At 49.9% G+C, this 121896-nt stretch overlaps 1 protein-coding gene across 1 annotated transcript; it reads left to right on the top strand.

Annotated features, from left to right (window-relative positions):
• Positions 1 to 2201: 2201 nt before the first annotated feature.
• SLC24A3 (solute carrier family 24 member 3) lies at positions 2202 to 109755 on the top strand (the record flags this gene model as incomplete). The annotated part of the gene is made up of 17 exons (XM_082276707.1): positions 2202 to 2337; positions 21969 to 22106; positions 59585 to 59661; positions 67218 to 67292; positions 70437 to 70521; positions 72333 to 72436; positions 84309 to 84383; positions 88699 to 88724; positions 90764 to 90817; positions 92165 to 92310; positions 94832 to 94992; positions 95548 to 95821; positions 97376 to 97542; positions 98044 to 98158; positions 99002 to 99114; positions 108577 to 108642; positions 109606 to 109755. 17 exons carry the CDS (start codon positions 2202 to 2204, stop codon positions 109753 to 109755), a joined length of 1962 nt encoding a protein of 653 aa, XP_082132833.1.
• Positions 109756 to 121896: the final 12141 nt, after the last annotated feature.

The raw sequence follows: 121896 nt of genomic DNA, 5'->3' as shown, positions 1-121896 counted from the left end.
CCTCCTCCTCTGGAGCCTCCACGGCCCTCTGCGGAGAACGCTCTACGTGGCAGCAAGCGTGGAAGACAGTGGCAGAGGTGACACAAAGCAAACCCTGTGAAGCTCAGCAGCATGTTAGTCACGTCAGGTCTTTAGCAGTTGGGCTTTTTTTTTCCTCGCAGAAGGCTCCTGTGGAAGATAAATACAGTGTTTCTTTCAGAAGAGTAACATCCACTGAGATTCCCTTCCTTCTGTTTCTTCCTGCAGACGGAGACGTTCAAAGCCTGTTCCACCCACACACCGGTTTATCGGTGGGAGAGAAGAGGGAATCCTCCTGTCTTATGCTCCCCAGAAACTGAGACGTTTCAGGAGCTGGTACTCACTATGCTAGTAAGGCATTTGCTAACTTACCTTGTGATTCAGAGTGGGAAACTTGTTCCTGAGCTTCGTAGGCTTCCCATATAGCCCCAGTCTCGATTCCAAAGACAGTGAGCTCCCACCTGGTATTTACAAGCAGCCCTGCAATGGGACCAGAGGAGGCTTACGATGGAGACATGAGTAATGATTTTGCAGTGACTCTCAGGGTCACATTTTCAAGAAGCTACAGACTTCAAAGGGGCATTTAAATTTAAAGGGAGTACTTTGGGAGCACTGTCATAGCGCTCTGTCGTGTCAGCAAAAGGGACTTTCACCCCCAAGCCCCTCTCACCCTGCAGTGGGTTGACTGCTCTCCCATGGCACCAGTCAGAGCCGGCAGTGGGACAGTCAGGATCTCTCTCCTCTGTTGCAGTGACTTGCTGTAGTGTTTGACAGCGCTACAGGTTTCAGAGTTGTTTACCATGGGATAAAACCTGCCCTGCCAGGGGGAAGGGAGTGTGTCCTACCCGGAAAAAACACAAACCAAAACAAAACACTTCTTCCCTAGCTACATCCTAGGCCAATTGTCAGCTCCATTTACTGCCTGGGTGGGAGCTGGCTCTGCCTACCCTGGGCCAACAGGGACACCAGTGTTGCTAAAGTTGTGTGTAGGAGCACACACAGTAGATGTGCAAGAGCAGAGTTGGAAACCAACATCCCGGTCAAGTTCAGAACTGGCAGAAACCCTTTTGGGAGAGGGTGGGTGCACATAATTCACTGCTGCCCCCAGAATGAGACTGTCTTTAACGGGAAAGGTGGGTACCGAACCAAAAATACTGACAGTGATGTTTACTTCCATTTCAGTCTGTGTCCAGCGAGCTGTGGCAGCCCATGGGGAACATGGAGGAACAGAGGTATTCCTTCTGCTCGCCCGTTCATCTCAGCTGAAGGTGGCTCTCCAGCCAAAACGGCAGATCCGTCATGTAACTCCAGGGCCCTTCCTGGGTGATGATGTCTGTGCACATGCACGGGCCCTGCAGAGGCAGCTGTTCCCTTGCGTGTGCACGACGCTCCGGGTTCAGCACAGCCTGTAGGTATTTGTGTCAATGTTCCAGTAGCAATTATGGCATTACGTGGAAGGAAGGAAGAACCGGCCCAGGCTCTCAAGCCGGGGAGCCCCAGCAGAGGAGGGCTGGAGTGGCTGTGCCAGAGCAGCTGGCACAGCTCCCCAGAGGTGTGTGAGCCAGGGCGCCAGGGCGCCCAGCAGAGCGATGGGAAGCAAGAGGGCTCGCACAGGACCAGGCTGAAGGGCAGGCAGGGCAGGCGGCTGCTCATCCGGCAAAAAGTTCAGGGCAGAGAATGAGAAAGGGGGGAAAAATCCCCAACCACCCCCAGCGAGAAACCCCCCGGGTGTCTGAAAAGCGCAGGGATGGCAGCGAGGGCTGCCTGCTGCCGTCACTGGGAGCACCGGTGAGGGGTCACCGGTGCGCTGGGGTTCTGGTGTCAAGACACCGCACGGGCGGTACAGGCTGTAGCCCAGGAGACGATGCCGAGAGGACCCGAGCGCCCCTGCGGTGGCGGGCGGTGCGATGTGTGCGATGCCCAGCGCCGGCGAGGCCGGGCCACGCTGCCTCGCCGCCCCTGCCCGCCCAGGAACCTGCGGGCAGCGGGCCCCGTGCCGGGGCCGTGCTCGCTCTGCGCGCCGGCCGAGGGGCCGCGGCTCCGCCGGGCCCGCCAGCCCCTCCGCGCTGCCGTGCGGCCCCCGCCCCGTCCCGCCCTCTGTGGGCGGGCGGAGGCGGCGCTGCGGAGCCCGGCGGGGCTCGGCGCGGCGCGGGGAGCGGTCGGAGCGCAGCGGAGCGGCCGCGATGGGCGCCCCGGGCACGGCGGCGGAGCGGCGGCGGCTGCAGCGGCGGCGGCGGCGAGGGGAGCTGCTGCGGGGGCAGCTGTGCGCGCTGGCCGCCCTGGCCCTGCTGCTGGCCGGCTGCGCGGCCGGGCGCGGCGGTGAGTGCGGGGCCGCGGCGGGGGGCGGCGGCGGCGGGGCCACCGGGGCCCGGCTGCGGAGGGCGGCGCTGCGGGGGCCGGGGCGGCCGGGGGTCCGCGCCGGGGCCCGCCCGAGCCGGGGCGTTGCGCGCCGGGGGCGGCCCCGGGAGCGGCCCCGGGAGCGGCGCGAAACTTGGCGGAGCTCGGCGTGCGGGGAGGAGCGGGGCCCGCCCGCCACGGGGGTCCCGGCGGGCACGGGGCGCGGGGGGCTCGGCGCGGCCGGAGCGGGGTGCCCGGAGCCCCCCCTGCGGGGCCGGGGCGCTGCGATGGTGCCCGGGGGTCCCCTGCCCACCGCTGCGCAGGGGGCGATCGGAAGCGGCTCGCGTTTTGCCTTGCAGATCCGTGAATGTAAGCAGAATTTACGCCAGGTTTGTTTGCCTTTAAGAAAAGAAGAGCATACCCCTCCGTGACTCGAATTTGCTTTTTAAATAAACAGACGTGTCTGAAGGGTTTCACGGTGTCCAGCATGGTGTGAGGAATGCTCTCATGTTCGGGGAAGAGCACAAACACCAGCTACGGCTTGAGCGCAGCGTTTCTTGTGGAGTATAACGATATTGGGATGGGTTCTTGAGATTTGGGACTCTTATGCCCTCAATTTAATCGAATCGTCTTTTTTTTTTTTTTTTGGTACATGTCTTCTAAAACTTACGCTTTTTCTCACAAACGCGGTGATTGCATCTGAGAAGTAAGGCCAGGAAAAACACGAACATCGTTGTGAGTAAACAGGAGTTTATGCATGTACTGAGGTATATTCAAGTCTGCCAGCATGGAAGATGTGGATGTGTAACGCCAGTATCCATCCTTCCTTTACCTAAACTTCAAAGGCTGCCAGTGTGAAGGTCTGTGGTGCTCTCTTCCCCCTTCCCGTCAGCGGGAAGGTGATCCGTGTCCAGCTGAGCCGACTGGCTGCATGCTGCTGCCTTTGCCACACGAGATATTAGTAGGTGATGTGGCAAGGGTGATTTTCACACCTATTTTGAGAGCGGCCCAGCGTGCGTGCCTCTCTCTGAAGAGCAGTGCTCGTTCCCATCCCCTGTTTTGGGGTCCCTGCCTATGCAGAAGGAGCTCTGTCTGCCGCGAAGGCTGGTGCCGCAGGTGCATTCTTCTGCGCTCTGCCTGAGCTGCTGAAATGTTCCCCAGCTGGTGCAGCAGGCTCGTGTCAGGGCTCTGGCCACTTTGCTTCAGTTTGGGAGCCTGTCTCGCGTTGTGAGCAGAGTTTACCTAAAGTTAATCCGGGAGATGAGGAATGGCGTTCGGCGCAGTAGACCCGGCTGCCGTGCAGAGCCGGGAGTGACAGGGAGAAGAGTCATTTTACAGGTGGAAATTTTCCACAGCGCCCACTGCGTCCGCTGGCGCTGCACGGGCCCAAAGCGAGCGGGCTCTCTGGGGAGCCTCAGATACAGCCTGGTGCTCTCTGGCCTTTGTGTTGTGCTTAGGAGGTGGAAAGGTGTATTTCTGTTCAGCTGTCTTGGTATTTTTCCCACGTGAAAACGCGGGGTTTAAGATTCAGCACAAACTTTTGACTGGGCTGTGGTGTGTTCGTGTTGAGTGGCATCTCTCTCCCTGCTGCCCTGGCAGGAGGCTCCGGGGTTGTTTTCACCGTGTGCCTTTAGGAGCGCACATGGCGTGGGCAACTCCCAACATCCTCGGTGCCAGAGGGAGCGGTGGTAGCGTGAGGCTGGGCACAGGCTTCCCTGGGGTGCAGTGGAGATGCTGCAGTGGCTGCTGCTCCTGGAGAGCCTTGGTGTCAAGGCGCGATCCGGCTCAGAAACCCTAGGCTTGAATCCTCTCTTCACACGATACGTGCTCGTTTTGAGTGCCGCTGTTTTTCTTAGTCAGTCCCCTTCCCCTCAGGCACCGTTTCAGCCGTGGCCTGGATCTGGAGGAGCAGGGCTTTTCGGGTCACTGGTGACCTGTGTGTGCAGAGGGTGTTGAGTGCCAGAGCCTCCTTGTGAGGTGTGTGTACCTGCGCGTCCCCTCAGGAAACAGGCTAGAGCCCTTCTGGAGAGGCGGGTAACCACAGCGGTCTAATCGATAAACCATCTGGGGGAGGCAACGCCAGGGGACACGGCACAAGCTCTGGGTTTTTGCTCCAGTGACTCCCAGTGCTTCTCTGAGGGACTCAGTCTAATCTCTCCATGTCTTGTTTGGCTGGGTCTCGAAAATAAGACTGCTTTGTGAGGTGAGTGTGAGATCTCCTGATGCTAAACAATGCGTAGTAACAAAGTGTTAAAACATTATACCGTTCTATGAGGCTCATTCCAATGATCTCCGTATTGCACAAGGGTCAAGCTTTCGGAAATAGACACAGTGCCGAGAAGAAATCCAAGTTCACACAGTTTGTCTGGGCAGTGATCGTGCAGCTGGGGAGCCTCTTTCTTGCTTCCTGGCAGTGTAACTCTGTGGTTATGCTCTGACATTAAGGAAGTCAACACTGGTAGCTGAGAGGTGTAACTGAGGCCAAACGCAGCCCTGCAGACCCCAAATCCAGCTGCCAACCGCTGGCTGCCCGACTCTTCCGCCCGCGCAGAGAGGGTTGAACAGAGAGTGAAGTTGGGTTTATTTTTTTTTTCCCCCTTCTCTATCCCCTCCATCACTCTGACGCAAATTCCCTCTTCCAGAGGGAGGGAGGAGCAGAGACTTCATTATATTAGACCGTCTTCCAGATCGTAATGATTCAGGTTTTTCAAGGGAGGCTTCTGAGTCAGGCCTTTTACCAGTTTGCTGTCATGGACAGCAGAAATAGCAGGGGCATCAGTCAGTGGGATTTTTCTCTTCTTCTTTGTGTCTGTGTCTTTGGCAGGATGGTGAGGAAAAGCTGGGTCTGATTCTGCAGCCCTTACTCATGGGGATGGGCACATCCAAGCACATGGAGCTGCCCGTGTGATTCAAGCGTGGAAGATTGGGGTTTCTTTTAAGTCTTGTTTTAACTTGAGGGGAGTGAAGTGCTCAGAATGGCAGAGCAGGGCCTGCCAGATGCGTTTTGACAGGCTCTGAGACTTACCCCAAACACGAAGCTCGGGCTGTTTTCACAGGACTGGTATTTGCCTGGTCCTTGTGGGCTGTGGTGTGTTGAGAGCATCCCTGTCACAAAAACACACTCAGAAAGCCTCCGAGCAATCCTGGGTGGTGTGCTGAGAGGTGGGGAGCAAGGATCCTGGGCATGTCTGCCTTGCGCCCCGGTGCTGGTTGGAGGAGCTCACAAGGCTGGAATGAGCCACGTAGGCCGCCCGATCCCAACCGCTTTGTCACGGGCCCTGCCTCAAAGGGCTTTTCCTTACAGATCTCCTTACTGCCAAAATAACACTGAAGAGCCTTGGTGTGAAAGATCCCGGTCCTCTAGCTGAGAGTTAAGCGAAAACTCCCTGATTTCATTTGAATGTTTTGGTTCGTGCAAACCAAGAAACCCAAACCGAACTTTGGAGGTCATGCAGTGAAAGCACAAAAGCAGTTGTTTTCCTCACCTCTTCAGCGGAGCGTAATCCTAGCTCCAGCGTGAGTAATCCTAGCCCAGATGTATTGCTGTAATTGTTGGACCCCTGGATATGGGAATTTACCCTCATAAACTCGGGAGAGGCATCAGGCCAGAGCGTGGTATGTGACCTCTTTGGCAGGGAGCGTGTTTGGCCTTGCAGGAAATGACTTGTTCATTTATTTAGTGCTTGTTCAAGGTCCTGCACCGACAGCTGACTGAGACTGAGCCCTTGTGTTGAGCAGCTCGGGGAGAGCAGGGACGGGATGCGCAGCGCTGCTCGGAGGGGTGAGGGAGCCTGCTCAGAGCCATGCTCGCTCGGCTGTCAGCATCTGCTCCGGGCGCCAGCAGAGCAGGGCTTGCCCACCTGGCTGTGGCTGGAGAACTGCCTTCAGAACTCCCACCTCTCCAGGCCCGTTTGGAGTCCACTTCCTCGAAGCATTGTGGAAGCGCTGGGCTGCGTGCCAGGCTGGCCGCCTTGCCAAGGCTGGGCGCCTGAGGGTGGACTCTGGCACCCCACCGGGAGCCACGGGGTCGTGGTGCCCGGGACGAGGATGCGGGTTGCTCGGGAGCGCAGGCTCCAGCGGGGCGTCGGGGCCGAGGGCTGCTGGCCGCCCCAGCTGCTCACCAGCAGAGAGAACGCCAGGCTGGGAGAGGGCGAGTTGCAGAAAGACTCGGCAGCTGCTGTTCCTGTGGTGCCTGTCGAGGTAAGGTAGGCTTGTGCTGCACACCTGTCTGCGCTGATGGAGCGGTACGGGCTCAGTCCTGCCCTGTCTGTGGCTTGTGGCTGCTCCTGCCCCCATTGGTGCCTCGTGCCTGGGCTCTGGCATGGTGGTGGCCCTAAGCTGAGCCTTCCCAGCAGGTGAACCCAGCAGAAAACTAGCCCAGGATAAATAAAGGAGGTTTTCTTCCAGGCTAGCATGCTGGAACGACTCGGTGAGGGGCATTAACAAGCCGAGATTGAACAGAGAGCCCTTGGGTGGTGGCTGTGGTCAGAACAGCAGAGCTCATGAGGAGGTGGGCATGGCTGGTCGGTTCTGTCCCAGCCCTTTCTTAGTACTTCCCTCCTGCTGCTAATCTTGAATAGTCCGTAATTAGTCCATAATAGAATAATTACGAGTCCATAATTAGAAAAGGCAGGCTGGTCACACTGTCCATTTTTGGTCAGGGATCCTCAGAAGGCTTGGCTGGACCTGTCATGTATTCATGTGTCAGGTATTTGTGTCTGTACACTCCTGGATATGGGACAGGGTCTTGTAGGAGATCAGCATCCAGCCCTGCAGTTGGAAAACTCCCCTCACCCCTGGACCTGACCTGCTTCTAGGTGTTATCCTGCCCCAGGGTGCTTTCCTCTGTTTTGTCTCTGTTCCTTAAATTGATGGCAACTCCGTGGTAGATAGGAAGATCACTGGGGTTTTCTTCTGGTTTCTGTTCCTTCTGGAGTGGTTTAAGTTACCTCTTCTGGCTTTCCTGTTGACGAGCATAGAAAACTTAGTTTTCATGAAGCTTTCTCTAAGATAAAACTTGAAGAAGAGAGCCAGGTTTCACGAAACCTGTCCCCGGAAGCTTCGGAGTTTTGTGTTTGGGAATGAAAACCACGTGGGGTTCGCAGGAGTGCGGAGTCTGAGGGATGCACCTTAGGATCCAGTGCAGCAGCTTCCAGCAGTTCCCGTGAAGCCGCAGGATTCTCCAGGAGCTGGGCCGTGTGGTGGTGGGAGCTGCACCATGCTGTGCTCTCTCTCCTGCTGCTTTTCACAGCCCACAGCCAGGCAGCTCAGCCACAGCAGTGCATTTTGTAAAAAAAGGGGGTTTTACTCTTCTTCTGGCCTTGTCTTCCTTGCCCTTCTCTAGGGCAGTCTTCAGGCTTGGGGTTTTGGAGAGCACTGGGGCTGTTCAAAAGCTTTGTTCTGCTCTGGGTTTTATCAGCAGGAGCCGAGTCAGACCCATGCCAAGAGCCACTGGTAACCTCATCCTAACTTTTTTCCGCTGCTGTGGCTTTATGGGAAGGAGCGGTCGGGCATGCCCAGGTGTGAGCAGTGTGGTTGTAGTCCTTCCATGGTAACCATCCTTCCTGTAGACACGCTCTCAGGAGAGTAGGGTTACACAGTGAGTAAATCCTTGTGGCTGCTCTGCATTGCTCACGGCATCAAAGGGAAATCCTTTGAAAACAAAGTGGTAAATGTGTGTAATTTGCAGCTCCTGAATGGGCTCTCAGCTGACCCTAGAGGGATGCAGGTGTTCTGTCTCTCCTCCCCGGGGGATCCTTGCCCGACTATGAGACTCCTCCAGCCCTGAGCCTCCTGTCCTTGTTACTGACTGCCGAGGGCATCCGGATGGGGAGCTTGCAGTTAGCTGGGAATCCCTCAGGGTCAGGTCCCTCTGTCTTGTCTCACGGAAAACTTTACGTTACCTTTTCTTGCTTCGCCTTCCGCAGAAGGTCAGGTCTCCACAGCAGCCAGCAAAGGAATGTTCAGGTGAGACTGAGACCCGATTTTGTCAGCTTGGAATCAATAGCAGCAGAGCTGCCTGGGCAGGGAGATGGGCGTGGGATGAGCCTGCTGTGCTCGGGAATTTGGGAGGGTGTTGAGGCCTCCGTCACTTTGGCCAGGAGACAGCTGCATCAAAGGAGCAGCTGTACCCCTGTGAGACAGGAAATAGGTGCAGTCCCTGTGTCCGTACTGTGGCATGGCTGGATTTCAGCTTAATGCTCAGATTTAAAAATAGAATGGGTACAACCTCTAGATGCTCAGCTTTTCTTCAGAAGCAGGCTGAGAGGACTCTGGAAATAGGATTTCTCAGTGTGTTTGATTGTTGGAGGGAAAAGAGGGGAAGGGAGTGGGACAGGGTGTTGCATCCAGCAGAAAGGGCTGTGCTCCAGACTGGATTAAAAACTGAAGCTTGATGGGAACTGGAGGTGTTGATCTGGGATTTTCTTGTTGGTTGGTTTGTTTTGTTTGGTTGGTTTGTTTTGTTTGGTTGGGGTTTTTTTTTTGGGGTGGGGTCGGGGGGTTTTTTTTCGTATTGTTGAGACTAGGAGCATTGTACCAAGGACTCCAGGGAAAGGTCCTGGGTCTTGCTCCTCTGGAAAAAGGGAGGCATTGAAGAGGAGTCCAGATGTGGTGTCCAGGGAGAAAGCTGTGTGAGACAGTACTTGCTGGGACTTTATTTGCCTTTTATGGATGCTTTTGGCTAATGTGGAATGTCATCTGCCTATAAGCCTTGCCTGTGGGAAGCAGATGGTCCCCAAGTGCTGGCTGGGACCTGGGAATGGCCTGGAGGAGAGGGGAGCAGGGGGTGTCTCCGCTGTACCTCCTGTCCCACAGCGTCCTCTTGCTCAGCTCTGTTCTGCCCGTGGCAGCCCAGGGCGCGGGTCCTGTGTCGGTGGATGTGAGTGTGCGTTGGGAAGGGGAAATACCATTCACAGGGGAGAACACTCCTGGGCACAAAGGAGTGTTGGGAAGGGTTTGGAGGCGTGGATTTGGTGGTTTTGGGACATTCCTGTGCCTAGCTGCGAGCCGAGCAGCCGCGTGGAGTGGCAGGGATGCACAGCCTGGCCTGACCTTGCTGTTCCTCGATGGTGTGCGCGGTGCTTCAGCTCTGAGCTGGGTTTGTGTCCTCAGGCAGCCAGGCCAGGGACCAGGGCTTGACTTGCAGTGTGGGAAGTGCTGAGTTGACATCAGGTGGTTTCGTGTGTGTGTGAGGTTACCCAGGCCCTTCCTCGCTCCAGCCATTCCTCAGCCCCCGATCGTGCCGGAGGCAACGAGGGGAGCAAGCGTGTCCTCAGGCTGCGAGGGAGGGAAACTGAGGCACAAGAGAACTCCTGGGATTGGCACGGGAGTGACAGGCATGCACGCGGAGCTCTGGTCCACAGTGTTCTGCCCTGTCCCTGTGGATTAACCCCGGGAAGTCTCCCGTGTCCCTGCGGTGGCTCCCTGGCAGCGTCCATCAGTCGCAGTGCCGGGAGAGGAGAAAGATGTGGCAGTGCCGAGTGTGTGCCCTTAAAGGGAACCTTGGTACTCCAGGGCTCATCCTCAGCGTTCGCTCCAGCAGCAGGCAGCACCTATCCAACCAGAACTGCAAACAGATTTAATAACTCGATTGGGAAAGAGCCTGCTGAAGTCCTGGCAAAGAGTCTTTTTGATATGCACGCCAAAAACATGCTAACTGAGCTGCAAACAACTGAAGGGTCTGCTATTAGAGTAATCCTCATTCAGAGATAGACACAACTGTTTTTTTTCCCTAAGATGGCCAGAACATCCTGTAACATAAAGCAGGAGGAGAAACGAGCCTTACATGGACATCCCTTTTTCCTCTGACAAGATCTGCCCTCCGGTTCTCAGAGCACCCCATGACATGACAGTTGATTTGTATTTTTTGAGAGCATGGGGCAGAAGGAAGCTCTTGTACATGAACATTGCCTGTGCTGAGACGGTGCAGCAGTTTGTTTCAGGGAAAGCTGGAGCCGTGGCAGCTGAGCTTACGCACTGTGATGCGTCCAAAAAGGCTCCTAGCACTGGAGTTGTTAAAAAACAGTAGGTACGTGTGATGTTCACCCCCCAGGCTGCTGGCAGGTAGAAAAGAGTTGTTAAATGCCTTGCTGTGGTGGCCAGTGAGTGCCACACGGTTCAGGAGCAGGTGGGAGTTCTGGCTGTGATCACACTTGACGTGTAGGCTCTGTTCCCTGCTCTGCAGAAGGGTGCCTGGTGCTGCAGTGGGGCCTGGGGCAAGGGACGCTGCAGAGCCCTGGGACACAGCTCTGCTGAGTGGCACAGCAAGGAGGGGTCTCACTGATGGGGTGGCACCATGTCCTCTCAAGGATATGGGCTGCCAAGGCACCGTGGGTCAGATCTTTCATCAGGGCACAGGTTTGGTGTTTGGGGTCGTGGTGAGCAGCCCATCCTGCCCAGGACTGAGCGACCACGCTCCTTGCAGGCCTTGTGAAGGCGGAGCCGAGACAGCCCTTGTCCCAGAGAGCTCCTGTCCAAGCCGGTGGCCTGTCGCACACGCAGAGCTGGCTTGTTCCCCAGGTTCCATCAGCCATGCTCACAGCAAGGTGCTGCTGGCTCTGGGCTGCTCCTGGGACAGCAGTGGCATGGGAGGGGAGGAACAGGGAGAAGAGGCAGCGCTTAAAAACACCCTCTAGTTAACTTTGCTGCTGACTGTTGGCAGAGTAAAACAAACTGAGTTTCATGTTCTGTGGATTTATTCTTGTGCTAAATCAGAGGAGGCAGCAAATTGAGCTTGTTCAGAAGTGGAGGAGTTGTCCAAAAAAGTAACCGAGTAATGCAAAAGCTTCTTGAGTGAAGAAATGATCCAGAGGGAAGCTGCAGGGGTGCCTGTCTCTGCAGCAGAGGTGCTCCAGCCCTCTGAGCATCTTCATGGCCTCTCTGGACTTGCTCCAACAGGTCTGTCCATCCTTCTGATGTTGGTGGCCCCACAGCTGGATTCCAGGTGGGGTCTCACCAGAGCACAGTAGTGTTTTTAAAGCCTTGATCGTAGGGCTATTTAAAACAATCCCCAAAACCAAAATAGGCTTTTTGTTTCATTTTATGAAAACCACGTACTGTCCAAGGGAAGCGTGAGTTCCCTTCGCCCCACTCCGTGTCCCTCGGGTCACTTGGGGCATGGCGGGGCTGCGTGTGGGTGGCAGAGCTGTTCGGGACAGGGAGGCTGAGGACCCGAGGGCTCTGGGGCTGGCGTCTCAAATTGTTTAAATTGACTGTGGTGGCACGGTGCCAGCTGACACCAGCTGAGAATCCGGACAGAACAACTTGTCCAAGGTCACCTCGCGGGCTAATAGCAGAGCAGTGAATTAAACCCACGTCTGCAGTGTCTCACTTCAGGGTAAATAAAGAATTGCTTACCACTTCTTGGAGGGTCTGCCCGTCTTAAAGCCTTATAAAGAAAGGATAGCATCCGACACTTGATTCTGGTATGATGTGGAGCACTGTCCTTTTGTTCCAGGATCTCTGGTCAAAAATAGAAAGTTGTTGGTTTTTTTTTCCCCCCTCTGTAGTATTATTTCTTTCCTTGAAACACTTTGAAACATTCCAGGCCAGGCTCATTTCTCAGAGGAGGGCAGGGGTGCTGCTCTGCTGCTTGGGACTGGTACCTGTTGCCTTTGTGCCTGCCTTTTCTGGCAGCTGGTAGGGAACATCCCCCAGGTGGAAAAGTAAGGGTGTAGTTACTGGTTTGGACAGGGGTTGCATCCATGTCATCTACCTTTAGGGACAGGCTGCCTTTGTAGGGATGTGCTAAGGAGCCTCTACAAGCTTCAGTCAAGCCTCAGTACAGATCTGCCTTGAGAGGCTTCAGCAGCCTTGTTACTCCGGTGCCACCCTGGTAAGGGCCAGTCCAAAACCTGCTGAAGCCAAGGATAGTTTTTGATAGTTTTCTGCATTGATCTGTGCTGATTTATGAGGAGCTTCCTGGATGTGTCTAGAGAGGCTTTTATTTTCTTTTTTCTTTTTATTTTTCCCTTTTTCCTTCTTTTAAAGTTTTTTTCAGTCACCATTGTGCTGCTTGGGTATGGGAGAGAGAACAGGAGCTGTGTTACAATTCAGGGTCTGCAGCAGAGCAGGGCACAAGGCTGAGCAGCTGCCTCTTGCAGGAGGGATCCCAGGGCTGGTTCCCTCCCGTGGGACTGGGAAAAGGGATCCGAGTGGCACAAAGGAGAGTGGGATGAGCAGGACATCCCTGCCCCTGAGGCTCTGCCAGCACTGGGGCTGGCACCCACGTGCTCAGCGAGCTTTGGGGTTCGCAGCCACGGCCGCCGCATGCAGGGATGGGAGCTGGGGCTGGGTCAGGGGAGCACCAGGGACAGCCTGGGGCAGCTCAGCAGGGACACCTGTTGACTGTGGGAGAGTGGCTGGCTGAGCCTGGCGGGCCCTGGCAGGCAGGACGGCCCCGGATGTTCTGGGGCGTTTGGGTTTGGATCATCGGTGTGGAAGGGATGTCGTGGGAGGGGATCTGTGGCAGGACAAGGCTTACTTTTTCCAGATAACCCAGGCTGGCAGTTTTGATTGAAATGAGCCTGGCTCACGTTGGTTCTGTGGTTTCCAGGCTGCTCGGCCATGTCCCTCTCTTCCCTGATTACCAGATTTATTTCCAGATATGTTTGCTTACTTCAAATAAATATAAGAAAGAGATGTCCTGAGGCTTCTATATATATTTGTCCGTAGTTAAGGTGGGATTAATTGCTTAAAATTCTGTTTAAGGGCCTGTTATGAGATCAGCAGATAGGAGCATGGGATAAAATGCATAATGAATACATTATGTTATAAATAATGGACACAGCCAGTGCACTGGCATTCCTGAAAGGTAATAGCTCTTTCAATATTTAATTAAGTGGGTACCGTAGGGAAAACACTCTTTGTCACTGAGGTAATTTTCAGCTTGGCTTGGAGGCACATAGATCAGTCTGAAGGAGGGCAGGAACCCACGTGCAGTGGGGGCACCTTGGCGGGCACTGTTCGTGGTGACAGAGTGCTGTGGAACCAGGCTTTCCATGAGGTGGAACCAGGCTTTCCGGCCTTGGTGGGTGCTCCCTCCTGCTCTCCTGCCTGTGGCTGACTTGGGGCAGCTCCAGGCCAGCTCCATTTGCTGGCCAGTGGCAGGGAACAGGACCACGAGCACCCTGCAACCTGTGGAGCATCTTGCTCTCCTGCGTCAATTCCGGCTGCAGGGCTGGGAACCAAGGAGATGCATTGGTGTCAGGAATTCAGTTTTCTGGGGAGGAAGGCACAGCATCAGTCACAGGCCAGCAGCTGCCCTTCAGCATGTTCTCAGCACTGGTAAAAATCATCTCACAGCTTTTCTGGACAGATGCAGAGAAAGGGGGGTTGGCACCGCTCTGCAAGGCCTGGATTCACGCCTCTGTCCCTGACTTCTTGTTTCACAGTTCCCAGCTCCTCCACACTCCTGTCTCAGTATACTTTAAACCCTGTGCTTTTACTCCCCCCACTGCAGCTCTGCACTGGCTGCTGGAGGCTGGCTGTCAGTGAATTGTCCTGAGTGTCACCTCATGTTGGGAGTGGATTTGGGGAGCAAATCCAGACTTGGTGCTGAACAGCGGCGTTGGATATCAGAGCCAGTGTCTTGTCTGGGCCTAGACTCGTCTCCATTCTCCAAGTGCCTTTCCAGCTCTGTGGAAGCAGTAAATAACAACGATTAAACAAGCACCAGTTACAGATTTGTGTGGTGGTGTTGCAGGGAAACACAAGGGGAAAAGAGTTGTAAGGCAAAGGGACAGGAGAAGAACGTGTTTGTGTTGAAACTGGACACAAAAGCTCCCTTTTCCCGCGTGCTTGTTTATTTTTTTGCAAGATCCCTTTTTTTCGTTATCTTTTGTGGAGAAAAGCATGAAAAGAATCTCTCTCTTGTGATGTTTCCCCTATCATCAGAGATACCAGAGTGGGAGCCAGGGCTTCTGATGGCTTTATTTCCCTGTCCTTTCTTTCCTGGAAGGGGTGGCTTGTTTTTAGTGCTCGCAGGAGCCACCAGGCCTGTCCCAGCTGCTGTCCCTGGGAGCTCCTGGATGCTTGCTGTGTGCTTTTCCTGCAGCCTGGCTGCTGTGGAGCAGGGCTGGAGGAGGGACACGGAGCCCACCGGGCACGGGACAGGACCTCTGGTGGCACCCAGCAGCGTGGTGCGGGAGGGGGATGGAGGAGCCCATCCTCCTCATCTGAGGAATTCACCTTGCTGTGCCATGGGTGGGTTTCATGGGATCATAGAATCCCAGAGCGGTCTGTGTGGGAAGGGGCCTTAAAGCTCATCCTGTTCCAACCCCTGCCATGGGTTGCCCCTTCCACTAGACCAGGCTGCTCCAAGCCCCATCCAGCCTGGCCTTGGACACTGACAGAAAATTTTCAGGCAAAGGTCATGGTTTCCCTTCCCTTACCTTTTGTTATTGTTGGTTTTTTGGGGGTTTTTTTGGTGGTGGTGGTTTTTTTGTTGTTGTTTTGGTTTTTGTTTTTTTTTTTTTTGTTTTTTTTTTTTTTGGTGGAAGAGCTGCTATGTTTCTTTTCCCAGCACATTTTTATGGTATTTTCAGACTAAATTTAATTCTGCGGAATTATATTTAGCTGGAAGCATAAAAGAGAGCAAACCAAAATAAAATATTTTATTCCACTAAAACATTTCATCTGACCCAAAACCATCTTTCCTCACACTGTGTCAGCTCAAAATTAGGAGAGAAGTACATAAATGTGGGCTAAGGAGCAGTGACTGTTCGCCTCCTAAGCACAAAACCCCCAATCAAACCCCAGGTATTGGCCCCTGCCACAGGGGTTTGAAATACAACTTGTTTTTTCACTGCTTTTTAGAAGATAAACGCCTTCTCCAGAGAGTTAGCTCTTTCTGTAACACGTTACCCAATCCTTCCGAGAAACAAGGGTCTGTCTGGTAACAGCGAGGCTCTCAAGTGCTGCTTTTTCCAGCCTTGTAAGGTCATGATTTTTCCAGGTTCAAGCAGCCACGGGATCTTGGAACTGTGTAAAAAGTGGCAGTGTTACTGATGGCAGGTCAGCTTTAGATTAATTCACTGCTGCTCTTTTTTTCCTCGCTGTCTACTGCGAAGTAGGAAAATCACAATGTATGGTTTTGAGAGGGACGACCCAGATGTGCAGCCACCTGTAGCATGCTCCTGCTGCTGTGATTCCTGCCTTCCATGAGCGGGCTTTTCTAGTGAAATGTGGGAAAGGGAAAGAGCAGGGGGTCTGGGTATGCTTTAGGATTCCCTGGCATCCCTCACAGGGAGCAGGGATGAGGGGGAGATGCATTGGAAGGAGCTTGGTCAGGGAGAGGAGCTGCCCCAAGGAAGTGCTGGGGAGGAGAATTTGCTTTCCGTCTTCCTTTTCTGCCTCTGAAAATTTCCTTTCTATTTATTCTGGGGCAGGGGGGAAAGTGCTGGCGTCTGCAGCAGGGTAATGTGAAGGATGCTGCTTGAAATTTTCCTCTGTGAAACTCCTGAACTTTTCCTCTGTGACAGCCACAAGAGCAGGAGGAGGCAGAAGCAGAGTTCTCTGGCCAGTATTAGGAGACTGTCCCACGCTTGGGACAGAAGGCAGACGGAACGGGCAGCAGCAGCTCTGTCAGGGGAGACGTGCTGTGCCAGCGGAGCTGCGGAAATCACGCCGGGCAGTCCACGGCTGCCAAGCACAGAGATCATGTCAACAGTGCCCAGACTTTCCACTCGTGCCAGGTGAAATGTTAATGAGATGGGAGTGCCAGCAGGGAGTGAGATATCCCTGAGAAACCAGAGTAGGGAATCGGGCTCAAGTGCTGTCGGACAGGCCAGTGGGAAACTGCTGCCTTGAGACTTAACCTGCGTCTTGGGCAGGGCCACGGAGGTATGTCCAGGGTAAAACTGGGGAATTTAACAGAGGCATGAAAAGACTATCAGGAAAGGAAAAGCCCTGTTTACCTTAGAGAGGAGCCGAGTCACACAAGGCTGTGATAGGGAGAAGTAAAACGTGGTATTTTTTGCCAGGTGCAGAACTGTTCCTTTTGCGCTTGGATGTAGATCAGGAAGAAGGGAATGGTCAATTTAGTGGTCAAGCTGATGAATACTAAAGAAAACACAAATTTCTGCACAAACTGGTAATGAACAGTCATGGAAGCTCGGAGTAATCACAAATCCAGTAGCAGTTTTTGGACAACGCAGTGAACACAAGACAGAATTTTATCTTCGCTTGACTAAGCTTAACCCAACCCTCTTTGGGACCTAGAAACCCGGGAGCTCTTGGGGAGCCTGTTCATCTCTTGCAGGGATACTTCTCCATCCCCTGGGCTTTGCTGTGTGAAGTGGTGCAGGGACTTCACCCGAAGCTTGATGAGCCATGAGTGCGTTTCTACGGAGTGCTGCCTGTCCTTGAAGTTTTCTTTGCCCTCATGGTGGGAGCAGAGGCAGACCCCAGCAGAATGCATGTGGAAATTTCACTTTCAGAGGGTGGGCAGCTTTTCAGAGTTAAAATAAACCAAAAGTCACATTTCGCTGTTGCTGTGAGAGCTGTGGAGCTGCTGTTGGAGCTTTGGAGCGTGCTCTGCCCTCCCAACTCCAGCTGGGCTTTGCTGAGAGCAGTGCTCAGCTTGTGCTTGCTGGGCCGGGAGGGGCAGAAGCTTCATGGGGCGCTCAGCGGGCTCTGTGCTCCTTAGGAGGGAGCTGGGGAGCCTGTCTGGAGGCATGTGGGAGCCGTGGGCTCGGTGAGCAGGGCCGGCAGCCCAGGCGGTAGGCGCACGGAGTGCGGAGCCCGTGTCGTGCTCTGATGGGTACCTGGCTTCTGCCTCGCTCCTCCCACGGCGCTCGTGAGGGATGAGGGCTACAGAGGCAGCATTTGTGGTTTGCGTGGTGTGTTTGAGGCTAGGACAGGGTTCTGGGCTCTGGCAGGGGTCCTTTCTGATGCCTCTGAAGGGTCTTCAAGCTGGCAGAGAGGAGGGTCAGTTTGGACAGAGACTGAGTGTGTGGTCACTGCTGGTAGGGGAACAGGAGGACTTGTTCACCCTTCCAGGTCCGTGAGCCTAGGACCAGGCTGGATGTTTAACTGAGGCTGCAGTTACTTCTGTGATGCAGCAAGAAGCATGTCGGATGTAATTGTGCCTGAGGTTTTATGGGGGCTGTGTTTTGGGTTTTTTTATTTTTTCTACTGGTGGTCTCATAGAAAATATGTGGGAGGGTGTGCAGTGAGGGGCTGTTGGTGCAGGGACCCTGCCCTGCTTGGTCACTGCCTGCAGCTTGGCTCTGGCCTCTGTGCCTCACTCGTGTGGTACAGGTGTTATCAGCAGTGGGCTTTCCCTGCCCTCCTGCACCTTTCCATGTAGGTCAGGATGCATGGAAATACAGCTTTGAAATCAGGTATAAGGAGCAGGCTGCTTGTCAAAGCCAGGTGTAGGATTTCTGGGGGTTTTTGTTGTTTGTTTGGGATTTTTTTTCCCGAGGATGCTCTATTTATGGTCTTTGCTGCTGATGAAGAAAAGCATCTCCCAAATCAGCCTAGGAAAAGAGCTAATCCATTTATGACATGTTTATGCAATCCCTAGCTGAGATTATGTGGTGGCTGTCTGCAGCAGGTGGGAGGAGAAACCTGCATGCAGGGGCTGGCTGGACGTGTCCCTGTGGGTCTGGGGCCAGTGGCCACAGGGACACGGCCGTGGGAGGGCAGCTGTGGAGCAGCGCTGCACCTCACTCAGCTGAGTGCTGCTCTTCCACCAGGATTCACCTGGTCTGTCTTGAGCTCACCACACCACTGCTCTCCACCTCTGTGCTGGCTTCTGTGGAAGCTCGTGCTCGTTCCAGCTCTTTTCTTCCTCCGAAACATTTCTCTGCAGTTTTAACTGCAGGAAAGTTTCAGGGAGACGGAGATAATTCAGCTGGTTGTGAAACCAACCCTCCAAAACCCAAAGCTACCACCGTGAAAACAATAGATAAAAGGGACAGACAGGAGAGGAGGAAGGGCAAGCATATTTCGGAAAAGCTGTGCTGTTTTTGGCTCCGGCCAGTAGTTTGCATAGAAAGTAGTTTATTGTCAGTGAGAGCTGCGGATACCTGCCAGCTCTCAGAGCCCTGCCTGTGCAGCAGTGCTTTGTGCTGGGGAAAGGCAGTGGTGACAGAGCTGTTCCTTCGGCTGGGCCAGCCCCTCCATGGCCCATCAGCTCTTCCCTGCTCCAGCCCCTGGCCCATCAGCTCTTCCCTGCTCCAGCTGGCTGCTCACAAGCACCTTCCATCTTCGATGCCTTTCTTCACCTCACTCTTGCCGGGCCAAACCCTCCACTGCTGCAGATGAGTTTCTCCTGCTCTTTCAGCACTGGGTTGGGGTGCTCTTGTCTCACTTAGCTGCTTGGGCCAGCTGTGCAAAGGCCTCCCTATCCCTCCCATCTCCACACCAGCCTGCCTTGCACCCTATGGAAACTGGGTGTCTGCTCCGAGGTCTTGTTGCTGTTCCATCCTGTTGGGGCTCCTGTGCCGTGCTGCTGAGAATAAATGCAGTGTGAGATCAGAGTGCAGTTGGGGAAGGTGGGGATGTCGTTCAGCATTGTAAAGTGGTGTTCTTCGTGCTGGGAAGTGCAGCCAGGATGTGCTTGGCTGTGTTTCTGCAGCACTGGAAGTTGGTTGTAAACTCCAGCCAGAGCCATCTGGAATAGCGTAAGGAGCGCCCGAGTTCCCGCGTGGAGATCTGGGTCACACACAGAGGCTTTTCAGGAGTTCTGAGCAGCCCGGGCAGTTCTTCTTTCCACTCTACTTCATTTTTGTGATCATGAGTGGAACAGGTCAGCAGTGTTGCTGGAGAGGCCATTCCCACCAGGCTGCCACCCCAGCTTGGCGGGGACAGGAGCTCCCAGCAAGCACACACTCGTGTGCTCCCTGTCTTATGTAAGGAGACACGGCCACTGGAAATGCACCGTCTGCATTGTCTTCGTTCTGTTACGAAGCGCAGAGCAGGCACAACGACAGGGAAAAATGACTCATGTACTTATTGTCCACGGGAATATCTCCAGGAGGAAGCGCAAGTAGAGCTCTCCAGAACCTGGGTTCCGAGTGTGTAACGTAAAGCTGGTGCTGGGCAATTGGAATGGTGGAAAATACCTTGTGGCGACGTTCAGCGCTGAAAAATGTAATTCGCCCACTTTGAAATACGCTATGGTGCAGAACTCTGGAAAAATTCTTCATTGTACCAAAGCTTTAGAGGATGTCACAGGATTATTTTAGTATAAAGCCAGCAGCTAGAACATTAATAAGAAAAGCATTCAATCTGGCTTGCCCAAAATGGCGCTGTAGCTAAGGTGGGATGTTTAGCAGTCTTTACATCTGCTGAGAAAACGAAAAAACCTCTTTGTTGTGTTTCCCATTAAAAATCATCCAAACCCGAATAACTGCATTTGAGAAAGAAAACTGTTAGCTTTCTTTTTTGTAAGTTTTCCTGCTTTTCCTTGGGAAGAAGAGTTTGGCCATGGTGGTGGCAACCTGGCAGCCCCGTTGTGGGGTGCTGTGGCCGAGGTGATGTCCTTGGTGCTTGTGCCTCGTGCCGGCACCCAAAGCAGGGCAGGCTTTGAGCAGCCTTCACCACACCACAGGGAGACTGATGCCAGCACATGGGGAAACCACAGGGATCCTGTTATGTGTCACCAAGTGTCCTTGTTAGCAAGGTTAAAATCTTGATGTGTCCCTGTTTTCACAGGGAGATCCTTGGAAGGCCAAAACTTTGAAGACGATTCATCTCTAACTTCTATTTTCTATTGCTCTGTAGAGTGAAGTGTGTTTTAGAATGGAGATGCCCTAGGCAGGATTTTGGGGGCGGTGGGCTGCAAGTTCTGTGGCAGGACAGCTGGCCCTGCTCAGACCTGGAGGTGCCAGAGGAGAGCTTTTCCTGGTGTCAGTCACAGCCGTCCCATCGAGCTCGGCCGTGGACCCGGGTCCGCTGCTATTTACGCTGATTTCTGTCAGGGCTGGATGTAGCCTTTATAAACACTTCTACTGCCAAATTAAGCTTTTCTCCTTCCAAAGTCACCTTAGATGACTTTCTTCTTCTTTACCCCTTGCTTGGAAGAGTTTGCCATCCGAGAGAGGCAGAGTGGAGGGAGCAGGAGGGGCTCCGCCGGAGCTCCGGGGCCATGGCTGTCACTGTGCTCTCCCTCGTGCCATTGCTCCGTGCAGTGGCACAGAGAAGCCTCGCCTGCTTGGAGAAGAGTTCCTCTGCTTTGCAAGCAGCTTGTATGTGGAACTGAAACTGCTTTGCTCAGGCTACCAGTGTGCTTGTTGTACAGGAGATGCCTGATGCTGCATTACAGCTTGCGCTCCTTCTTGGAAACGCAGTCCACTTCCATCAGCCTCATCTTACTGGTGCTCACGGACTAAACTGACAGCAGATTCTGTTCCCTAACATTGGTAAAGCATTGAAAGGACAAAGTGCTTGAAGCTTCAAATGATGGCATTTGCTTTACCAAGGTGAATGAGGTTTTTTTGCTTAGGAAACAGGGGTGCTTCAGGCTGCCTGTGCAGCTGTGGCTCTTCCCCTAGACGTGCACCCAGACGGCTCCTGCGTATCCTGGGAGTGTTGGTCCCAGTTACTGCTGATGGCCTGGGATGCAGATTCCCAGGCAGCCCTTTCCCAAACATTGCCTCCTTGCTGCTAGCATGACACGGAGCAGCCTGAGCAGAGCACGATCTGAGCGAGGCAGACACGCCTCAGGTTGGGCAGCTCTCCCAACTGGAGGTGCCAGGTAACCTAACAAAAGGGTTGGGACCTGCAGAGAACCTTTTCCTTTGTCCTTAATCACCCTCTGAGACATTGGCCCAAGACTTGAATCTCTGTCTCACTGCTTTTTTTACTTTTGGTCTGTTTCCGAAGCAGTGGACAAAACTGGGAATAATTCAGAAGTCCTTGTGAGAGAGCCCGTGTTCTGCTTGGTGGGAAGGAGATGGATGGATGGGTGGGAGGAAATCCCTCTGAAATGCTGTTTGTTACTGGAGGGCCACAGGGTCCCCATTGCAAGAGGGCTGATTTGGTGTGTGGATACCTTCTGGCTTTAAAAAAAAAAAAAAGTAGAGTTTTTTTCTTCTTCCCCTGAGTCTGAACCGGTGTAGGAGGCATGGAACTGACACAGGAGCGTGTGTGTGCCCAGCTGGCTAGGCAGACATGGCACGTCCAGGGCTGACCAGCCTCGTGCCAGGAATATTGTGGGAATCAGCCAGCTGTCTTTGTTGACATTGCTAAAATAGAGCTTCACTTAGCCAGCACCAAGGCAAAGCTGAAGGGAAGGGCAGAGCAAGGGGTGAGTCAAAGGTAGTGAGACAAAGTGATGCCCCTTGTGTTCATGGATATTTCCTGTTACTGGAAGCATGGAGGTGTGGAAGTGAGTCGGAGGTGTGAGATGGTGCTGGGTGGGAAAACAGAGATGCTCTTCTAGGATGAACTTCGGAAGCTGTGGAGGAGTGCACCTGACTCCCGTGGGATGGGGAGCTGCTGGCAGTGTCCCTCTCCAGTGGGCTTAGAAACACTGCTCCTTTAAACCCAAGGGGACCATGGGGTTTTTGAAATGCAAATGTTTGGGCTGCTTCAGGTGTTCAGGAGCAGAATCAGGAGTTGCCTTTCCTCACGTCTCCTCATCTGCTGCTTTTTTCCTTCAGGTTATGACGCCCTGAGCTATTCTGTGGAAAACAGCGACAAGTGGAGTGGGCGGCAGCTACTGCAAGCACGAGAGCAGAATGTGACTGACGTCCCAGAGGATGGGGGGCAGCTCTATGTCAGGAATTGCACCGAGCCAGGTAGGAACAAAAGTGGCCTCCAGCTCCTCGGTCCTGCAGTTGGCTTTCTCACATCCGTACTGCCAAGGCTTACCTATTTTTAAATCCATAAACGCTGCTTTTCACAGCAGAGGTTGGATATAATTTCCTCAAGTTTTGGGGAGAGGAGGGGAAGGGTTTTGCTCTGTTCTTCAGGACTAATGTAGGTTACGTGCCCCAGGAGAAATTCTAACAAATACAGTTCTTGCTGCACTTCTCTGTCTATAATTTTTCCTCTGCCATAATCCTTAATAACATTTCTGGACAGATGGATGATTATGGTCTTTTTTAGACAGCAAAAAAACTGGTACAGAAATTCTTCTTACTTCAATTTTCGCTTGTTTGCATAACTCTGGCACAGCGCAGACCCAGTTTTGCAGCCTCACATCAGCACTGGCAGTAATATTTTCCCCCACTGCGCTCGGTGCCTCAGCACCTGCTGTCTCACCATTGCAGCTGCTCCTGCTGCCCTCACCAGAGAGAGTGGCCTGTAGGAAGCATGGGGGATTTCATTTGTGGTCAGTGGGTTTTCCCTTCCCCCCCGCCTTCTTTCAGAAATTAAAACAATAACTACTGAGTACATTGTGTTTTCTCAGGAGAGAGAAAGCAGAAATATCTGTATGCATGAAATTACTGTTTCTTTTTGAAATAGTCATGGTGTGACATTCTGTAGTAGAAACTGATGCAGAAAGGAACTGAAAGTAACAGAGTTAAGGTCCTGTGTGTCATTTTGTCAATTTTGTTTGGGTTTATTGCAGTGTAAATGTAAATAACATTAAGCAGTGAGAAGTACTGTTAAGCGTCCTGATGTCGGGCCAGGTGGCAGTCAGAAGCATTTGGGAGTGGGGACACAATTGCAGTGTCTGCAAAGGTTACCAGCTGAGCTCAGTGGGCTGTAGGCGACCTGCAGAATGCGCCAGTTCTGCTGTTCCGCAAACAGGTGAGTGAAGGAGCTGGCAGAAGGGCATGGGCACATCAGCTTGTCGTGGATGACATTGGTGCTCTGTGTGATCGTACAGCACGAGAGAGCAAAGTGCTGTTAGCTGTGCTTTCGCATTTAAAAGTGTGGATAGGGGTAGGGTGGTGCAAATCCTTGTACAGCCCTGACCCCAGCAACTGTGGTTGTCAGGGAAAGCTGACGGAAGGCTTGATCCCACGGCCCCCAGGGCAGCACCGTCCTTCCCCCGGCTGTGCTGCTGCTGGATCAGGCCCCAAATGGTGTCACAGCATTTGGGAAGTACGGGATTTCACCAAGCATGTCTGCCTTTGCCTTCTCTAAGGGGCAATTCGTGATGCTGCTGAGCATAATGCACGAGTGGTGCATCTCCAAACCCTGGGGGCCTGTTGTGACCTGGGAATCAGCAGAGCTCAGACCTCCCCAGCATCCCCACAGGCCCACGTGTGTTGGCCTTCAGGTGCTCCTCCTGCCCTTGGGCAGCTGTTGGGAGGGAAATGCTGCCTGAAAAGGGTTTTTTCCCCGCTTGCTTCCCAAAGGAACCTGTATGAACACCTTGCAGCTAGGCAAAAGTGGGTCATTTAAGAAAGCAGTTTTACCTCACCTGCTGCGGGAGGCAAGCAGAATGCCTCCTGTTGAAATGTGATGTGGCTCTTTTGCAGTGCTTGGCTTCTGTGGTGTGTTGGCAAGTAAACAAACACACCTTGACGAGCTGAAGGGAAAGTCTCTGTTCTTCAGCTGCTCAGGCAACTGCAGGCTCATTTGAGTGCCTGGCATGACATCTGCCAGCTGTGACTTTCATTTCCTAATGATTTATCCAGTGGCCTATCTAGTATCATTTCGTCATCAGAACTGCTCCAGACGGGGGGGGGTTTTGCTCACTTTGCCTTTGCAACAAAAACGGTAGAAATATTAAACGGGTGAAATAGACTGAATCCAGCCTAGAGATCATTTTAGGGGGTTATTTGGTTGTTGTTTTTTTGACCTTTTTCTGAGAAGTACTCGTCGTGGCTCTGGCCTGGCCCTGTGGCTGGTTGTGGTTGCGTGGGGTGCCTGTGGAAGCAGAACCACAGAGCAGCCTGCTGCCCTTTCTAAGGAGCCTCTCATCTCTTGTTGCCTGTCCCCTGAGTGTCCAGCCCTGCAGTCATAGCTGCTTGTCCCCTCCCTCTTGGATCCCGGTGGCTTCTCATGGCAGTGTCTGCTGTCAGACAGCAGATGCTCTTCTGGCCTCTCCTACCATCCCCTTGCCCTTGTGGTATGCACATGAAGGTGTGTGGAGCTAGAGATGGACAAAAAAGTCGGACAGAGTTTATTCGCAGAAGTAGTGATGCTGTTAAAATGAAACGCTTGTGACGCTGGGCCCTGTTTGACAGTTTTAGCTTATGCAAAAGATGGCGAGGAAAGAGTGAGAATTACTTGTGTCAATTCAGGCAAAGTATCATTTACTCACCCAGTCCTGTTCAGAAATGTGATTCACCCCCTGGAAGCCAAGGAAAAGGATTAAGCTGGTTTAATGTTGAGCTTTGGGTCAGGTCCCTGTGCTACTGGATTCAGAACTGAGATTGCACTGGAGGAGCTCCAAAGCTTGCCCTTAGTTCAGACGGGGTTTACTGGCTGTCAGGAGGTGACAGGCTCCGGGGCTGTGTCGGGATGGGATGTCGTGTGTCTGGAAGCTCGGGCTGGAGGCGGCGTGGCTGAGGTCCCGGTGCCAGCCCTCCTTAGCTCCTCACCAGACTGACATATGCTTCCTCTGACGAGCTGTCATCACCTTCCTCCCCCGCATTACCGCTTCCACTCCCGCCTTAGAAAGGCTGAAAATAAAGTAACAGCCCTGCTTAAATGTGCTGTTTTAAAGTCACTGTTGGTAATAGCAGGAAATACTTGATTGCTGCAGGAACAAAAAGATCTCCGTGTGTTCACTGAGACTCTCGGCCATAAAAGTGTTTAAATTAAACAGCCAAAGAAGCTTTTTGTGCAATTATTTTTTACATTTCCTCATCTTATTTCAAAAGCAACTTTCTCTTTTATCAATATTTTTCCAGTGAGTCATAGCTCATGATAATGTAATTTGTGGTGCTTGGCTGTGGAGCAGGTAACCCTTCCAAGCTGCTTGCTTGTGGCCGTGTCTTCGGAGCCCTTTTGGCACTGAGCCACAAACCTGAGCCCACAAACCCAAACCCCCTCGGGTGAAGCTGAGCTTTCTGATCTCTCTCCTCTGTGCCGTGGCTTATGCACGTGCTGGGCTTTCTGTGGTCTGAGTTCTCCTGGGTTGTCATGGCCAGATGAAGTCAGGAGAACACGCACCAGGCTCTGCACTGCAGACTTTAGGAAGGCCTTCCCAAGCAGACACAGCATGCTATGTGAAGAGTGATTTTTTTTTTGGTTTGTTTTCCTTTTCTTTCTCTTTTTTTCTTTTCCTCTTTGAACCTCAATCCAATTAAAAAACAAAAAGTTGCCTTCCCTCAAGCAAAATTAATTTTATCCTAGCAAAATGAAAAGTAAAAATTTGTTTCTGCCTTGCAAGTTGCCAAACCTTGCTTTCGCTTGGGGGAATGTTAGAAGAATAAATTGCTGCAAGTTTAGTAACCAAACGTCCTCGAGGAGTAGCAAAAAAGATGTTCTTCTCTCACTGAGCTGTAAGTTTGGTGAATTGTCAGAAATCTGCTTGAACTTCTGCTCCCACACTCTGCTTCTGTTTGTCAACTTCAGACCTAAAGCATCAGAAACCCACAATGTTTGGGTTAAAACCTCAGAAGTGAAAACAAAAACATGCTTATTTCTTCTGGGTTCGTGTGCTGGCGGGGAGCTGGGTTATCTCTTGCTGCAGCCAGGAAGGGCAGATGTTCTTCTGGTGGGCACCAGGCGCTGAGGTTTGGTGCTGACACGTGGCCCCGGGGGCTGGGGCTTGGGGAGCCCAGCGCTGGCCGAGCCCCCAGGGCTGGTGCCTGAGTTGTATCCAGACACTGGATTTGGCCGGGCCATGTCCCAACAGCTGCACCTCTGGCTGAGGGGAATGTGCAAGGCAGCCGAGGGGCTTGGAGCTCTCCTTGCAGAAGAGCCCATGGGCTTCCTTCGTTAGAAACAGCTGCGGACGTTTTCCTTACCCGTATCCTTATCCTTAGGCTTACGCTGCGCTCAGGACTTGCTCGGGGCTCGGGGTTTGCTCTCTGGGCTGGGTTTTCTTGTGGGACTGCTGGATTGTAGGATCTCTTAGCAGTAAGAGGTGGTCACAGGTATTTTCTTTAGGATTTTTCAGCCGTCCAAGGGGGCAGCAGCCCAAAATTCTGAACTGATGGCCAAAACCAGGCAGTTCCCTGCAAAGCAGGACCCTCTGGGCACGCACAGGAAGCCGGCGGCATTCTTTTTGCTGCAATTTTGCCAGTGTTCCCATGTGATTAAGTGTGCAACTGCAAGAGCCAGAGCTTCAGGGAGAAAAATAGTACAAGCTTGTGTGATTAAAATCAAGAGGTGGCAGTGCTCTTACCCCGGTGCTGTTACAGTTCATCCGCGGTGTTCTGTTGCATCGATGAAACAAAAGCAGGAGAAAGGAAACCCCCAGATTCCAAAGCCAGCGTTGTCCCCACAGCGTGCAGGCAGGGGAAAGGTGGCGAGTTCCAGGGCATCCTCCTCGGAAAGCTGCTGCTGGCTTTTGCAGGATGCGTAACCGCACCTGTATCGGACAGCTGCAATTGAACTACTTCTTGTTGTGGCCAAAAAGACGCTCGGCTCGGCCCTCAGTGCCGCAGCAGAGCCGAGATGGACACCCGTGGTAGGGGGAGATCCCATGGACTGGGACTCGCTTGCGGGATTGGCGGTGCTCGCAATGAGCCCGTTCCTGCTTTTGTGGTTGTTTCTGGTGGAAAATGCTGCGTTGCCACAGGCTGGCTGTGCAGCGAGGGCTCGCAGAGCGCTGGGGGAAGACTCGTGTGTCGCGCCGTGTGGGGAGGGAGGAACGCCAAAGGTTAATTGACTGCTGCTACCCAAGAATCGTGTTGATAGTCTTGAGAAATGATGGCAAGGGGCCAGGAAGAAGGGAATAATCCTTGTAGGGAGCAAGGAACGGAACCTGTACACCTGCTGCTGTCAAAGGCACAGGAGGAGGTTGTTTGAGAGTCTGTCAGAAGTGCAGCCCCATCTGCGTGGTAGCTCTCCAGTGGTGGAGTGGGGAAACCCTGTGTCCTTTTTCATGATTACTTTTTCCCCTCTGGAATTAACTTTAAAATGCCCAGAAATTTTCTCAGCTTTCGGGTTTATTTTGGCTTTTCTCCTCCGTTACTTTTTTGTTTGTTCTTTGTGTCTAGAGGAATCAGACTTGCTTCCTTGACCTTTTGGTGAGCTTGGGTTACTCCTTTGCTTATTGTGTGCTGTGGAAAAGGCAGCAGAGAGGTTTAAAATACTGAAAAGGGACCCTTGCTTCCAAATCTTTAAATGCCTTTGCATTTAAAAGGTGTTAAGAAACAGAGCATGACTTTAGACGTGAATAAATATCACATTGTACCTCCCTGAACTGGGTCTTACTTCTCTGACACTTGAGGATGCCAGGCTGCTGCTGTGCATCACGCCGGTAATCTGAGAAGTCTTCCATGAAGCCTGTGACCTGAATTTCTAAGGAGGCAGTGAAAAAAAATTGTCAAGTCAGCCCTGCTCCTTTCCCTCGGAAGAAAACGCACTCGGATTTTCGCATGCTGAGCATGAAAAGCAGCGCCAGTGGAGGGCTTTGGGTTGGCAGCTGGGGAGAGTCAGTGTGGTGCCCTTGTTTGGTGACTCTGGCTGCCTCGGGGCACCGCTGAGGTGCGGACGGCTGCTCACAGCCGCAAGAACGTCGCAGCGTGCCCCAGATGGAGATGTTCCAGACTGGCCAGGCACCGGAGTGGTTCATTTTTTTCGCACACCTGAGTTACTCGTCTGCCGTGGCCAAAGCGAATTGTCCACTTAGCATTTAAAAACGTGTTGCTGCATTTCTGTAAAACGTCCAAATTCTGCCCGGGGAAAATCTGTGCTGCTGTACATTTGTGGCTGTTAAAAACTTTAGACTTGCAGTACCAAGAAATTCGGGAATTAAGTCATTTGCCTCAGTGCCTGTTGACCCCAGGCCACGTGAAATGTGTGACTTGTTTTTGTTGGGACAGAGCATGAGGTTCCTGATCAGATCGTGTGAATGACAGTACCTTTCCTAAGCTGTTTCAGAGTTTCTCCGTGATTCCAGAAGGTCAGAGGGAGTAAGCTTGATAATGAAGGAAATCGGAGCAAGTGGTTATCAGCACATGCTTTAAATTCTGGTGTCTGTAGTATTTCACAGAATGAACATGAATGTGTAAACAGGGGCCTCAAGTGCTAATTCAAGTTTCAGGGCTGAAAGCTGATGTAACTCCCAAGATCCAGGACAAACCTTTCTTAGAGCTCTGTTTTAAATTTGGTATTCTTGAGCTATTACTGCAAAGGAAGAAAAATAACATCTGGCCCCGTGTTACAAACTGGATTTTTGTTGCTTGTTTTTCAATTCTTGCCAGTAGTTAGTAGTTAAAAATCAAAGGTCCAGATTTTCCATGAGTGTAAATTATTACTGGCTTCATTGCGTTTACGCTAGATTTAAACAACCAAGAATCAAATAGAGCATCCCAAGTCAGGATTTAATGCAGTCGGGATGGAGTCTTTATCATCTGCCATCTGCATTTTAAGCAGTGCTTAATTGTATAGTTTTTATATACAGACACGTGCGTAAATTCACTTATGCATGCACGAAATAATGGTTTTACGTATTAATGCTGAAGCATTTTGATTTAGCGTGCAGCAGTGGGTAAAATGAAAGTATTTAATTAAAATGCCCTTTTTTCATGGACTGCATTAAAAAAAAAATTCCCAGATTAGATAGATATTGGTTGCCCATATGTGCCAGTCCTTTGTCGTTTCCCTGCTGTTCCCATTAGGAAATGGAGAGGGGAGCGATTTTTCTTTCCCAAAGATCCCAAGATGCCCGGTACTGGAAGTGAGGTGGAAAAGCTCCTACTTTGGCCCAGGCGCTTCAGGGGCACTCCTGTCGGGATCAAAGTCCTCTGTGCTGGGTACGGTGGAAGCGCACAGAAAGAGGGATCACCCCTCTGTGTGGGCCTGCAGCCCGAGTGGGCGAGGTGGAAGCTGGGAGGCTGCAGGGGAGCGGTGTGTGCCAGGCCCCTGTTGGGCACCTTGGGCTGTGTGCTGAGCCAACATCACAACACAGAGCTGACTGTGACAGCAGGGCATGCTCTGGGCAGACGTGGGGGATAACAGAACAGGGTGCCAGCTGCTTGGGGCATTCAAACCGGCCAGACACCCCACGGTCACCAGCACGGAGAGCTGCTCGGCATTCCACGTGTGCTCATCCAGAGATACTGGGAGGTTTTCAGACTTGGTTTTATTTCCATCCTGAATTTCGGGATTTTAGGGTACGGTCAGATACCCTAAAATTTCAGGACAGGGTCAAATATCTTTTAAAAGGCTTATACTGGTGCTTTGGGGAAAAAAAAACAAACAAAAAAGCACTGATTGTGGGGCAGCGTTTGCCCCAGTGCTTCATGAGCTGTCTGGCAGCTTCTCTCTCGGGGGAACTGCTGACTCCGAGCTCATCGCGTGCCTGTGCCAGTGGCCAGAAGTGGTGTCCAGGCAGTGCCACAGCTTTCTGTCCTCACTGGCAGTCTTGGCAGCATCTCCCGTCCGTAGGCACGAGCTTGGATGAGCTCTGGAGGTTGTTTGCCCGGTCATGGTTGTGCCTCTTTGCTGGAGCCCTTTCCTTGGTTTTATGTGTATATGCATAGAGAAAAGAGAGGTGGGGTAAAAAGAAGCGAGCAGTGCTGACCGGAGTCCTGGGGCCGCAGCCTGGTGAATGCAGGAGTGGAGTCAGCCTGGGCAGCTGGGGATGGATCAGCAGGTGCTGACGGCCTGAATGGCCACTTCTAATTAGCACTCTCTGAAAGCCTCGGAAGAAACCGACTGGAGAATTAGCTCCTGCCCCGATGAGTGCGACTCCCCGGTGACCCAAGCACTGCAGTGCTCTGTCCTTCTGCAGCTTGGCGAGCTGCCTGTGCCCTGCCGGAGCAACGTGGCCTGGGGCAGCACCCCGGTGATTACCCACCGCTGCAGCTCCAGCCCCGAAGGGCTCTGAGGAATCATGAGCTAGAGGTGTTCTCTTCTCATCTCTTCACTGGCAGGAGAAGAGGAGGAAAGGAGAATGCGATAATTATTTTGTGTTAAAACAGAGATAGTGACTGCTATAGGATTTCGCTAGGAAACAAAGCGGCAATTAATTATTCATTGGCACAACTCCAGCATGGCTCAGCAGAGCCGGGGTTCCTGTGGGCCGGGGCACGGAGAGCCCTGTGCCTTGTCACCCTGCACGGATGGCTTCCTCGGGAGGAGGCTTCCTCGGGAGGGGTCTCTTGGGGCTGCTGCCCACCAGAACTAAACCTGTTGCTCCATAAAACCTGGCTGCAAGCTGAGTGCCTGATGGGATCCCTGCCTGTGCTCATGGTAGACGTGGCCCTATCGGTGTGCCCCAGCCAGGTCGGCATGCCCGGAGAAGGGCCCTGGCAGTGGGACAGGCAGCTACTCAGGCTGGAGGTGTGTCTGACACTGCCTTCTGGCTCCATCCGCATCCAGTGCCGTGTTCACTGGGAGAAGTGCAAGCAGAGTGCGGGGTGTGTTTGCCACTGGGGTTGGGGCCTGTGGACTGAGTGACGCTTCCCTGGCGTACTCTCGCATCTCCCAAGTTAACAAGTCAGTAACTGGTTTCTCTGTATGAAATAGCTCCTTGTGTTTCATTTTCCCTGGGAATTTGAGTGCTTCCTGCGCCCTGTGTGAGCCTTTGTGCTCTGCCATAAGAGCTGCTGAGCTCTGCCTCCTGAGAGGACGCCAGTGTGCTGGGGAAAAGGGAAGGAGGAGGCAGGGATTTGCTGTGAGGGAACATCAGAGCCTCTCTCGAGGCAAGCAGAATCTCGAGGATGTGCTCCAGGTCAATGGCTTGCTGTGAGGAGCCTTGGTGAGGCAGGATGCTGCATGCAGGGATGCAGCAGCTTTCCTGTAGCCATAGCAACCACTGGGGACGTGGTGGTGACTGCTGGCATCCCTGGGTCGATGGGCCTACAAGAGAGGTGTGGCTTCAAGGCTAGCAGTGAACTGACCCACAGCCATTTGGGTGAGCAGGGCAGGCGTGGTGGGACTGTCCAGCTGTGCTGCCGGATCCTTCCTGGACACCACATCGTGCCTCCAGCCCGGGCACCCAGGGTGAGCAGGAGCCGGAGCCAGGTCTGGCAGACAGCCCCAGCTGTGCCAGGCTCTGCAGAGGCTCTGGCAGCGCCCCCTAATCCGAGGAGGGGTGGGCAAGGGACCGGTCGGGACAGCGCAGGGAGCAGCAGACAGGGGAGCGCAGATTAATTCCGTCCCACGAACCATTCTCAGAGCGAGATTGTCGGACCCCTACGGAGCAAGGCTCCTGTGGGTAGTGCTGAACCTCGCCCTGTCCCCCATCCCCAGTTGCCAGGACTGCAGATTTAATCAGGATGCAGGAGCTGACAACTACTTGGACTGGGCGATGGAAAGTTCCACTGAGCCACCACCGCTGGTGTGCTTGGGGGAAGCTGGCAGTGGGGGAATCAAGCTGTTCGTGCAGCCTCCGTGCTCGAGTTAATTTTGTGTTCTGCTTGCACTTGGGTTCCTCCTTTTGACATGTCTTTCCAAACTCCCTTTTTCTTAAAAAAACCATAAATTCCAAGTGAAGCTTCTGTTGAAAGCCAGCAGTCTTCTGCCCTACCTCTGCTGCATCCGTGCTGGACGGTTTGGATTGAATCGCTGTCTCCTGGGGAGGATTTGCAGGGATATCTAACCCGCCTTCAGTATAGAATTAATAAACAGGTGAGCACGCAGGAAGCTGAGGGGACCCAGCAGTCCACAGCTGAGTTACCTGATAGGTCATTACCCATTACCTGCTTGGCCAAGTCTCCTTGAAGCTCTTGGTGGTGTTTGGTGAGTGCTGGAGGAGGCCTCGGTGTGCGGGCGCGCGTGCGTCCGTGTTCTGAGCCTGAGTCTTGTTCCCTCAGCAGAGCACGTGGAACTGCTCTGCCCAGCCAGGGACAGTGGCGCTGAAGACAGGATTGATGTTTCCCTGGCAAATTTTTCCACGTAGGAAATTCCCTGCTGCTTTGGGCCCGTAAATCAGGATCGGATGGCCTTTTAAGGGTGCGTGCTATCAGTCAGTTTCCCGTCCTGTTTTGATTTCTGCAGATCCTTGACACATTCCCAGTGGGGGTGCAGACTTGCCTGCAGCCAGCCGAGCTAGAAAAGGGCCCGTTGCTTTCGCTCCTTTTCTCAGCCCCGTGGATGGTGGTCCCACAAAGCTTCCCCAGATGATGCTGCTCCTGGGGGAGCCCTGCAGGTGAAGCTGGGGTGTCACTCTGGGGGACATCCCTTCTCCCTCAGTGCAGTGCTGCCAGTCCCACTGGAGCTCGGGCGAGCAGAGGGCTGGTGGGGTTAAAGCAGAGCCTCATTTCAGAGGGAGGTTTGCAAGCAGACCGGGCTTAATTTACTGCCTTATTTTTCTACTCCCACAGGACTAGTAGAAGAAACACATACTTTGTAGTTTATCTGTAAAACTCTAAGAACTAAGTGAACTGTGAAGACGGTGTTGCTGTGAGTGCTTAGTGTATAGAAAACTGAAACAAACTGGAGGCTTGTGCTCAGTGCTGGGAAGTTGACAGGCTGTGTGCCTTGGCAGGTTTGTGCCCTGTGTCCGTGGTTCTGTAGGTGCTGGAAATGGCAGGGAAGGGAGGTTCTCCAGTGTGCACGGATTCCCCTCTTGGGCAGGACAGGCTGTGGGAGGCTCAGGAATGGTTTGGGGTGGTGTTGCCCATCTGACAAGCTACATGGCACAGCAGCGAGGGCTGGGGCGCTCAGGGCTGTAAGATCGAGGTCATCTGAAATCTGGGGTAAACAGAAACTGCCCAGGAGGTTCTGCACGGAACCTCAGGTGTGGCTGTCAGGGCAAATCAGTCTTTATTTCTTGACATGCTTAGCAGCAGGCACGGTGGGACAGCCCTCAGAGTGCTGACACAGGCAAACACACGCTCCGGCACGGCTGTGCGCTGTTTCTGTGGGGGTGAAAATAGTCACAGGAAAGTCCGAATAAATACTTTCCTCTGTCGCCCTCATCATTCTCCTCTTTTCTTTTCTAAATGTTTCATTGCCCTTCTGTGTAATACTGTTTTGTTCACTCGAAATTTAAACAGAACAGCTTCACCTGCTTTTTAATTTTTGGCCGAAAATACTTGAGACGCCCCTCTTCACATGCTTCAGTGTGAAGGCGTCTGTGTGATGGTGCCACATCCTCTTCCCAGCCTGCAGTGTCCCCTTGGGAGGCTGGGAGCAAGCTCCAGGATCCTGTGGAAGGCAGGAAACCTGTGCTGTTCCGGCTCTGCTCGGGCAGTGTGTCCTGAAGTGGGAGATGGGGATAGCTCCACTGCAATTTTTTGCACAGAAACACTTCGCTTCTGACATTGGCTGCAGCAAACAAGTCTGGAGAAGCATTAAATCCTGAAGCCATTAAATGTATTGGCAAAGTGGGGTGGTTTTTTTTTTTTTTTTTTGGTGAGATACTTTGCCAGCTGTTGTTTATGGAAAAAAAAATCTCAATCTTTTTTATGAGAACTGTTTTTAGGTTTCTTTGTGTTTGGGGCTGGTTTATACATTATGCATTAGCTCGGGAAGGCAAAACATTTATTTACCAGCATGAATATTTAGAGGAAGAATAAGCGGGAGTGAGTGAAAAGTCTGTATGGATAGCTTAGCCAGAGATCCAGAAGAACTTTACTGGTGTTAGAAATGGCACAGTTAAGTTGTAAGGGAACAGCCAATCATAAATTGACTTTCCTCTGCCGATGTCTGGGTGACCCCTCTGCCTGCGAGGCCTTGTGCTCGTCGCCGGGCTCTGTGGCCAGTGCACAAAGACAGCAGAATCCCCTCTCTCTGCTGGATCATGAGGACAAACAGCAGCTGCTAACTTTGCTGTTGTTGGCTTCATGGAGGCCAGAGAAAGAAGGGACACGTGGAATGGTTCCTGACTGGTATGATTCTGTTTGGGAGGAGCCGAGGAGGAGTGGGTTTTCTTTGCTTAGGTTTGCTGAATGGCGTTTTTGAGAGAGTTCTTTTATAAGGCACTGTTCTGAGAAATACACGGTTCTTTATGCTGTTCTCTTTTCTTTTTGCTTGTGAATGAAAGAATGTTGATTAGAGCTCGGGATAAGCAGCGTGCCGTTGTCTGGGGCAAGGCATGCCACAGGAGTCGTGCTGCTGCAGAAGGAGGCTCAAAGGTAACTATATTGCTTGCTAACTGCAAGACCTTGCCACCAAATGATAGTTTGTGAGAGCTGGGCTGTCTTAGGAACAAACGGAGTAAGTGGGTTGGAGCTTTGAAGAAAATAAACAATGTGGGGGAAAATACGTCCTTACAGTTCAGAACACCAGTTTCGAAACAAGGAGGGGTCAGGCAGCGACTTCCCTGGGAGCAGGTCCTTGGCTACCAAAGGACTGGGCTGGAAATTGCAACACAAGTTTGAACGACATTCAGCTAGCAACAAGCAAACCAAGCCGTGAGACCTGTGAGCAGTGCTTCAACACGATGGCATTGAACAGAAAAGTTGCAAGCCTCCCTGAGCATCATCCCTATGGAAATGAGGACTGACCTTTAGCAGTCACAGAGCAACACCGCATCCCATTCCCTGGAAGGGCTGCAGGAGCACACAGCAAGCAGCCATAAAGAAGGGCTCAAAGAGACGGAGGCTTTGTAGTTCTCCGAGGCGCTCTGGGCGCTGGGTTGGTGTCGTCAGGGAGGGGAGGACATGGGAGCTGTGAGTGTCTCTTGGCAGAGCAGTTGTGCAGGACAGGCTCCCGTGGGCTGCCTGGCACACGAGGGAGGGAGGCTGCCCAGAATCTCCCTGTTGTGCTTGGTGGTGCTTGGCCTTTTCACTGCTTTTCCAGGCAGGCGGTGGGAGGTGGCTGCTGTGGCGATTCTGTGTCTGGGGCTTTACTTGTCCTCTGCTTGCACCAAATAACGATAAAGATACCTGCAGAGCTGCACTGGGCCCAGCAGAGAACGTGGGGGAGAAAGCAAAGCAAAATCCCCCTCAGGCTTTGTGTCTGAGGGGAAAACAGAGCGTGTTGTTCAGTTCTTTGAGGGGGGCTCGAGTGAATCGTGTCTGGTTGGCAGGAGGCACGTGGTGCAAAGCAGCCAGCCCCACATCCAAAAGGGTTAATTTGCCCCACAGCATGTCCTGAAATAGCAATGTTTGGATAATGTTTGGGGGGGGGTAACTGAGCTGGAACATGTGTATAACTGTTAAAATTGTGAATGCCGAAAAAGGGAATCCACACGAAGCTCAAAAATACGGACTTGTCATTTAATTAAGAAAAATGTTACAATTGTGGTTCAGCTTTCTGCATTATGCTATAGGCTTTTTGGCAGGGATTTCACAGGAGATGAGGAAACAGCAGCTTGATGCTTCCCTCAAGCCTTTTTGAGACTGTTCTCTGTTTTGCCAAAGCATACGTGATGCATTCTTAAAAAAATCCATCTTGGGTTCCTCGGCCTCCTGCTGGAAACTGCTCTGGAGGGTAAATGTGGGACAAAGCAGATCTTGGACGCCCCTGCTCCCCAGATGGGGGTTTGCCTCTGAAAACCAGGGTGAGGAGCTGCAGTGAAGGCCCAGTAAGGAAGGGCCTGGCCCCTCTGCTCAGCTGGACCTGGCGTTCAGGGAGGCAGGAGAAGTTCTGGTCGTCTGTGCTCCATTGTGTGATCTGCAGTAAAGTGGTAATTAGGTGGGGTGGTCTTCAGTGCTGGGGCTGAGCTGAGGGCCCCCGGCGTTTCCATACCCCTGCACGTGGGCACCAAACCCAGGCAGAGCCGCTGCACGTCTCCGAGCACACGAAATCGGTTTAGAACCCTTACGTAAGGGCACCTCAGAAGTGCCCCGGCCAGAGAGGATAATTAAAATTCCAGAACCCTTTAACAGGGGCAGTTTCTCAATTTCTTTGGGGAAATGAAGCCCTACGGTAAGGGCTGTCCCTCTGCTTGCGTTTTAAATTAATGCAAAGTTTAATTTGTTGCGTTTGTCTTAGTCCGTCAGCTGGGTGAGGGTGAACTCGAGCAGATACGTCAGAAAATTAAGCTTTTCTCCTTAGAAAAAGCCACAAAGCCTTACTGCTGCAGTTACGCAGCAATTACGAGGTTGGTGAAGAGGAGTGGGGGGAAAAGGAGATCTTTAAAGCCAGTAGATTTGTTCTTTTTAGCTGCTTTCAGGTTTGGGAAACCTTTGCAAGCTCTTCTCTCCAGCCATGGGAACTCAGGAATGCTTTTTGACTGTTCAGTTGTTTTTTCTGGTTTTGTTTTTTTAACTCGCTTGCGATGAAAATGGGTTCGACCCCGTGGCTGTGTGAGGTGGCACCGAGTGAAGGCTGCTGCCAGGCAGTCCTGCAGGGCAGCTGGCACGTGGCCCTGCTGCTGCCTGGGACGGGAGCTGGGAATGAGGATGAGCCTCGTCACTGGGCTGAAGGGAGCCAGGACTGAGTTGTCCCATGTTAGGAGCATTGCCTGGTCTAAGGGCTGGCCCTCTGGGGGTTCGGTTGGCTGGGGAAGTCTCTTGGGAGCTGATGGCTTTTGTGTCCTGCGGAGGACGGAGCCGCATTCACAGCCTGGCTGTTGCTCCTGCGGGGCAGGATGGGGCAGCACAGGGGGCTGAGGGGCGCCTGGGGAGCTTTGGCCATTTCCTCACACTTCTCCCCAGTTTTGGTGTTGGGGGCATTGTGCAGAGGATGCTGCACTCCGGCGCGGAGAGCCACAGGCATGTGGCAGTGGTAGGAGTGGTTTCCATGGAAACCTTTCAGCAGCATGACATCACCAGCACTGTCACATTTAAGCTTTTCAAGGCTTTTTGGATTTCAGGGATTGCATAACTTTGGAGGGGTTAGGCTGGGGCTTGGATCTAATCAGTGTTCAGGGGTCTTAGTTGAATTAAATTTTTAGAAAAGCCGAACACCCCAATCCAAAAGTGGCCAGCAGTGGCTGAGGCAGCAGCGGTTTTCTGGTCAGCTTGGACAGGATCTGCAAGCCCTGCAGCCCTTAGGGAAGGCTGATCCCCCCTGGGCTGGGGCAGCAGGAGCTGCTGGGCTGGGCTAGGCTGGGCTGGGCTGGGACACAGCCACTCGTGGCTGTGACAGCAGCACATAAACAGCCCTCTGGTAAACCATGCCATGAATTCATTCTCCTGCCCCTAGGTGCTCTGCACAACTTTGTGCACAGCTTTTGGTTTAAGCCTTCTGGCAGAAAGAAAGGTTTACAATCAGAAGAAAAAAGCAAGAAGTTTTATGTAGTCCCTCTCCCCTCTGGTCAGCATCTGTGCCGGCATCCCTGGAACAGGTGCCCAGCTACGATTGTTGTAGCAGAGGGTTCCTGTGCGATTGACTCCTAATTGTTACATTTGTCCTGCTGGGAGGTGCTGTGCAGGGAAGACAGAAGCATTCAGTATCTCCCAGCTGCCAGTTTACTCCTAAATCTGTTCTGCAAGTCATTTAAACGAGACATGAGTTTAAAAAGTATCAGCAATGACATTAGTGTTTCTAATCTTGTTAATAAGTTATTCAAACCTAGTCTGTGCTTCTATCGAAGTGGTGAGTCTGCAGAAACACCCCCCTTTGTAAGTGATTGTGTAGCTGAGCCAAGGTTTGTTTGCTTGGAGCAAAAGAAGAATCTTCATCTTGTTTCTAAATTTCTGTAATCATTTCCTAGTAGTCGTTTGTGTTCATCGTTCTGCCCGGTAACTTTGCATATATGTGAACTCGAGGAAAATACTGTGTGGTTTTCTGTTAAATGTGACTTAGTGTTTTTGTGGGACATTCGAGACTGAAGCGCCTTGTGGGAAATTTTGAAATAATGTAATAACATCTAGCGGGGCACTAAACCCTGCAGATAACGCAGGGAAAGTCTTGAAAGATGATGGATTTGTTTTTAACCACAGTACAGCTGCTCCAGACTTGGGGTTCCTGACTCAGCATTCCTGATGGTAATGATTTACAGCAATGAAAGGCGAGTTAGTTCTGGGATTCCCTGCAACAAAAAGATTGCCTGGGCCGGAAAGGAGTGACTTGTCTTGCTGAGGGGAGGTGCAGCATGAAAAGGGGGGGAAAGACTGAAATCCAGAGTAAACGCTATGAAGACCCCTCCTGGTGTCTTTCTTCCAGCTGGGCACATAAACTCCTCTGCCGGCGTCTCAGGGCCGGCTCTGCCTCTGAGCCACAGAAACCAGTACCTGGCAGGGCTTAGAATCCCAGACTGGTTTGGGTTGGAAGGGACCTTAAAGCTCATCTCATTTCACTCCCTGCCACGGGCAGGGACACCTTGCGCTCTCCCAGGTTACTCCGAGCCCTGATGTCCAGCCTGGCCTTGGACACTGCCAGGGATCTGGGGGCAGCCACAGCTGCTCTGGGCAGCCTGTGCCAGGGCCTGCCCACCCTCACTGTAAACAACTTCTTCCTAATATCGGACCTAAACTCACCCTCCTTCAGCTTGAAACCGTTATCCCTTAGCCCTGCTCAAGGAATGAAGGGTTGTGTTGCAGCTTTGGGGGTTTATGGAGCATTGCCTGAGGGAAGGCAGCTTTTAAGCATTTTTTATACTATATTTATTTATTCATTTTAGCAGAACGCGTTTGTGTACATCAAAAGATGTATCATCTGCAAGAAGAGTGTCATATCTGGAATGATTAATAAACCAGATGGCATTTTTCTCCCTCTGGAGAGTTAATCTCCTAATCTGTTTGTTTTTTACCTGTAACTGTTTATGAAAGACAATGGTTATTTTAAGGAGAAATTCTTAACCCCCTCCTTTCTACTTAACTAATATCGTTGGCATCCACATACAACATTTTGTTTTGCTAAGCAAGAAATTCCCGTGACCGCCTCCATTGAGGGAGTTATCTGTGCAAGTAGCAAGAAGGCTGCAGCCTTTCTTTCCTACACAAGATTATCGTTAGGGAAGATCAGGCTGCTTTTTTTAAGGAGTCAGAAACATTGCAGTTCAATAGTTGTAACCAAAAATAATTGCAACCTCCTTGCTGAACGGGAGGATAGGTATGGTCAGCAAGACAGGCGTCAGTTGTGATCCCTTTGGGAGCTGCTCTACCCTGCCATCCTGTGCCAGCTCCTATCTGGTCTCCCGTTGTGCTTGTGTGGTCTGTCCACTTTCCTTTGCTGCCGTCAGAAACAGTTCTTCACTCCTGACAGGAACATGAGAAGGGGTGACTTGGGAAAGAGCCAGGTGGGTTTTATTGCAGCCTGGACATCCTCAGCAATATTGTCTGGCCTCTGCTGATTTCTCAGTCCTCACCATGGTGTTAGGGATGGATCAGAGGGGGGGCAGCTCGACTGTGAGATGTGGTCTGAGCCGGTTCTCCTGGCAGGCAGATGCCAGAAGGAGTGAGTGCCTGCTCCAGTGCTGGCTCTTGGACCAGTGTCACCATCACCAGGCTTGGGTGGCTCTGGAGCATAATCCCACTCCCTGGCCTCTTTCCACAGCACAGGGAGAGGGTCACTGTGAGGTGGAACTTGTTGGGTAAAATGCACTCTGAGGTCTTAAGGATGTGTGAAGTAGGGAAAGGATGTGCAGGGTGAGTCCATGCCATTCCTAAGCTCTGTGGGAAGCCACTGAGGGAGTAAATCAATCCCTCGGGTAGGATCTGCACCGCCCAACTCTGTGGCCCTCAAATTTTGTGCTCCTGCGGAAGCAGGCAGCTTGGAAACAATTACTAGAGGAGTTCATCCGGATTTGGGTCTTGGGACTGGTCTTTTTCGTGTGTTTGCCGGCAGTTTGTGTACAGAGGTTGGAAGGCGAGCAGCTGTGAGTTGGGGTGGAGGAGAACCGGGCGCTCATGGGGATGAGCACAACAGCCCCAGCTCTGAGAGGGGATTCTGCACGGCTTCTGCACGGAGGGAAGCCAGTTGCTGAGCCCTGGCACACGAAGAGTTTCCAGCAGAGATCAGAAAATGCATGTGCTCCAGCCCACGGCTCTACTGAGAGCTCGTTAGGAGTGCTTGCTGCAACAGTGTCAGCGCACGGAGGAAGTAATTCAGGCTGGAGCAGGTAAATGTAAAATACCGGGATAATCAGGGGGGTGTGGAGGCTCAAAACAAGAAAACAACACCTTGGTCCTGTTTGGTGCAGTAAGTAAAAAAAATGAAGTGCTCTCTGTACATACCCAGGGGTTAGCACTTAATTGGTGGACAGGGTTGGCACAAGAACGGGGGATGGAAATGTGCAATGATGGCAGGCTGGAAACAAGAAATTTCTAGCCACAAGATGGGCGGTGTGGAAGAACCTCCTAGAAAAGGTTGTGAGGGAAAACCAGACCAGCCCCAAACTGGGACCGGTGAGGTCCCAGCTCTAATCCAGTGTCATGCAGGAAGCCTTTACAGGACTATGGGGAGGTGTTTGTGGAGGTTCCAGACTGGAGCCCCAGTGGAGCAGCTTGCTCGGGTGGAGGAGTCCCCGCCTCGGAAGCTGAGGGGTCTCAAGGACCCTGTGGATGCTCTGCCACGTTTCATTCCTAAGCTGAGTGGCATTCGGGAGCACCAGGAGAGAGCAGTGGGAGCTCAGTATTCAGGTGGGAACACGTTCCTTTTCTGTTTAAATGAACTGCCATGAGACAAAAAGATGAGCACAGCTTCAAGTAACCCCATCTCAGCCTCTGTGGGCTGATACCTTTGTGTGCTGAGAGAGCTTCATCTCCAAGGAAAAACATGCCTTTTGCTTGCAGTCCAGGGTCCCATGTGCTCACCCACGTGTTGAGAAACAGCTTGCAAATCATTATCTGATTGGCATCCAGCCACTAAACTTCCAGTGACCTGCCTGCTGATATTATTATTTTGTGTGCTGCGTTCTCCTGACATATCTTCGTTGAGCACGTTGTATTGTTTTTGGAATAAATATGAGGGTAAACAGTAAAAACTGCAAACAGCTGCCAAGGATGGAGGTGAAACATAAACTTTGTGGCTGGTGTTGGAAATAGGATCTTTGGTCTGGCCGCCCTCTCTGGAAAGGGGCAGGCTTGTTTGAGCAGTGCCAAAACAAAGCGCACTTGACCTTTGCCATCCCTGGATGCCAGCTCAGAAGGCCTTGTATGCAGAATCTGGCTATTTTTGGATCTTGCCCCACAGAGGAAGTGCTGCAGGTGAGTGTCTTGGTATATTTGGGAGACGTAGAGAGTTTCTGCAGTGGGCCGGGCCAGAGGCTTGTTTTACTATCCCAGCTCCAGCAGAACCAGTTGCTGTTCAGCAGTCGCATCCGAGTTGTGGAGTCTGATAGGCACTGACAGGACCTGCCTCCCGTGAGTTAGTCTAATGTGCTTTTTGAATGAATCTAAACCTTTCGGTCTCTGCAGTCCAGCACGGACATAACGAGTGTTATCCATCTCTAAAATTCCGGGGAGCCGGGGTGGCTTTTTGTGTCACACAGGGCACATCAGATGTAGGACTGGCAGCCAAAACCAATGAGCAGAGCGGGAGTTTTGGAGCTTATTGTTCCAGATCTGCCACCAGCCAGCTGGGTGAGACTGGGAGAAGCCTTTTGCATGACTGCTTTGTTCACTAAGAAGGTTCAAGTTGATCCTGCTGTCTGTGCCGGGCCCAGTGCAGCGTGGTTGGATCTCGGGTGGAGCCTCCTGACTCTTTCCTGAGCAGTGAGGATGTCAACCCTGTGGTTTTTCTGTCCTCACAGAGTGTCATGGCCTGTTCTGGGTGGGGAAAGGTCTAACCTGGAAAATGCAGTGAGCAGGAACGGCTGTCTCTGAGGGAATCCAGGGGATTAGCAAGTGCCTGGGAGGTGACAGGAAAGGCAGATTGCCGTTGCTGACTGCGCGCTCCCTGGCAGGTGAGGGCGGCCAGGTGCTAAAGGTAAAAGTGCAAATCACACAGCAGGCAGGAAAGGACCAGACAGAGGAGTGATTTGGGGGTGCTTTTGTATTCCTGGTGTTTCTCTGGTGTCTGTGAACTGTTGGTTTTTTGTGCCGTGAGTGATGGGACCCTAGCAGAGAGTCTGGGGATTCCCTCCGTGGCCTGGTGCCAGGGGGATCATCGAAGGTCAGCTCGGGTAATGCCTCGTTAGGGAGCTTGATGAGCCCTGGAATACTGCTTAAATGCAGATTCCAGTGTTAGGGAGTTCGGTTGTTTCTTTCTTCTGTTTTAAACACACCTGTTGAGTGTTTAGAGACGTTTCAGCCAGGCCTGCTCACCGTTGTCCCCGACACAGGAACAGCTAAAGCTTCCCAGATCCCTTGCAAGCGTTCCCACTTCCAGTTTAAATGAACTCATTATGTTTCAGCTTGGCAGCAATAAGAGGAACAACGGGGAAGAGGGAAAAATCTCGGAGTTAAAAGAGATTTCAAAAACACCTCAGGAAATGTTCCCAGCCAACCACAAACCCTCCCTGGGGATCCTATCCACATATTAGAGCTCCAACTGCGTATATCAAATGGTTCAAAAAGGAAAACTTGGCCTCTGTAGGGCTTGGATGGAGAGCAGGCGGCGGTGGTGGAGTGCCGGAGAGCCTCACCCTGCGCAGGAAAAGCCACCCCGTGCGGGGCTGACCTGTCACGAGCCGGGAAGCCTTTCAGGAAACTAATGGGAAAATGCATTAGGTGGGGATGGTAATGCTTTCCCCAGGCATCATGCAAGGGAGTGCTGCTTTACAGATTAATTCTTTCCCCGTGGCTGGGGCAGAAAAATATTCTGCTTCACTGATCGATGGAGCCTCGCTGTGGGAAAAGCACAAAGTGTGTCCTGTTTCCATGGCTGTGGCACAGGGTCAGCCTGTGCTTTGGGAAGAGCGTTTGCTGTGTGTGATCCGTGGCTCTGTCCCAGCCGCCTGCGGACACCTGCGGAGCGGGCCAGGGAAAAGTCAGGCGTGGAAAGGGAAGAGGGAGAATGTGCTTCCCTGCATGGCATGTGCCAGAGCGCTGGCAGGGGCTAACTGCCTGCACCAGGATGTTCCTGCTCTGGCTTGGTTAACAGTGGGGCAGGGAGCTTCCTTCCGTCCAGCCACCACGTGCAAACGGAGTTGATTTTGAGTGGATCGGGGGGGGGGGGTTCAGATCCTGGTCTCAGTCTCCACACTAAATTATGGCATTGACAGCAAGCTGAAGTGTACGTCCCAGGTTTCCATCAAACTAACCGGGCACTGGGGTGGGTCAGATCCTCTATCCTTCAATGCCTGAGCTGTATTCCATGTCCAGGTCCCCCTCCAAGGGGCCCAGACCTCCGAAGCTGTGTTATTCCCACCTTGCGCTGTTGCCCTAGAAACCAGCCCTGTACATTCAGGGCTTCAGGTGTATTAAAGCAGTCAGCAGAAAAACTTTCCTTGGTTTTGGTTTGCTGTGGTTGAGCTAACTTGTGATAGGGAAATTCTCAGCAGAGAGCTGAATAAAATCGGGACTTAACAAAAATAATTTAGTTTTCCGTAAAAGCTGTGTGGTTTGAGTCCCATGAAATCAGGCTTGAAGGGTTTTTATTGGGGTTTGGAAGGGGTGGGGTGGTTTCCGGTGTGATGCTGAGCCCGGTGGAAACGTGAGGAAGTATTTCAGTCCGTGAGTGTGAAAGGCAGTCCCTCAGTTCCGCGCTGCCTCCGTGTCTGGCGAGTCACTTCACCCCCCCACACCTCTGTGCTGCTCAGTGAAGTGACGGTGGTGATGCCTGTGCCTGAGAGGATTAGTCAGCTCTTCACAGCAGCTTCGGGAGATCTCATGGAAAGGAGCCTTAGAAGTGGAACAAATTGGTATTTGCGATCCAAATACTTTGTCACTTCTTGCCCAGTTCCGAATTGCAGCTGCCAGCAGCAGCCGTGTGCCCTCACGCACAGCACAGCCATCCATCATTTTGGAGCTGGTTTTGTGAGGGAATGCAGGGGGCACTAATCCTGGCCAGCAGCACAGCTGCAGGGGCTGTTACCCTCCCGGCTTTGTGGCCCTGGTCCCCTTGCTCGGCTCTGTGTCCAGGTGCTCGGCAGAGATGTGCTGGGTCACTCTGGTCACTGCTGTTACATGGCAGGTTTCTGTTTTGTCATGTTAATTATCATGGAATCATGAAATTGTTTGGGCTGGAGGAGGGCGCTTTGAAGGTCACCTAGTCCGACCCCAATTATATGGTGTTTCTCTGGGGCGTGAACAGTGAGGACCTGGAGGGGGCCTGGGGCTGAGAAGAGGAGGGGGGGACGAGTTACCCAGAGCTAGGGCAGGGAGATGTGGCTTCCTCCAGCTGTGCTCCCCCATTGGAAGGGGATGTTTGGGTCTGTGACCCAGAAACATTCGTGTTTTCCAGCTCAGGAGCTTCTGTGCCTCCTTCAGGAAAGGGCTGGAGGGTCAGAGCTGCCAGGCTCCTCTAGCCAGGACTGCTTTCCTCTCCTGGTTGCTGCTGGGAGCTAACAGTGCAGAGAAATAAAGCAGGTACTATACCTGGCTGTGTTTGTCGTGTTCCGCAGAATGGCCACGAGGATTTTCCTGGCTGAGGAGCTGTGGCTTCCAGTCTCATTGATTAATATTCAGCTGCTCTTTAGTGATATTTTGCTTTGCTGAGCCTTCGTTGGAAATGTGGCTGTGGTTGTTCTGTCAGGGCCCGTAGCAGAGGTACTGTCAATCCCTAGTGTTGGGTGCCTGACAATATCTGTGCAATATTTTACTTTTTGACCAGGCCATAAGAAGCACTTTCACTGGTGGCTGGTTACTGAGCATTGGTGCCAGATTTAGGGCTGTGCCATCCGGTAGGACAGTGGTCATTCCTGTAATGGATCTCCTGTGTTCACCAGTGCCGTAGTTCCAGCGGAGCCCAGGGATGGCCAGCAGTGGTGCTGGGGCCATTTCAAGGGTCTCTGGGGTTTTGCTGTCATTTAGGGCTGTGTTTGTTTCAACAGCCTCCTTACAGTTTGTTGTCGTTGATGTTTGCACCCTGATGAGGGTGATACTGCCCCTGGGATTCCTGGTTTGGAGGTCTTTGTGGTTACCTCCAAAAGTTGATACTGAAGGAATCCAGAGAGAGGGTGCGAGGGCTTCCATGTGCATTGAAAAACGTGGCCTTGGTTCACTAGAGAAAAGCTTTCCTGCAGATCTTGTCCCCAGCTAATTTCAGTAATTGTTTCTTTACCAGTGCCCTGTGTAAGTAGTTCCACGCTCACCCCGGATTGCAGCAGCATGGATCCAGGTCCACGTGCGGGGGTTTCCATGTTGTGCTTGCCATACAGTGTTTCTCCTGGAAGGGCTGAGGCTGCTGGCAGCAGGAGATGCCAATTTTAATCAAAGCCTGTCATTGCAAACCCAACTTGTAGTGTGTTTGGGATGACGAGTGTTCCTCGCCACATGAGCTTCCTGAGGGCAGCCCTGAGCACAGGGGACAGGGGTCAGGAGTTGTGGCCATTGCCTCTTATTTGGGACTTTTTCCTTTCTCAGCCTGCCATACTGTGGGCAGTGGCAGCTGCACACCTCTGGGCAGGAGGGAGGTGGAGGGGACACTCTCCTTCCCCAGGCATCAGCAGAGGCACCTCGGTGGAGGAATCGGCATCCTGGAGCTGTGAGAGAGAGGAAAGAGAGTGTCAGGAGGCAGAATGGAAGAAGAGAAATTTTTCTTTTCAGCTCTTATTTGCTGCCTGGGTTGCAGGAGGGGCAACGCTTGGGCTGTGCAGAGGGCAGCAGGGCTGTGGCTCTGCACAGGGGTTGCACAGGCTGTGTGGGCTTGAGCAGAACGCCCAAACGTGAGCAGACCCCTCTCGGGCTGCTGTGCTTTAACCAGCACACAGGAGCGGGAGCAAACTGCACTGCCCCTTCCTGCGGAACAGCGGGCTTGGTTTGCCATACCCCTTCTCAGCAGCTCCCTTCTCAACCCTGTTACCCTGGAATAATTTTTTCTGTAGAGTAAAAGGGATGCCTGCCGACCCAAGGGGGCACCTGATGGAATTAGCAGTGGCTCGGAGCTGACAGGAGGCAGCCCTGGAAGGTGCTAGTGCGTGCACTGGTTTCTGCCAGGCCTGATTTGTGCTCTGGCACCTCAGTCTGCTTGCAGAGGGGCACAACTGCCTTGCTGTTCATGACTCCTTGCCTCTGCCCGTCCCTCTGCATCCACTCTGCTTTCTGGCAATCCAAATGCATTGGCTGTACAGTGGTCCCAGCTTGTTGGCTTTTAAAGCCTCTAAAAACTCAGCCTGTTTCAGAGACAGAGCAGGAGACTGCCAAGCACCATGGTGTTGTCATCTTGCTTTTTCTGAGATGTTCCTGCATCTCACCGCTGTGACAGTGAACTCTGCTGCTGCCCCCTGTGCTTTGGGAGATCCAGTTTAGCCCCAGAGATGCCGACAGCAGTGCGTAGATAGAACATTGCAGACCTTTTCCTTCCTTCACCAAAAAAGCCCGTCTGAGTTGAGACCTGTTTGTTTCCTGCGCTGTTCTTGTCTGGGATATCATGGCTGTGCTTGCTGTGGTTTGTCCTCCACTTCCCCTGGCGGGGGTAAGAGGGGTGTGAGGCCCTAGGAAGAGGCTTGGGTATGAAACCGTGAGTACAAAGGTGCTGCTGTGGAGAGTCCCCTGATGCTCGTGTGGCTCGTGGCAGGGCACGGCGGAGCTGCTGGCTGCTGTGCCAGTGTGTGTGCTGGAGGTGTTGGGGAGCCTGTGCTGCTGAGGTCGATTCCGGGCCCGCCAGTGACTCCAGGGAGAGCAGAGCTGGGCCAGGAGCTGAGCATCCCGCGCACTTGTGGGCAGCCCTGTGGTGCCCACCCTGACTGGCCCAACCTCGCCGGCCGCGCTGTGGGTACCGCTCTGGGGTGGCCTGGCTGATGGCCGAGCTGACTTTGGGCCACCTGCAGTTCCCTGGGGCGAATCTGCTCCAAGCTCCCGAGAAACCCCCTTGCTGTTCAGTAAAGCGCTCCTTCGGCGGTGCCCGGGCGCTCTGGAGGGCCCTGCCATCCCGCGGGTTGTTAGCATGCACAGGCGTGCCTTGCCTGGCTCTCGGCAACCCCCTTTTCCCAGGCCGCTGCAGCCGCAGGATTCACTGTTTCGTGCCCGTTTCCCCGCGCTCCGCGTGGCAGCCGGGCGCCGCAGCCGCGTGCCCTGAGGCTTGGCACTGCGGAGCTCGTGCTGTGCCCCGGGCCTTTTGCGAACACCCGGAGTTTCCCCCGCTGGCAGCACTTCCACCTGCGTCTCCGGATCCCGCTGGGTCCTCGCCCTGGTTCTGACCAGTACCCAGGCAGGGAGAGGTGCCGTGCTCGGGCCTCCGCGTGGCTGGAATGACACCTGGAAACGATGCCACGGGAGACTGCACTGGGGTGCACAGGGTCCCTCAGTAGGTGCGCCCCTGAAATGGGACTGTTCGTGCAAGGGAGATGAGAGGCCTTTTTCGGGCTGTTTGCAGATTATTCACGGCAGGGAAGTGTAACAGTTATGCAAAGGTTATGCCACCAAGGGAAACGTGGTATTTGGCTGTGTGATTGCTGCTGAAATCCACTGCCCTTCTGGCTAAAGCTCCCCAAAGCTCTTTGAAAGTGTCTGGCATGTGTTCCCCGAGTGTGACACAGCGGTGTATAGGTCAGCAGAGGAAATTAGCCTGGATCGCTGTGCGGCTGAGGGGAGCCTCCTCCTGACAGGACGAATCACCAGGAGCAGCTCACAGTCTGGCTGGCTCGCTGCAGCTGGTTCTGGTGTGTCCCCTCTGTGTACCTGCTCACATCCCGAGCCGCCTTCTGTCCTTTGCTGGGCTGCCTGGCCGTTCCTGCTCCTTGTGCCTTGGCCAGGCCTCTGGCTCAGCATCCTCAGTGGTACAGTGCTTTTCTGCAGCCTGATGGAACGCTAGGAGATGCTTGCCATCCTCCCTGGCTTTGCTTTAAACGTGTTTTGTCTCCTTGCAGCCATTAAAACTAAAAGCCACGTGCTGTGCAAGTGAATTTTCTCTTTATTAATGCTTTCAGGGGCTCTAGGCCGCTTCTCATTGCAGCACATATGTGCATTGTTAGGAAGTGGAGCTGGACTGTGAATTTACCATGTGAAGTGCCTGAAGTTTTAAGCATCTGCATTTTTCCTGTGGATCAGGAAGGTCCCAGTCATAGCTGAGGAGCAGTTTCCAGAGCAGATCACAGGACCAGCACCCCAGGGATCTGTGCAGCAGGCAACAAGGGATCGCCCTGGTTTTAATGAAGTGCCCTCGTAACTGTGTGTTGGGATGGGATGGGATGGGATGGGATGGGATGGGATGGGATGGGATGGGATGGATGGATTTCATGTGAGTCAGGGCACAGGCAGCAGCACACAGTCCATATTTGGGCCCAGCAGCTGAAGGTGGTCAATGCCCTTGTGTGGGAGCCTGTCCTGGACCCAGTGGGGGTGCAGGTGGGTCCCTCATCCCAAGAGTGCATCCACAGCTGCTGGAGAAGGAAGGATGTGAGCACATGGCCCTGGTCTACACATGTGCTTCTTCCATAATCTCTGGAATTTGCTCGCTGAGAAGCAACATGCAATGGGAGAGTCTTGTCGATGATGTGACCCTTCTCCAGCTCCAGTCCTGCCGAGAGCAGGCAGGGGCTGTACAAAATATCATGTCTGGCTTCCTCAGGGATCAGCCCTTCACGCAAAGAGACTTTCCTTGAGGGTAGGAATACTGCTGTCTTGTTTTTCCACCTTGGAAGGCAGGGCAACAGGAGTGGGGATAGGGTGATGAGGTGGGTGATGCTTGATGTAAAAGTGGAAGGTATTAAATAAGGCACCAATGGGAGAACATCTCTGGGGTGCTCTTTTTCTGTCTCCAGCTGTAGCTGTAACATCAGCAGTGCAAGCATCACCCCGACCAGCCGACCTTTTGATGACACAGGATTTTGCTGTAGAAAACAGAACTTGGAGGGGTTGCAAGAGGAGAAATAGTTTAAAAGCCCCTGCAGATTGCTATGTCGTTGTCCCCTTCCTGCCAGCTGGCCTGTCCATCCTCAGCTTCCTGCTGGCTGGTGGCACCGCTGAAACCAGGACCACACCCTTCCTCCTTCTCCTCTGGCAAGCCTGAAGCTCTGGAGGAGCACCAGAGTGCAGTTCTGGGGTGCTCAGCGAAGGAGAGGCTGCAGGCACTTCTTCTAAATGCTTCTCATTTGTTGCCCCATAAATGTAGGCTCTTCCAGAGTAATGAAGTTGTAAGCGTATCCTCTGGAATTGATTGAAAGACTAGTTCGCTGCTGTTAAGGTATAATCCCACTTTAAAGACTCTCTCGTTTGAAAAGATCGTCTTCTTCTGAGACTCCTGATATTACCAAGGCAATTGCTTCCCTTTAGGGAGGAAGGGGAGGAAAAGAATGTAATTGGGATAAGAAAGAAAATGAAAAAAGAGCCTGGTAGTACCTTCATAAAACAGATGGTCCTTTCTCCAGCCACACGTGAAATAGAGTTCTGCCTGTGTGGGGATTTAGATGTAATTACAGCTGCCCTTGTAGCTTCCTCTGATGCCCTCTGAAGGAGGAAGAGAATTGTGCGTGCGCTGTTGTCTCTCTTGAAGAAAGGCCTGGGGGCCTCGCGGTGTGCACACATCCGTGTGCCGGCATTTCGGGTGCTCCGGCTGGCGTTCAGCCAGGAAAAGAGACTGCTCCAACAGCAGAGCGAGATCCATGACTGGATCTGACCAGGGCAGCCGAGGGATGGGTGTCCCCCACTGGAGACACGGCATCGGGGCTGTGTGGAGGATGGCTGGGGTGTGCTGGGTAGGCTGATCGTCAGGCAGGGGACAGCCCCCAGTGCTTCACCCAGAGTGAGTGAAGGTCAGGAAACCGTAGTAAATACCTCGTGGTACGGGCTTGTTCCGGCTGGAAAAAGGAAGGGACAAAGAAGGGGGGAGAACAAGGGGCGTGTGGGTGGAGACCACAGCAAAAGCCTCCCTGTATAAAAGGTGTAGCTGCTCACTGTGTATTCTCTGCCCAGGCAGGCAAGAAAAAGCTCATCTGCACTTGATGGCTGTTGGTCAAGTTACCTCAAGAGAGCCTTTGGGAAGAACAAATTCTCAGGGATCCACTGAAATCAAGCCACCCTGTTTTTGTGGCCAGCTTTCTCTTGTCATGTGAGGGAGTTGAGGGGGTTCCTCCTTCCTCTCTGCTTCTCCTTTCTCCCAGCAGACAGCAATGAATGTTTTCCTTGTCAGCACAGAGAGCGTATAAATGTTTTGCATATATAAAAGGCACAAAAAAACCTTAAGCCATCACAGAGAGGAACTATTCTTTCACTTCTGCATGGAAGTCAGGCTGCATTCTGATTGATCCTTTAAGGCCAAGGGACTGTGTTAGGAGGTGCGAATGGGGTGTGAAAGGAGCTGCCATTGATGGTGTCCCTGTCAGCATTGTCACCTGCATTGTCACCTGGGCTGTAGCCACACCAGTGTCACCACTGCTGATCTGCAGCCCTGCAGTGAGCAGGGGGTGCTGCCTATGTCCAGTGGCCACCAAGGAGCTGGGACTCTCCAGTGGGCTCTGCTGGGAGCATCCGGGGGCCTGGAGGGAGGGATCGCTCCGAGTGTGGTCCAGACCCAGTGGGGGTGCAGGTGGGTCCACGGCTTGTGGCGAGGACCCCCACAGCACCGGGCCGCCTTTGGGACAGACCTTCCCGGCAGCCTTGTGCGGTCAGGCTCCGCAAAGCTGGCCTCATCCACATCGTCATTTGGGAACTAATAAGCGTGAGGCATCCAGATGGCAGGAATGATGTGTGTATTGTAGCAAAGCTAATGCTAACGCCCGGTGATAATGCAGTGTTCCTTGGGTATCGGTAGCGATGTTCTATTCTAAAATGGTAATAAAGGGCACATTTGCTTATTAGTAATGAATGTCAAGCCATTCACCATCATGAAAATATCCTATTTCCATGACTTTGATAAATAGCTGCTGAAGCTCATGAATTTTTAACAGTAGTCCTATATTTAGGGGCTTTCAGTTTCTGAGTGAGATGAAAGGCTCTTCGGAGATGGAGTTCTGGAAGCGCCTTGTCTTCTGCAACCACTGGTACCTATTTAAAGCCAGTGTTGTCTTTCTGATGTATGAATAGTGTGTTGACATTGATTGATGTGATTTTTATGCTGGAGATTGGGCTCTAAGCCTGCCTGTCACCATAAAGAAAGATGCATAACTGCGGAGGGACCTGCCGTGTACTTTGCTTCATCTGCATGTGCTGCGTGTTCACTTTTCCCCACAGTCACAGAATAAACCGAACTGTGTCTTCTTCTGTTGTCTAGAAACCAGCTAGGAGGAAAACAGGAAAGCCAAACTGAAATCTGTCAGTGGGACCCCAGAGGAAAGGGCAGGACCCAGCTCTGCCGCGTGACGCAGGATGGCAGGCCTTGGCCCTCTGTCCTGCCTGGGCTACTGGGAGCTCAGAGCAAAGCCTGTGCGTGGGTTTTCCAAGGATCTGGACCCTGATGGTCCTCACTCTCTGGCTCGGTCCCCTGAGCAGCACTGAGCTCCTCCATCAGGGACACTCTTCTGGACAAAATGAGAGCAAGAAGGAAGAGTGTGGCACTACATAGATAATTACAAAGGAGACAAAAATCTCTCGAGCTTCCCATGCAATTCAGAAGCTGAGATGTGGGGAACAGAAGGCGTGCACTTTGTCAGGGCTGTGGTGGGGAGCCAGAACCCCCAGTTTCATTGACCTCAGCCCTAGGCACTGGTTCCAAAGGGTGTTGTGACAGCCTTGCTGCTGGAGTCACTTTGTAGCAGATTGAAGTAAATTAGAGATTTTTAGTCAGTGCTAATTGCTGGAAAGCTGTTGGTTTAGACAGGGCTGTGGTGGTTCCCGTCCATGGAGGACCTTGCTTGCTGCACCCTCTTCTTTCCACAGCCATTCCCAGTTCCCAGCTGGCTCTTCTCAGCAGAATGGTGTGCAGTTGCCCCGACTCTTCTTAGAAACAATGTGATTCATCCCATTTCTTGGGACAGCATGTGTCTCAGTCTTCTCTGAGACAGTCATTGCCAAGTGCATGATGAATGCGTGTAACGCTGAGAAAATTGGTGAAATCTCAGCCTGGAGTAAGGGAATTGCTGGTGGCAGGGTAATTGGTAGGCTGAGAAACCTCCCAGCTGGGCCTGGACGTGATGAACTTCACAGTGCAGTAGCTGAGAAATTGGATTAAATAATGCTGGTAACTCTGGGGACCTGTCGGGTGTGCGGGTGGTGTGAGCTGAGCGCCCGAGGTACACTTGGAAGAGCAGAGTGGTGTTCAGAAATCCCAATAAACTGAAAAAGGGACTCAAGAAGGTGTGAAGACGTTCAGAGGGCACAAGTAAGTGCCCTGTGCTGTGGGTTTCAGCCAGGCAGAGAGCTGACTGCAACTCTCTTCCAGAAGAGCTGGGCTTGTGGCTGAAGCCAGAGATGTGGGGATGGCTTGGAAAAGGCTGGCTGTCATCCTGAGAGCCGTGCTGCTTTGTCACCTGAAACTCCCTCCCATGCTAATGTTTACACCCCCAAGAATTCCCTTTTAGTGTACTTTCATTGCTTCATCAAAGTAAAGGATTGCTCTAATTTCCCTTTTATGGATGCTTTAGTTAGGTGTAGCATTTTAACCTTGCAATCTTGGAATGGAAATTTTCCTGCCGGTTTTATATGCAAAGAGCAAAATGATGGACGTCTGAAGTATGGAGCTCGCTCTGATTCGCTAAATGTATTTACATAAGATATAAGCGCCTGAGCACTTCAAGCACCTTGTGTTTGGATGGAAATGGGAGAGGATGTCTTGGGTTCTGTTGCGGCTGAGAGGGGAAGGGACCAGATCCCTCTGTGTGCCGGGAGTGTAAGCTTAAATGGAAAATCCTGACATGCTTTGGGGTCCTGTCCTGTGCTCCCCAGGGTGTCAGGACAGGGGCTCCCTGTCATGGCAGGGCCGCCCTGCCTTGCCAACCAGCTCTTGGCCTCTTGAGGGGACAGGCCGTGTGTCCTCATTGTCCGGGATTAATCTCCAAATAATGGTAAACACTGATTATGTCGAAGTAAGAAAATAGTTAATGGGGTGCCTAATGTAAAATAACAAAGAGATTGTAATAGCTTTAAGCATTTATACGTTCGAGGGAGCTTAAAGCGTATTAGAGCTGCTCCGCAGATGAGCCGGGACAGTTTAAATGTTGAAATTCATTTGCAGGCAGTAAATCCCTGCCCTGATGGCATGTGAGAGGCAGAGCCCGTGGCAGCCTCCGGGCTCAGAGGGCCGGGGTGGCCTGGAGCAGAACTTACTTTGGCAGCAGGGCAGTGCTGAGCTGGGGGCTGGACTCCGTGGCCTTCGAGAGCTTTTCCAGCCTAAAGGGTTCTGTGATGACTCTAGGACCTCTGTCCCCCCTCACACCCTCCTCTGGCCCAAGATGCTGTCCCCGTGCCACATTCCAGGTGCTCACAACGGCGTTGCCCTGCTGCTTGCTGGGCAGGGCTGGCTTTGGCTGGCCCACGTTGGAGCTGCCTCTGTTCCTGGACCACATGTTTAAGCCACAACTTTTAACATGTTTGTGGCAAAATCCAAAAGTTTGATTCTTTGCAGGAGGTTGGGGGGTTTTTTTGCCAGGTTCCCAGCCACCCCTGTAATGGGGCTAAGACTGAAGCAGACAGGGGAATTTGAACTCATGGCACAGACAGGGGAATTTGAACTCATGGCACCCCTGCATCCGGTACTTAGGATGCTGAGAGATTAAAACGTCCCTTCCTTTTCCCCCCCAAGAAAAGAAGAGAGGTGACAGCAGCATCTCTTCCTTCCCCTGTGGCTTTGTAAAAGTGCTTCTTGTGAAGTTGCCTTTTTTGGTTAGTCTGCCTATGGATATGAACACAATATAAATATTTGTTCCCCAAAATAAAGCTAATGAAAGAGGGACTGTATTCTGTTCCAAATGAAAAGAAGTCCGGGAACTCCAGAATAGCTGTAATTAAGCCAGTAAGTTATTAGGAATTTCTGGTAGTTCATGTGAGGACAGGAGCCAGCCAGGGATTTGTTCTTTTCTTGCTGTGGTTTCACTGAGAGCCTTCCTTGTGCCAGCTATTTCTGACCAGAGCGTGTGGCTGATAATGGATCACTTTGCAGAAGTGTTGCATTTGTCAAGGGAAACATCTTGATCCAACACCGACTGTGCTTAGGTCTGTAAAACTTGTAACACTGGCAGTTCTGCTGGTACCTCCCTGCGCCTCCTTTCACAGGGAGGAATTGCTGCTCAGGATGGGGGACGGGGGCACAGAGCAGAGCAAAACCTGCTGCAGAATCCCAGGAGGGTTTGGGTTGGAAGGGACCTTAAAGCCCACCCAGTGCCACCCGCCACCCCCTGCCATGGGCAGGGACGCCTTCCACTGTTCCAGGGTGCTCCAAGCTCCATTTAACCTGGACTTGGATGCTCTTGGACGCTTGCAGGGATCCAGGGGCAGCCATAGCTTCTCTGGGCAGCCTGTGCCAGGGCCTGCCCACCCTCACAGGGAACAATTCCTTCCTGGTATCCAATCTACCCTTGTCCTCTGTCAGTTTAAGTATCCATATGTGTGTATATATATATATATATATATTTTAGCAGCTTAACTATAGCATGGTCAAGTGAAACACAGGAATATAAATGCTCAAAGATCCTGGGAAACAGTTGCCAGATTCGTGCTGTGACAGAAATTAGTTCTTGTGCTGAACAAAGGAAAGTATAACCTTCTCTTTAAAGGTCACTTGCTGCTGTTACTTGGCTTAAACTCTCTCTGAACCGTATGCTGTTGCATATTATTTATTATTTCTGATTTCTCCCCCATTTATGTTGAGATATATTTGCTTGTTGCCCTTGGATCTTGATGCGCCCGTGACCTTGCAAGCGACTCATTTGCACTGAAGCCAGCTGAAGGCAGAACCTTCTTGACTTCACAAAGGCTCTGCTTGTGTTTGGGGGTTTGTTCCTTCAAGACTTTACTTCCTGCAGTGGAGGAAGGCGTCAGGAAAGCGTGTGTACAGCTGGCATAGAGGAATAGCCCCATGATGGAGCAGCACTTGAGCCACACAGCACGTAACCAGGAGAGTCTAAAGAAAAGGGGGACCACACAATATGGGGTGTGCAGGGCTGGTGACTTGGTGTGCCTCTTTCGAAGGAAATGCATTTTGCGATTTCTGTGCAGTTGTGGACATCTGAAATTCTGGAGAAGTGGCAGTCAGATGTGCATGGAATGAGAAGCAGCTCAGCTGTTAGGGATGCCCACAGAACCACGAGCATTGTGGCTGTGTGAGCATGTTTGCACCCAGATAAAACAATTTACTGTGGGGGGCTGTACCCCACGCTGCTTCAGCTGCTGGTTTGCAGCAGTTTAGTGGAGACACGAGTGAAACATTAGAAAAATGCTTTATTATTGATGCATTACCACTGTTTGGCTCTCTTTGCATTTTAGGTCATGCTACTGCAATGCAAACACCATTTTCACTTGGCAGACAGTAAAACATTTATATATATATATATATATATATATATATATATATATATATATATATAAAATGTACTCACCCTCCCTTCAAAGAGAATTTAGCTCATCTCATTGATTTTAAAGGCGGCTAAAGATGTTCACAGTCCCTTGCCTGCGCCGTGTGATTTAACTTCGCTCCCCGTGGGAACAGGGTTTGGTGGGCTGTGTGTGTGCCTGAGCTGGTCTGCAGGCAGCGGGAGCCGTGAGGCTGCACAGATCCAGCAGTTCCTGAGCCCCCTCACCTCCCGTGCCCGCAGGTTCACCCTGGCAGGTCCCCGCTCCCTGTGAGAGGCAGACTGCAGGGATGCAGAGATGGTACTGTCCAGGGGTGCTGCTGGAGGTCAGGGAATTGGGTGAAACACTCTGCAGGCAGGTGCTGAATGCAATGTTGTTGTGTACCCTGAACCCAGCAGCAATCTCAAGCTTGAGTTTAATAGAATGATTCTGAGTGTGCAGGTGGAAAGGTAACCAATTGCTTTAAAGTCTGTTTTTGTTTCTCTGTCTGAAAAGGATGCATGGATGCAAAAAATTGTCTGGGTTCACATCACAAGGTCTGCTCCACTAACATCTGTCCCTCACAGGTGACAACAGCAGAACTTGCAGGGTGAGAATCATGAGGACAGCATGAGACAGTGAACCAAGGCTGTAAATTTGGGAGTTTTCTGTGTTGGTAATTCATTGGCCAGGCTGAACATCTTCTGCCTGTTAAAGCAGTGGGAGATTTCCCAAGGGTTTTCTTGTCCCCAGAGTAGATACACTGGCTAGCGATACAAAGACTTCTTAAAAAATAAGTGTCTGTCTCAGCTTTTAGAACTACTGATCCAGTACAGTGCTGGGTTTTCTGAAAAGCAATCCCTTTGGAGAGGTGGGAACATTAAATGTGAGAGGGAAAGGAGTAGCTGGGAAGAGGGTTGTGAAAAGTTCCGCTCCCTGAGGAGTGGTACAGCAGCACCTTCCCTGCACGCCTGGCCTAGGCAGAGACAGGTTTGTGTTGTGCCAGCAAACCCTCTGAGTGCAGTGTGATGCAGAGCATCCTGTAAGTCATCTGTGGCCGGGGCTGAACAGGGTTCCAGCTTTGAAGAATTGCACACTGATTGAGAATAAAAGGACAAGAATTCATTCCAGCTCATTGCATTAGGACTAAAGTAATCTTCCCTTGGTGGGTGTAGACCCAAACTTTTCCTCTGAATCTGGCGATACCTTTGTGATGGTGTCTCCAAAAGGTGCGGGCTCCCTGTCCTGCACAGCAGCCACTGCCTGTCAGAACACCTGGAGTCAAGTGCAAAAGAGCACAGCCTCTCACACCTAATGCTCATCTGTTCCTGTAATATTTAACTCCCTTTCCAAGGCCAATCCATACCTTGCTAACAGCCACCTAATTCCAGTTACTTCTGAATGCTAATAATCCTAATATTTTTTCATAGTTCTGCAAGTTGCTGGTGCAAGGTAGAACTGCACCCCTGGGAAGGAGTGTTGTTTTGAGGGGCAGACTCCTGCCCTCAGCTTTCTGGGAATGTGCCCCTCAGGAACTGAAAACTGGGACTGAATTGTCTATGTCCAAGGGCTGGAATCCCCTGGGAATGCGCTGGGAATGCACTGGGTGCTGGGCTGCTCCCGGAATTGTGTCTAATGCCCACGCAGGAGGTGACTGGGGAGGTTGCTGAGGTCTGTGAAGATCTCGCCCTTCCGCTGCTCCACGCTGATACCTGCCAAGTCTGCAGGACCAGAGTGGATTATTGGGCAGAAGTCTTTCATTCTTTGAGTTTAGGTTCATTGGCAGGGTGGTTGGGGTTTTTTCTGTGCAATCAAAACAAACCTGGCAAAATCTGCACCTATTTTCTGTACAAAGGCTGGGGACTCTTTTAAGCGAAATAACAAACTGTCTGAGCCTTTATAACCCGCTAAATAGGGCAGCTGTTGTTGGAGTGGTGTTCCAGCAGCACCCTTTATTCCTTCTTAGAAAGGAGCTCCTGTGTTTTGCAAAGCTCTCCTCTTATCTGTACTCATCTGCACCTGATGCAGCTAATAAAAATGCAGCAGATTTCAAATTTGCATACATTATTTTATAATTGCATGCTTCCAAGTGTAACCCACCAAAAGCATTCGTGTTTGGGCGATGTCGTGGAGGATGTGGTGATGGACATCTTGGATTTTCTCCGAAAAGGAGGAGCATTTCCTGCCAGTGTGGGGTGGAAACCTGAACCCGAGGGAGCACTGGGCATTTCTGCTGCACGCAGGAAGGAGGGCCAGGATTGCCAGCCACTGACACTAGAGACAGCTTATGCTGTTTTTGTAGTGTGTTTTCCCTGTATGCCTTTACCTTAGGTGCACTTCGGGCTCCTTGAACTTCCCAGAGACTCTTGATAAAGGGATTGGATTTTTATCGTCTGTCGGTACTGAATGTAAAGTCTCGGAGGCAGCTGCAGGAGGGGGGAAAGCACACACGTGTATTAGCAAACCATCTCACATATTGCTGCAGGCAGACCTCCCCGTGTCTGCCTTTGCTTGTGGAACGGGGAATGGTCAGGAACGTTCCTAAGGTTGTGATGAAGACATCGGGTTTTCACGTAATGATGTTTTGATGAGGAAAGATGAATCCTTTCCACCTGATTTGCCTGTATTGTCTCCCAGCTCCCATAGTGTTTTGTGTTGCTTGTTGGGGTTTTCCTCACTCCTGCCCTTGCGCTGGTACCTCCCTGACTACTTCCTTAGGCTGCACACACCTAAGGGTGTTTCTGGCAACTTTTGTCAGCTCTAGCACAGCACACGTGCTGGGGTGGGAGGGAAAGGCAGCCTGGCAGGACTAGTTCTGCCTTGGAAGGAAGTAGTCACAGCTCCTGGAAGTAGTTACAGCCTCCTGGCAGGCGAGTCCCGACTGGTGATAAGATGTCACGGGCAACGGCTGGTTCTAATAAAGGAGAAGGGTATTGCAGCACTCCTCCGTTGCGGATATTTTAAGGATGCCGTCTGTACTGCTCCAGTAGCTAGTTTGTTAGGACTCATTATAGAACTTACCAATCCATAGGAATACAATTAACAGCAATAACCTGAGCCTTTGGGCAAAAGGGTGTATGTAAAAGAGAGTGTTTTCCTCCTGAGGTGCAGTGCCTGGATAGAGCTGTCGCTGTTCCTTGCATGAGGAACAAAATTAAAATGCATCTGCCTTTTGCTCAGTTACTGCTTCAGAGGCAGCAAAACCAGGAGAGTGAGCTGGATTGTTTTTCCATTTAATCATCTGTGCAATTGCTAATTAAGTTCCTATTGCTGGAGCTTTATTAACGCTAAAGTTGTGAAAGGCAGGAAGAACACAGTTTGATTTTTTTTTCCCAGCTGATGGCTGAATGTGAAGAACTGACCATTTGCAGAAAGCTGTTGTTCCAAAATCTGAAATTACTGAGAAGCACTTGAATGCTAGAGCATCATCTTCACACTGGCTTTTTGGTTTCTAACCCAAAGCCATTCCTGCAGCCTAGTTGGCAGGCTGTCCTTAAGAACTTTATAATCCAATTAACATCCAGAGCAGTAATAAAGCATTTGAGCAAACGGAAGGAGTTTGTCTTTCAGTGACTTGCGACAGAGCGTTTGCAGCAAAGGCTGTGAAGCGCATGGTGCGCTCCTCTCAGTGGTTCTGTGGATTGCTGGGCAGTGGGAAGAGAGCTGCCAGCCCCTCCAGGAGGTACTGCACCTGCTCTGGACAGCTCTGGCTGCTTCCCTGGAGGAAGGAGCCGTGCTGGGCTCTAGGCGGGTGTCCATCCCCCCTTGGGCACCTGTGGGTCACAGGGTGGTGCTGGCCACAGAAGCAGATGGTGCAGTAAATGTTTGGGGAAAGGTGGTGCCCGAGGACAAGGTAAGCTGAGCCACAGGGAGGTGAGGCAGAGCCTCTGGCAGGCGGCGGCAGGGCTGGGTTGGGCAGCCTCTCGCTGTGCTACGGAGCAGCACGTGGGGTGGGTGTGAGTAGCTGATTAAACATCTGAGCTTTCTTTCCCCCTCCCCACTTTTTGCAGCTCTCCATGAATTCCCCAATGACATCTTCACGAACGAGGACAGGAGACATGGAGCTGTGGTCCTGCACGTCCTCTGTGTAAGTGTTGTGACTTTGCCTTTCTTCTCCTGCTGGCGTGGACAGGGCCCGGTGTGCTCCAGAGTTCTGATTGAAGTTATTTTCTCTTTGGTGCATTTTCATCTCCTGTGTGGACTGTGAGGTCAGGGGTGTGATAGTTTTTGTTCTTGGGATCTTCTCATAAAAGGGAGTCAATAATGGGAGGATGGTTTAAACTTGTCTCCTGCTTTCATTTCTTCTGTAGACACCATTAACATGTCAGGCCACAGGAAGGAGGAAGTTGTCTCTGAAAATGGAACGGTTTGGCATCTTTAGAATGAAAACTAAATGTCAGAGAGCTAAAAGATGCAAGATTTCTGCAAGCAGTAACTCTGGAACACTCAGCAATGTATGGGAAAATATTATTGACATAGAAATATCCATGGGGTTACATGGATTGGAAAGTTTGCTTTATCAGCTCTACACGTTACATTAGAGGCATTCTTAAGCAGCCAAGAAAATGCCCACTTCTAATGAGTGTTTAAAAGCTTTTAATAATTTTTAGTCAGCTTAAATGAGCAGTCACCATCAGCTGTGAGAAGTGATTCATGATTTCTTTCTGAGTATAAATTAGATTGTATTGTGTATTTTAATGTGAGCCCTCTGTGTTAGGATTTTATTTTGGCTAAATGGCTGCAAAAATTTGTTGAATAATGTTGCTATTGACTGTGCCTGGCAAGTTCAAGAATCCCAAGTTTCCATGGGAACACTGAGCTTTGAGATGTTTTGGAAACTGAGCACTGGGCCCGAGCTGGATTTTTTATCACCTGCAAGAATGCTCCTTAAAATTTGTGCGTGAATTCGGTTCTGAATGCACTGAATGCACCTTTAACGTGTATCAAAACGGAGTCTGGAGGACTGAACTGTCCACTTCAGAATAAAAGGAAAAATCTGTTTTTAATGAGAAGTGGAAAAGCAGCCACTGTCCCAGCAGAAATGTACTCAGCTTCTTCCCTTCTAGCAAGGCAGCTCCCTCGATCCGTCAGTGCCCCATCATTCTCCGTAGCAGTTTTGTGGACTTAGGAAGATTTACTGACCACTCTTTGTCTCGTGGTCCCTGAGGTGCAGGACCTGGCCAGATTCAGCCCCTGGAGCACTGGGGTAGCTGGGGACAACCTCTTGCCAAAGAAGAAAGTGATACTCAGAGAAAACAGACAACTGTCAGCATTTAGCACCCTGCCTCTAGTCTGGGTTGGAAGGGGTGGTCTTCGTACGGGGGTGATGAGCCTCCAGTTCTGTTTTGTACCTCCTGGAAATAGTTGCCAAATGTGTGATGAAATCAGAGCATAAGTAGAAATGCACTTTTTGGGGAAAAAAGGATACAGACGCAGTTTCATTGTCTCCACCGAGGTTTTCCTCATGGGTTTGAGGAAACTGGACTGTAAAAGGGGCTCTGTAATCGTAGGGAGAACAATGCAGTGATGATTAGAGGTCATCATCGTGCTTCTCATGTTAGTGACCTCCCCTTAAACAGTTTCTGTTCATTTCAGTAAAAATGTTGTTCTTTCTCCCCTGCCCCTTTGCCCATACTTTCATGTTTATTTCTGAAAGACATCAAGGCAAAGCTGGTTTACCAGAAGAAACGGGACAAAAGCTATCACTGGGACCTTGGGGGAGTGCAGGAGGCTTCCCAGGGCATCTTCTCCCCATTGTTTAATTAGAGGGAAAAGAGACCCCAGCAAATCTTCACAGTGGGGCTGTGTGAATTACTGAACACGATCTGATGCTTCACAGAGATGAAAGTTAATCCCTAGACACTTGAAAAATCTAGGAAAAAATGGGCAGTTCAGCAACAGTTTTAGGCCTGAACTGAAAAGACTTTGGTTTGAAGAAAAAGTGGGACACTGAGGGCGTATTACAGGTTGGAGTCACAGTGTTTAATTTCTCCTGGATACTTTTTCAGAGCTCATCAGCTGACTGCTTCACTGCCGTTCATTATCTCCATGTCCCCTCTGAGAAGAGGCTGAGCTGCTACAGACAGTAACTGCCCACTAAGTCACCGGTTTGGGATGTTCAATTTGGAGGGTCCAGGGTCTGCATTTTAAGTCTGGTGCCGTTCCTGCAGCCTCAGAGCTCCCCAGCACCTGAGGGCTTCTTTTTGCAATCTTAACATTGCCGTTTGTAGAATCATAGACTGGGCTGGATTGGAAGGAACCTTAAACGTTACCCAGTTCCAACTCCCCTGCCATGGGCAGGGACGCCTTCCACTGTCCCAGGCTGCTCCAAGCCCCATCCAGCCTGGCCTTGGACGCTTTCAGGGATCCAGGGGCAGCCACAGGTTCTCTCAGCAGCCTGTGCCGGGGCCTCAGCACTCTCACAGGGAAGAATTTCTTCCCAATACCCAATCTACCCTTGCCCTCTGTCAGCGTGAGGCCATTCCCCCTTGTCCTGTCATTCCAGGCCCTTGTCAAAGTCCCTCTGCAGCTCTCTTGCAGTCCCTGTGGGTACTGGGAGGCTGTGTAGTTGTTCTCTTAGCCTTTTCCTGGTTTCCAGTTTGTTCCAGCTGATGTTCCCGCGTGGACCTTCAGCCCTGTCGTGCTCAGGGACGTTGGTACCTGTTACCCCCTCGAGACAGGAGGGAAATGGCTTTGCTGAGAAATTCCCAAGGTTTTGGCTGACAGCTGAGAATGGGGGGTTTGGGTCTCTGCGATATCCCGGCGTTTCTGACGGCACAGCGTTGCTTCCCCTTTTCCCAGCTTTCTCCAGCAAATCTGGAGTGTGGTACTGGGATATGTTGGGTTGCCAGCACGAGGAGCCTGTGCATGGTCAGAGTTGAGCCTGTCCCTGGGCAGAGCTGGGCCCTCCACGCTGAGCAGGGTGGAGGAGCAGTGTCTGTGCTCAGCCATCCCTCCTGCTCCTGGCTGGCCACTGCTTCCTGTAGCCATGGGAACGGGGGCTCTGACAGGCACCTGCCTCCCTCCTGTGAAGCGCTCGGGAAATGTAGGTCGCCCTGGACAGATCCTGTCTCTGTCTATTTCTGCATCGGGTCAATGCCCAGACACATCTCATTTCTGCAGCACAGAGCTGTCTCCTCGCGGGGCGATTTCTCCAGTGCCCTGGCCATCCGTGCTGATACTGTGTGAGCACTGCCGGGCACATGGTGGTACGCAGGCTGCTGGCTAGCGCAAACCCGGGCTCTGTGGCTTCCTGCTTTGCTTGGGGTTGTTTAATTTCCCTGCAGCAATGGAGTTTCGGGTGGGTTTGTAATGCAGGCAGAGTTGAGGAAAGCCCCGTGCTTGGTTAACGGGGTTTCAGGGGTGGCCCTTTGCTGGTCCTACTCTCCCCCCAGGGCAGGGGGTCTGTGGGGCAGCAGCAGGGACAGTCACCTCGGCCTTTCCCAGCCCCCAGGAAGAAGGCAGGGCTGTGGGGATGGTTGCTCCTGCAGCGTTATGCTCTCTTGTGAAAAGCTTCTTTAGCTCAGTAAAGCGAGTCTAAGTTCGAGTATGAAGACTGCCACGGGAGGCTCAAAGGACTGCTGGACAAAGATGAAAAATGGCAATTTCTGTCCTGTGCAGTGGAGCAGGTATTTTGAGTAAGATACTTAATCGCCTTTGATGCATGTTTGTTTGTTAGAATCATCATTTTAAAATCGGTCCTAATGTAGTACTTAATCTGGCATTTATAATCCTTTTATGCAGGGCCATTGCATTTTCCTAATTTTTTAATGCCCTTCGGGGGAGGAGGACTGAGTGTCTTTTAAGTGTGTTGCCTGGCTAAAGACTCCCACATCATCACTTGGAGTGATACTGGGGCTGAGACTCGTTTTGTGTGTTGTGTCCTCCACGTTGTGCTCTGCTGCCATTGCACGGGCTGTGCTCTGTGTCCCCCAACCACTTCCTTTATTCCCAGTGGCAGCTTCAGGTGGAGCAGGCTTCAGTCCGTGCTGCCCTGCTCCTTCCCGGAGCTGCTGCTGCTCCCACGGTGCCTGCAAGGACATGGGGGGGTGTGTGCTGACGGAAAAATCCGTGGGACTCTGTGGTGGAGTCTCAGGATGACTTCGGTGCGAGACGATACCTCCTCATCGGCTGCTGAGTGTCTCAGCCGTGTGCTGTTGGCCTTCTCCTCACGGGATGTGCCGTGCAGACTGGCCTCCCTGATGCTGCTGCCTTCCTCCCTCTTGCATAAAATAGCCCCCACTGATCACCGGTCTCTTTCCGAGTCTGGCTTGACGTTAAATTAAATGTTTTGGTTGTGTTCCTGCTGGCCCAAACTCTAAATATTGCTTTGTTTTGCCTGTTTAAAAAGCAAACAAGCAAGAAAAACCCCACCAAAAAAAACCCCAAAGAACTTCCAAGGAAGTAACAGTTACTGCCTCCATGTGTTCGCTGACTGTGGGTAGCTTCCAGTGGTTTATTTAGTGTGTGAACAAGGCTGGGGTTTAGCCAGATACTCCTTAGATTCTGACGCTTTACACTTCATTGCACTCCAGCCACTTGAATAAAATTAGGGAAGACTCACAGCCAAAACCAGCTTTGCAACAAGGTCGTTACAGTAAATGCTGGAGCGTACAGGTCAGCGTGGGCTCAGCCTGGTCGGTGCTCTCAGCCTGTTGTTAGCAATCATCCTGAGGAGTGCAGGAGGTTTGGCTCTGTGCTTCCAGCTCCTGCAGCGGGGTGCCAGTCCCCACTGCTCCGGGGGGATGAGCAGGAGCCTGGCAGAGGCGGGCAGTTCCTTCCCATTTGTTTTTCCCTTCCTTACTCATTTCAGTGCCCTTGTTGCCTTTCGTCTTGTACCTGATCCTACTAATGAGAAGGCATGAGTGGACAAGAGCAGATTCCCTTGTCACCCTTGAAGGTTGTTGTTGCGCCGTCTAAAAACCAGGACACCATGAGATTCCACTTTAATACCTGCCCATGGGTGCTGGGAGGTGGAGATGCTTTGGCAGTCCTGCATGCGCTGGAAGCAGTACAAACCCTCTCCTGGGATCATTTGAATGTGCATATAAAAATTCAGAGAAGGAATTTTCTAAACTGAGAAACTGGTGGGCGTCGTGCTCCTGGTGCCTCTGGTGAGCACTGCAGGGCTCAGCTTGGTCTGAGGGCACCTACAGATGGTGCAGTGCACGTGTGCCGCGGGTGGGGGCAGCTGGGGTGAGCTGGTTGGGCTCTGGGACACGTGTTGCTGTGGTGGCTGTCTCCCCTCAGCCCCCCTTTCTGTGCCTGCCTCCAGGAGGTGCAGGAAGAAATGCCAGCAGCCCTGTGCTCCGTGGGTGTGGATCGTGTCAAATGGAGAGGACACGCTCACTTTTTAGGGATGATGCTGATGGACAGATTAGCGTTCTTGAGAGGCATTACTGTGTGTTTGGGCAGGACAGCGAGGGCACGACCCACTGCAGACTAATATGATTAGCAGATCAAAAATCCAGGCTGAAGTTAGGCAGCCACTGTCCCTTGTATTTCAGTGGAATTTGGCCACATAGCTCTCCGGGACCGCTTCTGATCCTTGTTCCTTTGATGCACAACGCCTGCCAGCCACTTGCTTCCTTTATCTCTGTTCATACAGTTGGTATTGTTGTCAGCAGCTAGTGCTCCCTTTGCAGGATCAGGTTCTTTGCTGCGCCTGACAGAGTTGGAGATCTGGAATTTTGCTTACTCTTGTGGTCCTCGGGGCTGTTTTGCAGCGTAAGATTTTCAAAAAGCCTGAGTTACACTTACTGTGTTTATGAGGAGGGACAAAGGAGCAGAGAAACTGTCCAAGTGGCATTCTAGCACCTGTTCCTCAAGATTGTGTCAAGTTCATTGGTTGTGAGGAAATTCCCATCTCTAATCCTGAAAAAAAATACACTTGAATTATTTTTGAGCTCAAAAGGCTTTCGTGGCTGAGATGCACAGTAATTACTGGCTTTTTGCAGCAAAGTTGTAATTCTGGCAAGTTAGAATCGGTGGTTTTGATGTGGTTGGGGGATTTAGACCTGTTTCTGGAAAATCAAAACAAGAACAAAAACCTGGAGGCCATTTTTATTGCTGCTTTCTCTCCAGAAAATAAATATTCCGGTCTCCTCCGCATCACCTGAGCCTCTGCAGGACTTCAACCACAATCAAAGCCGGAGGGTCTGTTGGTGACGTGCTTGTAACTGGGATTCCCTAGGATTAAGACACTGTTTTTCTACAAATATTGGCCACTTCTCTCAGCTGTGGTTACTTACCGGAGCTGCACTGCTTGTAGAAGTAACTCTGTGCTGGTACTTGGCAGGTGTCCCCAAAAAGGCGGAGCTGTCTCTGAACCTTCTAGCAAGGCCGCTCTGCTTGGACAGGGCCGGTTTGCGCACGGCTGCTGCAGCGCGCCGTGTCCCAGGCGGGTGCCGAGACCAACCTCTCTCTCTGCACGCCCAGAATTTGGGCACCTCTGTGGCCGTGTGTGCTGCGGCAGGAACCTGCCAAAGGGAGGGAGTGAGAGCCAGGATGGAGGGCAGAGCTGTGGCAGCACGTGTGGGCAGGTCGTTCCCGGCTGCCGCGGGATGCGGTGCTGGGAGCACCGCAGAGCCCGGCGCTGCCCGGCCAGTGGGTCCCCAGAGAGTGCAGTCCTGCTTCTCTCCTCCTTCCCTGCTGCCCCTTGGCTTTAGAGCTTTGCTGGGCTCTGCAGGGCCGCTCTGCTCCCCGCAGCGTGTCCTGCCCTTGCTCCTCTGCCTCTCCGCATTCCCGGCTCCGTTCCTTTCCTGCAGGCCTGTTTGTGTGAGCGGGTGCAGGAGCACGAGCAGCGGCCTCGGGGCTGTGCTCTGCCGGTACCTGGCATGCTTTTCCCCTGGTCTTCCCCTATGCCAATGGGTGTTTTCCTGTCCGGTGGCAGTCTGTGTGTTGAGGTGGGGAGTGAGATCCTTCCTTCCCTGGGGGCACTGTGGGCCAGGTTACGCTCCAGGGCTTTGCTGCGTGGATGTGAGCCACACTGTGCCCTTTGCCTCTCGGGGCAGAGATCAGGCCCCCAGCACATTCTGTTTAACAGTACAGAAACATGGGTTAAATGCTTCTTGCGTGAAATTAAAGAGCTGGTTGGCCTGGTGTCCTTTTGAATCTTGTGTTCCCCCTTGGTTTCATTTGTTCCTATGTGAAGTTCAGCAGGATGTACCACTGGGACCCAGGTGACATGGTGGGGCGCGTCAGTGGAAGAAAACAAGCTCCTTTCCCCTTGGTCAGAACACTGGATTTCACAAATTACCCCTCCAGGGTTTAGATTTTCACAGAAGACAATTATTAAAACGCCTTGCACTGCACAAGGGGGAGAAAAAAAAGAAGGCAAAAATACTTCAATGTGGGTTAGCAATGTCCAGAGAATTTAAAAAAAAAACCAAAAAAACCAGAAAAACCCCAGTCTTTACAGTGAAGATAAAATGTTGGCAGCTTTTGATAGTTTGTAAGAACTTTTGGATAAATACTTCCTGGTCTTTCAGTTAAATCCCGGACAGCTCTATGAATTCATCTCAACGAGAGCGTTTTATTTTCTTGACGAGTCTATGCCAAATCAACCCTGAGTTGTGTTGGGATGCTGCTGTTCAGTTCTGTGTGACGGTCTCCAGACTCTGCCTTTTCTCTTCTCCACTGCAGGCCGTGTACATGTTCTACGCACTGGCAATTGTCTGCGATGACTTCTTCGTCCCTTCGCTGGAAAAGATCTGTGAAGTAAGTCTTAGATGTTCCTTCCTTGTGTGCTGCTTCCACAGCAGTTCTGGGGAGCCTCAGGGTGTGGTGATGGTGTATTTACTGTTGTCCTGCAGTGTTGCTCGTGCTGCTTGTCTCGTTGCTCAACACGATGTGTGTGCGTTGACTCAGCCCCCTGTCCTCCCTCGCAGGACAGGCTCTCCAGGTGCTCTGAGTGTTCACACTGTGGTGGTTGCTGTTGCCTCTCATTTGTATGCCTTTGCAGATGTTTCTTCAGAAACACCAGGCCCTAGCCTTAGCTGACACAAATGGAAATCTGGTGATTTACCCCAGTAGAGATCGCGGATCTTGTACCTTGCCCTCCAAGTCATGTCTGTCATACCTTCTGTTGTGTGGGCATAAGTTGTAAAGCAGCAGGGACAGCTAGGTCAGCTGTAAAGAAGCTTGCGAATGCTTCCAGCATTTGCAAGGGACTCTGTTTCTCTGGGAAGGTTGGGATGCCTAAATTTTAGAAGACAAGGAGTACATTGCAGCCTAAATCAGCTCAGGCAGCTACAGAGCGAACACAGAGCGCGTGCCCAGAGTTACTGCGAGCCATATCTGCTGTCAGTTCCAGGCAGTGAAATCTTTGTGTGTGGAAAGTATGGTTTGGTCTTGGCGGTGAGAGGTCTGTGTCAGCTGTAGGAGACGCCTGCCCCTGTGCCTGGGGATGAGTGTCACCCGTCAGGGCGTGGGCTGTGCTGGCCCTGGGAGAGATGTGGAAGTTGGCAGGACAGGTCATTTGTGCTGACAGCTCTGATGGAAGCCATCTCTAAACTAACCTGACATTTGTAGTTCAGCACCCTGCTCTGTGGGCCTTCTTTGCATCATCAAGGAAAAAAGTCCCCAGGAGATTCCACTGTTTTGGTGCTTAAGTATGGAGGTAACTGAAGGGTAACAACACGAGGCAGGAACTTCTGGCCTGCAAAGTTGCTGCACCCTCTGGGGCTGAATCTGGAGAACCCCCCGCCACGAGGTTCAGGAGAGGGAACATTGGTGCGGATGTGGGGATAGGAGATGCCGGGGATGTAGACATGCTGAGCTCTTTAACCTCCCCTCTCCCAGGCAAGTGAACCTCACTGGGAAATGTGGCTCTAGAAGCTGGCTCAGGTGAGTGCCTGTAGATGAACAAAACCTGAGCTGAGTGAGCAGTGTCCAGGACAGGCTTGTGTTTTGGGATGCTGTTAATATGCCCAAGGGCAAGCCAGCCACCCAGAGGGAGGCAGGGAGACAGGAGATGGAGGGAGATTGTTGTTTCTCTTGACTGAGCGCTGATGGTTAAATACCGCCCATGAGTGTGTTTTGATTGAGCCTCACTCATGGCCCAGAGGCCTGACCTGGGTCTGTGGAGCACTGGCTCCTGTTACAGTTCCGCCAGGGGCTCTGAGTGGCTGTGGACAAGCTCCATCGCTTCCCTGAACCTCTGTTTCCTGCACTGCTCAGTGGAAACGTTATCCTTGACTGTGTTTACAAATGACAACAGGAAGCACTGGGTAGTGTTAACAGTTCCTAATTTCACTGGTGGTAAACTTCATTGTCACAAGCAGGGGACTCGCAGGCTGCAGAGGTCCCTCTTTCACGGTCATTAACTCTTCTGCATATGCAGGATTTGTGTGTCTCTACCTGCTCCAGAAGTTGGTTAAACAAGTGCCAGCCTTACGGTGCCATTTGTTCTTCCGACAAATTCTCGGATGTGCTTGAGTTTGTACATACATCTGGTGCCCAAAAAGCAGACACCCTCCCTTGTGTGATTTGCTGCAGTATTTGCAAGCCCCTGGGCCCTAGAAGGCAGTTTTTGCTTGCCCAGATCTTTGCTTTTTTGGTTATTTGTTGTCTTCTCACAACAATTCCTCATGTGCCCTAGTGGTTCTGAACCATTCTGTTATCCAGCACCACTGGTAAGATAACAGTAACAATTTTCATTCAGCCGTGTGTAAAAGAGAAAGCTCAGCGATTGAACACCAGATCTGGAATACTTGTATTGGGAAGTTACTGTCCAGGAAAAAGGTGCTGTGTCATTGGAGATTATCCAAATGGGTCATAGAAAGGGATCAGACCTGAACTGTTCTATTGCTCCTGCTTGACTCTCTCCCAGAAAGGTGTGGTCAGTGGATAGAGTTACCCTCCCTTACGGGCCGGGAATATCTGTCGTGGAATCTTCAGAAAAGGCTGCTGTGAGGACTTCTGCACTCTTGTCTCTGTGCAAAGGTGCTTTGGCAAGGATGAAGCAGCAGAGGAGCCCTGAAGTGTTGCAGGGGAATGGAGACAGAGGGAGGTTTCCTGTGTCCTGACAGGCTGGGGGGGCTGCCTCAAAAGCCAGCGCTGCCAGGGACACTTCCAACCACCCTGGGCTGCCTTCCCCATACTCCTGGCTGCCTCTCCTGTGCTCCCACAGTGGCAGCTGCTGCCTTGGTGTAGTAACAGCCAAGGAGTGGTGGCCGTGTGGCAGGAGCCGGTTGTTGCTCCCCTTCAACAGGGGAGGGTGCTTTGTGGCATCTGCTGAGCAGCAGCCGGTGCAGATGGAGCAGTGGGAGTGCAGACAACATAGAGGGTGTAATTAACCAAGGAAATCTTTGGAAGCAGCATGTGCTGATGAAGTTTGCATAGAACAGTGGGTGCTTTCCCTTCCAGAAGCCCCCGTATTTTAGACAGTCCCTGGGTACTGCTGAGGGACAGGTACAGGAGGTTAAGTGATGTAGCCCAGGAGAAAGGGGGGTGAGGAGAGGGTAAATGTCCAAGGCGCAAGTAGTACCAGGGGAGGTGGCTGGGGGTGCACCAAGCCTGAGCCCCAGCCCTGCCGTTTATGGGCCAAAGGGCAAGAGAGAAGGGGTGTGTGTGTTGCTGGGGTCGTGGAGCAGACAGACCTGTGAGTGGTGAAGCTGCCTTCCTGTTGTGTGGAGTGCTGACCTTCCCCTCCTCTCTAGAGGTGTCACTGGCATAACCTGCCCTCTCTGCCGGGCCGTGCTGACTTCAGCAGCCAGTGCCTGTGGTGGCTTTTCCCCTACACTTGACCTTTGTTTACGCTAAACTTTACAGGTATCCGCTCTCAGCGGGCAGTTTAACGTTGGGAGTGGGATTCCTTCAGCTGCTCAGTGTGGTAATCAGTGACTCTGTGCTTCTCTGCAGCGCTTGCATCTTAGCGAAGATGTGGCTGGGGCGACTTTCATGGCAGCAGGAAGCTCCGCTCCCGAGCTGTTCACATCTGTCATAGGTAAGGAGCCTGCTGCTGCTTCCCAAAACCTGCACGTTTCCCTGGCTGTTTTCAGAGCTGAAATGGGATTGCTGCGTGCCTGCAAGGTTTGTTATAATCCCTCCTGGGCACACATGGGATGGACTGTGGGGAGTCCTAACCAGGTGAAGTGACTCCGAGAGCGCCATTATCTCACAGCAGGGCTTGGATGTGACCCTGCCGAGCCAGGACCAGTGGGCACCTCACTGTAGCTGCCCATTAGCCAGGCTGCACCTACAGCCTTATCCTTTCCTGTCTGCTTTCCTACCCCATCTGCCATGCCAGCTCCAGGGCACACTGGGAAAGAATTTCCTCCAGCCTCCTGGGTTGGTACCCTGACACACTGTTCACGTCCTCAGCAGCAGGTTCTCTGCCATCTCCTCCCCTCTGGTTAGTCTTCCAACACCACTTTTCCCTGGAAAAGCCAGAGTGGGGAGGAGAGGAGGATTTGAAGTGCTTTGTCACAGCAACAAGTTGGTCAGAGCATCACACTTCCAAAGTGACTCTCTGCTTATGGGAAGCGCAATGAAGGGATTCAGCAGTCCCTAAGTGTGCAAAACCCAGGAAACTCTCATGGTGCTCCCACAGCTGTGAGGGGAGTGGGGGCTGCAGGCAGCATTACAGAGTGATGCTGTAGCTAAGCACAAGGGTGAAGTGTTCCTGCAGTTTGACTCACCCACATCTCTGTTGGCAGGGGATCATCAGGGCAGCAGCTGGGAGGGCACAGAGGGCTCTCCATCACCAAGCAGAATTAGTTCTCAGCTCAGATACTCTCTCTAGACACTTGTCTTTCAGTCACGGCTGCCAGATGCAGAGCACGAGTTAATTTGTTCAAAGCTGTGTGCTCTGCAGAGAGGTCTGATTACACAAGCAGAGCCTTAACATTTGGGAATTTAAACTGGACCAAGTTGGGGTTGTCTTTCATTTAAGGGTAGTGCAGGATGATTATAAAACCAGGTTCCTTCAGGCGACTTTAGAGAAGCCCAGCTGGTCATCAGATCATTTTCCTGCTGTGGTGTAACCCGTGTTACTTGGTGAGTGCTTCTGTGTTTCTGAGGAAAAGATGAAGTTGGAAAAAATATGTAAACTGCAGGTAAATACTGTTGGAACCTTAAAAGCAAGTGGTGAATTTGAACAGACTGACACCAGCTAGCAGGTAGATGGAGTGTTATTTTTAGGCTGGCTTACTAAGGAAAGGGTTTTGTGCAGCACCGTGATGCATGTGTCTGTCGGTTCATCTCCCTCACCATTATCCTCATTGGCCAATTTTAACCAAATTTGACAGAAGAGCTCTGAAAAAAGCTTGTAACTTAGCCCCATAACTCATCCTGAGAGGCATCACTCAGCTTGTGAGTAGCTGTGATGGCCAGACAGCTCTGAACCCTCTCTGGCTTCTGCTGAAGCTTCATCCCTCCTGAAACCTCTTGGGGTGGGGATATGGGAAGGAGTAGAGCACTGGCCAAGGAATGTCTTATGGGAGACAGTTTCCTGCAGATTTGTGTCCAGCCAGCTGCTCTCACGAGCTTGCAGTGTTCTGTGGTGTGTACTGCTGTAATGTCAGCTCACAAGACCAGGAAGTTAGTAACTTAGATGGGTCTGAGGTACTTGGTTCCCATCATCCAGGTCCCCTCAGAAAGCAAGTCTCTGCAGTTTGCACCATGAAATGTGAGAAAAAGTGGCAGAACTGGTACCTGCCTTTAGATTCATTAGTGGGGTGTGAGGTCTGCAATTTTATGCGAAAATACAATCTGCTCTTTCCCATTTACACGGCTTCTCTTGAACGTATTTTTCAGGTGTTTTTATCACAAAAGGAGATGTAGGCGTTGGAACCATCGTGGGCTCGGCTGTATTCAACATCCTCTGTATTATTGGCGTGTGTGGGCTTTTTGCAGGACAGGTGAGAGCTTTTAATGAGTCCTTACAGTTCTTGCTTTGCCCTGTGCCTTGGCTGTACTGCAAAATCAGATGCCAGGTTCACAACCTTGCCACAAATTTCTCTGGTTTCGTTGTTTTTAATAGGGCCCGGCGCTGTTCCTCCCGCTTTTTTGAAATGAAAAGCAGAGCAGCAAACGTCAGCTCGGGCGTTTTGAGGTGCCCAAGGTGTGTGGGTGGGCAGAGGAATAAAACGCTGGTTGTTTGCTCCCAGCGTAGTTTGTGACTGTTCTCCAGCGTGTCAAACCGCTTACGACAACACAAGCTATTCATCTGAAATTAAAGTAATTAGGTTGTGAGATCTGAGCTGCTGTCTGAATTGCAGACATGATTGACTGTATAATTAAACACCTGAATCTGCATTTACCTTCGCACTTGCCAACGTGCCAGGTATTTTTACAATCTCATAAACGTTCTTTGACGTGTTACCGTGCAGACTTACTTGTAAAGAGGAGAAGTGGGGTCATGTTCCCAACACAGGGCAGTGGAAGAAGAACTGAGGAGAAGAGACCTGGGTCAGTCTGGGAAAGCATGCAGAGAGAGGGGGCTTTCCTTGTGATCCAGTTCTGTTTTCATTAGCCGTGAACTTCTACAGGCTGACAGGGAACATTTTCAGTGTGAGGGGGCCTTGGGATAAGGTCACAGCAGCGCCTTTTAGCCAACCACGTGTCCTCATTTGCACGGAACATGCAGCTGGCAGCTGCAGATGCTCGATGTGTCAGTGGTTCTGCTGCAGCTCTGTACTATGAAAACCCAGTTAATTGAGGTAAATTTTTAATGACCGAAGCCTTCCCAAGGGCATGAGGCTGTGTTCCCCAGAGGTGTTCTCCTGTCATCAACAGGATTTCCTTCTCAGGCTGCTTTTTTCGTGCAAATGAAGGTGATTAGCATGTGTCTAGCACGGTGGCAGAGGAGCCAGCTCTGATTTTTACTCTCCACAGTATTTGATTGCATGCCTCAAACCTGCTAAAAAAAGGCCACAAACCACAGCTTTTGGTGGAAAAGGCCTGCTAGAGTTCGGGGCTTGACAGAGAAGGTCAGTCTTCTCGAGAGGCCTTTTACAGGTGGGAGATCCTTGTTTCAGAAGGATGTAACACAACCAAAATGCTCTTGTAAACGCCTTCAGCCTTCCAGCCGTGGTAGCTTTCAGAAGTTCAAGTCATCCTAAGCACAGTCTGCGTGTCTCTTTCAAGCCAAGAGTTGAGATTTTGACTGCTTTGCCCCATCTTTGTTTTCCTTGACTCTGCTGGTGATTTGTGTGTGGTTTTGTCAAGTCACATAACCTCTGTTTGCTGCAGTTTAACCCTCAGAGGGTGAGTGAGCACTGGAATGGCTGGCGTCACCATGTGGAATTGTGATTTTAGTGAGCAAGTAAGAAATCTCAGTGTCAATAATTCCAATGTTTTAGATAAAACTCTGGATCAGTTTGTGCTTTTCATTGTTTCCCACTCCCAACCTTTCACCAGAAAGTCATTCCCTTTTAGTGGTGTGATTCATCATTTGTTTTGTGTTAGTATGAATAGTAATTGGTTCTATTACCAACAATGTCTCTACAGAGGCACTCACATAGGTGGTAAATTTGGTTGTTGGTGAGATTTCTGTTCTGCTGGGGACCTGCATCTCAGTATTTAGTTGCCAGGTGAGCCTCGGGGCTGGTTGTTGGTCAAAGCTGCTTGCTGTGCTCCAGGATGGGGTTTTTTGGGCTCAGACTTGTGGAGTGAGCAGCTGGAGCCCTCAGATTTTCAGATGTATTGCCCGTGGGCTGGGAATCCCAGAGCTCAGACCTGCAGGGGCCTTTCACTGCGTTTCCAGCAGCACTCTTTTAGAAAGCCTTCTTTTGGTTTGGTTTTTTTGGTTGTTTTTTGTTGTTTGTTTTTTGGTTTTTTTGGTTTTTTTTTTGACTGGTAGGCAGTTGAATTGTAAAATATGGACCAGCTCTCTCCAGGATATGTTTTATTCTTAAATCAGGTTGTGGTTTGCATGTGCCTGTGTTGGATGTATTGTTCTTTGGCTTAAGAAAATACTGGGTTTGGTTGCGTGCACCTTGTTTAGAAAAAGAAACAGATGTGCAGCCCCAAAAAGCTGGTATGCATTTGCTTGAGCACCAGCCCTAATTGTTGATTCTTTCAAGCCTTTCACTGGCTGTACGTGCACACTTTTCAGAATAAATCAGAATAAGCGTCCCACTGCTGGAACAGGAGAAGGGAAGCGTGCCCACGCCTCTGTACAACACTGCACACCTAAAAAAGGCATTAAAAGAGCATTGTGAGGGTTGAAAGTCAAACGCTGAAAAGTTAGAAAATAGCAGTGTTAGGGCTCCCTGTGCACCCTTAATTTGCCCCCCCGGTGCGTGTGCATTGTTATCCAGGCTTTAATTGCGGGGTCCCTTGCCGGGTTCTCCACAGGCTCCCTGCCTCCCTCTGCACACAGAATGGACTTTGCTCACTTAATGAGCAGCTACTCAGGATTTTGTTTTCTCTTATTGTTCGCTCTGTGCCCTTCTGCCTTATTTACCAGGCTCTATTCAAGCCCTGTTTCAGAGGCAGAGTTATTAGTTTCCTCTTGAGTTTCTGCCGATCCCATCGCTATTGTAGCTGAGCAGTTGATGAGCAGTTAATTAAATTTCCCCAAAGCTCTGTGAGACGAAGCGATGTTTTAAAGATGGGGAAACAAAGCACAGAGAGATTAAATAAAAAAGAATAACTTGTCGTTTTAGGGGCCAATTAGAGCTGGCACAGGCCTGCTCTTTCCCCTGGTGCATAGCATTCTGTGGCATGCTCGCAGGTCCTGGCTCCAGGTGCTGCTCCCGTTGCTCCGCAGGGGTTTCCTTGCTGCACTGGCCTTGGTTTGAGTGGCCATGTCAGTCTCCACACAGCCCAGCTCTCCTCAGGAGCATTCAGCCCCTTTAGCCATATGAGCCCCTCTTCTCCTCACTCCCACTCGTGGTCCACCTTCCACAGGGCGCCACACAGAATGCTTCCGTCCTGAGCCCTGCCCTCATCCCTAGGGCTGTTCTTGTCTGGAACCAAGCAAGTGACTTAACTGCATCTCCTAACATTTAGTGGTTGCTTTTGCCAGTGGGGTGGTGTTCCTTCTAGTCACTCCCCCTCCATCTTTTCAGGCTGGGTAGAAAAGATTTCAGCAGATTCTTCCCCTGGGTCATGTATCCACCCATAGCTGTCTTTTGAGCATCCAGCTTTCTTCCAGTGGTCTTGATCCTTTCACCTCTCCCCACTCCTCCACTCTATGTCTCCTTGGCTGGACCTCTCCTGGCTAATGTTACCCATGCCAGGGAGGCACCTCTTGAGGTACAGGAGTCTGCTCTGCAGCCAGGGAAATCATATTTTCCACTGTTTTCTTCTGCTCTAGAGATTTTGGACTGGAGGGATTCAAAAGGCGACAGTGGATGCAGTGTGTTTGATGGCCGAATGAGAACCCTCCAGTAAAGGCTGGATTTTCTAAATGAGCATCCACACTCTGAAAATCAGAGCTTTCAAATATACCTTAAACTGGGCCTCTGCAGAAGCAGAACTTCTTCATGTCTGGTGTGTGTTGAGGCGTCTGACCAAGGCATGTTTGGACAGGGAGCTCAAGCTGTCCCTGCGGATGGTGAATGCAGGCCCTGTGCCTGTGGCAGTGAGCCTCAGAAGCTCTTCCTGCTTTCTTCTTGCAGCCTGTTGAAATATTCTGCATAGCACACACATCCAGGCAGTAGATGCAATTTTTAAGCTGTAGATGGTTTCTGTATATGGAAATACGTTAGGAGCTGTCCTCTTTCCCCCACCTGCCTGTGCAGTGCAGGTTGGATGTGTCTGCAGCTGTTTCCTCCTCTGTCCATACACCTGGGACACCAGCACGTCTCCCTGCAGGTAGGCAGCTGCTAAGGCACACAACCCAAATGTTTTTTAGCTGCTGTGTCTGCTTTGCTTCCTTCTGGCAAGGGGGGAATGAGGAGGTAAGAGAACACTGAGGGAGAAGGAAGCGGCAACAGATGCAGCCCTTCAGACAGCAGTCCAGCAGCATTCACGGGGACACAGGCTGGATAGCAGCGAGGAGGCTGCTGTCTGCGCTGTGACGGATTGTGTCGGGCTTTTTCCATGCTTGCAAGCCAGCTGGGTATGGGGAGCTTGACCTTAGCCTGGGGTCCCCTCCAGGCCTTGGTCGCTCTGTCTTGTCTTCTCTCACGCTCATGTTTGTGCTTCACAAGCTCTCCCCTCCTTCCCCTGCCCTCTCACCGTCCTTGGCGGCAAGGACGCGGCATTCTCGGAAGCAGTCCTTGCTTAATTCAGCTCTCATTCAAGCCAGCACAAGCAGAGTTTGTTCAGTTTTGGACATTCCCCCATCCGGATTCGTCTTGTTTTTGCAGCTCTGCTGCTCTCTCCTCACCATCCTGTCCCACTCCACTCTGTCCTCTCCCAGCACTGACCCCCAGCCTTTTGCAGCGTTGCAGAGGAGGATGGAGGGTGAGAAGTGCCTAAGTGGGAGCAGTATAACCATGAGTTGCAAGTCACTCTGGCATTATCCCGTAATTTTGAATGTGCGTGGCTTGACTTGTTAATTAGTATTTGACTGCTGTGTTTGTCAGCTGAGTCCAAGTATCTCTATTTTACCTTTCCCCAGACATAGACAGGCTTCTCTGGGTGGAGCAGGGGACCAGGAATGCTGGGTTGTGCCACAGATGTTCTTCCAGTTACTTGTTCTGTCAAGGGTTCAGGTTGTTGGTGAGGCATTGTTCCTCAATATACTGGAACAGAAAAGGGCTGGCTATCTGACCTGCCTCCTTCTGTTCCGGTGGGATTCTTTTACCTCAGAAAGTAAACTAAATTCAGCAGGCTGTCCTCTGTCCAGGTCACAGAACACTTGTGCCAGTCGAGGCACCTCTCAGAGTTATCAGCTGCTGTGGGTTAATCTGTGGAAAACAGGCCTGAGAAATAGTGTTAGGCAGATTGACGAGGATGCTAAACGGAGTTTAATAACCTGGTAGAACATTTTCTAATGAAGCAACTGGGACTTCTGTAATCTTTTTTACCCCACTTCTGCCATTCAGCCAGCTTGCATGCCTCTTAATCTTTTAAGCTTCAATTTTACTCACAACTCAGACTGCAGTCGTTACCGACTTTCAATTTTATGATTGCATTCATGAGCTTTTTTATTTTCTTCTCCTCAACTGTGGAGGAGTTTTAAAAGGGAAGAGTTGGAATGCTGTTGCTTTTTTCTTCGTTGGTCTGTGACCATCGGTGGAAAACATGTAAAACTCTTGGGAAGCAGTTTAAGGAGAACTTAATGCCAGCTGCTGGGACTGTTCACTGCTCTCACAGCCCAAGGCACATTGGGGTTTGGTGCTGGCCTGATCTTTCACTGATGGGCTGTGTGGCAGACATGGGACAGACTAATAAGTCAGACTGAAGCAGTGCCAGAAGCCAAGGCTGTGGTCCTTGGGTACGTACCTAGAGCTGCTGGCGTGGCCGTGCTGTGTGAAAGCCCAGGTACAGGGAAAGCAGAGGGAGGATGCTGGCAGTGCCATTCTCACTGTCCTGTGGAACATCAGGCGGTCTGTAAGGTGCTGAGACTGCAGCCGGGGCAGAGAGGTGTGGATGGAGTTTCAGGATAGAGAGGCACCCTTAATTCAGAGATGCATGCTGCCCAAGGCAATCAGAAGAGTTGCAAATGGATTCCTATCAGCATCAAACCAAGGCCACTTCCTAATTGCCACAAAACACCATCACCATTTGAGGTTAAGTTTTCTCTGACAAAATTTACACACAGATCAACACTGTGGATGTGCCATTTGTAGGATTTTTTTCTCAGATCGTTTATAGTGTAAAAGCAAGGGAAATCACAAAATCTGTTTTTCACTTCCGACAAGGACTGGCCAGTCTGGAGAGACTGGGAGATGTTTACTCTGTGCACGCCTTCCTGTCTACAGCTGTCCTTGAATTCTGCTGTGGATCCTGTGGTCCAGCAGAGGCCTTGGGGTCCTGCTGCTTCAGCTCTGTGGGAATCTGAGCTAAAGAGACACGCTGGTCCAAATAACTCATGGATGATTATGACTACCAGTTGAGCAGGGAAATATTTTTGGCTTTGTCCTGAGGTTTGGAGAGTGTCCACTGTTTCCATTCTGAGAATGTCACAGAGACAGATTGCTGCGGCAGTGATGAAAATATCAAGAGAGGCTTGAAAAAGCAGACATTCTTGGGGAAGTGATGAGAATAGATGGAGCTGGTGCTCAGTGTACGGACTGGGAGCCAGAGTGACAACCAAGCTTTGCAGGGAATGGCAAGCCAGAGGTAAAATTAGGGGGCTGGTAATTGGAAGGAGGCTTTCATCACAGCAGCTCCCTTAGATCGCGGCTGCTTTAACTGTCTGAGAGAGACGGGTATTTTAAGTCCCAGATTGTTCTTTGGCCTGACCCTTGCTCGTATTTGGTGCTTTGCTGAAGCTGGGAGTGGTGGTCAGTATTGGTCAAAGCCTCAAGCAAGCCCTAATGCTGCATCGTAGGACCCTGGCGTCTTTGGCCAAGATTATGGTCTGGAGACTGAGCTGGATACTCATAGTGTCCTGGGATATTCAGACATGACCATGGGGTATAGAGGGAGTGTCGCTTGGTCCAGGACATCCCGCTGTGCTGTCAGTCCCAGCATGGGGGCCTCTGGCCAATGCTGTCTGCCTGCTGGCTTTCCTGGGGCTCTGCACAGGCAGCAGTGGCTTTCTGTGCAGGAATCCGTCTAAAATATCTGCTGTGGCAGAACGGTTCAGTGTGCCAAGAGGGGGGGTGGGACCAGGATTCCTACTGTGCTGGGAGATGGTGCCTCTGAGATCCTGTTGGACCTGCTTGGCTAATTGTCTGTCTGAATTACGGATGTGTCAAAGTGCCAGCAGGAACCCACCACCCTCCAAACCACACAAAGTCCTGCGTGTGTCTCCCAGGAAAGGTGCAGAGGCTCTGCAATGGCTTCTTGCTGACAGCCACAGATGGATCTGCGCCTAATTTAATGTAAAGATCAATACAAGTAAGGCACTGTCACACTCTCACATTAATCTGTGATGCTTCACTGATACCATGAGCAATGAGAGTGAGCAGGCAGGTGGCCGGGTCCTTGGAATTACCTGAGCTGAGCAAGGAGTTCTTAAAATAATCAGCTGCAAAGTTTAAAGGCAGAGCTTGTGCCCCGTCAAGGGAAACAGAAGCCCTGAGAGACTGGTCTCTCTCAGGGCTGTCCTGAAATATCAGGCCCTGACAGGTTCTCCAAAGGCAGTCAGGGATGTTTGGCTTTTCAGGGATCGTAAGGCAGTGTGAGCCCAGCAGGCAGTCTTTAAACAAGTCCTGATTGTGTTTCTCCTGGTGTTACGTTTGGGGAGGTGAGGGAGCGGGACCCACACAGCGCTGAGCGGTGTCCCCACAGCGCCTGGGAGCTGCGCAGGGGCTGCGTCTGGGTGGGTGAGTGGCACAACGCGTGCGTGTCCGGGGGCTCCTCCTGTCCTCGCCCTCTTCAGCGTGGCTCAGATCCTTCAGCTGATGGGCCCTGCTGTGGCCCATCTCTGAGCAGAACGTGGCACTCGGGGACATGGGCTGGCAGTTGCCTTGCTGGCGTTGCTGGGGGGACAGTTGGGCTCGGTGAGCTTTGAGGACTTTTCCTACCTAAACAGTTCTGTGATTCTTCAGATCACTGCTGGCTTTTGTCTTCCCATCCTCTTCAGAGATGAGAGCTGATACCTGAGGTAGAGCACTTTTTATTTTTGTGTCATTCTAAATGCATAAGACGTGAATTAACTGCAAGCTATGGCCAGCCTGATTCCCAGAAAATCTATCCCAGACCTCCACCTGAGTTCACTGCTTCCTGTAACAGTGGCCAACAGTTGGTTGTTTCTCTTGCTTTGGCATGAGATCCTGCTATGTTATCACGGGGCTGATTTGAAATTGCGTTGAGGGTTTGCTGAACAGTAGTGTCAGGAGCACAGCCCCTTCTGGAGGGGACCCCAGCAGGCTTCAAAGGGCCCCTCCTGGGCTCCGAGGGCAGCTCCTGCAAACCAGGAGCAGCGTGTGAGGAGGTTCCACCGCACACTTGGCTGCAGCTGATCCAGGGGGCTGGCACAGTGCACTGCTGGCCGGCTCTCATGGGCCAGGGCCTTGCAAGGGATGGCGGTGAGCAGCAGCTTTGTCAGGCAGCACAGACGAGTGCTCGAAAGCCAGATCCCAGCATCTGCTAGGGTGGTGTGAGAGCTTCCCTAATCACTTCTGTGCAGTCCACATCAAAGAGGGACAGGATGAGGTCTGACCTGGATTCTCGGCTTCTGGATGCCTTTTGATGTTGGTGGATTCACTGCTGGCACATCTCTGTTGACCTCCGTGGGCTCTTTAGGCTAATCGCCACAGGGATTGTCTTTAATCTTTTGACACCCTCATCCAAGCATTCCTGCCTCTCCACATTAGCAAATTAAGTTATTAGTTCTTAATACCTAAAAATCTAGACCTTCTGTGCCAGAGGGTAACAGAAAAACAAGATTAGGGAGATTGCTTCCAAAGCCTAGCATTTCCTAGCAGTGTTAGTAGCTGATCACAGCTCGAGAATGTCAAGCAAAGAACAGGCCATGAGATGAGGAAAACGCCCGAAACAATTCAGAGTGAAGAAGATCCCTGAAGAACATGGATGTGATTACATGCTTACCCCGGAAGTTTAGCAGCCAGAATACTCAGGAGTGCACACACCTCTGGACTCCTGCAGCAGGAGCACAGACATCCTTGCCAAGGGAGCAGCAGCCCTGTTCTGCCACATGTGCTTCATCTCGGGTCCATTGCCACCATGGGGCACAGCAAGCCATAAAAGACAGCCAGCTGGATGGCCTCTGGTGATGGACATCTCCTGGGCAGGAGAAGAGCTTCTACGCTGCTAGGAGCAGAGAAACAATTTGGAAGAGCAGAAGAGAGAAGGGTCAGTTTTACAGAGGATAAATGGCGAAGTCCTAGGACGAGGCATGGGGCATATTGCCCTATGGGTGGTCAACTTCAGTGCTGCAGCCAGCAGATGCCAGTGTCTGATCTTGGGGGATTTTCCCTTTGGTAGCTGATCTCCACATGTACTAGATGGAGGTGATTGTGTGTGCTGCATGGGGCCACAGCTTCAGGAGTCGCAAAGCTCAGCAATCAAGCTAGAACTGAGAAGAATCTTGATTTTTCTGCTCACCAGCCTTTCAGAAAGGGAAGGAAGCATTCTGAGTAGTAAATGTTACATGTAGGAGTTTGCAGGGTGAAGGTTTACTGGTGACAAACCAGGTATCTATGATGGGTGAGTTTACCCCTAGGAGAATGATGCTGTGGCATGCAGGGGAGCAGGCTCTGTGTGTGTCTTGTGTGGACCCATCTGGGGATGCTCTCATTTAAGCCTTGACTTCAGACCTCTTCCTTTCAGCTCAGGGGAACGGGGTTCAGTCCCCACTGAGTGGTCAAGGGACAGCCAAGGGGCGCTTGTCTGGGGTTTGAATTTCAGGCACTCACTTCAAACGGCAGAAACGTCACCTGACTGACAGGTCAGTGGTTCTACAGCTGCCTCCTTACGCTCAGCTCCTGCAGGACCACTCGCTGCTGGCTTACAGTATGACAGTATTGCTGATTTAAAACTCGACTTTGGTCATGTTTTGATCCAAGATAATTGCTTCCCTGATTTCTTTTCCATGTTGCTGATCAGTAGTTTAAGTGGTTTCCGGTGTTTTAAGATTTATGTGGAGTCCTTGGTGGCTGCAAGGCACAAGGCCTTCAGGACCTCGGTAGTTCTACCTCAGGACACGGTTCTGACCAGCAGGCTGAGCACTGCCATTGCCCTCGGTGCTCACAAGCTCCTTTCACCCTCGGTGCACGGTTGCCTTATGTGCATGGCTTCCCTATATCACATGGACCAAATGGTTCAGAAACTTCAGCTGGGTGACTTGGGCCCTAAAGACATCTGAAATTGAATTGCCCCACAGTTACTGCATCAGGGAGACCCACTCAGATGTCTGTGAAATGTGAGCAGCCTGTACAGGTGCCAGGCACGAGCATGTTCCCTTCAATCCGATCTGGGATCAGCACAAGAGTCCCTGTGATTCCCACAGGATCTTGGTCTGTCAGTTCTGTGCAGCAGGCCCCTGCTACAGAGCTGCATTTAAGCATCTGGATCATAATGTGCTCATTCAGGTGTCTGAGGAAAATTCCTTGGGAAAACATTATCCTGCACCTTCAACATCATTGTACAATATCAAAGAACGGGAGGAAGACTACCTTGATGCCTTGCAACTGGGGGCACCTTGCTTTCACAGCTGCGCTGCGCTGCGCTGCATGGTGGCACCCCTTAGCCCAGGGACAGAGGTTATGAGACAGAGCCTGTTCCTGTGGGGGCTGTCGTTTGCTTCAGAAATGTGACTTCTGTGTCCAGAGCTGAAGTTTACAGCTGTAAGATCCCCAGCATCTGTGCTGAGGAAAGTGCAGAGGGCCTTGTGCAGCATCCTGAAAGCTGAGTGGAATAATGTCTAATTGTTCTGTAAACTCTCTTTCAGAATTTGCTCAGTCAGAATGAAGGGGCACACTTCATTCTCATAAGATGTGAGATTTAATTGAGGGTGTCTGGATAGAATTATGAACCCAGCTCCATGTTTCTACATTTGGAAATTTCCGTCAGAAAGCATCTCCATTTGTCTATCTCTGTGTGCCTAGAAATGTACTGTCAGTTGGTGTAGCTCTGGTTTGACCCGAGGGCTTTAAAGGCCTGCTTTTTTATTTCAGGTAGGAGTTTCTAACATGTAAATGGTTGCATAAAGAGACTTTGCACTGGGCATAAATTACACCCATTTTTAAAAAAGCCTTACTGCTAAGAGACTGTAGGGGTTTTTTAAGTATAATGGTCAGTATCTTTTTACAGCATTTGTTTTGCTCGCAGTTTTGGAAAATTCCAATATAGTAAGAGTTAATACGAAGAGAAATTTGGGAAATTATTTTTGCTAACACTGAAATAGGACTGAAAATGAAGTTACTGTTCATGTGACCAAATTCATGCACAAGCATGACTGGAGGGTATGGTCAGAATACTCATGTGTATGTTCAGATCCAAATCAGTGTAAATGAACCATCTCCCATCTTCCTCCTTCAGCTTTACACTTTTGAAGGATGTGACCCAGAGTGTTTGAAATGCACTCCAGAAATGGCAAATACTGAGGGAACTTCCTAGAGCTGCAGAAAATAGAATCATACTGAAGATGTTACCACCACATGACTGCTTTTAATCTGCCCTTTTGAGTACTGTTCATGAATTAACTCATTCACTGGTATTTTTTCTTCTAAGATCTGAATTGCAGGCTCATGCAGCCTGCAGTGAGAATTCTTCCTCATTTCTGTGGCTTTGGAAGGTGTCGGGTAACATGAACTGCACAGTAATCCCTTTTTTATTCTCCGCATAAAAAAAAATTCCTGTTTTTTGTTCGTAACACTTTGCTGGAGTGTTGACTTGAGTGTTTGTCCCAGAAGCTGCGTAGATGCACACAGAGCTGCAGTAACACTCATCAGTGTGGTCGTGCTCATAAAGCCTGAGCCCCTTCCTGTAAAGCAGCAGCCCTCATAGACTCCTTGGGGGCACACAGCCTGATGTGGGGGACAGCTGAGTCCACTGGTACTTTGGATGTGGCCATTCCTGTCTCCCCAGCAACTGTTTGTTCCCCTGGCAGCTGCAGAAGGTGTTTCCTGTCTTGGGCCTCCTCCTCAAGTCCCAGCACGTGTGGGGACAGCTCCCACAGAGCGACAGGCTGAACCTGGGCACAGCGCTGGCGTTCTGGCGAGAGCCTAGCTGACATCCTCTCTCTGCCTCTTTTCCCAGGTTGTTGCACTGTCGTCGTGGAGTCTCTTGAGAGATTCAATCTACTACACACTGTCTGTTGTTGCACTCATCGTGGTAAGTTTTTGAAGGTTCCTCATCTGCGGGAGCCCATGTCTACTGCTACCTGTAAAGGGAACCTGCCATGGAATCACAATCTTGTAGCTAAGATCCCACCTCCAACACTCACAGGGATTTCTGCTTGTGGAAAACTGCTTGTGGTCTCCCTGCTTCTGCTGGGAAGCTTGGCCCGAGGGCAGGAGATGGAGGAGTGTCTGGAGAGCCCGGAGGGATAGCTGGGGTGGGGTGTGGTGGCCCGGTGCAGACACGGAGTGCGGAGCTGAACCCAAGTCCTGAGCCCCTGGGCAGCCCTGCAGTGGATGCATGGATCGGGGTGCTCTCCTGGCAGTGACCTTCATGACTTCCTAAAAAACATGTAACTAACCTCTGAGGAGGCAGCACTTGTGCCCAGAGGAGAGAGGTCTTGAACAGCTCCTGCAAAACACTAAGGTTAGTTTTTCCACACGTAATAGGGGCAGTGCGTGCTAACAGAAAGTCCTCAAAGACTACACTTTCAGCAGTTCTTAGTGCTGGGACTATCCCAGTGTTCATCAGGTTCATCAAGAAAACGCTCCAAATCTCTCAGAATTGGGCTATTCAGTGAAAAAATATGTGCACAAGTTTTAGCTAAAGACACTGCTATCAGTTTAGCATTACCTTTGCAACCAATGCCGAACAACGCCAGGAAATGTAAAAATTGAATTTCCAGGTAACAGTTGCTTTTTTTCCCCCCCCCGCCCCAGCCCAGCCTAGTATCCTAGATTCCCCAAGAAAGGTAGAATGATCTTGTGAGGTTAACTTCCATATGTCAGCAAGAAGGGGACTTTAGAGTCAGAAGAGGGTCACTTGCATCTCTGCCGTCTAGGTTACTGTGATTAGTGTGTTTCAACAGTGGGTTTTGGTTTGTTTCCTCCTGCACATGGCCTCTGTCTCCAGACATGCTCTGTAGGTGCAGAGGCCTTTATCTGCCTCATCCTAAACAGAGGATCCTTCTCAACCTGTTTGTACTTTTATTCCTCATATTACAAGGCCAGCCGTTTTGTGCCTGGTGAAAAATAACTTTTCTACATAATTATTAGCAATGAGCTGCAAAACAAAGAAGCTTTTATTTTTTCTTTGACAGCTTGACAGTAATCTCAGACCAAAAAGTGTTGCTAAACAACAAACAGAGCCGCACATACTAATTGTAGTGAATCCCATTGCACAAGTTTAAGGACATCCAGCAGGCATTCTCTTAGTTCATTCCACAGGAAGCACAGATGTGGGCATCTGCCTGGCACCTAGCCTCCTGGTGCTTGGATTGGGCATTTCATTTATTGCATGGAGGCAGACAAGTTGAAAATCTGGTTGAAGCTCTTGAGAGTTGAAACTCTGTCATCAGTTTTAAATTCTTTAAGCAAGGCGGGTTTTTTTCATGGCTGCTTCGTCCCTATGGTAGTCAGCCGCATCAGGACATCAGGATGTGGAGAAGAATTCTCTACTGGTTTGTGTCCAGCACACCCCTGAAATTCCTGTCTGCGTCTTCTATGTCATGAGAAAGTCGTATGGCTTGCAGAACAGACATCTCTGTTACCCCTAAGACTTTTCTCCTACACTTTATTTCTGTTTAAGCTGTTCTTCATCATTACAGAAGTGCAGGAGTCCTTTTCTTTTGGGAGTGTACCCTGTAAAACCAGGATGTAGTTATTTTTTCCCTAAGCTTTGAGTTAGCTTCTCTCCAGCTGTATGCCCACTCTTCTGCTCATCTTATCAGTGGTGGAGTTCAAGGCCCTCCAGGCAGCTAGGGTTGCAGGATGGTGCAAATCCAGGCATTAGAGGGGGCTTGAAGGCATTGCCAGAGCTCCTATTCCCATGTTACAGCCCTACCTGGATAATTTGGGTTGGGTGAGGTGGAGCGCATCCCAATGTCTTTCGATGTTACTCCGTAACAGTCATTGCAAATGACTTAAACACCTGTTAGGGAAAAACAGAGAAAGATGGGAGGAAGGGAAAACATTTTAAGTGGTTAAAGGTTTAGCTTCCCTCTAGCTGATGCACCGACCCTTTTGTATGCAATATTGCTCCCCTGTTGATAGCACATGAGAATTTCTCCTGTCAAACACTACTTCAGTTTAAGAAGTTTCTCCTTCCCTTCACTCACCCAGGAATCCCTGGCTTCACAGTGTCTCTAAGTTTTCCTGTCCTTTTAAGACAGAATCCAGCTGAGGTGGAAGGACACTGTTGCTCAAATTCCGACTCTCCAGTCCCCCATGGCTCAGCTGGGAGATGAGCCACAGGCTCCATGCAGAGCACAGTGTAACCTGCCTGTGGTTTCCCCTTCATAAGATTTGTGTGCTCCTTTTAGAAGACACTTCAGTGCTTTGTATGCAGGGATAATTTTCCATATGAGGGCATTGAGACTTCTCTGCAGCTGGAGTAGAGTCATCAGTCTTGAAGAATTACATTGTTTGTAGAAGTTTCTTCTCATGGCATTTTAAACAGCAGCCACTGGTGCTGTGTTAAAAGTTGCACTCCACCGGTATCCTTACTAATCATAAACACATAAACCTGAGGGGAAATAAATATATTCCTTCCAATGCTGAGATACAGCAACCTTTAAAAGCTTGATACTGTGCTGGGTGAATTAATATGACTTTGTCTCCATTTGTACTAGAAAAGGTAGTGCAGTGCTGTTGTAAGAAATAGGGCAGTACAGATTCACCTGTTTGCTGCTCCAGGCTATTTGATGAGAGAGAGTGAATTCTAAACCACAGAGGTTAGAAGTGAATAAACTGCATTTACCGTTCTTAATTCATCTTGATTCAGCCCTATGATTTTTTTTTTTTTTAAACTTTATAATGTTACAATGCTGCCTTGTCTTCTTGTAGAGCTTGGGAAGACTTAACTCCTTATTCTCTTGAGAGGAAAAAGATGCCTGTGTATCTTAACTTGAAGGGACATGGTCAGAGTCATTAGTGTCAAAACGGAGATGGGTGCTATTTTTAGTTACAAAAGTCAGTGCATACGCTGACTTGTAACCTAAACATTGTAAAATTTTGTAACCTAAAACAGGCCTTGTCAGGTTGGATCATAGTGACTGGGAACTGTAATTTGCAATGTTTCGAGGTCATGTTCTCTTCCAGTAACCAGTGTAACTCTTGCCTCCTGCCGGCTGTCACACGGGAGTTGCTATTTACAGCTGTATGGCCACGGGGAAGTGTTCACTCTGCTTTCAGGGCCTCGTTCCTTTTCCCCCCTGTTTGCTTGGAGCGCAGCCGTGGATCTGTAATCCCTGGTGCGGGCACGGCATTTCCCTGCTGGTGCTTTGGAAGGGCCAAATGGACCGTGGCCCGTCGCCGAGGCCGCGAGGGCTGTGTGCGACTCCAGCTCCAGCCTTCCGCGGAGGCACTGGACCGCGGGTCCCCTTCGCAGCCATCCCGCCGCCGTGGGAGGAGAACTGGGCCCGCGGGGAGCGGCAGGGCTGGTGGAGCACGGCAAGGGGGAGGGCCTGGTCACGGCACACAGCGGCCACCTGCCAGTGCAGGCCTTCAGCCACTGCGAGCCTTCAGCCACTGCTAGTGCAGCTCTTCGGCCTCTGCCTGTGCGGGCCCTTCCCTCACCCCTCGCCGTGGTGCTGCTGCTTCCTTCGCAGCCCTCACCATTGCTCTGGGTTCTCCCTTGACACCCCTCACCTAGGTGCTGGTCCTTCCCTCACACCCCTCACCTAGGTGCTGGTCGTTCCCTCACGCCCCTCGCCATGGTGCTGGTGCTTCCCTCAGGGAGGAGGCGCATTCCTTGCCCGAGGAGGCTTTGTGGCACAGCTGGGAAAGCCACACTGCCCATCCATCAGCAGGTGTGCCAGAGGGCCTGTCACAGTAGCTACAGTCAGCTGGGGTGGTGGTTACCCTGAGCTGATGGGAACAACGCCCTGGGCCCAGCAGGACATGGCAGCAGCTGCGGAGCTTGCTGTGGGTCCGCTGGCGGGTCACTCGGCATCCGGCCGGGAGCTGGCGGGGAGGAGGCCATGTCCGGTGAGACAGCCGAGTGGGTCACAGGGATGCAGCCCCATCTCTGGCTCATGGCTGCTTTCCCTCTAACTCCTGCAGTAACTCTGGCTAACACAAGGATCCAGCGGCATTTGGGAAGGAATACCTGCTTGCTTTGGCTAGGTGAGAGAAACTAAGGGTTGAGAAGTTCAAAGGCTGGGCAGGAAGCCAGTGCCAAAATGCACCCAAGCTTAATGCCATTGCCATGAGCCCTGTCTTGCTTTACTCTGTCCCCTGCCTCAGGTGATGAGCTGTTTTCAAGTGTGGTTTTGTGTATAACATGCTATTTTAAAATCTTTTCTCCACAGTTTATTTATGATGAAAGAGTTTCCTGGTAAGTGAATCCCTTTTCTTTTCGTTTTTTCCAGTTATACCACAAAAGCTGCCATAATTACTGTTTATGAGGAGAGAAAGAGAAAGCTAAAAGTTCCGCAGGGCAGCTGTTTGCTGCTGTGTGAGAAACATCAGCACAAGACAGGCCAGAATAACTAATTTTTTGAGCTAGAGAGGAAAGCCCAGGAGAGTGTCGCTCATACTGTTCCTGGTACAGCAGCAGTCAGTGCCCTCTGCATGCCCTGCAGCAGCTTCGGGATGGCAGTGTGCTCAGCAGAGCTTTGTGTGTGCCAGGAGGGGATGCCCAAGCAGTCATAAATAAGTGTATATTTGGATTTTGCATAGTTTAGTGAATGGCCAGTTTAAAGAAATAAAAGAAAAATAAAAATATCCCTAATAATGTGCTTAAGTGCAGTGCAGTAGGTATGGTGCTCTAGGAGGGCTTCAGACACTTTTCAGTTGCTTTGGTCTCATGGTTTTGTTTCCAGCACGAGGTGACAGAGCTGGAGGTGGCAGTGGAGGTGAGGCATTGGCTTTGGTGTCACTCTCAGCCGGTGTCATTTGGATTGCAGGCACTAGGGAGCGTCAGACTGCTTAGGCTGGTGTTCTCCCTCACTGGCTCTTGCCCATTTCAGAGGCAGGTTTCAAACACCCACTCTTGCAGTGGCCGGGCTTTCTTTGCTGATTTTTTTGTGTGGTTTTTTTTACCGAAATTCACCCGAGGGCCAGTTGTATTTAACCGTGCTCTTTAAAGAAAAAAAAAACAACAAACCACAATGCAGAAGCTGAGTGTTGAATCTTCAGAAGCAGGGATTGAGACATTGATATAGTTAGTGCAGTACCTCAAAATGCTTGTGGAGAAAATGTTCCATGAGTTTTAGCATATAGTAGTTTGATAATGGATGATTTCCACAAGGACTAGCAGTTTGCCATAGGGAACTAACTATGCAGAACACAGCACTTCGGTGAATGAAAAAGATTACCTAGAAACAAACTCTAAAAGTCGCATTATAATTTGTTTTCATACAAATTCTACTATTTCATTAGTTTGACACAGAAGCAGCAGAGGGAAAAAACCTATCAGTATCTAATCAGCACTTTGAAGTGCTGCCTGCTGCATTCTCAGTGCTTGTGCAGCAGCAGCAGCAGCGACAGAGCAGCTGCCCCTTGCCCAGGTTGTCTGAGCATGATCGGCTTTACAAAGCCCAGCACCCTGCTTTACGTCCCTGCAGGCAGAGCAGGGTGACTGCTCCCCTCACTTGACCACATCTCGTGGTTATTGTCCTCACAGAAGTGTTGGTGGTCCTTGTGATGCCTTGAGAGGCCTCCTAGACACAGAGACTAGACAGGAGTAAGGGAATAAAGGCAGGTATTTATTTGAAAGGCCTTCAAAGGTACCCCTGGGGAGCCAGAGGCTACTGCCAAGATGGACCCCAAGGTGGACTGTGGGTCACGAGCTTTTCCACACCTTTATAGGTTTGGTGCATTTGCATAGCAGGGTTACTTCTCCAATTAAATCTTCAGTTTAATGATGTAATTCCCCTCAGCTTACACCCCCTTAGAGGCTCTTTGGTTTATACTTTTTGGGCCTAGGACGGTCTGGGTGTCTTGGAGAGCAGGCTCGGAGAGGCTTTGTTACGTCTAACTAGCAGGAGAGAGCAGAAATTAACAGGCTACAAGAAACTTCAGATTTACACACTAAGCAGTACAGTGATTTGAAAAATATAGAAGTTAAAACCTAAGGCATCACTTGGGTGTGCGATTTGCTCACTGAACTCCTGGGTTTTGTCACTTGTTCTTAGCTGGCAGGTCAATTTAGCCAAGTAAAACCACAGAAGTCAAGAAAACAAGGGAGGCATCATGCATGGATGTGCGAGCCATTTCTTTATGCATCCCTTTTTTATAGAGGAATGTTAAGGCAGCCCAGGAGGGTTAAGCCTTTCTGCACACTTGTGGCATGGCAGACGGGGGAGTGGCTGAACAGGGGCAGCTTATGCCGTGCCCTGCTCTGATGCGTTTATGTGTTGCTCTTGTTTCCAGGTGGGAGTCCTTAGTCTTAGTGCTGATGTATGTCATCTACATCTTTATAATGAAGTAAGTCAAATGTGCCCTCAGCTTATTTAAATCCTAAGGCTCCCTGTTCCCCTTGCCTCACCCAGCTCTCCCAACAAGAAGAAGAAACAGCCTCCAGTTCTGGAAGGGGTGGTTTAGCTTGACTGTTAGGAAAACTTTCTTCACCAGCAGGGTTGTCAGGCGCAGGAACAGGCTGCCCGGGCCAGTGGTGGAATCACTGTCCCTGAAGGTGATTCCCAAAAGATGTGTAAATATGGTGCTTAGGGACATGGCTTAGTGGTAGGCTTGGCAGTGCTGAATTAACACTGGACTTGAAGGTTGTGGAGGTTTTTTCCAACCTAAACTGTCCTGTGAATCTGTGCTTTATGGCTCTCGCCCTGTGTGAACTGACCATGGCTAATGCAGCAAATCGGGATCCATCCTCAAGTCCCACCAAAACAGTCTCTTTTGACTTCACTTTAGCATCCTTACTTGGAAACAAGCAGGAGCGACATTCCAGCCTGCTTTTTACGGATGCAAAGCTCTGCAGCAGTTCTTGCTTGCCTGGAGATCTGTGATAAAACTTCAGCACAGTCAGCAGCGATTTTCTGAGCATCTGGCCTGTGTGACTTCTTTCACACAAGTTCTTGCTAGTAAAACTAGTCTGTTCTGCTGTTTGGTTCCCCTCCTCCTGTCTTGTTTTCAAAAGCCAGTGGAAAGGAAACCCAGATGTAAACTGGAACATTCAACAAAACCTACTGGCTGCCAAGCACACCAGTGGTCTTGTCTCCACAAGTAAGGCTAGAGATTTGTTTTGAAATGATGAATAGAGTAAATATTGTGAGAGCAATTCTCAGTGAGAACAGTGAAACACTCAGGCTGGGTGAAGGGAACACAAGTCAGAATTCATCTAATAATTAGAAATTTTGACATGGAGGGTAGCTTCACCCTTGCAACAATTAACTGACCAGCAAGACAGTTGTAATATGTGCCTTTCCCCCCCCCGGCCAAAGATGAAATCAATTTAGCATAGGGTGTTGTGTTTCTGTGGTGAGTCCTCCCAGTAAAATAATGCTGATACTCAAGTGTGATTATGTGATAAAAAAATATACTTGGATGGTGACAAGCAAAGATCACTCATGACACAGAATATTCATCACACCTAACACAGAAGCCTGTATGTCATTCAAGATCTATGGCTTCTATCTTTCATAGCCTTCTGGGTACAGAGAGATTGCATGGTGTACAATTTAGCTGGAGCTCTGGGATGCTCCTTAAAACCAGAGGAGTTTTCTTCCCTCCCTTAGCTGTATTGCGTAGGATACAAGTCTAGGAAAGGAAGACTGTCAAGAAGTAAAGGTGCATCCTGAGTTTGTTTCATTTGTGCAGGTACAACTCAACCATACATCACTGCTTTGAGAGGAAGACAAAAAACTCTGCAAATATGGTGAACGGTTTAGCAAGTAACACGGAAATGGACGACAACAGCAACTGCGATGCCACAGTGGTGTTACTAAAGAAAGGTAACTGTTCCAGTAAGTCACCCTCTCGCTTGCATCATTCTGGGTGTTTTGTCCCTGCTCACACGTGGGAACTGCTGCTGTCTTGTAAGCCACAAAATAGGAGCGGGCAGGGTGGCCCTTTTGGAACCCCCCCTCCCAGATGAGGGGCACGGTGTGGTGATCCCGGCCACCACACCCTGTGCCACTGGAGGTGGCTGAGGCCTCTTGTGGCTGATTCCTGCTGCTGGACAAGTGCTTGGCTGTAAGGACTCCTTCAAGCCCAGGGGTTGGCTGTCTAGCCTGTTACAGCGATTTTAAGTCCTGCTGTGGGCACTGTTACTCTGAACTGAAGTTACATCTTCTCCAGTTAAACTTAACTCCACTCCAAAGGGACATCAACTGAGCAAGAAAAAAGGCCCTACTTAGACCAGTGTACACTTTACCCCCAGTGAAGGGAGGGTGGGGACTCTGTGTGGGTCTGGGAACTGTGCTCTTTCTGCACGTGCTGTCTTTACCATGCCCAACTTTTCCACGTAAGTGGTCTTTAAGAGTATTTCACTTTGGCTGAAATCTGTTCCAGTTTGACTTTAGTATGATCATGTATAAAAATGGTTGTGTTTCTTCAGCTTAAAAAAAATTCCCCCGTCCTGTAGCTCAGCAGCAGTAGTTCAGTGTCTGCGTTTGCAAGGATGTGCTAAACTGTATTTGCAGCGGATTTTTTTTTGTCTTTAAAACAGTCAACAAGCATGTGCAGTACGTGCTGGGATGTTTTCATACCTGTCCTCAGGAATAACTCCTCCCTTTCCCCTGAGGCACTGACTTAGCCTGAGAAGAAGCTCCATCTTGTTGAAATCAGTCCTGGTCTCTGACTACAGATGGGCTGCCTCTTCTGTTTTGCTAGTCTGTCCAAAAAACCCACCCACCCAACCAAAAATAGGTCTCTTTTTCTGCAAACGGTGCTCGAGAGGCATAGTGTGTGTACAGTAAGCAGTTAAACATAGCAGGGTTTATTTGCTGATAGCAAACTCCTGGAGTCTGCCAGCTCTCAGTTACAGGCCTGTTTCAGAGGGAAAGCTGTTAGCAGTGCTGTGCACTCTGATCTGGGGAAGCTGCTTTTGTGGGGACGGCTCTCTGTTGCCTGGAGCTCTCCACAGCAGAACTGTGCTGGCAGTTCTGTGCCAGGAAAGCTAGACTGGGAAAACTCAGTGAGCACAAACTCAGGCCTTGCACGTCCAGCTTTACCCGCTGGCCTCAGGGTTAGTTCTGATTGTGGGATTTGGTTTAAATGTCCCCACAATGTGTTTTTGCATACTCTGCTGGTAACTTTTTGATTTGGACACTTGTGGTTACTCACACTGACTGAGAAAGGAAGACGAAAGGATTGCTTCATCTTCTTGCAGATTGTTCCTGTATTTCCTTGGCCCTGGGCCACGGGAGGCCCGGAAAGGCAAGTGGTGCAGCTTTGTGTCCCAGCCAGGGGCACAGGGCCACCAGCAGCACCTGTTGCAATGGGGTGCTTGGGGGTTTCAGACACTGTTTGTCTTCTGAGGCCTTTTCTGAAGCCTTTTTTTAACAGAGGACCAAAAAGTCTGAAACAGAAAGTTTTTGTATTTGGGGCAGTTCTTTGAGGTGCCATTCAACAAGTGCCAGTGTGAGAAAACTCACAAGGAAAAGCCAGTTGGTTTTTGTTGTTTGGGTTTTTTTAATATGGAGGAGTTCACTTATCTACCCCAATGCATGGAAGCCTTGGTAGGAAAAAAAAATAGTGACATGAAGGCCAAGGAGATAGTCTTCTGTAAGACTAACAGTGATGATCAAAAACAGTAATGCCACAAAACATTTGCCAGTGTTAAACACTGGTTTTAATAAACCAGTGCAGAAGTGTGTTGGGTAAGGCCTCAGGTTTCCCTGCTGCCAAGTCCTAGTCCTAGCACAGGATTCACAGCCCAAGGTGTCATCCAGGTGCAGGAAGGACGAATCCCAGAGACAGTGGGCATCGGCGCTGTGCCCCAGGAGGAGCACGCTTCCGGGACCTGCCTGTGTCTCCCTGTCCCTTTGCTCCTGCGCTGTGGATTGCTCTGGCACGTGCACTTGCTGCTGGGTTTGGTGGCAGTTCCTGGCCATGAGCTGCAAGCCCGGGGTGCAGGAGCCTTCTTCTCGTTCGTGTTGATACCTTGCAGGAACACAGTTAGTGGTGGATGAGGACAATATCCTCATGGAAGTGCAGGTTACAACTGGAAGTAACTGCCTTGGTGGGATAGCTGTTGTTGAAGCAGTGGTCTGCCTAGCTGTGATAAACTGTGCAGAGCAGATGTAGTTCTCTGTAAGGAGCGGGAGTGGTGATACCATGCTGACTGTTTAAAAACAGGCATATAAGGTGTGTGGAAGGCGGAAATTAAGGACAGATGAGCCTTACTTTGAATGGTGTAGCTGAAGGAATGGTTCTTACAAAGAACTTCTGGAATCCATGGGTTTATTCTTCTGAGAGCCATGTAGAGCAGAGGGAGAGATTGCTTGAGGAAGACCTCAATTTGTTTTTGTTCCTTGGCTGCAGGAAATTTCCACCGTAAAGCCTCAGTGATCATGGTTGATGAGCTGCTCTCTGCCTACCCACACCAGCTTTCATTTTCCGAGGCTGGGCTCCGGATCATGATAACCAGCCATTTCCCTCCCAAAACACGTCTCTCCATGGCCAGCCGCATGTTAATCAATGAGGTGTGTCTTTTATCTCCCCCACCCGCCCTTCTCGTTTAGAATTTTCTCCTTTTCCTGTAGCAGTGTTTGGCTTGAAATGCACCTCTGGTGTTTCTTCTGGATCCCCTGATAGCGCTCTCCCAGATTTTATCCTTCTGACATTGACTTCACTAAATCATCCCCTGCTCTCTGTCCCCTTGGCGATTTTAGCAGAGGGTATTATGCAGTTATGTTACATGTAGCTGTTGCTCACAGGGGGTGCCCCCTGCATAGATCTGTTTAATAATATGGCACTACCCTGAGACTGCACTTATTATGTCACTGGTCCTGGAGTCCTCCTGGAGTCAATTCCACAGCCACTGGACCTTCTCTTGTAAAAGTTGTACGTGTGAGATTTACCTGGTGGTCTGCAAGCAAGCATTGTGTTGTACCCGATAAAAACCATTCCTTTTGCTTTTAAAGATAAATTTTTAAAGAATTCTACACATCTCTCTTTCTCTCTTCTTCCCTTTCACTTAAAAAAAATCAAATTTGAAAAAACTCTATCTTCTAGTGAGACTTTGCCTTTATTTACAGAGACAGAGGCTGATCAACAGCAGGACTTACACCAATGGTGAGTCAGAAGTAGCAATCAAAATACCCATCAAGCACGTGGTGGAGAATGGAACAGGCCCCAGCAACTCTGCGGAGCGGGGCGTGAATGGCACACGGCGGGACGAGGACGTGGCTGAGGCCGGGAACGAGAACGAGAACGAGGATAACGAGAACAATGAAAACGATGAGGAAGAGGAAGAAGATGATGATGATGATGATGACCATGAAGGGCCATATACACCTTTTGACCTACCCAGTAAGAAGCTCCTGGGTCTGTGTGGTGTTTGTTGGGATATGCTGGAAAGCATGGCAGATGCGTGTAGAGATAGAAGTGTCTCTGAGAGCTTCCATCAGCTTTCACTTTGCAGTGAGGCTCCTGTTCGCACGTAAAAGAGGAGGGGAACCGGGAAGCAGCAGGAAGCTCTCAGGGTGCAGGCTTGCAGGCTCCTGGGGTTGGGCACACCTCTGCTGCAGCCCCTGGGTTGGCCCTGTGCTGCTGTTGCAATCAGAGGGGAGACACGGCAATCTCCGCAGGGTGGGTTTTGCCCCGAAAACATGGCTCACCCTCTGGAGAGATGGATCTCTGCTCCCTGTGGAGGATGCTGAGGCTGTCTGGGCTGGTGGCAAGGAGCCTGAGTACAGGTCACATGTGCCCATGGCTAGGACATACCTTTTGCTGGGAGGTGAGGTGTGCTCTTACCTCAGTTGGAAAGTGCAGTGCTAGTGTGGGCAAGGCACTTGGTGCTGCTGATGTGGGCAGAGACACAGGGTGGTCCTGTGTGCCTCTGCTTTCCTGCTGTTCACTAGGCACTGCCACAGTGCTCCTCGCTGTGCATGGAGGGCTTAGAAGGTCAGAGCAGCTGCGTGGCTCGTGGCTCAGGCTGCTGAGCACTGCACCTGCAGGGTGGAGATCTCCTTTTAGCCTAGTCCCTCTTACCACATCAGGGCTCTGGTCCTGCAGCGATCATTAACATATCCCTGTCCTACCTTTGAGTCACAGTTGCCATAGCTGGCAAGATCTGCTGTGTTGCAGATGAGCTGGAATACTGTAGGGACTGGTCCTGCCCTTTACAGGAAAGATACGATTTTGGGAACTCCTGCTCAGATCTTGCCCAAACAGCATTTCTGTAGTTTGAGTAAGGAAAAGACCTGAGCCTTAAAGAGAACAGTTTAGCTGTCCTATGGACTTTCATAGCGTATGAGAGGCTGGCATGGACCTCTGGAGATGTCTGCTTCCAGCCCCTGCTCAGAGCAGGTCCTCCAAGCCTGTGTCCAGTTCAGTTTTGATTATCTTTAAGGATGGACGTCCCACAGACTTTTGGACACCTGTTCCAATGTTTGCCCACCCTCACAGTAGGAAAAACAGAGAAAATGCACAACTTAGTGTAGCATCTATCCTGAATTTCCCTTACTAGAAGTTGAGTCCATTGGCTTTTGTAATTCCCTTGTGAAGGGCCTGCCCCCATCTTTTCTGTACCTTCCCATTAGGTGATTGAAGGTGGATCAGATATCTTTCTTGAACCTGCATTTTATGCGGTTTCTGTAAGAACTTGACCAGGGGAGGGGGGAGCATGTGTGCTCTGAGCCGTTACTTAAACTCTCAGGGAATGCCCTTCATACTCTTCTGCCTGTCTGTGCCCTCCTATCTGCCATCACACCATGATCTCCTGAACAAGGAGTGGCATGTTGGTGTAACAGTTAGGCTGAGGTGTCCCTGGCATCCTGCTTGCACATGCTAACAAAATAATAACATTCTGAAATACAGTGGACGTGACTTGTGATTGTTTCCTTCTGTTTTGTTGTTTGGCAGCTGGCAAGATAGAAATGTTGAAGTGGGTCTTCACATGGCCCTTGAGTTTTGTCCTGTACTTCACAGTGCCCAACTGTAACAAACCCCACTTGGAAAAATGGTTCATGGTTACCTTTGCTTCTTCTACCCTGTGGATTGCAGCTTTTTCTTACATGATGGTGTGGATGGTATGTACCAACTAACCCAGAAACCACTGCCTGGGAGAAGCAACAGGAGGGGGTTTGTCAGTCTAGAGAAATGTGTAGGAAGTTCTGCACACCTGAATTTTCAGGTGAGAAACCTTAGGTTTGCTTCCATTTCTATTGGACCTGTCCACACTCAGAGAAGAAAATTAGGGGCAAGTAGCCGTGGCTTTTGAACTTGATTTTGGGTTGGCATTTCATCCAGATTCTTTACCTTGGGAAACAATTGCAGCTGCAGCAGTGGAACGTCTCCCAGTCCTGCATGGCAGTGCGAGGGAGTGACAATCTGGCCACAATAACTTTTCATTCTCTTGGAGAAAGCAAGTTCGAGAAACATGGAGTTGTGAATGATAACACTTTGAACTCAGCATGAACAATAGCATGACATTCACTCAAATTCCTGCAGAACTAGAACCATAAGGTAGTTTTGTGTCTGCTTAGCTAGTATTTGTGTAAACAGCTTGATGTTTTATTTCCTCTCCTTAGGTGACAATCATTGGGTACACACTGGGAATTCCAGATGTGATCATGGGCATCACTTTCTTGGCAGCAGGAACCAGCGTGCCAGACTGCATGGCAAGCCTTATTGTGGCCAGGCAAGGTAGGTCATCTCAGGGATGGCATCCTGCTGTGGAAGTGTGTCCTTACATTCTCCCCCTCTTCAGGTAGCACAGATGTTTCTTGAACGTGAGAATATACAGAGCCCTTTCCACGATCCTGGAATTTAAAACAAGAGTAAAGGAGGAGATAAATTGTGCTGCTATTGCAAAGCAGTTAGTAGGTTCTTAACAGCAGTGTGGGACAATTTCTGGCAGTATCGTCAACTTCAAGCCTTCCCCAAGAATCACAGTAATTTCCTTAATTTGAATATTAGTGGTATAGAACTATTTAATGGCATAAGAATCTTTCAGATCACTTTCCAGCTTTCCTCCACAGTCATAAGGACTGGAAGATGCTACTGTTTTTAAGGAAAGCAGCTCCCCCATACTTGTGGCCCCAGCAACAGGTGTGTTAAGAGGAAAAGCAAGTACTCAGTACTACTTTGGGGAGCAAAACCAGTGGCTCCTCATTGAAATAAACAGCTGCTGAACAGATGTCTTCTGCAATCAGTCCAGTACAGAAGCTCATGTGTCATGGTCACAGTAAAGCACCAAAAGGCCCCCTCAACATGGCACCAGAGGGCTGGCAGGTCAGAGTCAGCACAGCAGGTCCCCTCAGCAGCAGAGGATTAGTGGAGGGGAATTCTCAGATTATCCTGGAAAGTGGATTAAGCCCCTTTAAGCCTGCTGGCCTTGTATGATGGGGGGGACAAAGGGAATGGAGGGAGTGAGGGGCATCTTCCATAAGCCTTGGCCTTTGGTGCCAGTTGCCTGGATTAGCTCAGACTAAAGGTACAAGACTTTTCTGAGACGTGTCTGAGCACACGTGGTTTCCATTCCTGCAGGTATGGGGGATATGGCCGTGTCCAACTCCATCGGAAGCAATGTGTTTGATATTTTGATTGGCCTAGGCCTTCCATGGGCTTTGCAGACCCTAGCAGTGAACTATGGATCATACGTAAGTCCTACATTTTTCTCATTTATTTATTTTTTTTTTTTTAATAACCCGGATATATTTAGGAAAAGAAAAAAGTCTACAATTCTGTGGATTTTATTTGAAAAAACAAGTAGTTCTCTCTGTCACGAGAAGTAGAAATTGTAGTGGGAGGAATAGAAATTAATTGTCGCTGGACATTTCCCATCCTTTTAAGGACAGAAATCTGTGCTGAAAGAAGCTAGCTCACTACAGTGCACTGGATTTTCATACTCCCGAATATATTCCAAGTAAGAATGACCCTGTTTTTAATAAGGCAGAGGGGATAAACACACAGGTGAAATATAAAATGTGGACGAGAGCTGTGGGGCTTTTGGTAAGAAAAATTCTAAACTTTGCTAAACTGTTAACACACTGGAAAGTGAAGGAAACTGTTAAATAATTGGGTGTTTCAGAGCATGACCATCAGCAGGAAACTCTACAGAGCTTTTCTGTTTAAGAAAAAACTACCCGACCCCAATGAACTTATGCTTTATTTCCCGGGTGAAAAAAGAGCCAACCCCTGCCCCCAGAGTGGCTTCAAGGTTCCTTCTGAGAAGGAAAGGCAGGAGATGCCACGTAGTTCTAGAGGGAAGTCGCTGTGGCTACGGGACACCACTCAGACAGCAGTGTAGGACAGAGGGAAGACTGTTGATTACAGTGACTGAGTGAATGCAAAGTTAAAAGACAGGAGAATCACAGAACTGCTGAGTTTGGCAAGTACCTGTGGAGGTTATCTAGTCCCCAGCCCTCTGCTCAAAGCTGGGTCAGCTAGAGCAGAATGCTTAGGACCTTGTCCTGTTGGGTCTTGAGTACCTCCAAGGATGGAGTCTACTTTGTTGTTTAAGCACTCTCACGGTCAAAGAACATTCTTATATTTAAGTGGGATTTCTGTATTTAAAATTGTTCCTCTTGTCCTTTCAATGGATATCACTCAGAAGAGTCTGGCTGCACCTTCTCTGTCGTCTCCCATCAGGTATTTAGGCACGCTGCTAAGATCCCCCTGAATCTTCTCCAGTCTGAGCAGTCACAGCCCTTTCAGCCTCTCTGTATGTCAGATGCTGCCATCCCTTAAATCTTCCTTGCGGGCCTTCACGGGACTTCCTCCAAGAAATCTGTATGTTCCTTGTATCGAGGAGCCCAGAACTGGACCAAGCACTCCAGATCTGAGCGGAGAAGGATCATCTTCCTCTCCCTGCTGGCTACACTTCTCCTGATGCAGCCCAGGATGCTGTTGGTGCTCCATGCCACAGGAGTGCATTGTTGACTTCAGTTTGGTGTGTCCACCAGGATCAACAGGTCTTTCTCAGCCAAGCTGCTTTCCAGCTGGTCAGCCCCATGCTGGTATGTGGAGTTTTTCCTTCCCAAGTGGCAGGGCTTTTCGTTTCCCTTTGTGGATGTTAATGAGTTTGCTGCCTGCACATTTTTCCAGCCTGTCCCAGTCCCTCTGTATGGCAGCACAGCCCTCCAGAGCATCAGCCACCTTTTCTGGTTTTGTATGGGCTGTGAACTTGCTGGGGCTGCTCTCTCCCCATCATCCAGTTTGCTAAAAAAGACACTAAGCAGCACTGACCGCTGGGGTAAGGCCCTAGTGACTGGCGCCCAGCTGGGCTTGGAGCACAGTGCTTCAGCTGGTTATCAGGCCATTCCGCTGTCCACTTATCTCGACTCTTCTTCCTCTGTGTGTCCCTGAGGATGTTTGAGAGAAATCCAGCAGCCTTGCTAAAGTCAGCACAAACAATGTCTGCTGCTCTCCCCTCACCCAGCAAGTCCCCCTTGTCCTATATGGCTGTCAGCAGGGTCAACGGGATTTCCGCTCCATAAATCTATGTGTCTCGTTCTTCGTGTGTTTATAAGGGGTTCCCGGGATTATGTGCTCCATCATCTTCCTAGGGATCAAGGTCAGGCTGACCAGCCTCTAGTTCCTCAGATCTTCCCTTTTCTTGAATATAGGAGTGCCATAAGGAAGCAAAGCTGTAGGAATAAAATCCCTTTCTTTCATGAGCAATTTATCTGTAGCTCATCTATGTTTTTGTGAAAAAGGATGAAAACGAGTGGCTGAACAGAAGCAGCCGGCTTTCATGGAGGCATAACAGTATCACTACTGTTTTGCACACCCAAAATGTCCATTGTACAGTGTAATCACATGGTTGGAAAAGGCAGTCTTGGAAACAACCCCACAACTAGCAAAAGAGAATTTCCTCAGTTTTCACTTGCTGTTCCTGGATTTCTCTCCAAATCCTTGGGTAATTGGACTTAAAACAAAGCAAGTCCCCTCTTTCACCTGCCTGTTATGAGTAATGAGTTATTGAAGTATTACTAAGTTGCCAGCCAAGGCTGTCATCAGCTGGGTCGGGTGCATCTTGGTGACAGTGCCCAGAGCTCCACGATGCTGGTTGTTATTCCGGGAGTGCGGCTGATGTCCCTGGCACCCAGGTCAGAGGGGGCAGCAGACGTGGAGCTCCAGTTCCTGAGGTCTGTCAGGCTGAGCCTTGGGCTTCTTTGCATGAGCAGGCCCTGCTAACTGCGGTGGCACTCGTGGGCTCAGGCCAGCCTGGGTGTCCACTAAATATCACTGTGAGTCAGAAGTACCAGGTAATTTCTGAGCTAATAGTACAGGGTTGAGTACTGCTCCTTTGGTGTTTGGCAGGATCCAAACGTGTCTCTCTAGTATCTCCCCTAGAAGGGGAGCTCCTCAAAGCAGTCTTGATGCCCCTGACCTGCATGCAGAGGCAAAGAGAGATGTGTAGAAGACAAAAAGGGCTTGCTTGATCATGATTACTTTTGCGTGGTGATCCAAAACCGTGATTGCCTCCCTAGAATGCTCAGTGTAAGTTGACTGTGGCAAAGTTAAGCTCCTGCTGAAAGTAAACACATTTTAATAAACAAGCTGTAATAACTTCTGTGGAAGCTGTGTTTTTGAACTTAAACTTCAATGCAGAAGAGCCTCCTAGAAGCCCCCTCCAGCCTTGTTTTTCTGTGATTCTAAACACTCCGGGCTTTCTCCAGAGTGTGGTATATCTCTAGCATCATACTCTGTAAAATCTGTACACATTTACCTTGTTCCAGGCTGCCTGACTCAGAATCTCCTGTGGACAAATTTTGCTCCCTGTTAATGCTGGTGTAAAGAGTTCTGCCATGTTACTGTGCAGAAAAGGAGAAGATTTGCCCCGGTGCTGTGTGTGCACACGTGTGAGCGGCCTGGTGCCCTGTGACCACGGGCATTCGGCGCCTTCTCAGCCGTTCGCTGAAGTGGCTTCACGTGGAATCAGGACTTGTTGCTTAAACAAGCTGACTCTATGGGGTAGTGTCTGAGGGGGGAAAAGGCAGCTTTGTGATCTAACAGAATGAGTCAGGAAAAGAGCAAGAAGGGGACCTGTCAGAGAGACGAATGGGCTTGCTGGAGTCACAGTAGGTGAATGGCAGAACTGGAAATAAGCTGTGAATCTCTGGAGAGATGTCCTGGTGCTGGGTTGCTAAATCACTTTTTGATTAAGTGCCTCTCTTCTGACTGCCCCTTCTCCGGCCCCATTGTCAGTGGATGCTTCAGCTTAGTATTTATTTTATTCTTCCTTCCTTGTTACAAGAAAGGAAAGGAAAGGAAAACCATCTTACGATTCTCAGGCTGCATCTTGGAAGCATCTGTCACCTGGTTTAGAGAAGGAGGTTTTCCTTCTGTATTCCTGCTTCAAATGAAACATTTTCCTCTGGGATGTGGGTACACTGCAAGTGCTTCACTCTTTGCCCTCAGCTCAGGTGTCAGTTCCAGAGTTCCTGACTTTGGACCAAGCCACCTATCCTTTTCCCATCAAAAGGCAGATCTATTCAGGATTAAACTTTCCACATCACACCCCTTCTGTTTTTACAATGCCAAGTCTCTAGCCCAACTATATGTTTATTATTTTAAGGCTCCTTGTTTCTGAACACTCATTAATGTCCAGGTACTAACTCTGCCTTCATCTGTGCTTCCCACTGGAGCTTCCATCTCCACTGCTCACTTGGCCACCCGCCTGCAGCAGCTCTGGCCTTCTGTTACGTACACAGCTAATCTGGCAGGCCAGCAGGGCTTTTGGAGGAGAAGCAGCATCCCTCTGGACCTTGAGAGTCCTTTGACAGAGTTCACTTGCTCCTCCCTTCCCACACTGAGTCCTGGACACGTTGCTGGCTCTCTAATCCAGTAAGCATCCTTCCCCAGTGCACCTGGCCCATGTGGAGTGGAAGGATGTTTGCTCCGTATCTTCCATCCAGTTGCCTCCCTCTGGAATTTTTTTTTTTTGCTTGTAAACCAGACGTCATCCAGCAGTATTTTAGAGAACAGGAATTTTAGCCTAAGGATAAGCAGCCAGATTCATTTGATCACGTCAGCATTTGGGAGTATAATCATGTCAGTCCAATTTGCTCCTCTGCCCGATAACTTCAGCCAGTTTCAGCAAAATTTGACAGTACATTAGAAGTCTGAGAGACCTGGCATTCCTTCCATGCAAACAAGCAGCTTGAGACAGCAGGAATAATCGCAGTGCAGTTGCTGTTAGGCATCGGAGAATCCGGAGGGAAGCTAATGTTTGCAAAGCACACATGGAGACGGGAAGCATCACTGTGTTCGCTCCTCGCTGACCGGTTGGTTTTCCCTGGTTTAATTCCAAAGCACTAGGGTGAATGGTATATTGGGACAAACCTGGCTCCCTGGCTTCATGGCAGAGAGATTTTTTGGGATGATTATACTGTAGTAGAGCAAAAGTGTCCCTGCCAAACCTTCTAGCATCCCTGGAATTCTCTGCAGCCACAGCTCCCACATCTCCTGCACGATAACTCTTAGTGTCCACGTGCAGCACTCCAGGTATGTACCCTCTGCAAAGTGAATTTTGTGATATGGAGCAAAACAGGGATGCTTTCTTAGGAGTCTAAAAAGAGCTTCAAGAAGAACATCCCATTTAAACATGCAGGAATGTAGCACATGTTTGAAGTTCCAGTTTGCTGAGACCGCTGTCTCATGGCAAGACCTTGGGAATGCAGGATTTAGACTGAATTTCCACTGCCAGGCAGAGGCACTGAAGGAGAAGGATCCCCAGACGTACAGAAGACCTGCAGCTTTTTCAGCTGAGGGACTGGAAGCAAAGCATAGCCCTTCTGAAATTCCTTACTGGGGTAATTTCTGTCATATTTGGGCCCTGAAGCAAAACCGGTCTGGGTTTTGGCAATAGCTCCTTGTTTTCCCTCAAGCAGCTGCCAGAAAAGAACTTCAGAATAGAATAACTTTATTTCCGTTGTTTTTCCTCTGCTGTTTAGCTTCAGCCTTGGCTGCCACAGCAGCATGGGAATGACTGGAGCTGGTGGCAGCATCTTTGCATTTGCTGCATGCAGCAGGGAGGTCACCCTCCCCACCCCCCCCAAACTCTGACAGAGGAGGCTGTGAACGTGCAAACCTTCCGTGCGTGATCAGCCAGAACAGCATTCTTCTGCCTCAGCTTCAGCCCCTAGACACAAGCCAGTCCTCAAAGGGGACTTTGGGAATATTGATTTTTCCTCCTCGCAGTATGAGGGAGTGCTTCATCTGCAGACAGTTTTCTCCTGGGGAAGAGGCATTTCCTATTCTTAAATGAACAGGGGACTGGGCTTTTCCCTATATAATTAAGATGACTCCAGCTGAGACTCTTCTTCTGGTGTTTGCCAAAACCTGAAATCATCTCCTCCCTTACTGTGAGTTCTGAATGTTTTGCTGCCCTTGTTTTCCCTGAACTTGCACATTTTCACATATCCCAAGGAAATGTGTTCCATTGCCTCCTGCAGGAAATGCCACTCATCTCATGAGAGGGCTGCTTGACTGATTTCTGCCCTAATTTCACCGATCAAGGACACATTTTTCTTAAACTTTTGTTTCAAATTTCAGAATCTTCTAAGCTTCTGTGCTCAGAGTTAAAAGTCATGATAAGAAATGGGGTAGGCTGTGGTGGTTACCAGAGGAGTGGAATATTTCATCAGTTAAATCTGTGTTTCCAGAGCTGTAGACTGATGGGAAATCTGTGAAACAGCAGCAGGTAGTCCGAAGTCAAATGCAGGAAAAGAAAGGGTTTGTCAGGAAGCTCATTTGGCTGAACTAGGTTAACACACCACAGCTGGAATTTCTGGATTAAAAAGTGCAACTGTTTGAGTAAAAGAACGTTGCTGGTGAGCTCAAAGTCCTGGAAAAGCTGTGAAGAATTCCAGATGTTTCTACTGAGGCTCAGGAGGTGATGTATGCATGGCACCTCCCTGCCATGGAGCAGGCAGAAAAGGGACAGAAAAGGACAGAAACAACACGTGAGAAGAGCTCTAAAACAATCGAGAAGCGAATAGAAAAGATCAGAAGGACAGCTGGAACAAAGGGACATCGATGTAAGCCCGTTCCCAAAGCACGCTTGCCCTGGGATGACTGGGAGATGGATTCCATAGATGGGTGCCGGGCGTAATTCCAGATGAACTGGACTTGCAGTGCCGTGGGGTTACCCTGTGCACACCAGCATTCCCGTGGACTTGGCTTGCAGGGAGCACCGCAGGGGCGCGGGCAGGGGCCCGCACGAGGCACCGCTCGCCTGGCACACGGAGTCAGGCTCAGCCCAGCAGCCTCGGGCACACGGGGAGAGTGGAAGGATCCTCCGGGTAAACAGAGAAGTACGGTGAGAGGAACGAGGCATACGTGAACTGTGGGGATTCCGCCTAGCTTGGATTTCACTCTCTCAAGACCACTCAGCAGCACTGTATAAAAATCACTCATGGTTCTGTAGGGTCACTTTCTGGAGTAGGTAGACGCCTGTTGAAAAATGTGGCAGGGCTGGCAGGAGCGTTCTTGTTGTTTAGGTTAATTGATAGCTCTTTACTTTGCCCAGCAGAGGGAGCCGGGCTAGATACCGGGCCAGGGATGTTGTTGCTGGTTAAACGCAGGTTGGGAACTGCTGACCGCGAGTGAAACTCGAGTGTTTTGGCGCAGTGACCCTGCGAGGGGAACTTGGTGCTCGCGCTGCAGAAGGGATTGCCATGTCTGCTTTGCCCACACAGGAAAAGCATGACGTGTGTCGCTCTTACGTTGGTAAAGCTGCTGTGAATAATTAGCACACGTTCTCTGCTTTTGAATAATCCCCAGTGGCAGCTTTTATTCCCCTAAATGACCTCCAAGGAAGAGCCTTGCAGATAGTCTGAAGAAAGCAGCCTCAAACACCTCTCTTTGAAAGCACTGTCCTCAGCAAATTAGACACAGAGGCCTTTGGAATGCTCTGCTGGTTTTACGGAGGATGAAGGTGTGACTGAGAAGCAGCATCCGCACTTTAGGTTAAATCCAGACATTTTCCGTGCTGAAATAATTCCATTTCTTCACTTGCTTCCTTTTCCTGTAGATCCCTTTCCAACTGATACATTTTATACTGACAGTTTTTACAGATATTGGCAGTGGTCAAACGAAATTCCTGACCAAAATCCAGACAGGAATTTATTGTAAAATAGTTTCTCTTTCTTAGCCAGCTGCTCTTCATTTGGGATAGCAGGGAAGGCAGCTTTAAATGTGTGTCGTAGTTACTCAGAGTTAGTGTACAGTTTTTTGCACTTTATAATAAGTAAAATGGAAATGCAGTCTAGCTGTTATGCGTGGGCCATTCTGATGGGTGGAAGCAGGAGAGAAGGAGTGGGTGCAGAGGAATGACTGAGGCAGAGCGGGCTGGTCCATCTCTGAAGTTTACATTAGCAGTGGGATCATGACATTTTTCATCTTCAGTTATGCAGACAGTCCCAAAGTCAGTCTTCATGCCCTGAAGCAATCCAAATCCTTCATTTCTTTGAGCAGTCTGGTGAGGATGTTGTATTTAACATGTGATGGCCATAGGAATATAATGGTCCTGCTGTCCCTCCATACCTTTACAGCATATAGCCTAAAGAAATCCTCTAGTACCTTTCAGACGAAATGATCATCATGGCTGTAGCCTTTTTTTATGATGTCAACAATCAGTAGGGAAGGAAAATGTGCCATTTGTGTGAGCTGGTACTTTGACAAGTGTGAAGGGAACAGCAAAGCTCGGGCAGCACAGATTGACACAGAGGATCCTGGGTGCATGGAGTTCAGTGCAGGCTCAGAGTTTCAAAGTGTCGGGACTGATCATCCTTTCTGACTCTAAAAGTCAGGCTTTCCCCTCGGTGGTCCCTGGGGAGTGAACCTAGATCATTACTCTGGATTTAGGAGCAGTAATTGGGGTGAAAAGGATTTCCTGACTGTGGTGCAAAATGATCAGCATCCCTGCATTCTTAAAATTGTAGTGCTGCTTGTCACAGTAGAAATATGCACTTCTCTTGCAAATGGGATTCTTTATAGTCTAACTGGAAGGATGGGAGCACTGAGAAGCCAACCTCCCCTAGAAGGACGACCTTTCCCTCCACACAGTAGCTCCTGGAGAAGCTCTCTCTCCTTGAGAGCCTCCGCTGAATTGTTCCCTGATGATGCTGCAGGTGATGCTGTTTGAGAAGGTCATATAAAAATGACCAAAAGGATAATGATTAAGTTCCTCAAGAGAAGGATGGGAAACCGAGAAGTGTGGTCCTAGCTGAGGAGCAGGACTGGAGGAATGGCTTTACTCCCTGCAGCCTTCCTTTGTAACCTTGGGTTTATGTCTCACAAAAATCATGTTCTTAAAAGTATTTGGGCCTTAAAGATGTAGGTGAGGGCCTAAGGTTAGACTCCAGAGCCTCTAAAAGTGGCAGTTTAATGGCGTCCCAGCTTTGTGGACCTGCGTCTCGGTTCTTCTCTTGGACAGGGGCTGTAACTGGGGCTCTGCCATGGAGACAGCTACACCAGAGCCCGTGATGTGCCCGGGTACCTTATGCAGCGCTGCAGGCAGTAAGCTGTCTCTTTGTCTGATCTGCCTTGGTGCTAAATCATGTCCAGCCTGTGTTGATGTGCCACAATGCATTGACACAGACAATTTTTCAGCACCTGAGGCTCTGGTCTTGAGATTACTGACTTGTTCCCTTCACCAAGAGGAGTAAGAGTAGGGAAGAAATAAGGTGAGAGTAGGGAAGGAATTAGCTTCTTGTGTGTGTCCTTTTTTATTTTCCCCCACTGTGAAGCATTAATCGGTGACTGAATGCAAGAGTTCCTTTCCCCTGTTTGTTCTTACAGTACTTATATAGGAGTTAGTTGCCAAAAAGAAAATGTCATGGTATAATAGTACAAGGGAAGGCAAAGCTCACGTGGAAGTGGAACACTGTGAAATGCTGTCAGGTCCTAAGGACATTCCTCTAATAACACTCCTTCCTTGACAAATTACGGAGTAGGCAAAGTAATCTGTGATGAAATGGTCAGACTTGGCATTAACAGCTTGCAAGCCACTGTTTAGCAGCTCAGCAGTTTAGGATTATGGAAATATAAGCAGAGAGGAATACTGTTGTTTGAAATTGTGAGATGGTTTGATAAACTTCCTTCTTTTACAGATTCGGTTAAACAGCAGAGGACTTATCTATTCTGTTGGTCTCCTGCTGGCATCAGTTTTTGTCACAGTATGTATATAGTCTTTCATTCTTCTTTTCCAAAAGAGGGATTTTTATAGACATTTTCTTCACCTGCCCTTTTCTCACCTCCAGCTGAAATAGTGGTTGCAAAGTCTGTTGTTACGGGATGGGGTGCTCCCTGCTGTTGAAAGCTTCCCAAGACCTTGATCCGGCTCTTTGCAGGAGCTGTCACTCCCACGGGATGGCACTCCTGCTCCTACAGGTTTTCATGGGAGGAGCCTGGGAGAACCATTAGTAATCATCAGTTATTTCTCTGCTAGAGCTGGAGCAGGTCCCTTGATGCATGATGAGATCCATTCTCCTGTGAGACAAGCAGACAAAATGCTGAGCAGGTTGCTCTGTAGGATCCTTCTGAAATACAACACAGTCCAGAAGAAACAGTGCCTGACAATGTTTCTGTTGAAATCAGTGCTTTGTGTTCCCTGACCTTTCCCAGAAATGATAGAAGAGGAATGACGTGACATCTTCCAAATCTTGAAAACGGGGGGGGGGGGGGGGGGGGGGGCGTCCTGTGCAATGCACACCAACACAATTCCCACATACACAAGACTTTTAATCTTTGGTGGGAGCAAACTGTGCAGTCAAGCAGTCTCGGACTGTGTGGCTCTAGACTGAGATTCAGAGGAGCACGTGAAGCATTTTGAGTTTAAAAAAAAGGGACCTGGCCTGTAAATCCATTTCTGATTGAATTTAATGGGATTGTTCTTGCCAAAATTAAATTTGCTGCAGGAACTTAAGGTGAGGTGATGTGAGTCAGGGTGGCTTCTGTGACTGCAGCTCTGATTTACTTGAGCTGTGGTTTTCAGCTCACTTGCTGCAGTTTGTGATTGCTTCCAACTGATCATCATCAGTAAGGGGACGGCCCTCTTTTGGCTCCTGTAGCTGAGGAGGGGATTTACCACTTTGTTCAAAATGTTCCTGCTGTGGTGGCTTACTCTGTGTTTGTTGTAGGTTTTTGGTGTCCACGTGAACAAATGGAAACTGGATAAGAAGCTAGGGTGTGTGTGCCTTTCCCTTTACGGCATCTTCCTGTGTTTCTCCATCATGACAGAGTTCAATGTTTTCACTTTTGTGAACTTGCCAATGTGCAGAGATCACTAACGCAGGTGGCAGACTGTCAGGAGGAGCTTCCTTTTTACCTGTGCAATACAAGCCACGGCTGGCATCTCCTGGATGCAGTGCACCTCCAAGTCGTGACCTATATCCTGTTCACTGTTCATAGGACCTGTGGCCCCATCTAGGTTTGTCCTCTCCCTGGCCCCCACAGCCCGGAGCAATCCTTCGTCGATGTGAAGAGTTCTTTGCAACATTCGTGTGATTTCCTAGCTCAGTTTTTGAACAGTGTGACTGGGACTCAAGATGAACTGGCTGCTAACTGGCGTTAAGCCAGTCAAAACTAGTCTGCTACAATTCCTTCTTTTTTTAAGTTATTTGATGGAAGACTAATTAATTTATGACTTAAGACTATTGCTACAGTGCAGAAGAGGGTACGTCGTATGGAGGTTGACTTTCAAGGAGAATCATGGGAATTTTTTTTTGGTTGTGGGGAGTGTTTTTTTTGTTTTGTTTGTTTTTAGTTTTTAGTTTTGGGTTTGCAGGTTTTTTTGTTTGTTTGGGGGGTGGGGATGTTGGTTTTGTTCTTTTTTTTTTTTTTACTTGCCAGAGATCAATGTCCTCTCTTGCATCTTCTCCTTCTGAGTGCTGGGTCTCCTGTAACAATCCAAAGGCCACAGGGCAGTGTAAAATGGAAATGCAATTCAAGGTACTCAGCATAAGAATGGATAAAAGAAGATTGTCGAGGAAAAAACTGATGACTTTTTACTATAAATAGTTAACCTTGTACAGGTGTGATGAGGAATGCCAGCTAAATGTGGATTCAAAGGGTAAACACCGCTACCATTTTACTATGAATGTTGGAGTTTTATTTATTAGGGCGTTTGTTATTTCCAAGCAATAGTTTGATCGCCAGCCCAGGAGGGCTGCCAAGGAGGTGTCCTGGTTTTTAATGATCTGCGTGTGGAAATGGAAGGTCAGAACTTTCTCTCCTTCATCAGATTTTTTGTTTTGGGGGGATTCAATAGTTCATGTCTTATTCGTTCTGAGAAGGACGTAAGTACATGTCAAAACTTTTCTAAATGAGTTACAGACACTGGTTTCTTTAAGAGGAAAGAGGCATATTTTGCACAGACATAGTTACTGAAGTCATAATTTGCCATTCTTTAAAGAATACACTGGACCTGGCCAGATATTTGTCGTCTTTAGCAGTTGAATTTACCTGAGAACAGGTCATGTGGATTCATCACCCTTCCTTTGGGAGGGGGGAAGACGCAGACAGAGATGGCACATTTTAAAATGTGGAATATCTTCAATGCAGACTCGCTCACAGATCTTAAGTTATTGTGAAAGTTTAGCTATTCATTGTTCCAATATCCCTGCTAGATTTTGTATAATTCTGTATTAATACGCAGGCAGATTCCGCCCCCTGAGAAACACCATCACTGCTTCATTTGTATGTATTGATACTGTGGGTTCTTGCCACTGCAGCTCTTGTATTTACTTTAAGCACTGATCACTTCTGATCCATTTGGTATGTTTTTTCCTCTTGTATATGTTCTACTATGAAATGTATTAAGAGACTACCAGCTAGGTTTTGTCTATGGTACAAACAGTGGCAAATAATAGTAAAGGTACAGCTAACCCTACGTAACAGAAAGAAAGAAAAAAACCCAAACCACCAAACCCTAAACTATAGCGGGAAATGAAAGAGCTCCAGTTTAAAAGAAAAAAGAAGAGAGCCATGTTCTGTTCACAGATGAAAAGCCAACTTTTATTTCATTTGCACTTTCGGAAGGGATTTTTCCGGTCTGGTTTTCTTTGGGCAAAATGCTGTAAGTGAAAATATTTACACCCTGTGGTTTCCATTCAGCTCAGCACCTGGTTTTCTTTGTTTGTTACACCAAATACGTGGAGGCACTGGCAGCTCTTGCACTGTGCGTGGCAGCGAAGTCCTGTGGAAAAAGCCACGTCCCGTTGGCCTCGCTCGGGGAGCAACATGTGCTGGTGGATCCCTGGCAAGAAGAAGGAAGGGTCCAGGGACAGGCAGCAGAGGGAGTCGATGACGTGCCTGCATCGCCGTTTTTTGTCCTGGAAAGCATTTGTGTTGCTGCTTGTTGAGCCCTGCAGCTGTGGTTTGAGCAACCTTCTCGTACCTGTGCCCGCGGGACATCCTCTTGCGCTAGGAAGCCCACTGTACCTTCCTGTCGTTGGGTCTTTGTTTCTTTTGTCGTTGTTCTTAATGAGATGAATAATAATAATAACAACCACTAAAATGCCTAAAATACTTCCTTAAGTGAAATGATGTTTGCAACAGTGTGGCACGCGTCACTAAAGCCACCCCACAAACACGCAGCTCTGCTCTCATAGCGAGATGCGGTAGCTCCTAAGCAGAGTGTGTGTCCTGGCTGATAAGGGGAAGGAAAAAAAGGAGAGAAGTTCCATATCAGGGCCTATTATTACTTCTATTTTGAATATTTATACTGCTGCTCCAATGGAGCCAGTTGGATCTATTTCTGCGAAATAGCCATTACCTATCCCATGGCACAAAAACTGCACAAGTATTTTTTAGGAACTTTTCCTACTGGTGTGCATTAAATACTGTAGTAATTGTGTAGTTTTGTGTTGTGTGTAAAACCTGAAATACCTTGCTTTGATACTTGTGTGTGTTCCCAGAATGTTCTGCGAGTCGCTTGTTGTAAGCAGAAGCAAAAGGTACCTGGAACTGCCATTACCTGTGCCACAGGAGAATTGATAAGCGTGTCCTAGAGCGATGCTTCCTGCCAGATGCGCTTCTGATTTGCAGCTAAACCGTCAGGTCCAGGCCTGGTTTGGAACAGAGCAGACCGACTGAATGTGCGTAGCGGTGCCGGAGGGAGCGTGCCTCTCACGTGTGGCAGCACAGTCACAGCCTGTGCAAAAGGCCCCAAGGCAAAAAAACCGGCAATTTTTGGCATCCTTCCTGTACGCTGGCTCCAAAAGTCGCGTGGACGGTTCTATTCCGGTGCAGTGCAGACTCAGAGCTTTACTGGGCCTTGCAGAGCACTGAGTCTCCCAGAGGCTCTCTCCCTCCCAGGGGTTCTCTCCTCCTGAGGTTGGACTCTGGAGGACAGCCAGTGCCTGGCTTCAGCGTCCCCATGGGAGGCTCTGCTGTGCCCGCGGCTGCCCGAGCTGTGAGCCACCTCCGGCTCAGGAGCCACCTGGGGGCTGGGGGTGGCTGCTCCAGGGGGAAAGGAGAGAGCTGAGGGGCTCTGAGGCCTGGGGTTGGGGCTGCACGGAGCCACCAGTGAAGCAGTGTTGTGTTGGGCTTTTTTAGCGTGACTGTGATTCATTTGCAGTTTTAATCTTCCGAAAGCAAGGGTCACCTTCGCATTTGAGGCTGCTCCGGTTTTTGGACCAGTCAACTGTTTTTGTTTCCATTCCTAGCAATTTCAGACGATCTTTAATGACTATTTCAAAGGGAGATTAAAGAGCCTTTTCCTCCGTGGAGACGCTTCACTGCAGTTCTGACTTTGACTTAAGTATGTGATCCTTGGCTGGCTTCAGATCTGCCTGACATGGATGGCCTCCTTTCGAAGGCAGAATGATAGGATAGGGTATGATAACAGATGGTTTTAAGACATGCTAGGAAAACTGCTTTTGTCCCTACCAAGGGTCAATTTTTTACTTGCCTTTTTTCCCCCCCATTTTTCTTTTTATTTTTGTTTTTCATGCGCTGCACTTTTTGATAGACTTTTTCTGTGATAGGAACACCAATCCAAAATGTGTGCATGGGAGATTTTTTACTTGCATAATTTGTTGGTTTTGCTGTGATGTCACTTGCATGCTTAGTTTCCAGCTCTCTGTCCTCAGCAGTGTCACTGAAATCAACTGATTACCTTTGGATTTGTGATGGTGGTGCTCGTGGAGAACGAGGGGCAGGACTGGCATTTTTTCTTGGCGAAACAAATCAGGTAGAATGGCAGTCTAGTTTAGAAAAAACAACATTCAAGGCAGGTGGAGCAACCTAAAGGTAACGTTTAATACCCTGCTGTCAGAACAGGGCTTTTTATATGTCTTTTCCAAATACCCCTATTGATACTTGTGAGTTAGAATGTAAATTGAATATTGTTGAACAACTTTTTAGAAAACCATAGCTTTCTGCTGATTGACAAAGGTTTCTTATATTAAGATTTTTTGGAAACTCTAATCCTTTCAATTAAAATTCACAGAGATGTGATAGTGTGAGGTTTACCTGTTTCAAAGTTACACCACTGGAGCTTTAAACTTGTTTAAAAATAAACTTTAAAAATCAATCTCAGTGGACCATGCTTACCTAGATTCAAATCTGCCTTGTACTTACAAAGTTCCACTTGATCAGCAGCCACTGCAAGTCTGTCTGAAGGAGACTTAAATCTGGGTAAGAATGTCCCTTTTAGGTTGGCACAACTTTAACTTTTAAAGCCATGTTTTTAAGGGAAGTTAAACAGTTTAAACCCATGGTTTTCAGGAAAGCGATGGAGGTTTGAATATTTTGAAAGACCTCAGCCACTTCAGATTTAAGGAGCTGCAGAGTCTGAGTGTGCTGAATGGATGTACCAAGCCAAGTGCAAGGCTTAGTTTCAGGAAGAGAGTTTTCAGTATTCAGGGACTTGAGTGAAATCTGACCTTTGTTGAAACCAGGGGCAGAACCCCAGTGACTGTTGTAGGGTCAGTGATGTGTTTGTAGCAGTGAGTCCCGGAAGGGATGGGGACGCTGCATTTTTTTGGGTGAGTGACCTTTTTTTTTCTTACCTGAAAAAATAAATGACTATTAATTTAATAAGGCCAAGCACCTTTAAGGGAATTTACATGAATATTCTGTTAGCACTTCCTGGCCTCAAATCTGAAGCACAGTTCCAAAATGCATCTACTTCTGCCCAAACTGCTCGGACTTGTCTGGCTGAATCTGCAGAACCGAGCTTGGTGTGGACAAATCCCTGCCTTTTGGGGAAATTCACTTTATTCCTGGGAAAGCAATAGGGTAAGAAATGGCAGTCTGTTTCATTGTGCCCTGGGGATGTAAATTTGCTATGAAATCAAGTATATGCTGGCCTGAAACAGTCTGTCATCATGAGCAAGTTATCCACTTGGGTTTGGGTAGAAGCATCTAATTTCAGGAAGGCTTCTAAAAAAAGCACAGTTTGTTTAAAGCAACATATTTTTAAATGTATTTATGTAGCAAAAATGACTTCGTTGTGGTATTTTTTAGATAGGTTTCTGTTTTTCTAATAGACTTGCAGAACAAGTTTGAAACCCTCCACACCAGAACAACCTGACAGAAATCTTGTCAGTGTAATCTTCATCTGCCGGGTTGGATTTGAATGGTGCTAAAAGTCAACGTGATAATTTTACAGCAGCAATGCAACGTAACATTTTTACTGCCAGCTGAGGAAAAACACACCTCTGGATGCCTGACCCTGTGAGGATGTTTGTAGGTGATTACAGATCTGCTCCACTGTTGAGCATTTGTCGCCGAGGTTTTCCATTGGCGTGCCTGACAAGCAGAGCAAGACCTGGGGTTCCTGGAGGAGAGCAGTGCCTGCTGCTGAATGTTTTGTCCTGTAATGTGAGGAGAGGGCTGCTGGTACACAGGCCCCTTGGCTACTGGTTACTGCTGCCAGTGCTCCTTTTCCATAGCAGGAGCATGTATTTCTCTGAGGACCAAGTCTTACCTTAGCTCTGGTCAGCGTTGCTTTTGGCTGACAAATGCCGGAGCAGGGGAGGCAGCAAGGGCTCCGTTCACTTTCTGTGTGTAGAGGCAGATGTTGGGTGGCAGATGCTGTGTCACAGGAGGACTTTGGATAGAGCCTGTATAAATGTTGGGACGTTCCATGAAATCTTTCCCAAGAGCAGGCATCCCTGTACACCCAGCAGCCACCTGCTTGCTTCCTTATTTTGTCTTGCTCCTTGTGTTGCCAGGATTCAGAATTTTGCTTCCACTTTCTCATAAGCTGCATCCCTCTGACTTTGAAGGCTGAGCCACGTCCTGCCTTCTGTAACACAGAATTAATGCTCTGGGCTAGCAGAAATGGTGTGCAGGCTTTGATCCAGTAAGCTGATGGGAGAAAATGCAAGCAGATCCTTGCTTGGTGTACCAGCCTCCGAGCACCTGACTCCGAAGAGCACGAGCTGCCTGCCTGGGAAGTGCCCCAAGCCACTGGGACAATCAGTCACTGCACAAGTACGTGGGGACGCTTTTCATGGGATATGTGTGTTTTCAGAGACTCTTTCAAGAGTGTTTTGTACCCTGTGCAAAGACATGCTTTGTACAATAAATATAATTGATCTAATTAAGGGATTCTAGATCTGACCTGGCCCTTTTACACTTTGTGAAGCCAGATTATACTATATGGGAGTTTTACTGAGGGACTCAGTTATAAGTTCATATAATTCATAGGCAGGTTTTTAGTGTTATTTTTTTTAAATGTATGAACATAGATTTGTATTCAAACAAAATACAATATTTATACATATATATATATACACACTTTACCTAGTAAATTATATGTGTTAACTGTTGTTAAATTGATGCCCTGTGGTAACCAGCTGTTACTGCAAAGGAATAAATTCTTATCATGGCAACTGCTAAGATGCTGTAAATGTATGAGTATTTAAGACAGTCTTATACATACCTATTTATAAACTCAAGCAAAGTTTTTATTTGTTTTAGCAAGGTATTGTGAGTGGTGCATGGCAGTTGCCTGTCTGTAATATATCAGGTCAAAAGCCTAAACAGCTTATCTGTGTGCATTCAGCAATATTTCTAATTATTGTTAGTCATTTGAAATCCCAGTTCTATTGCTGAATATAAAGTTAGCCTGGGGGGGTGGGGAGGGGGAAGAGCACGCACGAGACATTGAGGAGCTCAGAAAGTTCTGCACTGCAGTGTTTATGCATTTTATTTATTTATTTATCAAACACAGAGAGCTGAGCCCCTGGTTCAAGAAAACATTTCCCCATGCTGGCAGAAGATTTAGGAACCTAATTTCGGTGCCCTCCTAAAGCTAATGCCAAGTTCCCCTGGACCAGGGGCCAAGCAGACTAAGCTATTTAAAGCATAATTCCGTCCTTTTAAGTGGCCACAAGAAGGGGTGAGACCTTCTCAAATGCTTCTTTTAACTTCTTTTAGTAGAGAAGCTGAGAAATGCTGAGAGATCCAAGGATGCTTCTGCAGCTCATCTGTAAGAGTAGAAATATATAAATAATAAATACTCCTTGCACTTTTAATATTTGTAATACCCCTGTCCTGAGGTACTGTTTGCAATAATCAAAATTCACATTTCAAAAGCTACCCACAAGTAGATTTTTTTTATTACTACTTTGTAGAGGTTTTTTTTGTTCCCCCTTTTCATTAAGGAAGTAATCTTCCTTTGGCTTGTTTTCCCAGTTCTTTTTTACAATAAGTGATTGGCTCTGGTTAAATGTGAAGATCCCCCTAAACCAGGAGTCATGTGCCAGCAAATGCTTGGGGGTAGCCAACGTTTATTGTCCCAGCTTAATGACAGGGTTGTTCCCATTTACAGCAGGCAAGGACCTCCCACCTTGAAATCCTGCAGTAAAAGCCGTCCCACCACTCACAACCACAATAATCCCCTATTTCCACTGCACTGGTTTGGTTTCGGGGGGGTCAGCAGATCTTCAGTGTAGAAGAATATATCACATCATCACTATCAGTGTGGATGACGTAGGGCTTACTGGGGGAAAACACAACAGCACCAATGGAGTCCTTTTACAGACCATGTATTGGGGGGGACTGGAAGTCTTTCTTTTGCCAGCGTTAAAGACATGGGGGAGTTAGAGATCAGGAAAGAAAAAAATGGAAGATAAAGGCAGAATGCACAAAGTACAGCCTCAGTCTTTCATGAAGGTTTGTATAATGTTCAAGTTTTGCATAGAGTGAGCTCCCATATTCTGTCAAGCATAGAGCTTAGCTGAGTTGTTCATCCTTGGTTCTCAGAAACAACCTTTTTCTCTCATGTTTCTCACTGCTGTGTCAGGACCTGTGAGCGTAATGTGCATTTCTGTATCACAGAACTGCTTTGTGAAGTCGCTTACGTGAAGTGAGCGGGCACATAGATTGAACCACAACAGGTTTTTGAAAGAAGCCAAAGCAAGATGTTTGTGTAGTAACTTTGTTCTGATTGCTTTTTTTTTTTTTAATGGGTGCCAGAAGCAAAGGACACAAAGTGTGATTCTGTAATCATGCAGCACCAATGGAGGGCAAATGCTAGCATGAATAGTATGGCATCACAAAAAGCTGTCTGTTGTGTAATTCAGATATTGGCAAGTTTCACGGGTCGCATTTACATGAAGATTTGCCTGGATGCTACTTGATCTTTGCAACCCTTGGTCTTTGATCAGGAAAGGTGAGAAGTACTTTGTCCCTTTCTCAGGGAGAAGGGAGAGAGATGCCTAAGCCAATGTCTCTGGACTCGCACCCTGGCTGCACAGGCGTGCAAGTAGCAGTCTGTGTACCTGAGAGCTCACTGGTGTGCAGTGACCTTCGCAGTGCATTGAAGATTTAGGGGTAAATTTTAGTTAGTGTTCCCTTGAGGAACAGTGTGATTGACTTCACTGTCTCCCCTCATAAAGCTGAGAATCCCTACTGTGCAGGCAGTATGTGTGTGAGATTACTAACGGAATGTTACCTTCGTCCTTGCATCGAATCTTTGTTTTCCAGACTGAAACCATACTAGGAAGATGTTTGTTCGTAAGGGTTTGGGGGACTTTGTTTGATTTTTTGCTGTCTGTCAAAGTCTTGTGCAACATGAACCCTCCCAGCAAGGTCTGGCAGTCGTTTGGGTGTTCTCCTTGCTGGTGCATCCATTGGAGCTTCAGCCAGTGGGACATGTGGAAGGGCAGGGGTGGTCCTTCCACTGGTCCCAGACACAGGTGTGTGACAAGCAGTGGAAGGGTCACTCCTGCCGAGCACTCCAGCACGGGCCTGGCAATCGGAATTGAGGCACAGGTGAATCAGGATTCCACAAAACAAAAGGGTGAGCAGACAGACCTGTTAATCCTCAAGTGTGCTGCACAAGTTTTATCCCCTTCGCGTGTTTTAGCCAAGCCCAAACTGTGGTGTGTACGTGGTGCCAAGCCAAAGGCAGCCAAGCTCGGCACCCACGGTCAGCCTGGCATCACCAAGGCATGTGGGGGCAGCCCCAGGCCCAGCACTCTGCCCGGGGGGTGTTTAAATCATTTCAGGGCCCAGCAGTCAGCTGTTCAAGATGTGATAATTTCACAGAGCTACAGTGGACAATTTGGGTTTGTGCTGTTGCTGAAGCCTTAGGCTGCTGAATGCGATCCCTGCTGTGGCTTGCTCTAAAACAGACACCTGAGACCGTGCCAGTGTGAATCGTGGGCGTGGTGGGTTCTCTGCCTTGTGGCACAGTCACAGCATCCAAGCTGCAGGAAACACAGCAATAAAAGTGTCTGATAGGAGCACCTTTGGTTCGATTGGGGAGCAAACGACACGGGGTCCCTTATCTCTGGGCAATTCTGTGATGCTTCTAATCATAAGGAAGAAGATGTAGGTGGAACTGAGTGCAAATGTACATATAATGTATGTTCATTTACAACCAGCCAGAAAGCAAAATAAGCAGTGGTTTCTAGTAGAATAATTCTACTCAAAATAGCTTTTTATTAAGTCAGCTTAAAAGTGTTAAAATGGTGGAGCCACAGACAAAACATTTGTTACCTTTTGAAATGAGTTGCAATGGTTTTGTCATACTTGTACAAGTGTTATAAGGTCAGCCTTTCTGTATGTTTTACAACTTACTGTAGAGTAGTCTTCTATGCCTAGCTGTTCCGCTTGCCTGTGTAAGTTACAAATCTAACAGAAATGAAAGCATGCATTTTTCTCTGTTTGCTGGTAACCTTGAAATTAGAAACTTGTATTTCTGTGTTTTTAATGTGTTATATTATAAACAAAATTCACAGCACTATTGTCTATGGAATATCAAAAAGTTTTATTAGAATGAATTACTTTAAATGTTTTGTCAATTGATTTAATAATGTGTCAGACATCTACACTAAGACAATATAATGTTTATCAATAAAAATATCCTCTCTTTGTACTAACTTAACACTTCAGGGTGTGCTTGGACATAGGAGTAGAGCACCCCTGTGGGTTCCAATCCCAATTATTTATTAATTTTTGGCTTAATTTTGAGAGTACTCCATACCCCTCGTTTGACCTGAGCATTGGATATGGGAGCAAAGGAAGAAGAAAAGAGAGCTTTTTTTTTATACTGTGTATTACCTGTGCCACTGCATGTGTGTTTGCTGTGAAACACAGTGGTTCCTTTAGAAGTCATCCAGGACATGTAGGAATCTGTGCAGAAACAAACACTCTGGGAATTTTATTTGTTATTATATGAAGAGTCAAATTCTGCTTTTTTACAGCAGCACAGGTCTGAAATTACTGGACTGGCGTTAGTTAATCTCTTCTAGCATAGGGAAGTGGGAGCTGACTGTCACTCTCCCAGCTGGAGCAATCCGTGCCTGTGCCTGCTTCAGCCACTGACAGCCGTGGTGGTGAGAGCCAGTCCTCCCTCCGAAGCAGTTCCTGGAGTAAAGTTTTCAGTAATGCTTGGAATAATAATGAGGGGGCGGGCAGCTTCCCTTACAGAGCAAAGCACTTGTGGGCAGGGCTGGTCAGAAGCCCGCGCTTTGAGAGAGGGAAATGCTTGTGCTGCTTTTCAACTCTGCATCAGCTAGGGAGCTGCAGTGTCCCCCCCCAGCTCAGCCTGCCGGGGTGACAGGATGCTTCTTCCTCCCACCTCATCCCATGGGACACTTCAGCTGACCCTCCTCCCACTTTACGTTCCCTGAAGGAAGAGCTTGAGATCCTGGAATGTAATTGGGTCTGGCTGCCTCCCCTTGAGCCCCTTTGACTTGTGTCTTTGTAACAGCCGCTGATGAAAGGATCTGTTCGGTCTGAAGCACCCGCCGTGTCTGCAAGAAGCAGTGCTGTGTCTTAGGCAGGTTGTTTACACATCCACAGCTCATTCCAGGTACAGAAGAGTCCTGCAGTGCAGAAAAGGAGCACCTGCTGATCCTACACCTCTGTCCACGAGCACAGTGGGGGGGACGAGGTGCAGCTTTTGATGTTAATGCAGGAAATGTCTCTGATCAGTGCCAGCCCAGCAGTTGTCTTGAAAATATTTTCCACTGGTGGGATTGTTTGCTTTCCATCCCTGTGTGCTTGCAACCCAAAGCATATGTTGGAATCCATACAGATGCTCCATCTCTGTAGATACTTCCCCGTGACTGGTTTTCTGGTTCAAGGATAATCTTGCTTCTCGTCGCAATTTGGTGCAGCTCCAGTTGGCTGTTGGACTCTGAAGATACTCTCACTTCCTACCCCCTGCCACGGTGATATGCCAAATATGCATATTTTTTGATTCTGCCTTGTGATTGCTTCACTTTAGAAAATTTTTATGTAGCTTACAGCCTGGAAAGTTAGAAATTGGTTTTCAGAGATTGGGCAAGTAACTGACTTTCTAACCACTTTCATTAAAATTAGGAAAATCAGAGTGTGAAGACAAGCCACCATTGCTTTCACTGGAGTGGACATGGATGAATATGTATTCATATTCACATACTCACTTTTGCTTTTGTAGAAGCTTGTTTCTGTGTTGCCTTCACAGTTATTCTACAACCATCACAAACCCTGACTACGCAAAGATGTGAATTCTCAGTGCAGAACAAAAAAATTGAAGGATCAGAGCAGAAGCACAAACTGGTTAAAAAGAAACTAAGCCTCCTCTCCCACATGACCATCTTAAATATGCAAAACTAGAGCACAGATCCTGGGTATTTTCCCCTTTGGAGGTCACTTCTAGCTTGCTTTACAGAAGCCTGACTTGTGTCTTTGCCACCCCAGAAGTTACTTGCTTTGAAATAATACTTGCAGAGGAAAGAGATCTGTTCCCTGTGAATTCCAGATAACAATCTCCCTCCAGGCTGTGCCTACTTGATTTTGACCTGTTTATTCCAACAGAAAGAGTGTGTGCATGCGGAGCAGGACGTCGTGGGGCTGCTTGGCATCCCAAAGCAATGGGGGTTTGCACTGCAGGAAGGCTGGGGCATTTCCGTACAGCTCTCGTGCACACGTCCCAGCTCCAGGTGAGACTTCCCACCTGAGGCTTCTCCCCATCCTTGCAC

This window comes from Coloeus monedula (genome assembly GCF_965178545.1).
Source record: "Coloeus monedula genome assembly, chromosome: 2".
Taxonomy (NCBI): Eukaryota; Metazoa; Chordata; class Aves; order Passeriformes; family Corvidae; genus Coloeus; species Coloeus monedula.
This window is presented reverse-complemented; position numbering and strand designations above follow the sequence as displayed.